Source organism: Siphateles boraxobius, unplaced genomic scaffold (assembly GCF_051911475.1).
Source record: "Siphateles boraxobius isolate OS27281-9 unplaced genomic scaffold, OSU_SipBor_1 61, whole genome shotgun sequence".
Classification (NCBI taxonomy): Eukaryota; Metazoa; Chordata; class Actinopteri; order Cypriniformes; family Leuciscidae; genus Siphateles; species Siphateles boraxobius.
Genome location: NW_027509188.1, coordinates 952470 through 1092643, shown reverse-complemented (window position 1 = coordinate 1092643; position 140174 = coordinate 952470). Strand labels below are relative to the sequence as shown.

The 140174-nt window shown below is 44.6% G+C and overlaps 1 protein-coding gene, 1 long non-coding RNA gene and 48 other non-coding genes across 50 annotated transcripts; 40 read left to right on the top strand and 10 right to left on the bottom strand.

Annotated features, from left to right (window-relative positions):
- The first annotated feature begins 22975 nt into the window (after window positions 1-22975).
- Window positions 22976-34899, top strand: LOC143718459 (uncharacterized). The gene is made up of 7 exons (XM_077209519.1): window positions 22976-23292; window positions 23490-24294; window positions 24542-24751; window positions 24867-24878; window positions 34255-34380; window positions 34471-34484; window positions 34684-34899. Exons 1-7 carry the CDS (start codon window positions 22984-22986, stop codon window positions 34897-34899), a joined length of 1692 nt encoding a protein of 563 aa, XP_077065634.1. The 5' UTR covers window positions 22976-22983.
- Window positions 32060-32134, top strand: trnan-guu (transfer RNA asparagine (anticodon GUU)). The gene has a single exon. It is a non-coding gene; the product is annotated as a tRNA-Asn (tRNA).
- Window positions 33494-33566, top strand: trnak-cuu (transfer RNA lysine (anticodon CUU)). Its single transcript has one exon. It is a non-coding gene; the product is annotated as a tRNA-Lys (tRNA).
- Window positions 34900-39636: 4737 nt separating the features above from the next.
- On the top strand, window positions 39637-40152 carry LOC143718584 (uncharacterized). The gene is made up of 2 exons (XR_013196446.1): window positions 39637-39781; window positions 40008-40152. It is a non-coding gene; the product is annotated as an uncharacterized LOC143718584 (long non-coding RNA).
- Window positions 40153-45803: 5651 nt separating this feature from the next.
- On the top strand, window positions 45804-45877 carry trnai-aau (transfer RNA isoleucine (anticodon AAU)). The gene has a single exon. It is a non-coding gene; the product is annotated as a tRNA-Ile (tRNA).
- A 3330-nt stretch (window positions 45878-49207) lies between these two features.
- On the top strand, window positions 49208-49281 carry trnai-aau (transfer RNA isoleucine (anticodon AAU)). Its single transcript has one exon. It is a non-coding gene; the product is annotated as a tRNA-Ile (tRNA).
- Window positions 49282-49374: 93 nt separating this feature from the next.
- On the top strand, window positions 49375-49447 carry trnaf-gaa (transfer RNA phenylalanine (anticodon GAA)). Its single transcript has one exon. It is a non-coding gene; the product is annotated as a tRNA-Phe (tRNA).
- A 90-nt stretch (window positions 49448-49537) lies between these two features.
- trnaq-uug (transfer RNA glutamine (anticodon UUG)) lies at window positions 49538-49609 on the top strand. Its single transcript has one exon. It is a non-coding gene; the product is annotated as a tRNA-Gln (tRNA).
- A 205-nt stretch (window positions 49610-49814) lies between these two features.
- trnaq-cug (transfer RNA glutamine (anticodon CUG)) lies at window positions 49815-49886 on the top strand. The gene has a single exon. It is a non-coding gene; the product is annotated as a tRNA-Gln (tRNA).
- A 2864-nt stretch (window positions 49887-52750) lies between these two features.
- Window positions 52751-52822, top strand: trnap-agg (transfer RNA proline (anticodon AGG)). Its single transcript has one exon. It is a non-coding gene; the product is annotated as a tRNA-Pro (tRNA).
- Window positions 52823-52910: 88 nt separating this feature from the next.
- On the top strand, window positions 52911-52984 carry trnai-aau (transfer RNA isoleucine (anticodon AAU)). The gene has a single exon. It is a non-coding gene; the product is annotated as a tRNA-Ile (tRNA).
- A 93-nt stretch (window positions 52985-53077) lies between these two features.
- On the top strand, window positions 53078-53150 carry trnaf-gaa (transfer RNA phenylalanine (anticodon GAA)). The gene has a single exon. It is a non-coding gene; the product is annotated as a tRNA-Phe (tRNA).
- A 90-nt stretch (window positions 53151-53240) lies between these two features.
- On the top strand, window positions 53241-53312 carry trnaq-uug (transfer RNA glutamine (anticodon UUG)). The gene has a single exon. It is a non-coding gene; the product is annotated as a tRNA-Gln (tRNA).
- A 205-nt stretch (window positions 53313-53517) lies between these two features.
- On the top strand, window positions 53518-53589 carry trnaq-cug (transfer RNA glutamine (anticodon CUG)). Its single transcript has one exon. It is a non-coding gene; the product is annotated as a tRNA-Gln (tRNA).
- Window positions 53590-65173: 11584 nt separating this feature from the next.
- trnaq-cug (transfer RNA glutamine (anticodon CUG)) lies at window positions 65174-65245 on the top strand. The gene has a single exon. It is a non-coding gene; the product is annotated as a tRNA-Gln (tRNA).
- Window positions 65246-72927: 7682 nt separating this feature from the next.
- trnaq-cug (transfer RNA glutamine (anticodon CUG)) lies at window positions 72928-72999 on the top strand. Its single transcript has one exon. It is a non-coding gene; the product is annotated as a tRNA-Gln (tRNA).
- A 2757-nt stretch (window positions 73000-75756) lies between these two features.
- On the top strand, window positions 75757-75828 carry trnap-agg (transfer RNA proline (anticodon AGG)). Its single transcript has one exon. It is a non-coding gene; the product is annotated as a tRNA-Pro (tRNA).
- An 88-nt stretch (window positions 75829-75916) lies between these two features.
- trnai-aau (transfer RNA isoleucine (anticodon AAU)) lies at window positions 75917-75990 on the top strand. The gene has a single exon. It is a non-coding gene; the product is annotated as a tRNA-Ile (tRNA).
- A 93-nt stretch (window positions 75991-76083) lies between these two features.
- Window positions 76084-76156, top strand: trnaf-gaa (transfer RNA phenylalanine (anticodon GAA)). Its single transcript has one exon. It is a non-coding gene; the product is annotated as a tRNA-Phe (tRNA).
- Window positions 76157-77268: 1112 nt separating this feature from the next.
- Window positions 77269-77340, top strand: trnaq-cug (transfer RNA glutamine (anticodon CUG)). The gene has a single exon. It is a non-coding gene; the product is annotated as a tRNA-Gln (tRNA).
- A 654-nt stretch (window positions 77341-77994) lies between these two features.
- trnaq-cug (transfer RNA glutamine (anticodon CUG)) lies at window positions 77995-78066 on the top strand. The gene has a single exon. It is a non-coding gene; the product is annotated as a tRNA-Gln (tRNA).
- Window positions 78067-78720: 654 nt separating this feature from the next.
- On the top strand, window positions 78721-78792 carry trnaq-cug (transfer RNA glutamine (anticodon CUG)). The gene has a single exon. It is a non-coding gene; the product is annotated as a tRNA-Gln (tRNA).
- Window positions 78793-81886: 3094 nt separating this feature from the next.
- trnai-aau (transfer RNA isoleucine (anticodon AAU)) lies at window positions 81887-81960 on the top strand. Its single transcript has one exon. It is a non-coding gene; the product is annotated as a tRNA-Ile (tRNA).
- A 93-nt stretch (window positions 81961-82053) lies between these two features.
- Window positions 82054-82126, top strand: trnaf-gaa (transfer RNA phenylalanine (anticodon GAA)). The gene has a single exon. It is a non-coding gene; the product is annotated as a tRNA-Phe (tRNA).
- A 403-nt stretch (window positions 82127-82529) lies between these two features.
- trnaq-cug (transfer RNA glutamine (anticodon CUG)) lies at window positions 82530-82601 on the top strand. The gene has a single exon. It is a non-coding gene; the product is annotated as a tRNA-Gln (tRNA).
- Window positions 82602-86240: 3639 nt separating this feature from the next.
- Window positions 86241-86312, top strand: trnap-agg (transfer RNA proline (anticodon AGG)). Its single transcript has one exon. It is a non-coding gene; the product is annotated as a tRNA-Pro (tRNA).
- A 9453-nt stretch (window positions 86313-95765) lies between these two features.
- Window positions 95766-95837, top strand: trnaq-cug (transfer RNA glutamine (anticodon CUG)). The gene has a single exon. It is a non-coding gene; the product is annotated as a tRNA-Gln (tRNA).
- A 2639-nt stretch (window positions 95838-98476) lies between these two features.
- On the top strand, window positions 98477-98548 carry trnap-agg (transfer RNA proline (anticodon AGG)). Its single transcript has one exon. It is a non-coding gene; the product is annotated as a tRNA-Pro (tRNA).
- Window positions 98549-98636: 88 nt separating this feature from the next.
- Window positions 98637-98710, top strand: trnai-aau (transfer RNA isoleucine (anticodon AAU)). The gene has a single exon. It is a non-coding gene; the product is annotated as a tRNA-Ile (tRNA).
- Window positions 98711-98803: 93 nt separating this feature from the next.
- trnaf-gaa (transfer RNA phenylalanine (anticodon GAA)) lies at window positions 98804-98876 on the top strand. The gene has a single exon. It is a non-coding gene; the product is annotated as a tRNA-Phe (tRNA).
- Window positions 98877-99988: 1112 nt separating this feature from the next.
- On the top strand, window positions 99989-100060 carry trnaq-cug (transfer RNA glutamine (anticodon CUG)). The gene has a single exon. It is a non-coding gene; the product is annotated as a tRNA-Gln (tRNA).
- Window positions 100061-100714: 654 nt separating this feature from the next.
- On the top strand, window positions 100715-100785 carry trnaq-cug (transfer RNA glutamine (anticodon CUG)). The gene has a single exon. It is a non-coding gene; the product is annotated as a tRNA-Gln (tRNA).
- A 654-nt stretch (window positions 100786-101439) lies between these two features.
- Window positions 101440-101511, top strand: trnaq-cug (transfer RNA glutamine (anticodon CUG)). Its single transcript has one exon. It is a non-coding gene; the product is annotated as a tRNA-Gln (tRNA).
- A 2826-nt stretch (window positions 101512-104337) lies between these two features.
- trnap-agg (transfer RNA proline (anticodon AGG)) lies at window positions 104338-104409 on the top strand. The gene has a single exon. It is a non-coding gene; the product is annotated as a tRNA-Pro (tRNA).
- Window positions 104410-104497: 88 nt separating this feature from the next.
- Window positions 104498-104571, top strand: trnai-aau (transfer RNA isoleucine (anticodon AAU)). The gene has a single exon. It is a non-coding gene; the product is annotated as a tRNA-Ile (tRNA).
- A 93-nt stretch (window positions 104572-104664) lies between these two features.
- Window positions 104665-104737, top strand: trnaf-gaa (transfer RNA phenylalanine (anticodon GAA)). Its single transcript has one exon. It is a non-coding gene; the product is annotated as a tRNA-Phe (tRNA).
- Window positions 104738-104827: 90 nt separating this feature from the next.
- Window positions 104828-104899, top strand: trnaq-uug (transfer RNA glutamine (anticodon UUG)). Its single transcript has one exon. It is a non-coding gene; the product is annotated as a tRNA-Gln (tRNA).
- Window positions 104900-105817: 918 nt separating this feature from the next.
- Window positions 105818-105889, top strand: trnaq-cug (transfer RNA glutamine (anticodon CUG)). Its single transcript has one exon. It is a non-coding gene; the product is annotated as a tRNA-Gln (tRNA).
- A 3312-nt stretch (window positions 105890-109201) lies between these two features.
- Window positions 109202-109273, top strand: trnap-agg (transfer RNA proline (anticodon AGG)). Its single transcript has one exon. It is a non-coding gene; the product is annotated as a tRNA-Pro (tRNA).
- An 88-nt stretch (window positions 109274-109361) lies between these two features.
- trnai-aau (transfer RNA isoleucine (anticodon AAU)) lies at window positions 109362-109435 on the top strand. The gene has a single exon. It is a non-coding gene; the product is annotated as a tRNA-Ile (tRNA).
- A 23680-nt stretch (window positions 109436-133115) lies between these two features.
- Window positions 133116-133189, bottom strand: trnan-guu (transfer RNA asparagine (anticodon GUU)). Its single transcript has one exon. It is a non-coding gene; the product is annotated as a tRNA-Asn (tRNA).
- A 126-nt stretch (window positions 133190-133315) lies between these two features.
- Window positions 133316-133388, bottom strand: trnak-cuu (transfer RNA lysine (anticodon CUU)). Its single transcript has one exon. It is a non-coding gene; the product is annotated as a tRNA-Lys (tRNA).
- A 1209-nt stretch (window positions 133389-134597) lies between these two features.
- On the bottom strand, window positions 134598-134671 carry trnan-guu (transfer RNA asparagine (anticodon GUU)). The gene has a single exon. It is a non-coding gene; the product is annotated as a tRNA-Asn (tRNA).
- Window positions 134672-134797: 126 nt separating this feature from the next.
- On the bottom strand, window positions 134798-134870 carry trnak-cuu (transfer RNA lysine (anticodon CUU)). The gene has a single exon. It is a non-coding gene; the product is annotated as a tRNA-Lys (tRNA).
- A 1208-nt stretch (window positions 134871-136078) lies between these two features.
- trnan-guu (transfer RNA asparagine (anticodon GUU)) lies at window positions 136079-136152 on the bottom strand. The gene has a single exon. It is a non-coding gene; the product is annotated as a tRNA-Asn (tRNA).
- A 126-nt stretch (window positions 136153-136278) lies between these two features.
- trnak-cuu (transfer RNA lysine (anticodon CUU)) lies at window positions 136279-136351 on the bottom strand. The gene has a single exon. It is a non-coding gene; the product is annotated as a tRNA-Lys (tRNA).
- Window positions 136352-137708: 1357 nt separating this feature from the next.
- On the bottom strand, window positions 137709-137782 carry trnan-guu (transfer RNA asparagine (anticodon GUU)). Its single transcript has one exon. It is a non-coding gene; the product is annotated as a tRNA-Asn (tRNA).
- Window positions 137783-137908: 126 nt separating this feature from the next.
- On the bottom strand, window positions 137909-137981 carry trnak-cuu (transfer RNA lysine (anticodon CUU)). Its single transcript has one exon. It is a non-coding gene; the product is annotated as a tRNA-Lys (tRNA).
- Window positions 137982-139338: 1357 nt separating this feature from the next.
- On the bottom strand, window positions 139339-139412 carry trnan-guu (transfer RNA asparagine (anticodon GUU)). Its single transcript has one exon. It is a non-coding gene; the product is annotated as a tRNA-Asn (tRNA).
- A 126-nt stretch (window positions 139413-139538) lies between these two features.
- trnak-cuu (transfer RNA lysine (anticodon CUU)) lies at window positions 139539-139611 on the bottom strand. Its single transcript has one exon. It is a non-coding gene; the product is annotated as a tRNA-Lys (tRNA).
- Window positions 139612-140174: the final 563 nt, after the last annotated feature.

The window sequence follows — 140174 nt, the reverse complement described above, 5'->3', positions numbered from 1 at the left end:
TCACTGAATCCAGATAGGTTCTTTGCAGCTCTGACAACCTGGGAGTACTGTTCAGGTTTGATGAGTTCTTGAATGCTCTTCACAGGTGTGATTTTTTTAGCTTCCAATAAAAGCCTGCCAAGTTCTCTCAGTTTTTGGCGTATATGCTGGTGTTGACTGACTATCTTCTCATTCTTTTTGAACAACCTAAACCCATAATTGAGGATGCAGTTGTCTCCTTTAATTGCAACTGCAATCTTGTCCTGAATCATTACACTCAAGAACTTCCCATACGCGTCTGTATATTCCGATGGAGAAGGTTCAGCGAAAGCACACAATGCCTGAACTCTATTTTTACCTGGTTTATTACTTTTGGGTTTGAAGCTGCAGACCTTGAAATGCCGCCACATCGCTCTTCTTGAGAACAACCCATAGCAGTGAATGCAATGTGCAAATTTATGTCCCTCTGATTTTTTTCCCGGTTGTTTACATGGGATTAGTTTTCCTTTTTGTGTTTCCAAAACATGACTGTTGTGCTCGAAGTTTCCCTTATTCCGTATGTAGTCCAATTGTAGTTTTCTTTCCTTTGAGTTTTTTGGTAAACTGAATGCTTTCGCAACATCCAATTCATCTTGGTGTTTACGCCACAAGTGTCTTGACATTTTCTGGACAAACTTCCTGCAATAAAAGCAGAAATGTTTCTTGTTATAGCTTCTGGATCCATCATCTTTCTTTAAAGTTGGACTGACAATGATATACTGCTCTTCTTCCAGGGGCACTGAAACATTGTTTTCACAATATGTTGCGATTTCCTTTTCATTCCCATCAACTCTGCTATTTGGAAATCTTTTTGTGGGATCATGACATCTTTCCAAAAGTCTTCTCTGGCTAAAGTCAAATTGTCTATGACTAGAGGATTCACTTCCACTTTCCCTGGGCTTAGACTTGCTCTGTCTGGAGGACTCGCTTCCACTCTCTCTGGAGGATCTACTTCCACTCTCCCTGGGCTTAGACTTGCTCTGTCTGGAGGACTCGCTTCCACTCTCTCTGGAGGATTTACTTCCACTCTCCCTGGGCTTAGACTTGCTCTGTCTGGAGGACTCGCTTCCACTCTCTCTGGAGGATCTACTTCCACTCTCCCTGGGCTTAGACTTGCTCTGTCTGGAGGATTTGCTTCCACTCTCTCTGGAGGATCTACTTCCACTCTCCCTGGGCTTAGACTTGCTCTGTCTGGAGGACTCGCTTCCACTCACTCTGGAGGATCTTCTTCCACTCTCCCTGGGCTTAGACTTGCTCTGTCTGGAGGACTCGCTTCCACTCTCTCTGGAGGATCTACTTCCACTCTCCCTGGGCTTAGACTTGCTCTGTCTGGAGGACTCGCTTCCACTCTCTCTGGAGGATCTACTTCCACTCTCCCTGGGCTTAGACTTGCTCTGTCTGGAGGACTCGCTTCCACTCTCTCTGGAGGATCTACTTCCACTCTCCCTGGGCTTAGACTTGCTCTGTCTGGAGGACTCGCTTCCACTCTCTCTGGAGGATCTACTTCCACTCTCCCTGGGCTTAGACTTGCTCTGTCTGGAGGATTTGCTTCCACTCTCTCTGGAGGATCTACTTCCACTCTCCCTGGGCTTAGACTTGCTCTGTCTGGGGGACTCGCTTCCACTCTCTCTGGAGGATCTACTTCCACTCTCCCTGGGCTTAGACTTGCTCTGTCTGGAGGACTCGCTTCCACTCTCTCGGGAGGATCTACTTCTCTCTCTGGGCTTAAACTTGCTCTGACTGGATGATGCACCTTTGTTCTTTTTTTCCTTTTCCAGGGTTAATTCCATACTGCCATCACTTTCTGTGCTTTCATCCATGGGATTTGGAATATACTCCTCTTCGCTACCTAAGTTTGAGTCATCCGATTCCATGAGTTTCATCTGAATCTTTAAAAACAAACACATCTGTTAATAATTATTTTTGCAACATTAAATATAAAAACCCTGAGTATACTGATTGAACAGGCTTAGGATACTAAATGAAGAAACATCTGTATGGACCATTTTCAGTACAAGTAAATTTACCCCCCCCCCCCCCCCATGAAGCAGACTTAAGGGACGGCAAGACCTTCATCTCAGCTTCTGTGAATCCCTTTCAGGCTTAAAAAAAGGAGTCTCCTCTGCGCTGTCACTACTTGAGTCATAGAGACTGTGGGTAAAATATTGTACTCTATCCATCTGCAAAAAGGGAGACATGGAGATATTTTTCTGTAATATTGCTGTATTTTTAATTGATAGGGAGACCATTCAGAGGTTGTCAGGTGAGCTAGACACCTATGAAAATTATTGACCAATATTACCCCTCCATCCATGTCCCCTGAGGCCCATGTCCAAACTGCCTTCCAGGTGGAGTAAACGTTGACAAAATTATTTAAAAAGAGTAACGTTTCAGTTTTCATGCATTTGCTGTGAAGTCATTAAATTTAACAATCAAATGATTCATCATAATGATATAGTGTCATTCCTGTAGACATGGAACTACTCAGAGAGGGAGAGATTAGTCAATAATTTTCCGAAGTGTCTTCCTCACCTCACAATTGTCTCCCTATCACTTAAAAATCAGCAATCAGTCAGAAAAGAAGAGTTGAGCTTCTCTAATAAATGATTACTGATTGATTGTTGGTGATCTCTATTTAATTGATAATTAATGCACCAGGCGAGGAGGAGGACTCGACCGGATTTTGGCAACAGAGACCGGCCGCGGCATCCGGGAGTGATAGCGTCGGCCTACCGGGGTTTGTCCCGGTATGCTGGCTGACCAGTAGCCTACACCACTGTTGTATCTTTTTTTTTTTTTTAAGCACACACCTGAGCGCTGATCACTGGACATCACTCCTGCAGGTGTATGCCAATCCAACAGATTCAATTTCAAATGAGTCCATTTAAATTCAGATTTTAAAAGCAATTGTTCAAAACAATCGATTTAGGTTCAAAGTGAATGATTCCCATTCAAATATAAAATAATTCAAATTCGCTTACTAGTGGGACAAAATTTATCACATAAACAAGTTAATTATATTGTTAAAATGTGTTTTGGGGCTTACCAGAATGCTTTTTGTGCGTCTCAGTGGTGGAACAAGTTCATCATCTGATTGATTGTTGGAATTGTTGCTTGGAGAAGCCTCATCACAAGTTTCTTTCACAACAGTTTCATCTGAATCGTACAAATGATCTGAAACATCCGGGGCAATACCATTCTGCCCTATAATAACATCCAGGTGTGGGGTGGGAGGTTCGTTTTCCATACCATCCTCATCAGTTTCATCACTATCTGGATAATCAACCAGTGAAAATCCTTGGACAGTAAATACCTAAAAATAAACAAAAATTCATTAAGTATGGAATTAGAAAGGTTGGCCAAAGAAACATGGCATGGTCTGACTAAAAATCTAAATCCAGAAATGTGAACATCAGCCCTTTTAGACAGTGTACAATTATAAATGTTAAAATCAGAGTACAGCTATACTATAGTATTACAATACTATCATATAGTTGCCTGAGGAAGACCATTTGGATCGAAACGTTTGTTTTTTAGTCAGTAAAAAAGGTAACTGTGAGCTTTAACCCAGTATGCAGATTTTCTTCTTTTTTCTCCCCAGATGTTACCATAATGCATTAAAAGGTGCCCCACAAGAATGGGACTGGAAAGATGCCAGTGTGTGTTACATTACCTGGCCTTTACAACCCAATAAGGTCACCTGACTACTTTAAAGCCCCATGAGCATTGGTTCATGGTCCAATTGACCATTACAGGGGTTTTCAGTGCATCAAATCAAAATATTTAAAATCAAAATTCAAATCATCTAACAGCTCAGATACAGTATACAATTACGAATGTTAAAATCACAGTTGAGGTCATGTCCGGTGTTGCCATAGTGCATTAAAAACAATTACAGTAAGAACTGGACGGAAGGGCCCCACATGGGTCAGACTACAGACATATGAGTGTGTAAAGGAGAGACTAGAGAAACAAATGTATTTGGAAGATGGAAGGACCCCATAAGAACATGACTGGAAACATGCCGGTGTGTGTGACATTACCTGGCCTTTAACAGCCAATATAAAGCCACATAAACATTGGTCCACTTTAGAACACCACCACATACATGTCAGCATAGATGAATGTGTTTGAATGTACTTTTACCTGTGTGCATGTCTGATCTGGGTTTGCTCTATCATTAAGCGTCTGAGGAACAGGGCTGGTCTCATTCTCTTCTGCTGCAGCAGGAGTCTGAAGGCCTTTCACCTGAAATAGACAGACAAGAAGAGACTCAGAACTGTATGAAGAGACATTCACAGGCTAATAAGGTCATCTAATGGTGAAACAGCACTGAACTTCAACTGAGAGCATGCACTAAAAAGCAGCTCATGTCTATTCCAGGAGTTTGCAGTGGATCAAATCAAAATATTGCTTTAAAACATCTAACAGCTCAGATACAGTATACAATTACGAATGTTAAAATCACAGTTGAGGTCATGTCAGGTGTTGCCATAGTGCATTGAAAACAATTACAGTAAGACCTGGACGGAAGGGCCCCACATGGGTCAGACTACAGACATATGAGTGTGTAAAGGAGAGACTAGAGAAACAAATGTATTTGGAAGATGGAAGGACCCCATAAGAACATGACTGGAAACATGCCGGTGTGTGTGACATTACCTGGCCTTTAACAGCCAATATAAAGCCACATAAACATTGGTCCACTTTAGAACACCACCACATACATGTCAGCATAGATGAATGTGTTTGAATGTACTTTTACCTGTGTGCATGTCTGATCTGGGTTTGGTCTATCATTAAGCGTCTGAGGAACAGGGCTGGTCTCATTCTCTACTGCTGCAGCAGGAGTCTGAAGGCCTTTCACGTGAAATAGACAGACAAGAAGAGACTCAGAACTGTATGAAGAGACATTCACAGGCTAATAAGGTCATCTTATGGTGAAACAGCACTGAACTTCAACTGAGATCATGCACTAAAAAGCAGCTCACGTCTATTCCAGGAGTTTGCAGTGGATCAAATCAAAATATTGCTTTAAAACATCTAACAGCTCAGATACAGTATACAATTACGAATGTTAAAATCACAGTTGAGGTCATGTCAGGTGTTGCCATAGTGCATTGAAAACAATTACAGTAAGACCTGGACGGAAGGGCCCCACATGGGTCAGACTACAGACATATGAGTGTGTAAAGGAGAGACTAGAGAAACAAATGTATTTGGAAGATGGAAGGACCCCATAAGAACATGACTGGAAACATGCCGGTGTGTGTGACATTATCTGGCCTTTAACAGCCAATATAAAGCCACATAAGCATTGGTCCACTTTAGTAATAGAACACCACCACATACATGTCAGCATAGATGAATGTGTTTGAATGTACTTTTACCTGTGTGCATGTCTGATCTGGGTTTGGTCTATCATTAAGCGTCTGAGGAACAGGGCTGGTCTCATTCTCTTCTGCTGCGGCTGGAGCTTGGGTTTTTTTCAACTGGATTGCAGATAAAGAAGAACTCATTTTAACACACATCACAGATCAAAGATTAAATGCATTTCCATAGACAGTCAAGAATAATATTGGAAACATGGTTAATATTGGAGAAATACGAAATTTGCTTTTGCAACAAAAAAAAACAAAAAAAAAGAAATATCTATACTTAATCTAACCAACTCACCTTACTGCGCCAAGGCCATTTTGAATCACCATAGTTGTAATCAATTTCATCTCCTATTTCTATTTTCTTCAGAGAAAAAAGGCACAAATGTGGTTTGTTGTCAACTATGATTTTTTTCATAACGCAATTTGGATTTTGGTGGTGGTCATTGACCAATCTTCCGAGAGATACATCTTCTTCAGATGCATCCAGGCTGAAAAGTATCAGAAAAATGGTAATAGTTTTACATCTTTTTAAAAGTTTTATTGAAAGAGTTATTTTCAAAAGAATTTAAAGAGTATGTGCTTAATTCATTCATCAAGTATTAAACCCTTGTTTCAGGGTTAACTCGTAATTTCTCTAAATCAATACAAAACATCCATCTTTCAATGTTTACCATAAGTGATGATTCTGCCACTGAAAGTCAAAGAGAAATGTGCTTTCAATCTCTGAGTATTTTCTTGACTGGCATTCCTCCTGTGTGAGGAGTTTACCCCTGTACTCCAATACGAAGTCCCCGGGTTCAATGGGGTGTGTGGCAAACACTCCTCTTCCTACAATAATATATAATAATTAAACATTTCATTCTGGGACTCAAAAAGAGATACTACAGTATTTTCAAAGTGAGGTTGAGGTTCTTGCGTCTAGTCAGTGTATTACCTGCAGACAATGCTCAGCACTCTCCCAGTTGTGATACACACTCTACAGGTAAAGTGCTTTTTTGATCAGACTTTATGTGGTCAAAAAATGCTTTTGATGCAGACCCATCCACATCAATGCATCACTGAGGTCCTGTCTATGCTCTGTTCGGTTCCCTTAAAGAAGTCATGACCTGTAATTTTCACTTTTCCACGAGAATCAATAGCCGCGTTTCCACTGTCGGGCCAGTGCGAGCCAGGGCTTTAAACGGGCTAATGGCCTCGGGTCAGGAGCACCGGGCTCAAAATCTGTTGCGTTTCCACTGTCGGGCCAGAAGCTCCACAGCGCTTCACTAAAACACGCCCGTAACACAACTCTCTGGAGCAACGTCACACACACACACACACACACACATCATTTCACCAACAAATAAAAGTTACTACTTTTATCAGAAAACGAATCAGAAAGAAATCACTAGAAACAGCGTGATAGCTAAACAAACATGATAAATGCGACCGTTGCTGGTATTTTTGTTGTTTACATAGGCCTATTTAAAACCCATCGATGTTTTACCACTAACGTTAGGTTACAATAAAAAGTGACATTGATCATAATTAATTAATTTGTATCAAAATTGCACATTAGTCACATAAATAAATTGGTTTATACCATTAGGTCTATTTCACAAAAGAAAGAGGAAACACTTACTTATTCAGTCGCGTCTGTTTCTGTTTATTATACCCTATTTTCAGTCAGTGAATCAAAAAAATTGCTTTATTTTATGATGGTCCGGTAAGAGACGAGACGGGCTTATACTGACAGATAAAATAGAAACATGTTTGTGATAGCGATTTGTCTGATTTCTTCAACCATTCACATTTACCATGTTTACTATGGTAACTAGCGTGCAGTCTTTTGCATCACGTAACCTATAAATATGTCTACCTAAATACGGTGGTCAGAATCCACATCGGATCACAAACAGAAGGGATTCAAACATGAAAGTGAGTTTTGAGATAAATTATTTAAGTCTTTAATGCTGACAGAATCCTCCGGCGCTGCCGTCTCAGGTAGGCTAAACTCCGCCTCTGTTCGTAACCACTCCTCTAGCCCGAGCTGGCCCGCTTTGGACCAAGGTATTCGTCGGGCCAGTAAACCTGGCCGCTGGCCCCGAGGAAGCCCCGGCGTGGCCCGATCAAGCCCCGGAAGTGACAGTGGAAACGCGACTGGCCCTGGCACGCACTAGCACAGCCCGGCTCTGGCCCGACAGTGGAAACACGGCTATTGTATGTTATGAATGCCTAACGATTATACACTGGCCGGGAAGCCAATATTTAAAAGTGAAGCATTTGTTTACCCCTCGGTTCGTAAACCAGCCCACATGCATGCGCACTCAAATACGAGATTTTAATTTCTGCCCCGCCTTGACGTCAAGACGGGGCAGGATATACCATATATGGACACCGCAGACCTATGCTGCAGGAAGCCCGCCCTGCCCCTCTCCCCCTCATATTACGTCGCGAAAGATGCAGAAACGTAGTGCACACGTGAGTTGCTCTGTTGTTGACTGCCAGAATCAACATGTAACTTAAATGTGTTTTCTCTCCCATGAACGGACCAAGCTGTCAGGGACCAGTGGATTAAATTCATTTTTAATTACGCGGTTCCTACAACCCTTCCCACTGGCTTAACGTTAGGTGTCTGTGCTAATCATTTTACGCCGGAATCGTTCACAAATTTGAATGTCTAAAAAACCACAACGTGAAACAAGGCAAAAACACCACATGATAGCAAACGTTGATCTCAATAACCACTGTAAGCTGAAAAAGTAGACTACATCTCCGTTAATGTAATCTACATTAAATAAAAGGTATAATGAATGTCTCAGTCAAAATGATTGTCTTTACCATTCAGAGACATCTTGATGTAGACGTCCTTCCATCGACTCTACATCTTCCCTTTCCAGCTCAGGTTCAGAGTCTGGCTCGTGCATATACGGTTGAATTCCGTAGGTCGCGGCCAGGTCAGGTTTATTCACAACTTGCGCCATGATGTCATTTTGGAATGATATGCTGAAGTTACCCGCGGTGTCAAGCCCCCTCCTTCCTGCCACCAATCAACGCGCCCCTCATTTGCATTATTAAAATGATCGTCCACGACAGCCAAAATATCGCATCAGATCTCGCGAGACAATAATGCCTCCAGAAATAAGGGTCAGAGGAGCTCTGTGTTTATTTTGTTTCCACTTTTCTTTTTTAGAAGGGCATGAAAGACTATAATAGAGCGTGGGTATCCAAGGTAATACTAGGTTATGACTCCTTTAAACTGAGAGTGCCGTGTACCATTTAGTGCAGGTAACACCAGTGAAGCGTAAGAACATCATGCAACTCAGACTTTTGACATAAACAGACAGACAGATGACTATATTGATCCAAAACTGGAAAAATACATTGCAGCCGCAGCAAGGCATGAAACTAAATACTAAATAGCAATATAAAAAACAGAAAGTATTCCTGATTTACAAAATATAGGACACCGAAAAGCAATATAACAAACGTATATACAACAAATAGAGAGACTAGTTAAATAATGTATAGTGCAAATGAGCTTTAAAGACCCACTCCAATGAAAATCATGTTTTTCGTGTTGTTAACATGTTCTTGTGGCTTTTTCTAAAGCCAGAGGACATATCTTTAGAAAATTAAGCTCAAAATTGCATTTTTGAGTATTTCTGCATTCAAATGGCTGTGAACCAATGGCAGTCACTAAAAGGCAGCCTAAAACAGACTGGAGTTGTGATGTAATAACTCTGGGGGGGCCACAAGCTCCTGCCCCACTCCGCTCAGGTTCTGAGGAGTAGAGAAGACGATGGCGGATCAACACCTGTGTGCTGTAGTGGGTTGCAGTGCTAAGAAGAGACATATTGGTATTAGCTTTCATAATTTACCGCAGCGCTGGCTCCGCCCACAACGCAGAGGCGAATTGCTAATGAGCTACTGCCGCTCTGCAGAAGCAAAGTACTGGAAAAGAGCACATGTTTTTTGATTTGGGCTAAAAACTGCATAATCATAATTTAAAGACCACGGAGAAAGCTTTAAAATAGCTCAAAAGATGATCGGAGTGGGACTTTAAGTTGCAGTGAACGAAAGATGCATTGAAATTCGGATTCTCAAGTGCAATAACTTTATTCATTACAAATTTGTAATAATTGGGGTTTGACACCCAGAGACTGTGAGAAAACTGTATGCTGAAGCAGAAACAGAGAAGAAGAAAGTGCTAATTCATTGTTCCTGCATCATTTTAAAAATCAAAACGAATGCTTTTTAAAAACCTTAAAAAGCTCAGTAAATGAAAAATAAGACCCAACAGGCCAAGGGAAACAAGAAAAGAACTGAAATTCATACATGTGAATGATGACATCTACTTTTAATGTTCTCTGATGCAGATGTTTTATCCCTATTAACTTCGCCCTTTCCTTTCCATGTCACTTATTTGGGATCAATCAAGATGAAAATTTGCCTTAAACTCTAAACTGCAGCTAGTCTACCACAGCAATAGGCTCTACTTCTCTGCAAACTTCAGTAGAATATTCTGACAAAGCACTCTGACAATCTTGCCTGGGCTGTAAAGTATCACACTCACTTCGATCACTGTCTGTCTTTGACAAAGGCAAAAAAATAAAAAATAAAATAGGAATATATAACCTGAAAACACACAAAAACTGTACCCTGCCATTACATCAACAATAATACTTTTTGCTTTTGAAATGCACAAGTTGTGTCAACAGGGATTAAAGTGAAAAAAATTCTTCTGACTGAAATTTTCATATTCCTTTAACTTTATTTAAATAGTCGAGACCAATAGCGTTTTAAGGGGAGATGTTTTAAACCGCTTTAATATTGCCAGTTTGTGTATTTTAAAAGCTATTTTAATCTATGAAAACATTTTAATTAGCTTGACAAATAATCAACCATCTACATAACTTTTCAGTGCATATTTTTATTTATCTTATAAGACCAAACAATGCTAAATATATTAATATATAGTTTGTTCCATGGCAAATCGTTTTGGCTGAGGGCAAAGTGAAGTTACATTACTTTATATATTTAGGCTATTTAACTTTAACTTTGCAGCCTATTAGAGAGCTGACTTATGTTTGGCTGAATTGTTTGATTTCTCATTGTATAGCTTATAGCCTACCTATTAGGCTACTTATACTTTTATACTGGATATTATTGATCATTAAAACTGACATTTAACAAAAATAGACAGGGTTGTGTAATGTTATATATTCTAAAATATTCTTTATATATATTTTACTATGCATTCTCTTTACTGTTTGTGTACATGCATAATAAAATAAAACGATACAACCCTGTCTCTGTTTGTTAAATGTCAGTTTTAATGATTAATAATGTTTCATATTTTTTAAATGAAAACAAAAATAAGCAGGGTTGTGTTTTATATTTCGTGTTGCTATAAATATATGCAGTGAAGATAATCAATGTGCGTTGCCTGAACCACATTTGTGTGGCCATTAATATGTTTGTTTAGTATAATATGTTCATTTATAAATGAAAAGAGGTGTTTTATATATATTTCGTTTGATTGTTGATGACAAGAGGCAGAGTTGTATTTTATACCATATTTTGTTTTATTGTTGCCTAAAATATACATAAAGAGATAACCGGAGTAGCCAGAGCGAGCTGAGTGACGCGATCAAGAACGCGCTGTTCCATTTGCAGAATAACAGGACGCGCGTCCTCGGGAGTTGTTCTCCTGAGTCGAACTTGGCAAGTCCGAAGTTTGCGTACTTGGTATTGAGAAACGGCCAATATTGACCCGCGTTCTGTTCCCTTTCGAAGGGAACTCAACAATACGTCAACGACGCTATGGGGAACGCCTCAGGTGTGACAGGTGTCTGAAATCACTATCAAATCACGTCAATCATATTGACCGGCGACAGCCCGTGAATCATTAGCGTGAATGATTAACGTGCGACCTGGAAGTATAAAGGGGCGCCTTGCAAACATGACAAATCATCTCATCGTCTTCAGGGACTGTTTGTTTGAAACGCTATTCAAGTATACGAAGGTAAGAGAAAGATGAAACGCACAGCTAAGGCAGATTGTTTTCGTAAGTGTGCCGACCCGTGTCCGAGGTTTCTGACACCGGCCGACACACACGAGCTGTGCGTTTTTTGCTTGGGTGAAGAGCACGCACGGGAGGTTCTCGAGGGAGCCCTCTGTGCTAACTGCGAGCGTTTTTCTCTTAAAACGCTCCGCTCTCGTCTGGCCCTCTTCTCGAGTGAAGGGGGTTCAGCGTCTGGACCTCACGGCGCGGGTCCCGCTCGTGCCGAGGCCGAGCGGCGACTTAAATCATGGGGCTCCCAGATGGAGCTCGTCGATCGCCTCGAGAGGGTTGTTAACCTCTCAGATGATTCGACGGCTGACGAGGGCGAACTGCAGGTCGATGGGGAAGATTACTCACCGACTGTACCTGCAGTTGATGCTCTTCAGGACGCGCAGGAGATGGCTGAGGAGGTTTATGATCAGGTAGATCCTGAACCTCCTCAGCCATCCTGCCCCGTGTATGCAGAGCTGGTGGATGTGATGGAGCGCGCTGTCAATAGGCTGCAGTTGCCTTGGCAGCGCGCTAGAGGAAAGATCGCTCGCGGTAGGCTCGACGATCGGTTTCTCCCCGGCCATACACCACCAGCTCAGGTGAGCCTTCCATTCCTTCCTGATCTTCACACGGAGATCGAGAGGGCATGGAAGAGCCCATACTCTGCCCGTATTCACAGACATCAGCGGGCCAGTTTCGCTGATGTCGAGGGGATCGGAGAGCATGGGTACGTGTCAATGCCGCCCATTGACGAGACGTTCGCGAACTATCTCGTGTCTGGGCGGGCAGCGACATTGAAAGCTCCAACCCTGCCATCCAAACCACTAAAAACAACGGCTCGTTTGAATGGCAGAGCATACACGGCAGCAGGTCAGGCCGGTGCTGCACTGCACACCATGGCAGTATTACAGGCGTACCAGGCCGACCTGCTGGGGGATCTCGACCAGGGGGCAGGGATGTCCCCTGAGGCGGTGGCTGAGCTGCGCCGCACCACAGATCTGGCTCTCCGGGCCACCAAGCAAACCGCTGCCGCGATCGGACGGTCGATGGCGGCGATGGTGGCCACGGAGAGGCATCTGTGGTTAAATCTAGCCGACATCGGGGAGAAAGAGAAAGCCTTTCTCCTCGATTCGCCGGTTTCGCCTTCCGAACTCTTCGGCACCTCCGTAGAGGCGGTGGTGGGGAAGTTCAGGGAGGCGAAGGCGCGCTCAGCAGCGTTTAAAACTTGTATACCGCTGAGATCCGCGTCCGTACCCCGGCAAGCGGGAGAGCCTGGCCCTTCACGGTCTGAGGACCGTAGGCAGGGTCAGCGAGCCAGTGTCGCCTCTCGTGCGCCCCCTCCCTTGAGGAGCAGGTCGCAGAGAAGGCGTGACTCCCGCAACAGAAGAGATTTGAGGGAGGTTATCCAGCACAAACGCACACAGCGTCGGTAATGGATAACCTCCCCGGAGGGTCACGAAATCTGCCCTCTCTCTTCTGACCCCCAGGCGTTCGTAACATCAGGCCTGGGGATGGGCCTATGATGAGAACTATGTTCTGATGGCCCACCTAGGCTTGGTTAGTGGAAACGCCCCTTTCAGGCATGTAAAGTGGCGGATCCCAGGTTTGTAAAGAACTATCTGGCGAGTCTTCACTTTGCACGCCGCAGGTGAGCTGCTGGTCTTTTCAAAGAGTACTTTTGTGATTAAAAAATAACATATCTCTCTTTACAGACCTCGTTCCCTGTATAGAGTCATGGGGTCATATCAAGGTAATAAGGTAGGAGAACTTTATTGGATTATCAGGGCCCTGAAGTTCCCCGTTGGGTGGCCAGAACGGTAACTCTGTTAGCCTCCGGGCTGCTAGCCACCTCAGGGTAGAGTGGTTGGTCTCTCTCTTTAAATTGTTTTACTTAGAGTGTTGACTGACGCTAGAGCTTCAGATAGATCTTATGTCCGGCCCACAGGTCCGTTTTGACTTCTTCCTGAGTATGTCGCCCCTTGAGCTCTGTTTGGGTTTTCATTAGGCTGAGCGATTCTGCAGCCCTTTGTATGGAATAATACAGACTATATTCTTTAGTAAGGCTGTGGCTCCTCCGAGCCCTCAGATAGATCTATGCTTGCAGGCTGGCCCTCACCAGGGCCGCCTCTGTAGCTGGCCTAGGCTGTGCCAGGGATAATAGAGGCGCTCTGCTAAAAATTTTAGCATTTCTTCCTCTGACCCTTCACTGTGTGAATGTTGGTTTCTAGCATCCCTGTATAAACAGCCTCCTCCCGTGGGAGTCGTTAGGCCAAGGCCCGCCCCCTTCTCTGCATTCTGGGGTGACTAGAGTAATGCAGCGTGGTGCTGAGGATGGTTTGTAAGGACATGGTAGGCCTCAAACAGGCCTCCGTGGTATATATGTCTTTATTGAGCTGGGTTAAGCCGTCTTTCGCTTCACGAAGAAGACTGGGTTTCCTGCCCGACCCTGCCATGCAGAACTGGCCTATGGATTTAGGCCGCCAGTTTAGGCTTCACTCACCTCGCTGAGCTACTGCTCGAGCGCCAGGTTGTAGGAGGTTGGCTTCATCCAAGCCCCACTCCCCTAGGTTGGGCACAGATACATTTCTGTCACCCCTAGAGCCGCTGGCAGGCCCGCACCCTGGTAACCTCAGGGTGAGGTGTGAGTATTCCCCTGTGATACAGGGTAGGTCTGAGCACTTCACTCCCAGTTCTGTTTTATCCCACCTCGCAGCACTATGGCTCGGGTCGAGTATGAAGTAAGCTTCACTTCTTCTTTGGTCGAAGTACGCTCCCCTGAAGCCAGAGCATTGCCCTGAGCTGACGCCCATGCATAGATGGTAGGCCCCTGACTAACTGGGGCCTCCGTTGAGGCAGAGTGGCGTATGTTGTACTCCCCTTGTTTTTAGGGTGCTAGCTTTCTTGCGGAGTACACTGCCATGGGCAATGTGGTTAGGCACCAGGATGCTGTAGGCGCTGTGTAAACAGTTTTTCTGCCAACGAAGGCTGCGCCATTAGGTAGTAGGCCTCAGCAGGCCTCCTTGATTGGACAGCCCCCCAGAGGGCACTGTAGGCCAGCTCACTTTACGTGGTTGGCCTTGGTGGTTCGGGCAGTTGACTCACTGATGGGTAGTAGGCCTTAAACAGGCCTCCTCGGAGGTGAGTCCCAACATTGTGGGACATACCTTATAGCGCTACTGGAAGCCCATTAGTGAATTATGCTGTGTAGTATGGTTTCCAACAGTGTACTTTATGGCAGAATATGACTTGCTATTAGCTAGTAGGCCCGACCAGGCCTCCCTGATAGGCGAGTCCCCAGCTGGCTGGCCTTAGCAGGCCACCTTATACTTTCACCCGGACTCAGGGCTCAAAGCTACCAGTGGTTATCAGGTAGTAGGCCACTCAGGCCTCCCTCAAGGTGAATTCCCACTTAAGATTGTTATCAGGTAGTAGGCCTCACCCGGCCGCCCTGAAGGCGAATTCCCACTTACGTTGGCTATCAGGTAGTAGGCCTCTCTGGGCCTCCCTGAATGTGAGCTCCCAAATATTGTGGCTGTCAGGTAGTAGGCCGCTCTGGGCCTCCCTGGATGTGGGCTCCCAAATATTTTGGCTGTCAGGTAGTAGGCCTCACCAGGCCTCCCTGAAGGTGAGTTCCCACATGCTGTGATTATCAGGTAGTAGGCTCCTCCAGGCCTCCTTGAATGAGAACGGTCAGGTAGTAGGCCTCACCAGGCCTCCCTGAAGGTGAGTTCCCACAGATAGTGGTGACCAGGTAGTAGGCCTCACCAGGTCTCCCTGAAGGTGAGCTCCCCACATACTGTGGTTGTAAGGTAGCAGGCCTCACCGGGCCTCCCTGAAGGAGGAGTTCCCACGTACTGTGGTGAGTTCCCACAGTTTGTGGTTACCAGGTAGTAGGCCTCTCCAGGCCTCCCTGAAGGTGAGCTCCCCATATACTGTGGTCGTAGGGTAGCAGGCCTCACTGGGCCTCCCTGAAGGTGAGTTCCCACGTACTGTGGTTATCAGGTAGTAGGCCTCACGTGCCTCCCTAAAGGATCAGGTAGTAGGCCTCTCCGGGCCTCCCTGTAACGCTCCCTAGTGGTGCTGGGTTTATGAAGCTAGTGGTCTCTTGCTATCAGTTTCAGCTAGCCTTAATAGGCAGCTGCTGAAGGCGAGCCTGCGCCCTGGCTCGCTAAAGTGTTCATTCTCTGCTAAAAGTTCCCTCCCGGAACCTTTTCTGCCTACAGCCTGGTTTGCCTACCAGGCAGACCTTGTGCTCCCCTCACGAGGGTCTCTATGAGCATGCGGCTTCCTGAGTCTGGTCAGACGGTCGTAGGCCTCTCGTGAGGCCTCCCAGTTAGATCAGCCCTTAGGCCTTCACAGGCCTCCTCAGTGTTTTGAAACACAGACACTGGGTTGATCCGTGGATCGAGTAGAGAAACTCCCCTCGCTAGCAAGGGTCGGAAAGCACTATGCTGAGTCATACTCTCCGGGATATCCCGTCTCTGAGATCCGGGCCGAGTGGTTCACTGCCAGCTTCGCAGTCCCTCGGGTTGGATGCCTTACTTAAGGCATTTGTCCAGAGGCTCTGTCTTCAGACAGACAGGATTTGGCCAGACTAAGTGTCTAGGTACTGGCGCCAGGTCAGGCCGTCCTGGTGGCATTTCGGGGTGAGTACGTTCCCCTGAATAGTGACTGGCTGGGGTTCCCTTGGGTTCCCTAGCCACATTCCCTAGAAGGGACCCCTTCTAATTGGAAGCTGAGGTTCCAGGCCCTGAGCCGGCCCAGGTAGACCTTTCATTTAACCATGTTTATGAAGGTTTTTCTGTGAGGCTGTAGCTTGGGCTATGACCGTAGGGAATGCTGTCACTGACAGCCCAGTGTGACCTGAGGGTGAGTGGTTCTAGCGTTTCATTTTGAAGTTGCTGGTTCTGACAGTTGTCACTGCCACTTGGCATGCACTCCCCTTAGCATGGCGGCGTTGGTATATCGTTCCCCATAGCGTCGTTGACGTATTGTTGAGTTCCCTTCGAAAGGGAACGTCTCAGGTTACGACTGTAACCTATGTTCCCTGAGAACAGGGAACGAGACAATACGTCTCCCTGCCATGCCGCGGGGCTTGCCTACCGTACAGTCCCTTCAGACGATAAGGTGATTTGTCATGTTTGCAAGGCGCCCCTTTATACTTCCAGGTCGCACGTTAATCATTCACGCTAATGATTCACGGGCTGTCGCCGGTCAATATGATTGACGTGATTTGATAGTGATTTCAGACACCTGTCACACCTGAGGCGTTCCCCATAGCGTCGTTGACGTATTGTCTCGTTCCCTGTTCTCAGGGAACATAGGTTACAGTCGTAACCTGAGACGTTTTCTATCATGCGCCGTGCACGTTTGCGATGATGTAATATGCACACAAACGCACCAGGGTTGGATAGAATCAAGTTGAGTTTGAAACCAGACCAACGCTGCGGGGGGCGCCGGGAACAAACGCGCTCGGATTCGGACCGCAGCAAACCAGCTGTAGCCTGACATGCACGTATCCAAAAAGATTGATTGAGTGAACACGGAGCAGTTTTTCCGTGAGCGGGAATTGAAAAGCCGGACTGGACCATAAGCGAAGTGATTACAGAATGCTTAGAGTGGAGAGAGGAACGTGCTTTCGCTCCAATCCAGGCTTTATCACATCCCCCTCCGCAGGGTGAATACACCTCGTCTTTCCTTAATTTAAGACCTATTCAAACTAAAATTAAGACATTTATCACACTATTTGAGAAATGAAAGCCTATTTACGGCCTTAAAATTATGAAAAGTGAATTTAGGACATTAAGGAACATAAGGACAGACAAGAACCCTGCAATTGACGGAAATCCGTCATAGACTCGCTGCAATTAACGGAAATCCGTCGTAGCGACGGAGAACTTTAATCCCTGTGTCAAGGAATCTTCTGCAACTTACCTTTGTTACGGTCAATGAATCTCGGCATAAACCCATCCTTGTCAGTGCAAGACAGAATGTATGTCTTTGCATCGTCTATATGCTTTTTCCTCCTCCTCCTTGTGGACATAATGGCTCTGTGAAAATAATTGTAATTCGTACTAAGTCAAGGCAAATCTCACAAAAAGGTTTTTGAAAAATAGCAAGTCACAAAAAAAATCTATTATGTAAAATAAATAAATAAACAGACATTCATACAAACACATAGACGCGGCAACAGCTGTGTACTGAGCTTTGCTATTGCAGGATGCACATTGTTTAACATCAAACACGGGCTAATGAAATATGCAAATTCTGAAATGTGCACACTGAAAGCTGACCGAGCCTGTTGAAGCCGAGAAGTTAACTTGTTAGATGATAACCATGTTGTGCTGCACAGAAACTCAGTGATCAATTTATACTAGGGCTGTCAAACTTAACTTCTGGTACAGCAGCATGGCGGCGTTGCCACATGACCATTGACTGACATATGCAGCATCACATCCTTCCTCATACATACGCGCATGGATGGTTATGGGAGGGGGTCCAGGGTAGGCCGGTACCACCCAGTAGGGGTGGGCGATATAGCCTCAAAATTCTATCACGATATTTCAAGAATATTTGCGATAATGATATTTATGACGATATAGACATTTTTTTTGTTGTTGTTGAAAATTTTCTTATTATGTTTATCTCGCCTAAATGTTTGCTCACTCATTGCGTTTTTACAATGTGGTAATTTTGTTGTTAAGAGTTTACACAACACAAGGAAGCTTGATTTCAATCTTTGAATTAAATGTTAAATGTGTGTAGGTCTAACACCAGTATTCAGAAATACTACAGAAACATAATAAAGTAATCAAATGTAAAATAACACATAGTCTTTTAGTTTTGTTTCCTGATTAAATTAAATACATAGGCTATTAATTCTCATTCATTACAATTAAAGCTATCTTTTGTTGTTTTGACGACAACATTAATGACAGACGCATAGCCTATGGCTGCTGTCACTTTTACAGCTAGTGCACGGATCCATTGCTGTTTTCATTATACTGTCTGTCACACTGTCACATGCGTTTTATACATAACCGACAGTGTTTATGAGTATACTTACCAAGACCGGAAGTTTTACACAATTTTATATAAATATAAAGACTAATGGTGCGTTCAAGTCATCTCATATAGATCGTAATTACGAGTTGAATGCACTTGAACGCCACCACAATGTCGTAAATATCAGTGGGGAGCTCGGGATTTTCTATAAGCCCCGATCTGTATGAGTTGGGGGCGTGTCAGTGAGAAACATAGCGGAATCAATGGAGGCAATGTCTGTAGTTTTAATTGAATTTCAATGTTTACTCGTCCTAGAAACTGTCATTTATCATGATCATTATTAATCTTGTTATAAGCAGCAAGTTAATGAATTACAACAGAAAAATGCTAAAAGTTTACACTTTGCACTGGCTTCATAAGTTAATTAAAAACATAAAAAGAAAAACACACCTGATGCGCATTCTTTGTTCTTCATTTTCTATAAGCAGAGTTTACGAACCTTGCTGTATTTTCGTGTAATTCATTAAAGGAGTCATATAATGGTACATGCACTTTTACAAGTTGATTGTACTGAAATGTGTGTTGGCAGTGCCTGTACACAACCATCATATAATGATAAAAATCCATCCAGTGTTTTTGTCTTACAAGTTTTCCCCTGCCTCAAATTGAGCCGTTCAATTTTGTGACGTCACTAGATCGGACGCCCCTCCCACGATTAATAATTGACAGTAGGGCTGCACGATATATCGTTTTGGCATCGATATCGCGATGTGCGCATCTACGATAGTCACATCGCAGGATGTGCGATGTAAGTAGGGATCGTAGTTGATCCGTGATTGATTCATGATCAGTACGGGCCAGCAGCTCCCCGCCCCGTAACGCTTGCGATTTGCGGATTAATTGCAAAGTTTAACCATCATATAGTGAAAGTTTATCATTTGCATGTGTTTTTAAGTCCTGTCAGTTTAAACATCAAGTGTAATAAGACTGGAACTCACGCGTTGTTTTCTGTGAGCCGGGCAGACACAAAGATCAGTGGTCTTTCTCTTATTTCTGAGCTTGAACGAACACGAGTATTTAAAATAAAGTCAGAATGCCCTTCCTGCATTGAACATTTTTTGGCGGCAGCCAAAGCCTATTTTTTTCCCCCGCCAAAGCCTTATTTGACCGGTGAGTGTTGAGCCCATTTCACATAGAGATTCCGGAAAATACACGGATAAAGTGAGCAGGGATTTGACCCGGGTTCGTTTGATTTTGGTTCATTCACACTGCCAGTGATTTTCCGGAACACAAATGTGTGTGAAGACAACCTGTAAAAATCACGTAAAGACGTGTCATCGATGTGACATGTATTTTCTCAGCAGCGTCTATAGTTTGCTTATGAGCTGCGATTTCTCTCTCGAGAAACCACGCTTGTGCATTTTTGTCTCTGATTCGATCTTAAACTAGCGCATTTCGTACCGTTACACTAGCCTGCTTTCACTTCACTACAGCGTCATCATTACGACATGGCATTGATTACAGCTTTTGTTTACACAGCGCCCGTTCCGTGACTGATCCCGGCAATGTTACTAGGTCCCCAACCCGGCATCGATCCCGGCATCACTCCCTGGTCGTGTTTGCGTTCACACAGAAGGCGTTCTGGCAATTTCCCAGCAATTTCCCGGGATCAACGCGCTGTGTGAAATGGGCTATAGATGACTGACTGCTGCGCTTGTTAAACTGAGAGAACGAGTAGAGAAAGCCCCGGTCGCGCGCGGACTCTCACCGTTTTCAAACTCTCTCTCTCTCTCTCTCTCTCTCTCTCTCTCTCTCTCGTATATTAATGAATTAAGTTGACTGAATATCTTTGAGAATACATAATGGTAAAAGGTGGGAAGACCGAAGTTTCACGTGAAGCATTCGGATATATTTTTTTCCTGAACTGGTTGTAAATTTTGCTAGAAAAATCTTCTCTGAAAAGCGTTCCCACAAATTCAGGTAAACCACACTTTCAATAAACAAACAACAACAAAAAAAATCTATCCAGTGATTAAATGTTTTCTGTGTTGAGACAAATCTTGTGCGATGTCCTAACTGCCGGGATAATCACACGTGTGCCTTGGTCAGTTAATGACACCTCCAATTCGCAAACTAATGACTCATTTGAACCGATTCACTCTAATGAATGGTTAAAACAACAGATCTGTCCAACACTGAACTCACGATACATAACAAATGAACGGTAACACTTTATAATAAGGTTCCATTTATTAAATTCTAGTTAACTACATTAGTTAACTATAATAGTTTCTATGTGGATTTACTCCATTACAATATCTCCCCAGTCATTCAGATGAATCATTCTTTCCAAAGTCATCTGGTAAAATTGTTTTCATATCACGATATATATCGCAGAAAAATAAAATATCGCAATGTAATTTTTTTCCCAATAGCGTCCAGACCTAATTGACAGCAGCTTTTCAACACAGACCTGCCCTGAGCAAGCTGTCATCGTAGTCCGCCATTGTTGATACACTGGAGCAGAATGGCGTCTAAGCGATTGTGGTGTTCTGTTCTTGGCTGTAATAACGAACACAGCAGTCATTTTAATGTTCCTAAATTCAAACCGCTGAAGACGCAGTGGCTGAGTTTTATTTTTGAAGGGAATATTGCAAACGATCAACATAAATGCTTTTATGTTTGCGCTAATCATTTCTCACCAGACTGCTTTCTATACGAGGGTCAGTGTAAATCTGGTTTTGCTAAGAAGCTGGTCCTGAAAACAGAATCGGTACCAACTATTCGTGTTCCTGCTGCACCTCCAGAAGAAGTGAGTGTAACGTTTTATTAACCTTTAAATATTAATCTTTGCAAATCGCTTGCACTCTTCACGATGAATGCGGCTAATGTTTTCACTCAGGGTATATTACGGCATGTTTTCTATGTAATGTTACGACGTTCTCAATATAATTCATAATATACATTATTATGACAAGCCTACATCTACCAAAAAAAAGTTTATCAACATCAATCTGTCAACGAACTAACGTATACATCAGTAAACACGTAACGTTAGCGTCTGTATCTCACTACTCTATCCTGCCAGTACATACAAAAATAGGTTTGCTACTGTAGGGGTCTGGCCCTCTGACGCAGGAAACAGGCCGTCACCCCACCAGAGAAAGTGGCATGACCTGTATCTAAAGGTAAATTTAGATAAAGTGTTATGTGTACAATCATAAAACATAAAGCTATGTCATATTGAAAGGGGTCACATTCTTATGATTCACTGCCAAACAATATTACAGAGTGAAAAATGTCAAGTGCAGTTTAGGGGACAAATGCCTTTGTTTGGAGGGATACAGACTTGTATTTGTGGATTTCATATAGCAAAGGTATCAACAATCTTTTCCTAAAATTATGAAGTGTTGGTGTTGTTGTCTCTATTATTAAATTTCATTTTCATTTCTCTTAACCTGTAGCCTTCCAGGTCAGTGTCCTTTTCAATGACACCAGGTCCCTCATCTGCATCATCTGCCGCTACCCCGGGGCAGACGGCAACACCTGCTCTCACGGCAACATCTGGGCACATGGCAACACCTGCTCTCACGGCAACATCTAGGCAGATGGCAACACCTGCTCTCATGGCAACACCTGGGCAGATGGCAACACCTGCTCTCCCGGCAACATCTGGGCAGATGGCAACACCTGCTCTCACACCCTGCAAGCCAACTTTGACTATGGCATCAGTAAGTAATGAGTATTTACTGATACTGATATTTAAATTTTAGCATATTCAAATATATGCATTTTAATTTACAAGGCTCCACTTAAGATCACTTTTTATAAAACTTTTTTCAGTTTATAAAGCCACGGTGCGGTGGGTCCCACGGTGCCGCTTTAAAGCCAAACTTAGAATTGGGCAGGAAGCATGCAACCAAGGTAATGTAAAGAGTATGACAGTTTGAATTTGATTTTGATTTTACAATCATATAATCAATCGTATAATACAATCGTATAATATGCACTCTAAGAGTTAGGAAGAGAGCAGGTAAAATCATCACAGACTCCACTCACCCTGGACACCTCCTGTTTGAACTGTTGCCGTCAAGACGGTGACTCAGATCACTGGCCACTAGAACATCTCGGTACAGGAACAGTTTCTTCCCACAGGCCATTTCCCTTCTGAACAGTTAACATATCTCCCAAGGCATATGGCTGTAAGTGCAATACTCCCACTGTTTAATGCAATATCTCAAAAATTCAGGTGATATTTATATTTATTTATATTTATTCATACTATTCAAAATACTGTAAATACGTTCATAATCTGTAAATGTTTATTCTGACAAAACCCAACTGTGACCATATATTTATATAGTTTTTTCATATTTTTTATAATTTTATTTGTAGAATTTGTATCACTATGTTTCTTGTTGTATTTGTATTTGTATTTGTATATGTGCACTGGAAGCTTCAGTACCAAGGAAAATTCCTTGTGTGTGCAAGCACACTTGGCAATAAAGCTCTTTCTGATTCTGATTCTGATACGCTTGTGACATGCGGGTGATTCGTTTTTGGAGAGAGAGGACCTTGGGTAATAGCCCCAGCCGCTTGGTCAGGCAGGTGAGGGAAAATCACAGCGAGGAGTGGCTTAAGCGTGTTTGTCGCTACCTTGGCGCATGCTCAGACTTTGTTGCCCAGCCAAGCCTGCTCCCTGTCCACGACCCTCTGAAGCCAGTGGCTATTCCTTCCCACACGTGGATGCTGGCTGTTTATGGCCGAGACATCTTAAGCAGACTGGATCACATCAAAGCCAGCATAACATCAACCTTTGGCAATATATTAAAAATGGATTCCACAAAAAAGGTATATATTTTTTACTCTTACCACTGTAGAATCACACCTTACAAACAAAAGTCTAAAATACAACATTAGCATTAAAAACGTCTGAAAAATTGAATTATTGCTTTGTGTAAAAAACAGTATTATTTCAGTGTTTTACATATAAAATAAACAGTTTATTTGGGTTTTAGGCACTCACTGTCTTTTCTGTGTGATCACAGATCACCAAGAAGCTATCAGGCCTTGCCAAGGTGACTGCATTGTGGCTTACATCTGTGAGCAATGAGCTGGGCCAAATCCTCATCAGTGTCCTGACTGCTCAGGAGGGTCCTGCTCTTGACACCATGGCTGCTGATCTCATCCGCAGGTACAGCAATGCTGGTGTGGCTCCTCCTCGGCTTCTCTATGTAGATTGTGAATGTTGTCGGGAGGGCACTGGACAGGCAAAACTCAAACAAAGATTTGATGGGTGGCCAGACCTGGTTGTAAAGCTTGACATATACCACTACATGCGGCGACTGGCATCTGGGTGTACAAAGGATGCACATCCTCTGTACCCCATCTTCATGTCCAGAGTGTCAAGCTGCATTTTTAAGTGGGACAGTGGAGATGTTGCCTTACTGTGTCAAACTAAGAGGGAACAGCTTAAACAAGAAGGTGTTCCTAGGATCACTGAAAAACTCGTGGACCAGCAGATAACCAAGGAGGAACTGGGGTTGCACTGCAGGAGGCGGACAAGAGGGGAGACGCAGACTATCATAATGATTGAACTGCTTCTTAATGAGCTCATGGGGGTAAAGGGCAGAGACCTTCTTGGTGTCCCTCTCTTGGACCACGAGAGGATGCAGCACATCTGGCAAATCCAGAAGAAGCACGTGAAGTGCATTCAGGATGAACCAGGTGTCCTTCTGTACACTGTAACTGGCACCACTACAAAGGGGGGCATTGTCTTGCCAAACTACAGTTGTGCGAGAGGGTCCACATACCTTGAATCCTTCCACTTGCATCTGAACAGGTTCATTCCAGGTCAGTAGGAATCACTTTTTATTCATCAGCAAGATTATATATTTGGAGTTAAACATTTTATTATTATTATTATTATTATTATTATTATTATTATTATTATTATTAGTAGTAGTAGTAGTAGTAGTAGTATTGTTATCATCATAATTATTGTTATTATCCTGGAAACGCTGACACAGTTAATGTCTGTCAATGAACCAAACACAACAAGTTAACCTAACAATATTGCTCATAGTTGTACTGTCTTAAGGAACCAGTGCCAACAGCCTGAATTTCCAGCTGTACCTCCTGGAAGGCCTTAACAGATGGAATCAGGACTGTGAAGCTGCATCCCTGGCAGTCAGGCATCCATCACTGCTCAGCTACTCAGGCGACCTTGTTCACTGTGTCAACAACTACAGTGTCAAGGTGCTTGGAAGGAAACTTGTCCCCTCTTTTCAGCCACCTGCTGTTTACACTGGTTAGTTTAAGCTTTCCATCATGAGGATATTTTCTATATCCATAAAATAGAATTACTTTTTATGAATTTTATGAAAAGTAAATTTTCCTCTATTCTTTTTTCTTGTCTGTCCCAGGGGAGCTAATAGGTATAAATTACCTATACCGCCAGACAGGGAGGGCCTTGCAGGATGTCCACTGCACCTCTCACTGCACCTGGACCTCTCACTCCATCTCTCACTGCATCTCTCACTGCACCTCTCACTGCATCTCTCACTGCACCTCTCACCACATCTCTCACTGCACCTGGACCTCTCACTGCATCTCTCACTGCACCTGGACCTCTCACTGCATCTCTCACTGGGCCTGCTCTTCTCCCTGGGTGCCTTGCTCTTACTCTTCCTCGTCCAGACATTACAGTGTTTGTCTTTTTCTGTTTCTGTGTCCTGTTTCTGTTTCTGGTATGGCCACAAAACACAGATGCTGTGCTAATTGTGTTTAGAGTATTGAAAATGTGACAACTGGTTGGACAAACGCTTGTTAGCGACTCAAGAAAACTGTAATTTACAATTTACTTCAAGCTTTTATTAATCACCTCTGATGTGTCCATAATGTCAGCGTGATGTCAATGCTACATTTATTAATTTCCTAAAAAAATAAATATAGTTCAGTTAGAAAAAATAGTAATTTTAAAAAGATAATAAAGATTTATTATATTCAATGGTGAAATAATAAAATAAATAATACACATATTTTAATAATTCAAGAAACAACATATTCATATAATAAATACATTTTAACATGTATCCATACAATGAGAAATACGTTTTTATAAAATAAGTCTTAAGGCATAAAAGCACATGAAATCTATACATATGTGTTCATTTATTAAGAAAAGATTAGAAAAGATATTGGGTGATTTCAACCTTGTCAGAGGTGGGACTCGAACCAACGTCGTTCACGTTAGTAAAAAAAAAATTAGCCAATTTTCTATAAAATATGAATACCAATCTACCAAAAATCACACAGAAGGGTGAAAGGTGGGTTTAACTTTTCCCTTTCCTTTCATTTTCCTTTTTTTTCCTTCTCTTTTCTCTCTTTTTTCTTCTTCACCTTCTTTTCCCTTGTCCCCTTCCTCAAACAGACTATTGTTCCCCAGCTTTGGCGCAATCGGTCAGCGTGTTCGGCTGTTAACTGAAACCAACAAAGCTGCAGAATTTAGCACACGTGTGTCCACTAACACATCCGTGTCATTTCGGACGCATGACACGACGTTTCTTGGCCCCTTTTAGCGTTTACAAATTGGTCAGTTGCTTTGTGTTCAAAGAAGACAGCAGGTGTTGTGAAAGTTTACATCAGCTTATGTTTGCTGTGGCACGTGGATGGAATACTCATGTTTTGTTCCGGGTGGTGGAGACCTGTGTTCCAGAGAGGTCCTGCTCAAAACTCCTTTTAAAACACCATCAAGCATCCGTAATAACTTCCGAAATTGATCGAACGTGGATTTTGTTCTCATAAGGAGGGCACCGGTAACTTGTAACCTATCAGGCTCTCAGGCATGAGGTCAATCGATTCGGCATAGGCCTATATGTACTAGCGTTTTTGCTTCCGGTTGGAGGTTGTGTCCCTCCAACCCTTTGTTGTATGACTCACTTTTGTCTTTGGATATTTGGAGAAGTTTGCCTTCGGTAACCGCTCTCTCACTCGACAGACCGAAACAGGGGGACGAATGGTGTTTTTCGTTGACGTTGTAGCGACTGACCGAATCCTGTTTTCCTTTCACTACTGAACAAATATGAACACATATATGTTTAATTCACAAAACCTTGAATCATGTGAAATGGTGCCCCAATGTCTGCCAGCCGGTCATTGATTAACTCCATTTATGACGCATTGCGCAATCAAGAAACAGAATCAGAATCAGAATCAGAATCAGAAAGAGCTTTATTGCCAAGTGTGCTTGCACACACAAGGAATTTGTTTTGGTACTGAGGCTTCCAGTGGACATATACAAATACAACATGAAACATAATACTACAAATTATAAGAATAAAAAATAAAAATATAAATATATGAGAGTAAAACTATCACAGTTGGGTTTAGTCAGAATAGACATTTTCAGATTTACAGATTATGAACCTATTTACAGTGTTTTGAATATTATAAATAAATAAATCTACATATAAGTATCACCTGAGTTGTGGGATATTGCACTAAACAGTGGGAGTATTGCACTTACAGGCATATGCCTTGGGAGGAGTGTTAACTGTTCAGGAGGGAAATGGCCTGTGGGAAGAAACTGTTCCTGTGCCGAGATGTTCTTGTGGCCAGTGATCTGAGTCTCCGTCTTGACGGTAACAGTTCAAACAGGTGGTGTCCAGGGTGAGTGGAGTCTGTGATGATTTTACCTGCTCTCTTCCTCACTCTGGAAGAGTACAGGTCCTGGAGGTTTGGCAGGGGGGCACCAATAATCCTCTCCGCAGTCCGGACTGTCCGTTGTAGTCTCCTGATGTCTGATTTGGTAGCTGAACCAAACCAGACAGTGATGGAAGCGCACAAGACAGACTCAATGACGGCTGAGTAGAACTGAATCAGCAGATCCTGTGGCAGGTTGAACTTCCTCAGCTGGCGAAGGAAGTACAGTCTCTGCTGGGCCTTTTTCACAGTGGAGTCAATGTGATTGTCCCACTTCAGGTCCTGAGAGATGATAGTGCCCAGGAACCTGAATGACTCCACTGCTTCCACAGTGCTGTTCATGATGGTGAGTGGGAGGAGTGCTGAGCTGTTCCTCCTGAAGTCCACGATCATCTCCACTGTTTTGAGCGTGTTCAGCTCAAGGTTGTTATAACTGCACCAGGCAGCCAGCTGTTCAACCTCCAGTCTGTAAGCAGACTCGTCACCGTTTCGGATGAGACCGATGACAGTGGTGTCGTCTGCAAATTTCAGGAGCTTGACAGTGGGGTCTTTAGAAGTGCAGTCATTAGTGTACAGGGAGAAGAGCAGTGGGGAGAGAACGCACCCTTGGGGAGCACCAGTGCTGATTGTGAGTGTCTTGGATGTGTGTTTCCCCAGTCTCACTCGCTGCTGCCGGTCCGTCAGGAAGCTGGTGATCCACTGACAGATCGAGGATGGTATGGAGAGCTGGGTCAGTTTGGCTGTGAGAAGACCAGGCATGATGGTATTGAAGGCCGAACTGAAGTCCACAAAGAGGATCCTTGCATAAGTCCCTGGTCTGTCGAGATGTTGCAGGATATAATGCAGTCCCATGTTGACTGCATCATCCACAGACCTGTTTGCTCTGTAAGCAAACTGAAAGGGATCCAGCAGGGGTCCAGTGATGTCCTTCAGGTGGGCCAGCACCAGTCTTTCAAATGACTTCATGACCACAGACGTGAGAGCGACAGGTCTGTAGTCATTAAGTCCAGTGATTTTGGGTTTTTTGGGGACAGGAATGATAGTGGAGCGTTTGAAGCAGCAGGGAACTTCACACTGCTCCAATGATCTGTTGAAGATCTGCGTGAAGACCGGGGCCAGTTGGTCAGCGCAGGCTTTTAAACAAGCAGATGAGATGCCGTCTGGGCCTGAGGCTTTCCTAGTCTTCTGTTTTTTGAAGACTCGGCTCACGTCCTCCACACAGACCTTAAGCTCAGGTTGGATGGCAGGAGGGGGGAGTGATAATTGGAGAACAGGAGGTGATGCTGAATGTGTGAAGTGCAGATCAGACCGGGAGTGTGGTGTGAATGAGGGCTTTTCAAACCGGCAGTAAAATGAATTTAAATCGTCAGCCAGGTGTTGATTGTCCACAGATCGAGGGGATGGTGACTTGTAGTTGGTAATGTTCCTCAGGCCATTCCAGACTGATGATGGGTCGTTGGATGAAAACTGGTTTTTCAGTTTATCAGAGTAGTTCCTTTTAGCAACTCTGATCTCCTTTGTCAATCTGTTCCTGGCCTGGTTATACAAGATTTTATCCCCACTTCTGTAAGCATCCTCTTTGGCATGACGAAGGTGTTTGAGTTTCCCAGTAAACCATGGTTTATCATTAGTGAATGATAAGAATGTCCTGGTAGGAATGCATGTATCCTCACAGAAACTTATATATGATGTTACAGTATCTGTGAGCTCATCCAGATCATTGGTAGCAGCTTCAAAAACAGTCCAATCAGTGCAATCAAAGCAGGCCTGTAGATTCTGCTCTGCTTCATTAGTCCATCTTTTCACAGTCCTTATTCCAGGTTTAGCTGATTTCAGTTTCTGCCTGTAGGTCGGTATGAGATGAATCAAACAGTGATCAGAGAGCCCCAAAGCTGCCCGTGGGACGGAGTGATACGCATTTCTTATTGTGGTGTAACAGTGGTCCAGTATATTACTGTCTCTGGTGGGACATGTAACGTGCTGTCTGTATTTTGGTAGTTCACGGGAAAGATTTGCTTTGTTAAAATCCCCAAGAATGATTAAAAGAGAGTCTGGGTACCTTTGTTCCGTTTCAGATATTTGTTCAGCCAGCTTTTGTAGCGCCGCGCTCACGCACGCGTCTGGAGGGATGTAAACATTCACGAGAATGAAAGAGGAAAATTCCCGAGGCGAGTAGAAGGGTTTACAGTTTATGAAATGTGCCTCTAAATTAGGAGAGCACATCTTCTTCAGTGTTGTTACATCTGAACACCAACTTTCGTTAATGTAGAAACACAATCCACCACCTCTCGTTTTCCCCGTTAGCTCCGCGATGCGATCCGCTCGGAACAGCTGGAAGCCCGGCAGATGTATTGCGTTGTCCGGTATGGCTTCACTCAGCCAGGTTTCAGTGAAGCACAAAGCAGCAGAGTTTAAAAAATCCTTGTTAGTGTGGGTGAGGAGAAGAAGTTCATCCGTTTTGTTAGGAAGGGATCGGAGATTCGCGAGATGAATACTGGGGAGTGCAGTGCGCAGGCCGCGCTCGCGGAGTTTAACCAGCGCGCCGGCTCGCTTCCCGCGTTTGCGTCTGAACGCGCGTTTGAACAACAACGCTGCACCTCCGACGAGAATGTCCAGCAAAACGTCCGAATAATCAAAAACTGTAGAAAAGGTCTCTGGTGTGTGTTTCCTAATGTCCAGTAGTTCGTCTTTGGTGAAACTGATAGGAAAAGAATGACTAAACGCAGAACAAACGAACAAAAACAACACAATAGCTGGAGAGCTCCACACCGAGGCAGCCATCCGCGGCGCCATCTTGGATCAGACACAGGTCCCCGACAAACAGGTCCCCGTTGTTCTCGAAACCCTCACGTGGTGCACACCACGGATGGACAATATGCCCTAAGGATACACACACACACACCACACATACCCGCACACAAACGTCCTTTGTGTGCAACTTAGGATAGGAATGTCCTTAATGTATATAACACAGAATTGTATCTAACCTTCCTGTATGCATGCATATCTAATTAGTTTTGTCTTATTCTATAGATGTAATTGGAGACTGGTCTGTAACTTCAAATCTTAAGTGTATTTCTAAAGAAAGATTACCTAACAGTATCATCTTCTGTAACTCTCCCTCTTGCTAGGTCATAAAACTTTATGACCCCCAAAAGGAATTCCAAGGGAATCACAGCTCCCACTTGAATTATGATAAAGAAAGAGGAATAGACTCTGCAATTATATATATTTTCTATAAGTATAACCACTTAAGAAATGTATAAACATGAATTTGATCTTTCCTAGGTCATGGTAGCCGGTATTATGGCTTTATAGTCGTGTGAGTGAACATTAAATGTGTGTAATTCTGCATATGAATGTAACTTTATGTTTCTTCTACTCTTTCCGGCCATTCTTGGTACCTGTTTGACCGTCTTGTTTTGACTAAACCAGTCATACATAGGATATTACAGTAAAATGTATTGTTCTGTGTGTACAATCTTTCTGGCTAGAAATGACAAAATTTTATAGCATCATCAATTATCCTGACAAGACAAAGAAGAACTTTTCCCACTCGAGATGCTCTAAGATGATTGGTTCACATACGCGAAGCAGGCGTGAACCCCTCCTCTCTATAAGAAACTGACACAGGAGTTTCTCAAAGAAAGCACTTTCCCTGTGAGAGGTTTCCGGTCCCATGGCTCCTTAGGGAGCTTTACACCGCGTTTCTTTTCTTTTCCTTTCTTTACTAAGTTTTATTTTCATTTTCGCCTCTCCCTCCCGAGGGAGATGAACTCTGAACGATTTCATTGGTAACTTCACGTTCGGTGAACCTTTAAAACTTCCCGTGAGTCTGCTCGCCCCGGAAGACACGAGAGAACAAGCCTATAGCGCCGAAGGACAAACACGCATACGACTCTGCGTTCTTCAGCTCACACAAAGAGAACCATATACGCAAGTATAGGTTATTGATTTGATTTGATTGATGTGATTTCTTGTTGCCTCTCTAAGGGTTATTGTCTGTGATTTTTGCCATGCTGCGATCACCCCGGAGATCTCTTTCATCCTGACCGTTAGTTTCACTTTCTCATCCTCTATCTCTCTCTCTCTCTCTCTATATATATATATATATATATATATATATATTTCACTCTCTCTCTCTCTCACTCAATCTCTCTCTCTCTCACTCCCGTTGTTATTCGTTTGTCTCGTTAGTTTTACTGTTTATTGTACATACATGTATCCCGGGTTTAAATGTAGAATTCTGTATCCGTAGTTTCTTTTTATTAAAACCATTATATTCTTGATTGCTAATTGTCTAAAGTGCTCATTTTTACAAAGTCAATGAAGTGTTCGACCCTTTAGCTACAAACCTTTACAATTCGTTACTATTTCAGTAACCTAAATTTTATAATAACAAGAAGGTGATTTTTCATGGCCAGAAAATAGCTTTTTTGGAATTATAAGAAAGAGATAATTTTTGTTGAAAATTGATAAGTTAATCTTACGGCCGTTTGCTGGACAAACAGATTGTTCGATAACTAAATTAATTCCATTTAAGGTTATCTCATATAATCGATCTGTAATAAGACTATTGATATATTAATGACGAACCATAACCCATTATGGTGATCATTCATATATACAATCGATCTATTTTCAGCTTCGATAATTTAACTGTAATATGCAATATATTAATCATTCATGATTAATTATTAAATTCCCTATATATAATTTGAGCTAATTTAATGTAAGACTCATTGTCGCTACAACGTCCTGCCATGCAACCACCAACCCCACGTTGGGTGCATCTATTAGCCCTCTCTCTTCCCAACGGGGTCTCGGTTTCCAGCGTGGAAAGCGAGTCCGCCATTGCTGGAAAAGTCCAGGTCTGTTTTTTTTTATAACCTAACCCATGGACATGCTAGCCGTAGTTTTCTGTGGTGCAATCGGTCAGCGTGTTCGGCTGTTAACCAAAAGGTTGGTGGTTCGAGCCCACCCAGGGACAAATGGTGTTTTTCGTTGACATCCTGCCATGCAACCACCAACACAGCTGCAGAATTTAGCACACTTGTGTCCACTAACACATCCGTGTCATTTCGGACTCATGACACAACGTTTCTTGGCCCCTTTTAGCGTTTACAGGTTGGTCAGTTGCTTTGTGTTCAAAGAAGACAGCGGGTGTTGTGAAAGTTTACATCAGCTTATGTTTGCTGTGGCGCGTGGATGGAATACTCATGTTTTGTTCCGGGTGGTGGAGGCCTGTGTTCCAGAGAGGCCCTGCTCAAAACTCCTTTTAAAACACCATCGAGCATCCATAATAACTTCCGACATTGATCGAACGTGGATTTTGTTCTCATAAGGAGGGCACCGGTAACTTGTAACCTATCAGGCTCTCAGGCATGAGGTCAATCGATTCGGCATAGGCCTATATGTACTAGCGTTTTTGCTTCCGGTTGGAGGTTGTGTCCCTCCAACTCTTTGTTGTATGACTCACTTTTGTCTTTGGATATTTGGAGAAGTTTGCCTTCGGTAACCGCTCTCTCACTCGACAGACCGAAACGGGGGGACGAATGGTGTTTTTCGTTGACGTCCTGCCATGCAACCACCAACACAGCTGCAGAATTTAGCACACGTGTGTCCACTAACACATCCGTGTCATTCCGGACGCATGACACAACGTTTCTTGGCCCCTTTTAAAGTTTACAGCTAGGTCAGTTGCTTTGTGTTTAAAGAAGACAGCGAGTGTTGTGAAAGTTTACATCAGCTTATGTTTGCTGTGGCCGCGTGGATGGAATGCTCATGTTTTGTTCCGGGTGGTGGAGGCCTGTGTTCCAGAGAGGTCATAATGAAGACTCCTTTTAAAACACCATCGATCATCCGTAATAACTTCCGACATTGATGGAACGTGGATTTTGTTCTCATAAGGAGGGCACCGGTAACTTGTAACCAATCAGGCTCTCAGGCATGATGTCAATCGATTCGGCATTGGCCTATATGTACTAGCTTTTTTGCTTCCGGTTGGAGGTTGTGTCCCTCCAACTCTTTGTTGTATGACTCACTTTTGCCTTTGGATATTTGGAGAAGTTTGCCTTCGGTAACCGCTCTCTCACTCGACAGACTGAAACGGAACTTTAGCTCCGGGTTGTGCAAATTATTGGCCTGCTTTACTGGGTCAAATTGTATCCCCCAACAACAGATATGGCTCAAACAAACAAAGTACACTCTAAGCCTACCTCTAGGCTTAACCCTAACTTTACCCGCAAGGGGCTATGCCAAGCCTGTGCGAAATGTGAGGCTCCCTTTCACGGGCGCAATTTAGGCACGGATAAAGACCGCGACCAGCCCGAAGCAGGTCACCGCAGTTGACCGGCTAGCTCAGTCTGTAGAGCATGAGACTCTTAATCTCAGGGTCGTGGGTTTGAGCCCCACGTTGGGCGCATCTATTAGCCCTCTCTCTTCCCAACGGGGTCTCGGTTTCCAGCGTGGAAAGCAAGTCTGCCATTGCCGGAAAAGTCCAGGTCTGCTTTTTTTTATAAGCTGACCTATGGACTGCCTCGCCGTAGGTCTCTGTGGCGCAATTGGACAGAGTGTTCGGCTGTTAACCGAAAGGTTGGTGGGTTGAGCCCACCCAGGGATGAATGGTATTTTTCGTTGACGTCCTGCCATGCAACCACCAACACAGCTGCAGAATTTAGCACACGTGTGTCCACTAACACATCCGTGTCATTTTGGACGCATGACACAACGTTTCTTGGCCCCTTTTAGCGTTTACAGCTTGGTCAGTTGCTTTGTGTTCAAAGAAGACAGCGGGTGTTGTGAAAGTTTACATCAGCTTATGTTTGCTGAGGCGTGTGGATGGAATACTCATCTTTTGTTCCGGGTGGTGGAGGCCTGTGTTCCAGAGAGGTCCTGCTCAAAACTCCTTTTAAAACACCATCGAGCATCCGTAATAACTTCCGACATTGATCGAACGTGGATTTTTTTCTCATAAGAAGGGCACCGGTAACTTCTAACCTATCAGGCTCTCAAGGCATGAGGTCAATCGATTCGGCATAGGCCTATATGTACTAGCGTTTTTTATATTGTGTATTTTTGAATTTAATTTCCTTTTCTGTGAAACTGTAGCCTTCCAGTTTGGCCCCTGTGGCCCCTGTGTCATCCACACCATCCACGTCACCACCTGTAACACCAGGGCAGTCAGGAACAACATCTGGAAAGGCACCTTTAAAGCCTACTTTAACTTTGGCATCGGTAAATGCATGTCTTTGCAGATATTTATGTTATCATATGTTGTAGCATTTTAAAATGCTTCACATTATGTTACTAATTTCTTTTTGTCAGTTTACAAAGCCACGGTATGGTGGGGCCCATGGTGCAGCTTTAAAGCCAAACCTAGGTGTGGCAAGGATGCATGCAACCAAGGTATATAGTCAAAAAAATGAAATTTCATTCCGTAAAGATATGCTGAGTTTATCTAATCATTGTTACTGCAATACCTGATAATGATATATTATTTCATTCAATATTGTAAACTGTGTTCTCTTAATCTTGCAGCCTATTAGCACTTCTGCATTGTCCAGCCCTGCATCTAGGACACCATCTCCTGCTCGCAGCCCCAGGCTGTATATTCAGACCGTCTCCCCCCTGTCTCTTCCTCCTTCTTCTGTGTCTGAAGCCACCTCTGCTTCCTGTGCTCCAGGAGCTGCTTCTAGAGTTCTGTTTTATACGGTACAGCACGTGACTGGTGGGAAGTCAGACGGTCCAACATAACCACCTGGAATGAGTTTGAGGCTGCATTCTTATCTGCTTTCCTTTCTGAGGATTATGAGGACGAACTGGCAGAACGTGTCCGTACTCGAATTCAGAGAGAGACAGAATCTATTAGAGATTTTGCGTTTTCTTATAGAGCTCTCTGTAAAAGATGGAAGGTAGATTTTACAGAGGGTGAAATTGTGAAGATGATACTCAAGAATATCAAGCCATACCTTGCCAGCCAATTGCGTAGTCGGGTGAATGCTGTGGAAGAGCTGGTAAAATTAGGACATCAACTGGAAAAAGATTATGAGCAACAGCTTCGTTATGATTGTGGTCGAATGGGCCCTAAACATCTATCCACATCACAAAGACCCTCCTCAAACCAACCTACTGAGAAAATCACAGTTCAGTGTTGGAGATGTAGAGGACAGCATCCACCCGGAAAATGTCCACACTATACCTCTCCCCAGTCATCCCAAGCACCTGGTCCACAGTATTCTATCAGCGGCAAACAACCTTATCACCCCAAGTCAGGTGGTCACCCGTCCAACAACTCTGTTGCTGCAACGAGAATTCATAAGTCACAATCAGCAACCAAGAAAACCTCCTCCTCATTCACAAGCTCTAATGAACGTGTAGCGGTACCTCAACAACTAGTTGTCCCCCATTGTATCGATGCCTGGTCAGGAAAGGCCATTGTGGACACTGGTGCAAGCTACACACTCATCAATGAGAATCTCATGAGGCAACTTACATCCCCGGACCAGCTGCAACCGTGGTGCCGTGGTCCTCTTTATCTGGCAAATGGAAAAGCAGAGATTCCATTAGGATGGCTGAACACCACAATCCATTTACACGACCAATCATTTACCTTACCTACTGCTGTACTTTCCTCCCAAGCTCTAGCCTATGCTGTAGTCTTGGGGTTGGACTTTATTTTCTTCAGTGGCCTGCAACTCAATGTCATTGATCAAAAATACTCTTTCAAGCTTGATCCTTCAAAGGAGTACCCCTTTCAACCAGGAAATCCAAGTGTGCCGAATGCAAGTCCCCAAAAAGAGAGGTGTCAATTTAAGGAAGCCACACAAAACCTTTCCTTATTAACTTCTGTTCCCCCTCCGTCATCCCCATTGCAAATGCAATACCCGGACGGTATTGATGAAAAAACATTGATACAACATGCTGTGGATTCTGCTCATTTACCCTTTGAAGGTAAGCTACAGTTACTCCAAATCTTGAAAGGCAGCCCTCAGGTGTGTACTCTCCGTACTGGACGTACTGAGGTACTCCAACACGCATCTATTCCACCAGCCAAGTACCCATCAAACAACGACCATACCGTTTGTCTCCCATCAAGAAACTTGCACTGGATGAGCAACTTGATAAAATGTTGAGACAAGGAATAGTTGAACCCTCCCACTCTGGTTGGGCATCACCGGTGGTCTTGGTGCCTAAAAAAGACGGCAAATTCAGATTCTGTGTGGATTATAGAAAAGTTAATTCTGTAACAGAAAGTGACGCTTATCCTCTTCCCAATATAACAGAAATTCTGGAATCACTCTCTCGGGCAGCCATCTTCTCTACGATTGATCTAAACAGTGGATATTGGCAGGTGACCATGGACCCCAATAGCAAAACCCAGACAGCCTTCATCACTCCTGCAGGTCTCTATCAATTTAATGTTATGCCGTTTGGGCTCAAAAATGCTCCCGCAACTTTTCAGAGGCTCATGGAGACAGTTCTGGGAGAACTAAGGAGGAAAATATGCTTTGTGTACATCGACGACATCATTGTGTACTCGCCTTCCATAACCCAACATTTCCATGATCTCCAAACTGTCCTCCATAGACTCGAAACTGCTGGTCTCACCATTAATTTAAAGAAAAGTCAATTCTGTCTTCAAGAACTCACTTTCCTAGGACATGTTGTAAGTGTCCAAGGCATTTCAGCTGACCCATGTAAAACACAAGCCATTCATGCCTACCCTGCGCCTTCAGTGCCTCAACGCACTGAAAAAAAAGGGACATAGTTACTAATGGACAACCCAGTGTCAACAAGCGTTTGACCAACTCAAGACTTGCCTCACCAAACCACCTATTCTTGGCCATCCCGATCTTCAGCGTCCATTCATCGTGTACACCGATGCCAGTGACACCGGTCTGGGTGCCATATTAGCACAACAGAGGGATGCTGGCAGAGAGGAGGTTATCGCCTATGCAAGCCGAACCTTAACTGGGGCCGAACTCAATTATACTGCAACAGAGAAAGAATGTCTTGCAGTCATCTGGGCCCTGGAAAAGTGGCAACATTACTTGGAGCACAAGCTTTTTACAGTTGTTACCGACCATGCTTTTTATTTATTTATTTATTTAACCTTTATTTATCCAGGTAAACTGTTTGAGAACCACTTCTCATTTACAAACATGACCTGGCCAAGAGGCTACAGGAATAAATAAGAACATACTGTACAGCTGTACATAGTCAAACACATAACACATAAACAAGCAACTAAATTGAAAAAAGATAGACAACAAAGGGGAAAAATAAAAGGAATAGAGTGCTTAAATATGTGTGTATAAATATGGTTCATGATTGTCAGCAGGAACAAGAGTCAACTATGTAATTTTCTAGGTTTTGCTTAAAGGTGGAGATTGGGATCAGAGATGTAAGTTTCAGGGTATTTTGTAGTATGTTCCAGTCATGTACTGATGCAAAGCGGAAGGCATTACGTCCAAAGGTAGTAGAAGTAGAGGGGATACTGAATTTAATCAAATTACTTGCTCTTGTGATATAGGTGTTATGAGCGGCATGAAGTAGGGATGACAAATAGAGAGGTGCCTTGCCCAGAATTGTCTTGTATATGAGGAGAAACCAATGATGGAGCCGCCGGGTATAAAGGGAGGGCCAACCCACCAGTTTATACAGGTCACAGTGATTGCTGCACTGCAATGGGTCATGAACTCCACTAAAACCACCAGCCGCCTCATTCGTTGGGTTCTGCGATTGCAGAAATTCGATTTTGTTATTGAGTACAGAAAAGGGAAGCTAAATGTAGCTCCGGATGCTCTATCCAGGTCTTCGTATACCCCAGGATGTAACTTATACACCAGCGGAAAAGACCCAGCACTGCCTGTATCAGATGTTGTCCTGTGGGAAGAACAGCACAACGACCCCGAAGTTTCAAAATTATTGCAATCAGTTGCAGATAATTGTGCCAGTCTGAGTGACCAGTACGAAATCATTGAGGACAAATTGTATCATAAAACATACCTGTCAAACAACCAACTGCATTACAGAATCTACGTTCCCAGCACTCTCAGATCCACCCTTCTCCAGCATTATCACTCCACTCCCATGAGTGGCCATGGCGGAATCTACAAGACCTATAAACGACTTCAGGAAGTAGCATTCTGGCCTGGCATGTGGTCAGCGGTGAAACAGCATGTGAGAAGCTGTGTTAAATGTCAAACTCTGAAAAGCGATAACCGGAAGCCTGCTGGAAAATTACAGCAAATAACAACAAGCCGCCCAAACCAAATGCTTGGAGTCGACCTCATGGGTCCGTTGCCACGTAGCACAAATCAAAATGAATACCTGCTTGTCTTTGTTGATTATTATTCTCGATGGGTTGAGTTGTTCCCCATTCGGAGTGCCACAGCAAAGAATGTTGCCTCCATCTTCAGAAAAGACATCCTGACACGATGGGGCGTACCAGACTTCATTCTCTCAGACAGAGGCGCTCAGTTTGTTTCATCTGTTTTCAGAGAGTTATGTGAGAACTGGAGTGTTACTCCTAGATTAACTACAGCCTATCACCCCCAAACCAACATGACAGAAAGAGTTAATCGGACTCTCAAGAGCATGATGGCAGCCTATCTGGATGACAACCATCAGAGGTGGGACCAGTTCTTACCTGAATTTAGATTCTCCCTTAATTCAGCTGTTCAAGAGACCACTGGATTAACACCAGCAGAACTCCAGCTGGGTAGGAAACTCCAAAGTCCAATGGACAAAATGCTCTCTGGGCCTAATCTAACCCCAGACGCTGCCTCGTATGATGTAGTTCATCATCTTCATCATCTGCAAACTCAAGCCAAAGAAAACAGCAAGAGAGCCAAAATGAGACAACTGAGAAACTATAATAAAAATAGAAGAGATGTAACATTCAAAAGCAAGGATCGAGTATGGTTGCGTAACTATCCACAGTCTGTTGCACAGCGTAAATTTAGTGCAAAACTAGCCCAAAAATGGAAAGGTCCTTACCGTATTCTCAAAGAGCTGGGTCCGTTGAACTATCAAATAGCCCTTGAAGACAGTGGAGAAGATGTACGTACAGCTCACGTTTGTAACATAAAAATGTGTTATCCAACGGCTGCGGAATGGGAGTTACAGGAAAAGAAAAAACTCCTGGATATGTTTCAAGAATCCTCTGATGAAGAAGATTTTCTAGGATTTTAATCTGCATTTTCTCCCTTCTAAACAACCATAGGTTGTTTTCTTCTAGGGGGGGGGGGGAGTGTGGCAAATAAGATAATCTGTCCCACAACATTCATTACTTTCACTTTCATTTTAGCGTGATTTTGGGTGGAGCGTGTCAATTAACAACGGAAGGAAGTTGTATTTAAAGGGATTGTGAAGTACCTGAATTTGGAGCGTCATCCGTTTGTTTGCACATGAGGTTTGCCAGTATGAGTGATGATTTGGTGGAAAGACGGCGTGCGTGTCAATCAGCTGTTTCATGTGAAACGTAATATGTCTGGTGCGTGACTGAAGCAGTGCACTTCCAGACCGACCTTCGTGAGCTGTTCTGAAGGCAACGCGGAAAACTGCTTGTCCACCTATCTTGGTGTCTGATGACCCGCGATACTCATTGGTGCCTACAATATCTGCAAACTTGGTCAGTACCCCTGCGCCGCCATTACACGCACTTCTATCCATGCACGCACCCACTCGCATAGCTTTCATATTCGCACATTCTGTGTGCTTATTTAAAATGATTGTGCTGTTGATTTAATGTTGGTAATTTACCACAAATTTAATGAGATGTTTATCCAATGTTTTCTTTTTACTTTCTCTCGCTCTCTTTTTCCTTATGGACATTTCGCAGTCGGTTCCCGGCACAGATCTCGACGACTAGAGACCGCTAGTGTGAATTTCACTTCTGATTGTTTTTTTTTTCCTCCTTCTTTTTTTTGTGGGACCATTTCATTTTTTTGAGTGATTTATGATTATGAACATGTGTGGAAAAATAAATATCCCTTGCGAACTGACCTTTTTTCTGGGATTATGATTATAATTAGTTGTGTAACAGGTGGTTACCTTTTCTGCTATCCTGGGTTAAGTTAATTGTTTGACAGGTTTAATCCTGTCTGGCGCCCGAACTTTTCTTTAAAGTCATTTATTTGTATTAGGGCGGCTACCACCGTTACATCCTCCCCAGCCCCCGACCGTCTTCACCCAGCCCCCTACTTCTCCTGATATCTTCTTCTGCCGCCCTCTGTTCCTCTGGATGCCGCTGAAGATGTGGTCCATTCCACTTGTCTGTGTCCAGCCAGCCTGCAATAACCACAAGCTGACAGCTGCTGGCCTTTATCGCACTGTGCGCAAGGTCCTGGACATAGACGGGTGGAATGACATGGCCACAGAGTATCTGGAGTGCAAAGGGTGCAAGAAGAAGTATCCAGCCTGGTCTGAAGACATCCTGGGACAGCTCGACATGGGACACCGCAGAAAATTCCCCGCCATTCTAACATCCAGGTAGAACACATTCATATTTAGAGCAATGCACTGTAATTTGTTGTACTGTATGAAATCAAATACGTTGATTTACTGATATTAACATTGAAATAATAAAATGTGGCACTGAACAGAATTATTTGACTGTCTGTAGGTAATCGTGTGGCTACCGTGTAGTCATAATGATGCGGGAGAGGACCCGGGACAACAGTGTCACACAGCTTCACAAAAAGCTGCAGGAGCAACACACCTCAGCGTGGTCACAGCGGACGCTGGAGTACCTCACTGTCTGTGAGCCCTTCACAGACTCTTCCATCGTTGAGCCTCCACTCTTTTCTGCGCCCCCACCCCTCCCACCCGTCCCCAAACCCAAGTGGCTGTTGTCTGTGTATGCCAGGGACGTCCTCTCGCGGCTACCTGAGGTCAAGGCCAAAATAACCTCAGTCTTTGGCTCTGTCCTCAAGATGGACTCCACCAAAAAGGTATAAAAAGTCAAGTTTGAGTAATAATAATTGTTATTATCTTAAATTTTTCTGACATTTGTTTATTCTACTGTTTTTTTTTTTACATAGGTCACAAAAAAACTGGCCGGCGCTGCTGCCAACACTGCTGGTTGGTGCACTAATGTAGGCAATGAGCACGGCCAGGTGTTGGTGTCAGTCCTCACAGCGGCAGAGGGGCATGGATTGTGGCCCATGGCGGTGGGTCTCATGAAGAGGTACAGGGAGGCGGGAGTGGCACCACCCGCCGTGATGTATGTGGACAGAGACTGCTGCAGCCCACACGGCACAGACAGTCACAGGTCAGAGCCATGTTCATAGAGTGGGATGAGCTCCAAGTGCGCCTAGACATTTGGCACTTCATGCGGCGCTTTGCAGCAGGTGTCATCACGGAGGTTCATCAGCTCTACGGCACCTTCATGCCTCGGCTTTCCAGGTGCATCTTTGAGCTGGATCCAGATGATGTCGCTGCTCTACGGTTGGTCAAACAGGGGGAGTTACAGGCCAGAGGAGCTGGTCCAGTCTTAGAGAAGGCTCTGGATAAGCTGATCACCAGGAAGGAGTTGGCACTGCACTGTTGCAAGCAGACCAGAGGAGTGGAGGAGACCACCTGGAGGATCAAGGTGCTCATTGATGACATGGACAGTGAGAAGGGGAGGGACACTGTGGGTGTACCACTGCTGGACCACGAGCGAATCCAACAGGTCTGGATAGACCAGCAGAGGCACATCACCTGTATTCAGGACCCAGAGGGCTTCCCTCTGTACCAGAAGACAGACACACTGAAGAAGGGTGGTGTGGAGCTCAGCTGCTATCGCTGTGCTCGTGGCTCCACCTCCTTGGAGTCTTTCCAGCTCCATTTAAATCGCTTCATCCCAGGTAGGTTATAACTTTTATAACCTGCAAAAAACTTTAAACTTTTATAACCTATTCTGCCATACTGAATACATAGATAACTAATATTTGACTTTATTTGACCTGTAGGGACCAGTGCCAGTGATGCGCATTTCCAGGCCTATCTCCTGGAAGGCCTGATGCGCTGTAACCAGGACCGGATGGATGAAGCAGTGAGGGGAAGACTGACCTGAGGACATACAGTAGCGTTGAGAGGGAGGCAATGGACCGGCTCAGCCGCAAAGTGCTGAAGATGTCCCTGGATGATCGCTACCAGCCTCCAGCGGCTTACACAGGTGAGAATTATTATTGTTATCTCCAACAAAAGATTATACATTATACAGGTGTATGAGTGTTTGAGTGTACATTTTTTATATTGTATTTCAAATAATTCAATTATTGTTGGAGTTATTTGTACTTTGTTTAATTTAGGCTTAATTTGACCCTTTATAGCCTTATTTCTTTGCTTTCTTTTGCTAAAGTGAATTTGCTTTATTTTGCATTTATGCTTATTATCTTCTTGTTTAGTATTTTAATTTTTTGATCTGTTAAACTGTGTCAAGCCTACAAACGATCAAACTTTGAAAAGTTTGATTGGTTTTTTTGTATCAGTTTGTTATGGACAAATAGCCACTACAGCTATAATAATGTGAATGTGCTTTGTATGTGTGTTCTTTTGTAGGGGAGCAGCTGGGTATGGAGTATCTGTACAGTCAGTCTGGGAAATCCCTGACTGTTATGTATAACCCAGAAGAGGAGGATCGGCTGGTGGAGCAGATGACTGATGAGGTGGTGCAGGACGAAGGCTTTGTTGAGGAGGAACCTGAGGACCTCACAGTGCCAGTCCTCTATGACCCCATTGAGCCTGTCCCAGTCCACAGCAGCGGCCCCCAGGCCTTCAACCCCTGTCCCTCTGCACCAGGACCATCCTCACTACAGCCACCCACAGGACTGCAGCGCCCTGCCCAGCCTCCTCTGCAGTCTCCTACTCTGCGCCCTGCCCAGCCTCCTCTGCAGTCTCCTTCTCTGCGCCCTGCCCAGCCTCCTCTGCAGTCTCCTCCTCTGTGCCCTGCCCAGCCTCCTCTGCAGTCTCCTCCTCTGCGCCCTGCTCAGCCTCCTCTGCAGTCTCCTCCACAGCCTTCTGTCCAGCCAAGTGCTGCCTCTGCTCCTGCAGCATCAACTGGGTCCAGTGTTGCAGACCAGGCTCCTGTAAGTAAGCTTCTCATTATTAGTTTCTATTTGCTTTTACACTCTGACATTTAACATGCTGTGTATTGTTATTGTAATACTTTCCTGCAGGCTCCTGTTCTTGGACCCGATGGCGTTGCAGGCTGGGATAAGGTGCAGGATCTGGCTGAGTACCTGGTGTCCCTCCGTCAGGCACTCTACCTGGACGAGCAGCAGGTCACAGAGGTCATCCGTCTGTGGACTGCTCTTCCTGATGGGGACAAGAGGAAAATCCACTATCAGCCCAGACACCAGCCCCAAACTGACCCACGGACGCTTCAAGGCTCCGAAAAACACAGGAGTGACACCGGCTGTGGACAGTGTGAAGAGGTGCCTGATTGGTCATCCTGGGGGGCCAACTCAGTGGCCCAGCACCAGTCGCTTAGTTGAGGCCATGTGTATCAAACTGTGTCCACTTCACAAGTCCCCAACTAAGAAGGATGGAGTCCGTCTTCCTCGTTGGACTAAGGTGCTCACGGATTACCACCACATCCGAGACCTGGTGCTGAACTGCCAAACTCTGATGGAGGCCACGTCACTTCAGCTGTTTATGCTGAATCAGAGGACTCTCACTCAGTGGTAAGCATGGTTTTACATTGACATTTGAAAGAAAGGGATAGCAGTTATTTATTATGAATACATTTTTTGATTGCAGGTTTAATCGAAGGGAGAACAACTAGTAAGTGACTGTCCTAACCCAGGGCCTTGCTGCAGAAGACCGCATCGCTGTGGCCAGTTCACAGGTTCCTGCTCCGCGGGGAGAGCTGGATGAGGCTCCCTCCACATCAGGGGCCCGGCACGAGTTTGTCCTTCCTCCTAACAGAGCGGGACAGGCTCCTAAACTACGGCCGGGCAGACGACCTGCCAGTGCTGCAATTGTGAGGCCAATTACCCCAGCAGCTCCTACTCCTCCCCCAGTTCCTGTGCCACTGCCCCAGTTCATTTTATTGAACACTGCCCCCACGCTGCTGGCAGCTGGTGCAGGTGGCTCTTCAGCTGCTCCTCTCCTGGCTCCAACTCCAGTGTTTCCTGACGTGCGAGAGGCTCCTGCTCCCACTGCCCCGGTGTCTGTGTCGCGCTTCAGGCCAGTGGAGCCCACAAAAGGAAATATGTCCGTGAAGTGGCATGTAACAAATGCTCTAAGTGTGGCAAGCCCAAAACCAAGGAGTTCGGCTACAGCCGCTTCGGCAGTGCCACGTTTTGCCCCAGTGTCTCTGGTGGCAAATCTTTAGAGGAGTGGCTGGTAGAACAGCGCCAGCAGAAAAAACCTGGACAGCCACCTCCATAATAAAAATCTTCTAACACAGAAAAAGATTGTTTGTAAATACCTGTAAATAAATATCTATGTGTAAATACAGTTATGTTCTTTTTTTTCTCTCAATCTTTCTGTAATGTCTTGTTTGTTTAATTTATATTACAGAATGTTCTATTCTATTTCTACATTGTTAGTTGTTTATTGTTGTTCATTAATGTCTTGTAGTTTTAGTAAGTAAATACTGTTCACACTCTTATTCATTGTGCTGCTTGTAATTGCCTTGGGACTGGAATGTGCAAACTGTACATGGGCCCACCCACTCTTTCATAGAGTATACATTGTATATAACATATATACCGGTATTGTGTGTATGTCCATATATTTATGTGTGTGTGTACTTATTTCAATATTTGTGTGTATTCATTTTAATAAAAAAAATTAAATTTCGATATTTGTGTGCATTTGTGTGTATAAAACATTTGAAGTGTCCTAAAATAAATCAGATAAATCACATCAATCAATCCCACACACAAAAAACACATATTTGAATAAACATTTCTATTAGTTTTATTAAACCAAAAACATGTAATATGCTTTTTTTTAAATAATATACACAATTAATATCAATCAATATAATGATGTCACATTGATAACCAAGTGAAGGCGCATGCGCAGTTGATCACACACTAGTCTCGCAGAACATGGGTTCGAGCCCAGCCCGCGGAGTGTGACTTGTTTCACATGTAACTAAAACTCTTCCATAAAGTACAGGAATATAGCCCGAATATTGTTGCAGGGCAAATTTGAGCTTTTTTTCACGTTATCTGCGTCCTTTTCGCTTGCGTGCGGGGCGCAAAGATTGGACCCCTTTTTATGCTAAGCGAGCACTCTACCATTTGAGCTAATTCCCCTCGATGATGGAGAGAAGGTGTCCATCGCTCTCAAAGACAAAGACGAGGCGCGATCCCTAGCACGTGTGCAGGTGCTGCAGCGTGATTTCCAATGACCACAAAAAAAGAGGCCGCATTTCCTCTGTGCTGCACCTTTGCACTGGCTACCTTTTAATTGTAGATTTAATCAAAAAATTGCTCTTTAAGCCATGCAAGCTGAAATGTTTGCGGCCCGGCAGCAGCAGGGAGGATGTATGTTTCGGCTTGTTGGTCTAGGGGTATGAATCTCGCTTAGGGTGCGAGAGGTCCAGGGTTCAAATCCCGGACGAGCCCATTATTAGGATTTGCTTTTAATCTCTTCAGCATGATTAGGGCAACCAGGATATTTCTGAGAAATTGGGGATTGTGCCAGAGAGAGGCCGGTTAGCTCAGTTGGTTAGAGCGTGGTGCTAATAATGCCAAGGTTGCGTGTTCGATCCCCGTATGGGCCACTCATTTTCTCTCTGGGACCTGCGCTCTGCTCTTCTCGAAAATGACGGGCGGTCTCCCAGACATCGCTGCTGGCTAAACCACACAAGTATCTTGCCGAAAGGGAGGGAAAAAACAGAGGTGATGCGCAACTGCTGACGTGGCGGTGAAATTGGCACTCTCAAACCGAGTCGGAATTGGGGAAACATGGGCTTAAAAAGCAAAGGCTTCATTTGCTCCTTGCTATCGTGCTTCTGGACTCAATGACTTAAATCTCTGCTGCTCATGGGAAAAGTTGACACCCGCCAAGGTTCCATGGTGTAATGGTTAGCACTCTGCCAGGAATGTGTGCAGTACCTCGTTCGAAAAAACATTTTCGGCAGCACTGAGCCGCAAGAGCTCATCTAGGTAGTGCCCCTTGAAGGGGGCGTAAAAAGGATGGACAGCACTGGAGAATGCAGGAATCGATCCCTCTACCTCTCGCTTGCGCCTACTGCTTCCTACCGATTGAGCCAAAGTAAGCCCAAAGTAAGCCCACGTGAGCCAATTGTGTTTCTCTGCTGTGGCTTACTTTTGACCAATCGCGTTCTCTCCTGTGGCTTACTTTTGACCAATCGTGTTTCTCTCCTGTGGCTTACTTTTGACCAATCGCCTTTCTCTCCTGTGGCTTACTTTTGACCAATCGCGTTTCTCTCCTGGCTCTGCTCCTGTGGCTTACTTTTGACCAATTGGCGACCGCTGATATTATCGTCATCTTTGCAATCTTTGCAACAGGTAAGTCTATTCTTCACGACTGTATAATCGATCATTATTTATTCATAAACAGTGTTTGTTTTTAGACAATTAAACATGCCAATAAAGCTAGCTAGCGTGTAATAGCACACGTTTTCTTCTGTACACGTGAACCTGCAACTTTACCATGATATACAGTAAAAAACATGTCACTACTGTCAAGATAATTAGCCGACCGCTAATTAAGCTATATCCTCCTTAAACCATTTTTTTGTTGTTGTTAATTTAGTATTTTTTGTGTCATTCATTACATTATTTTGAGCACAAGAAGATTTTTACTAAAACCTTTAAAAAAAAGTTTAATTCATATATGTTATACTATACTATGTTATACACCAGTATACATATTTATGTTATCTTTTTAAATACTATGTTATACATATTTAAAAAGACATGAATAGGCAAAAACAAGTGTTTTTTTGTTTCAACAAATGATTCTCAACTATGTTATAAAAGATATACCAAAACGATTTGATATACCATTTTAAGTTTTAGATCTGTTTGATGATCATATTATTATGAATTGTCATAAACGCCTTTATGTTATATTTGGTGTTTCTTAGTAATCTCTGCCACAAAAGCTAAACAAAACAAAACGATTTAAGCATGGCACGATACCAGCAAGATTGTACCAAGAAGTGTTATTTATTTTCTTATTAATTAGTTCATCACACTATTTACAATTTGTACACAAGGCAATTCAAAGTGATTAACAGTTGTATAAAAAACAATAATGCTTATGCTCATAATAATAATAATCATTAATCATTATAATATTATAATAATTAATTACATAAAAAACAAATGCTGTAGTAAAATACTTTCAGTTGGAATATGACAGCTATGTAACGTTCTGTTTATGCCTGTGTCCTTTCAGATTATGTATGCATACCCGGTTTTACGAAGAACCTCTGAGGGTCGACTCCTTATGGGGCCAACTGAGGAGGCCAATAGGAGGGAGATCGTGTTGGCAGGGAGGGCCAGGTGTAAGGAGGAGGTCCTGGCTGAGGCCACTGCTTTTGTGAGGCAGAATGGAGGGAATCCTGGAGACCAGTTCCTGGTTCTGGCTCACTGCAAGATCCAGTTTGGGAAACACCAGGGTCAGAGGTTCCTGTGGCTGCTGGAGAACTCACTGGGGTATGCCTGCTATCTGGTCAGCAGCATTTTGGGGGAGGAGGAGAGGGACAACCCGCTGTCGGACAACAAACACCTGTTCCTCAGATACACCTCGCAGATCAGGGAGGTAGGCGAGGCTGTAGAGGTGTATCAGAAAAAAACAGGCCATGCTGCAGCAGGCCCAGAGGACAGGAGACTCTGGATGTCTGATGGTGGAGTTTGGGGATTTTAAGGGTAGGTCAATGAAGGAGGTGTATGAGGACCCAAGCAAGGAGGCCCAGGCTCTCATCACCTACCTGAAGAAGGCAAAGGCCAGGCCTAACACCAATATGGCCCTTTTCAAAGCATACGTGCTGAAGAGGCAGGCTCTAGCCCACGTGCCCACCACTACTGTGCCCACTGCATCTGTCCTCACTGCTGCTGTGCCGACTGCCACTGTGTCTGTTCCTCCTCCACCTACTGCCACTAAGAACAGGCCACTGCTGGCGACCAATGTGAAGGCCCTGTTGCCGCGGGGGAAGCATTTATTTGCTTCACAGCTGGCAAAAAAGATTTTGTCTCCAGCCAAACCCTGTAAGTGGGTACGTTTTTTCTTTTTTCTCCAGCCACTGCAGGCTCGAGAGGCCCTGCTGCTGCCCCGGCTCGTGCTACTGCCCCTGCTCCTGCCCCTTATCCTGCTCCTCCAGCATTGTGGACCCCTGGCCAGGTGTCCCAGTCGCCTGCAGAGCTTCCTGTCCACTGGAAAGAGCAACTCCCATCTTTCCAGCAAGGCCTTCAACCCCTGTCCCTCTGCACCAGGACCATCCTCACTACAGCCACCCACAGGACTGCAGCGCCCTGCCCAGCCTCCTCTGCAGTCTCCTCCTCTGCGCCCTGCCCAGCCTCCTCTGCAGTCTCCTCCTCTGCGCCCTGCCCAGCCTCCTCTGCAGTCTCCTCCTCTGCGCCCTGCCCAGCCTCCTCTGCAGTCTCCTCCTCTGCGCCCTGCTCAGCCTCCTCTGCAGTCTCCTCCACAGCCTTCTGTCCAGCCAAGTGCTGCCTCTGCTCCTGCAACATCAACTGGGTCCAGTGTTGCAGACCAGGCTCCTGTAAGTAAGCTTCTCATTATTCGTGTGCAGGTCCTGCAGCGTGATTTCCAATGACCACAAAAAAAGAGGCCGCATTTCCTCTTTGCTGGAAACTTTGCACCGGCTACCTTTTAATTGTAGATTTAATCAAAAAATTGCGCTTTAAGCCATGGAAGCTGAAATGTTTCCGGCCCGGCAGCAGCAAGGAGGATGTATGTTTCGGCTCGTTGGTCTAGGGGTATGATTCTCACTTAGGGTGCGATAGGTCCCGGGTTCAAATCCCGGACGAGCCCATTATTAGTCTTTGCTTTTAATCTCTTCAGCCTGATTAGGGCAACCAGGATATTTCTGAGAAATTGGGGATAAAATGTGCCTGAGAGAGGCCGGTTAGCTCAGTTGGTTAGAGCGTGGTGCTAATAACGCCAAGGTCGCGGGTTCGATCCCCGTACGGGCCAATCATTTTCTCTCTGGGACCTTCGCTCTGCTCTTCTCGAAAATGACGGGCGGTCTCCCAGACATCCCTGCTGGCTAAACCATACAAGTACCTGGCCGAAATAGCTCAGTTGGGAGAGCGTTAGACTGAAGATCTAAAGGTCCCTGGTTCAATCCCGGGTTTCGGCAGAGGAACCACGTCCGCCTCTTTTAGTCTACCTGATTCCACCTAGCCTCATCGCTATCTGCCTCTCAGACAGCCAGCTAGCAGAGTGTGTTGGTTCCATGGTGTAATGGTTAGCACTCTGGGCTTTGAATCCAGCGGTCCGAGTTCAAATCTCGGTGGAACCTTTTTAGGTTCTTTGCGGAAGGGAGGGAAAAAACAGAGGTGATGCGCAACTGCTGACGTGGCGGTGAAATTGGCACTCTCAAACCGAGTCGGAATTGGGGAAACATGGGCTTAAAAAGCTAAGGCTTCATTTGCTCCTTGCTATCGTGCTTCTGGACTCAATGACTTAAATCTCTGCTGCTCATGGGAAAAGTTGACACACACCAAGGTTCCATGGTGTAATGGTTAGCACTCTGGGCTCTGAATCCAGCGATCCGAGTTCAAATCTTGGTGGGACCTGCTTTTGGCAGGAATGTGTGCAGTACCTCGTTCGAAAAAACTTTTTCGGCAGCACTGAGCCGCAAGAGCTCATCTAGGTATTGCCCCTTGAAGGGGGGCGTAAAAAGGATGGACAGCACTGGAGAATGCAGGCATCGATCCCACTACCTCTCGCTTGCGCCTACTGCTTCCTACCGATTGAGCCAAAGTAAGCCCAAAGTAAGCCCACGTGAGCCAATTGTGTTTCTCTGCTGTGGCTTACTTTTGACCAATCACGTTCTCTCCTGTGGCTTACTTTTGACCAATCGTGTTTCTCTCCTGTGGCTTACTTTTGACCAATCGCCTTTCTCTCCTGTGGCTTACTTTTGACCAATCGCGTTTCTCTCCTGGCTCTGCTCCTGTGGCTTACTTTTGACCAATTGGCGACCGCTGATATTATCGTCATCTTTGCAATCTTTGCAACAGGTAAGTCTATTCTTCACGACTGTATAATCGATCATTATTTATTCATAAACAGTGTTTGTTTTTAGACAATTAAACATGCCAATAAAGCTAGCTAGCGTGTAATAGCACACGTTTTCTTCTGTACATGTGAACCTGCAACTTTACCATGATATACAGTAAAAAACATGTCACTACTGTCAAGATAATTAGCCGACCGCTAATTAAGCTATATCCTCCTTAAACCATTTTTTTGTTGTTGTTAATTTAGTATTTTTTGTGTCATTCATTACATTATTTTGAGCACAAGAAGATTTTTACTAAAACCTTTAAAAAAAAAGTTTAATTCATATATGTTATACTATACTATGTTATACACCAGTATACATATTTATGTTATCTTTTTAAATACTATGTTATACATATTTAAAAAGACATGAATAGGCAAAAACAAGTGTTTTTTTGTTTCAACAAATGATTCTCAACTATGTTATAAAAGATATACCAAAACGATTTGATATACCATTTTAAGTTTTAGATCTGTTTGATGATCATATTATTATGAATTGTCATAAACGCCTTTATGTTATATTTGGTGTTTCTTAGTAATCTCTGCCACAAAAGCTAAACAAAACAAAACGATTTAAGCATGGCACGATACCAGCAAGATTGTACCAAGAAGTGTTATTTATTTTCTTATTAATTAGTTCATCACACTATTTACAATTTGTACACAAGGCAATTCAAAGTGATTAACAGTTGTATAAAAAACAATAATGCTTATGCTCATAATAATAATAATCATTAATCATTATAATATTATAATAATTAATTACATAAAAAACAAATGCTGTAGTAAAATACTTTCAGTTGGAATATGACAGCTATGTAACGTTCTGTTTATGCCTGTGTCCTTTCAGATTATGTATGCATACCCGGTTTTACGAAGAACCTCTGAGGGTCGACTCCTTATGGGGCCAACTGAGGAGGCCAATAGGAGGGAGATCGTGTTGGCAGGGAGGGCCAGGTGTAAGGAGGAGGGCCTGGCTGAGGCCACTGCTTTTGTGAGGCAGAATGGAGGGAATCCTGGAGACCAGTTCCTGGTTCTGGCTCACTGCAAGATCCAGTTTGGGAAACACCAGGGTCAGAGGTTCCTGTGGCTGCTGGAGAACTCACTGGGGTATGCCTGCTATCTGGTCAGCAGCATTTTGGGGGAGGAGGAGAGGGACAACCCGCTGTCGGACAACAAACACCTGTTCCTCAGATACACCTCGCAGATCAGGGAGGTAGGCGAGGCTGTAGAGGTGTATCAGAAAAAAACAGGCCATGCTGCAGCAGGCCCAGAGGACAGGAGACTCTGGATGTCTGATGGTGGAGTTTGGGGATTTTAAGGGTAGGTCAATGAAGGAGGTGTATGAGGACCCAAGCAAGGAGGCCCAGGCTCTCATCACCTACCTGAAGAAGGCAAAGGCCAGGCCTAACACCAATATGGCCCTTTTCAAAGCATACGTGCTGAAGAGGCAGGCTCTAGCCCACGTGCCCACCACTACTGTGCCCACTGCATCTGTCCTCACTGCTGCTGTGCCCACTGCCACTGTGTCTGTTCCTCCTCCACCTACTGCCACTAAGAACAGGCCACTGCTGGCGACCAATGTGAAGGCCCTGTTGCCGCGGGGGAAGCATTTATTTGCTTCACAGCTGGCAAAAAAGATTTTGTCTCCAGCCAAACCCTGTAAGTGGGTAAGTTTTTTCTTTTTTCTCCAGCCACTGCAGGCTCGAGAGGCCCTGCTGCTGCCCCGGCTCGTGCTACTGAGCCTGCTCCTGCCCCTTATCCTGCTCCTCCAGCATTGTGGACACCTGGCCAGGTGTCCCAGTCGCCTGCAGAGCTTCCTGTCCACTGGAAAGAGCAACTCCCATCTTTCCAGCAAGGCCTTCAAACCCTGTCCCTCTGCACCAGGACCATCCTCACTACAGCCACCCACAGGACTGCAGCGCCCTGCCCAGCCTCCTCTGCAGTCTCCTCCTCTGCGCCCTGCCCAGCCTCCTCTGCAGTCTCCTCCTCTGCGCCCTGCCCAGCCTCCTCTGCAGTCTCCTCCTCTGCTCCCTGCCCAGCCTCCTCTGCAGTCTCCTCCTCTGCGCCCTGCTCAGCCTCCTCTGCAGTCTCCTCCACAGCCTTCTGTCCAGCCAAGTGCTGCCTCTGCTCCTGCAACATCAACTGGGTCCAGTGTTGCAGACCAGGCTCCTGTAAGTAAGCTTCTCATTATTCGTGTGCAGGTCCTGCAGCGTGATTTCCAATGACCACAAAAAAAGAGGCCGCATTTCCTCTTTGCTGGAAACTTTGCACCGGCTACCTTTTAATTGTAGATTTAATCAAAAAATTGCGCTTTAAGCCATGGAAGCTGAAATGTTTCCGGCCCGGCAGCAGCAAGGAGGATGTATGTTTCGGCTCGTTGGTCTAGGGGTATGATTCTCGCTTAGGGTGCGATAGGTCCCGGGTTCAAATCCCGGACGAGCCCATTATTAGTCTTTGCTTTTAATCTCTTCAGCCTGATTAGGGCAACCAGGATATTTCTGAGAAATTGGGGATAAAATGTGCCTGAGAGAGGCCGGTTAGCTCAGTTGGTTAGAGCGTGGTGCTAATAACGCCAAGGTCGCGGGTTCGATCCCCGTACGGGCCAATCATTTTCTCTCTGGGACCTTCGCTCTGCTCTTCTCGAAAATGACGGGCGGTCTCCCAGACATCCCTGCTGGCTAAACCATACAAGTACCTTGCCGAAATAGCTCAGTTGGGAGAGCGTTAGACTGAAGATCTAAAGGTCCCTGGTTCAATCCCGGGTTTCGGCAGAGGAACCACGTCCGCCTCTTTTAGTCTACCTGATTCCACCTAGCCTCATCGCTATCTGCCTCTCAGACAGCCAGCTAGCAGAGTGTGTTGGTTCCATGGTGTAATGGTTAGCACTCTGGGCTTTGAATCCAGCGATCCGAGTTCAAATCTCGGTTGAACCTTTTTAGGTTCTTTGCGGAAGGGAGGGAAAAAACAGAGGTGATGCGCAACTGCTGACGTGGCGGTGAAATTGGCACTCTCAAACCGATTCGGAATTGGGGAAACATGGGCTTAAAAAGCAAAGGCTTCATTTGCTCCTTGCTATCGTGCTTCTGGACTCAATGACTTAAATCTCTGCTGCTCATGGGAAAAGTTGACACACACCAAGGTTCCATGGTGTAATGGTTAGCACTCTGGGCTCTGAATCCAGCGATCCGAGTTCAAAACTCGGTGGGACCTGCTTTTGCCAGGAATGTGTGCAGTACCTCGTTCGAAAAAACTTTTTCGGCAGCACTGAGCCGCAAGAGCTCATCTAGGTAGTGCCCCTTGAAGGGGGGCGTAAAAAGGATGGACAGCACTGGAGAATGCAGGCATCGATCCCACTACCTCTCGCTTGCGCCTACTGCTTCCTACCGATTGAGCCAAAGTAAGCCCAAAGTAAGCCCACGTGAGCCAATCGTGTTTCTCTGCTGTGGCTTACTTTTGACCAATCGCGTCCTCTCCTGTGGCTTACTTTTGACCAATCGTGTTTCTCTCCTGTGGCTTACTTTTGACCAATCGCCTTTCTCTCCTGTGGCTTACTTTTGACCAATCGCGTTTCTCTCCAGGCTCTGCTCCTGTGGCTTACTTTTGACCAATCGGCGACCGCTATTATTAGGCAAGGCAAGGCAAGTTTATTTATATAGCACATTTCATACACAATGGTAATTCAAAGTGCTTTACATACAAGAAATTAAAATAATCAAAAGAAATCAGAATAATTAAAACAGTTTGGAATAAAAGATAAAATACAGAAATAATCAAATGAAATCAGAATAATTAAAACATAAAATAAAATACAGTGCAAACAGTCGGACAAACAGTGGCACAGTGCTCATTCAGTAAATGCACAGTTAAACAGATGTGTTTTGAGTCTGGATTTGAATGTGACTACTGTAGGAGCACATCTGATCTCTTCTGGAAGCTGGTTCCAGCTGCGGCTGGCATAGTAGCTAAAAGCAGACTCGCCATGCTTAGAGTGAACCCTTGGTATTTCTAGCCGATGTGATCCTAATGATCTGAGTGATCTGTTGGGTTTATATTCACTGAGCATATCTGCAATGTATTGAGGTCCTAGGCCATTGAATGATTTATATACCAGTAATAATACTTTAAAATCAATCCTAAATGTAACTGGCAGCCAGTGTAAAGACCTGAGGACTGGTGTGATGTGTTCATATTTTCTGGTTCTGCTCAGAATCCTAGCAGCAGCGTTCTGTATGAGCTGCAACTGTCTTATGGTCTTTTTGGGAAGGCCAGTGAGAAGTCCATTACAATAATCCACCCTACTGGTTAATGAAAGCATGCACAAGTTTTTCTAAGTCTTGACTGGAAACAAAGCATCTAATTCTTGCAATATTTTTCAGGTGATAATATGCTGATTTAGTTATTGCTTTGACATGACTACTGAAACTAAGGTCTGACTCTAGAGACACACCCAGATTCCTGACTTGATTTTTAGTTGTTTGACCCCTAGACTGAAGGTATGCGTTCACCTTGAGAACTTCATCTTTGTTTCCAAACGCAATGACTTCAGTTTTGTCTTTGTTTAACTGAAGAAAGTTTTGGCACATCCAATTGTTTACTTCATCAATGCATTGGCAAAGGGAGTCAATGGGGCTGTAATCGTTAGGCGATAGGGATAAGTAGAGCTGTGTGTCGTCTGCATAGCTATGGTAAGTGATTTTGTTCTTTCTCATTATTTGGCTCATTGGGAGCATGTACAGGTTGAAAAGGAGTGGCGCAAGAATTGAGCCTTGAGGGACTCCGCATGTCATGGATGTCCACCCAGACTTATGGTCTCCTATACTCACATAATAACCTCTGCCTCCTAAGTATGACCTGAACCATTTTAGGACTATCCCAGAAAGCCCGACCCAGTTTTCCAGCCTGTCAAGAAGTATTTTGTGATCGACAGTGTCAAATGCAGCACTGAGGTCGAGTAGTACCAGCACTGATAATTTGCCTGTATCAGTATTTAAGCGAATATCATTTATTATCTTTATGAGCGCGGTCTCTGTACTGTGGTGCGGTCGGAAACCAGATTGAAAATGGTGAAAGTATCCATTCGAGCTTAAGAATTTGTTCAGCTGATTGAAGACAACTTTTTCAATGATCTTGCCTATGAAAGGAAGATTTGATATCTGTCTATAGTTGTTTAATATGGTCTTATCCAGATTGCTCTTTTTCAGGAGAGGCTTGACGACAGCAGTTTTCAGGGAGGTCGGAAAACTCCCAGAGAGAAGTGAGGCATTTACCACTTCCAGGAGATCTGCTTCTAAGCTGTGTAACACATTTTTGAAAAAAGATGTGGGAAGTGCGTCAAGGGTGCAGGTTGATGTTTTTAGTTGCTGGCCGGTTTCTTCCAAAATTTTGCCATCAATTTCTTCGAAATCAGACATAGTGGCTACTTTCTCGTGCTGTTGTCTGATCTGCCTGACCCCAGCGCAACTCAAGGATGAGCTGATCACCTTTCTGATATTATTGATTTTCTCAGAGAAAGAAGTAAACTCACTGCACTTTCTCACTGAGAGCATTTCACTGGGAATCTGGCTTGGGGGGGGGGGGGGGGGGGGGGTTGTCAGTCTCTCTACAGTAGCAAAAAGAGTGCGCGTGTTGGTTATATTGCTGTTTATAATATTCGAGAGAAAAGTCTGTCTAGCTTTGCTTAGTTCCTTATTGAAAGCATGGATGCTGTCTTTGTAGATGTTATAATGGACTACAAGTTTTGTCTTCCGCCACATGCGCTCTGCTTTTCTGCATCGTCTTTTCATATTTTGCACTGCTGTTGATTTTCTCCAAGGTGCTTTTTGTCTGCCACTCTTCTTCCTGACTTTCACAGGAGCAATATCATCAATTACACTCTTAACTTTTGAGTTAAAAGAATCAAGGAGAAAATCAACAGAGTCAGCAGATATGCTTGGTGTTAAAGATATAGCCTTCATAAATAGTACACTAGTGTTCTCATTTAAGCATCTCTTCTTGACAGACACAGATCTAGCTTCAATGGCAGGAGAGATCAATATATCAAAGAAAATACAAAAATGATCAGACAGTGCTACATCCTTAATAACAATTGATGAAATGTTTAGACCCTTATTGATAAGTAAATCTAGAGTGTGTCCACGATTATGTGTGGGTCCATTTACATGCTGAGTCAGATCAAAAGTTTTTAAAACAGTTTTGATTTCTTTTGCCATATTGTTTTCTGCATTATCTATGTGAATGTTAAAATCTCCAGCAATGGCAAAGCAGTCAAACTCTGAGGAAATTGTTGATAACAGTTCTGTTAAGTTCTCAGCAAAAGCTGGAGAGTATTTTGGAGGCCTGTAAACAATGATAAGTACAATGCGTGGAGCACCTTTTAACACAATACCCAGATACTCGAAAGACGGGTAATTCCCAAATGATATTTGCTTACATTGATAGACATCTTTATAAAGAGCAGCTAAACCTCCGCCTCTTCTGACAGGTCTGCAGACACTCATAAAAGTAAAGTTAGGAGGGGCTGTTTCATTGAGGACTGTTGCACTGCAACTTTCTTCTAGCCAAGTTTCATTTAGCAACATAAAATCCAGGTTGTTTGTGGTTATTAAGTCGTTGACTAAAAGTGATTTATTTTTAAGTGAGCGGATGTTTAAAAGTGCTAACTTAACAGTCTTACTTTTTGTCCCCACAGCAATCTTGGTATGTCGTGTAAGAGGCACCAGATTAGATGGGTTTGCTGTACGGCTTTTGAAGGCCTTAGACTTTCTATCATGTAAACGAACAGCAATAGAAAAAGATACAGGCACACTGGGTTCCCGCTTGTTCTGTAAACATTTGAGAAAGTTATTGTTATCATAGCGGGGACCTGACACATATCACTGAGAGCTGGTATCAGTTGTTTTTGGTTCACCTCGAGCCGCTGGAGGAGGGTGTGGGCCCTGGCGCTGTGGCAGAGGCCGAAGAGCTCTCACAGGAGGAGGGGGAGGGCGAGCTGGGCCCGCAGGCTTTGGTGGTTGTGGGGCCTGGCGTTTTTTGGTTGGTATCTGGGGGCTCGCAGCAAAAGAGTGGGATAGTCTAGTTCCAGCATGCACCAGTTGTTCCATTTTCTTTTCACAGAAGTGGAGATGCTGGAGAGAGTGATAATGTTTCCGGTGAGAGGGATTTTTGCTCTGGTGTTATTGGAGGCTGTAATATGCTGTCCTGGTTTCCCTGGCTGTTTTCCAGAAAGTCGTCTATGGGTGCTGTATCTTGGAGCAGTGCTGGTATGTCACAGTCTGTCTGTGGTGAGCTCTGTGGGCAGGGCTCAGCTGAGATTGTGTCCGTGAGCAGAGGTTGTTGTGGCTGAGTGGTGTTATCACTGTCCTTGTGTGATGTGTCAACCGCATGTCCATTCAGGTGCTGAAGTGAAATCCTGTGGTCATTCATACTGTATCCAGGTGTGTGTGTGCCATTCAGGTTGAGTGGATTGGCACACATTGCAGAAGGATGACGGAGGGAGAAGTAGATATTGTCCTTTAGCACTCTTGAACCAAGTTTGTTTGGGTGGTGGCCATCCTGTTGAAACAGTTGCCTCTGACTCCAGAAAAGATTGAAGTTGTCAATAAAGTTCACTCCTTTTATATTGCAGGTTTTTTGCAGCCATGTATTAAGCCCAAGCAACCGTGAAAACCTGTTTGTTCATCTTGGTGGGAGTGGTCCACTGATGAATGTTTGAACTTTCAGTCTTTTAAGTGTTTCAAAAAGTTCATTGAAATCCTTTTTAAGAAGTTCCGACTGCTCTTTATGAATATCATTCTTCCCCACATGAATGATGAGTCGATTTGCAGTCTTATGTTTCATCAGAATGTTCTGAAGTTCCCTGTTTACATCAGAAGTTGTTGCTTGTGGAAGGCAGCACGTTGCAGTATCCCTGCTATTAATGTTTCTGATTACGGAGTCGCCCACTATCAGAGTCCTGGGCTCGGCTGCACTGTGAGCTGAGTGCCGCTGTCTGCTCGACCTTGAGCCCCAGTTAGCATCAGTGTTAGCTACTGGCTGATTCTGTCTGTGTGTGATCACATTCATCAAATTTGGGGATTCCTCATTCATTAATACTTCAAATCTGTTCTCAAGATGTATAGGCGGTGGTAGGAGACCAGTGTTTGCAGTCCTTGTCAGAGCCGTATCTGGGGTAGAGGATGCTACTGCAGTAATATGTGATGCTCGTGACAATCTGATGTCTCGAGTGCCTTTGGGTCTCGCACCCTGTTTGTGCCATCGATTAGTAAAACGATCGGCTTGTTTCTCTACACTCAGTATGGCCTGTCGAGAAGCACTAGATTCATGGGACTCACCGGCTGTATGCTGAGGACGTCCATGACGAAGCTCTGTTGTGTGTTCCGTCTGGTTTGGTGGTCCCGCAATTAACTTTGTTTCAAGAATTGCAATCCTTTGTAAAAGTCTGTGGCAGTTGGAGCAGCAAGTAGATTCCAGAGGAGGCATTTTCTTATCCTTATGAATGTAGGCAGTTGTGTTTTCTCTTTCCCGGAATGTAAGCTTTCAGTGGGAGGCTGGTCGAATAAAATAATTCTGCTTTTTTTTGTAGTAATCCAAGCGTTTGAGCACTGTGCTGATTTGCTGAAGTTAAAATTAGGTGATAAAAGGAGATAAAATATAGAAATATAAAAGCGATAGAGCAAAGCGCGGAGCAGTAAGCGAGAGCGTCCAAACAGTAGCTGAGCAAGAAGTAGTCGTCATCAGTAGTAATTATCGTCATCTTTGCAACAGGTAAGTCTATTCTTCACGACAGTATAATCGATCATTATTTATTCATAAACAGTGTTTGTTTTTAGACAATTAAACATGCCAATAAAGCTAGCTAGCGTGTAATAGCACACGTTTTCTTCTGTACATGTGAACCTGCAACTTTACCATGATATACAGTAAAAAACATGCCACTACTGTCAAGATAATTAGCCGACCGCTAATTAAGCTATATCCTCCTTAAACCATTTTTTTGTTGTTGTTAATTTAGTATTTTTTTGTGTCATTCATTACATTATTTTGCGCACAAGAAGATTTTTACTAAAACCTTTAAAAAAAAAGTTTAATTCATATATGTTATACTATACTATGTTATACACCAGTATACATATTTATGTTATCTTTTTAAATACTATGTTATACATATTTAAAAAGACATGAATAGGCAAAAACAAGTGTTTTTTTGTTTCAACAAATGATTCTCAACTATGTTATAAAAGATATACCAAAACGACTTGATATACCATTTTAAGTTTTAGATCTGTTTGATGATCATATTATTATGAATTGTCATAAACGCCTTTATGTTATATTTGGTGTTTCTTAGTAATCTCTGCCACAAAAGCTAAACAAAACAAAACGATTTAAGCATGGCATGATACCAGCAAGATTGTACCAAGAAGTGTTATTTATTTTCTTATTAATAAGTTCATCACACTATTTAAAATTTGTACACAAGGCAATTCAAAGTGATTCACAGTTGTATAAAAAAAATAATGCTTATGCTCATAATAATAATAATCATTAATTATTATAATATTATAATAATTAATTACATAAAAAAGAAATGCTGTAGTAAAATACTTTCAGTTGGAATATGACAGCTATGTAACTTTCTGTTTATGCCTGTGTCCTTTCAGATTATGTATGCATACCCGGTTTTACGAAGAACCTCTGAGGGTCGACTCCTTCTGGGGCCAACTGAGGAGGCCAATAGGAGGAAGATCGTTTTGGCAGGGAGGGCCAGGTGTAAGGAGGAGGTCCTGGCTGAGGCCACTGCCTTTGTGAGGCAGAATGGAGGGAATCCTGGAGACCAGTTCCTGGTTCTGGCTCACTGCAAGATCCAGTTTGGGAAACACCAGGGTCAGAGGTTCCTGTGGCTGCTGGAGAACTCACTGGGGTATGCCTGCTATCTGGTCAGCAGCATTTTGGGGGAGGAGGAGAGGGACAACCTGCTGTCGGACAACAAACACCTGTTCCTCAGATACACCTCGCAGATCAGGGAGGTAGGAGAGGCTGTGGAGGTGTATCATATAAAACAGGCCATGCTGCAGGAGGCCCAGAGGACAGGAGACTCTGGATGTCTGATGGTGGAGTTTGGGGAATTTAAGGGTAGGTCAATGAAGGAGGTGTATGAGGACCCAAGCAAGGAGGCCCAGGCTCTCATCACCTACCTGAAGAAGGCAAAGGCCAGGCCTAACACCAATATGGCCCTTTTCAAAGCATACGTGCTGAAGAGGCAGGCTCCAGCCCACGTGCCCACCACCACTGTGCCCACTGCATCTGTCCTCACAGCTGCCACTGTGTCTGTTCCTCCTACACCTACTGCCACTAAGAACAGGCCACTGCTGGCGACCAATGTGAAGGCCCTGTTGGCGCGGGGGAAGCATTTATTTGCTTCACAGCTGGCACAAAAGATTTTGGCTCCAGCCAAACCCTGTAAGTGATTTGCAAGCTTTAAAATCATTACAGTATATATTATGCAGTATATATGTCTAACGAAAATACGTGTTCAACAGCTGCAGGACCACGTGTACCTCCTGCGTCTGAGTCCGCAGCCCGGAGACAGCTCTTTACATGTGGTGAGTATCACTTAACGCATACAAGTGTGTTGGTGACATGTGCTTAGTGTTTTATGTTATTTTACAGACTCTGCTGCTACGGATTTTTTTGAGGAGGAAGATGACCTGGAGATGGCAACTGTAGCCTCGCAAGCTGAGGAACAACTTCCTCAAGGTATGTAAATCTTGAACAATATTTTACAAACAATTACAAATAAAACAAAACAGTATTTTTTAAATGGCATATTATTTTATTTCACAACACAGAGGAATGGCACTTCTCAGGTGTCAATCTACATTCACTCTTTGAGTGAACATCCTCAAAGGAAAAAAGATAATTTAAAGGTGTATGTAAAAGGTTTTATTTCATTTTTTATCGTAATCACTGACTAAAGCTCATTCTTGTCATCTCACACTTCCCCCACTCCCCTTGGAATAAGTGGCTGTTTTAGTGTTTGGTCTGCTTCGCTTCACACTTGGCTGATCCAATCTTTTTTTCTTCTTGTATTTCTTCTAATGGTGCTTGGATGAAAAACAGGATGATTTTCACTGCTTCCTTCCATCTTTTCATCATCATGTCATCTCTCTACTAATCATACATGCTTTGCAGTAAACCTTGTAATCGCAGTAGCTGTCCAGCAGAGCTGAGAAAGTCATGCAGTGAAAGTCTAAAACAATAAGATAATTTTGTTGTGTTTTTTTACGCTCCAGCCACTGCAGGCTCGAGAGGCCCTGCTCCTGCCCCGGCTCGTGCTACTGCCCCTGCTCCTGCCCCTTATCCTGCTCCTCCAGCATTTCGGACCCCTGGCCAGGTGTCCCAGTCGCCTGCAGAGCTTCCTGTCCACTGGAAAGAGCAACTCCCATCTTTCCAGCAAGGCCTTCAACCCCTGTCCCTCTGCACCAGGACCATCCTCACTACAGCCACCCACAGGACTGCAGCGCCCTGCCCAGCCCCCTCTGCAGTCTCCTCCTCTGCGCCCTGCCCAGCCTCCTCTGCAGTCTCATCCTCTGCGCCCTGCCCAGCCTCCTCTGCAGTCTCCTCCTCTGCGCCCTGCCCAGCCTCCTCTGCAGTCTCCTCCTCTGCGCCCTGTTCAGCCTCCTCTGCAGTCTCCTCCACAGCCTTCTGTCCAGCCAAGTGCTGCCTCTGCTCCTGCAACATCAACAGGGTACATTGTTGCAGACCAGGCTCCTGTAAGTAAGCTTCTCATTATTCGTGTGCAGGTGCTGCAGCGTGATTTCCAATGACCACAAAAAAAGAGGCCGCATTTCCTCTGTGCTGGAAACTTTGCACCGGCTACCTTTTAATTGTAGATTTAATCAAAAAATTGCGCTTTAAGCCATGCAAGCTGAAATGTTTGCGGCCCGGCAGCAGCAGGGATGATGTATGTTTCGGCTCATTGGAATAGGGGTATGATTCTCGCTTAGGGTGCAAGAGGTCCCGGGTTCAAATCCTGGACGAGCCCATTATTAGGCTTTGCTTTTAATCTCTTCAGCCTGATTAGGGCAACCAGGATATTTATATCCCGGGTTTCGGCAGAGGAACCACGTCCGCCTCTTTTAGTCTACCTGATTCCACCTAGCCTCATCGCTATCTGCCTCTCAGACAGCCAGCTATCAGGAAGTGTTGGTTCCATGGTGTAACGGTTAGCACTTTGGGCTTTGAATCCAGCGATCCAAGTTCCAATCTCGGTAGAACCTTTTTAGGTTCTTTGCGGAAGGGTGGGAAAAAACAGAGGTGATGCGCAACTGCTGACGTGGCAGTGAAATTGGCACTCTCAAACAGAGTCGGAATTGGGGAAACATGTGCTGCGTTCCAAACCGCATACTTCCCTACTATTTAGTATGGGAAAAGAGTAGGCGAGCGAAAAAGTATGTATTAATCCAAAAGAGTAGGCGAGAATTACCTGGGTGACGTACCAATTATCACGAGATTTGGACTTAAGTGCGTTCGAATGTGCCTACTTTCCTACTATATAGTAGGCGAAAACAGTACGTGAAGGAAGCAGTACGTTCGAAACATTAGTATTCATAAAAGAGTAGGGGAGAAGTTCCCGGATGGCTTACTGCTTCCGGCCCGATTTTTGAGTGCTCAACCGATGGATACTCTTCTATCCCAGGAGGCCACACGAGAGCATACGTCATTATCAAACATCACGGAGATCAGCGACGCCGGGGGTTTTCAAATGTGAGTAAACACGGTTTCTTATGTGTTAAACTACAATAGAGTAGACGTTTTAACTGTTGAAGGTGTAAAGTAGTTAGACAGTATAGTATAGTTGTGATTTTGCTGTAAAACATGTTTTGTATAGCTAGCTAACAGGGGAGCTCTAAGCACACGTAACGTCTCTAAAGTGGATTTACATAACCATATACATCTTAAACGCTTATTTAAAATGTCTATTTACATCTGAAAGGAAAATATTGTAAGTATTGACATATTGCAGATGAGCACATCACAACATGAAAAAGACATCTGAGTGATGTATGTGTGGCATTATCATAGGATAGGATAACGTTAATTCACTGTTGTCAACACTGTTGACATTAGACTAATGTGCTGTAAATAAGGTAAATAAACAAATCTATAAAGTAACTAAACATGTTTTTATTCAGACTGGTGTGAGCACTGAGGATGAGGAGCCCAGAGCTGAATCCTGGAAACGGTGCCATGGATGAGACTGTCATAAGATCTCTCCATCTGCCCTTATCGCCTCAGATTGTGAAGCGCAGCGCAGCAACAAGCTCCGGCACGAAGGCACGGTCACCTCTGGTGAATTCATCAGAATAAAGCCGCAGAATGGGAACCGCTGTGTTGAGATGGCAGTAGGATGTGGGCTTCAGCGCCCAAATACATGCTTGTAGTTTGAATAAAGATTTGTTTCATGTGCATGCATTTGTTTATTGTGTGATGGTTACTTTTATTTGTTCTTTTACTCATTTATTCATGTTTCTTATTGTTGTCAGTATATAAAATATAATTATTTAATGTATGCATTAATTCATTGCTTGACTGACAATTGAGATGTTCACGTGTATTCATGCATAACTCTTATTACAAAACAAATTACATTTTGCTTGTTTTATTAAATTATATCATTTTTAGTATATAAAAAAAAGTAATATAATTAAGTATTGGTCAGCATTTAATATTATTTTGTTTAAGTTTTGGGGTGGGCTAACAATGCAATTCATTCTGAGGTAATATTAATTTTTTATGAGCGATACTTGCATTTTTCGAGTATAAAGTCAACAGTTTCTCCAAAGGAGATCTTCGAGCAGCGGCCCGTCTCCTTGTGCACTGCAGACAGTAAACGCAGAGGAAAACTGTTCTAGGTTGTGCTGTCGAGTTACTGATGTTATGAAGTGTTAGTGCACCTGTCGCTCATATAATTTAAACTTATAAACTTATTACTTAAAGATCATGGAAAGATACTAGTTGTATCTAACAATGAACAATCATAATGACAAAACAGAAAACATAAAGATCATTGGTTTGTGTACATCATAATATGATATTTATACACAGGAAAAAAGAACAATAACAAGGCTAAATATCTTTAAATATAAATAGTTCTTCATAATACACTAAAAAATAGTTTTGTTGTTATTGTCTGAGGGATGAAACGAGAGGTAAATTCATCAAGAAAAGAGGAAAACTTGAAGGAGAAACTTTTTGGGTATAAAATAAAGAAATTAACAACATATTCAAGAGATAACGATTTTGGGGTTTCTTAAAAAATCGTTATAAGGAACTGTGGGTCACATTAGAAGGGTTTAAAATATAACAACTTAAATCAACCCTAAATGTATTCACAAAATAAATTGGCAGCTGTTTCTTCAAAAATACCACAAAATGAGCAAGTTTCATCAATATCAAGATATTTACAGATAGATGAATTAAACGTGTCGTTCATCTTTTAAGTTGTTGCGCTTGTGATAACGTGTCGTAGGTCACATGATAACGTCAACATGGCGGATGATGTCCGGAATCCGGATCGCATTCATACTCAACGAGATTTGGCTATAAAGTACCTACTCTTTTAGCGCTCGTTAAGTAAGTACTCATTGAAATTAAGTACCTACTCATTGAGTATGCGGTTTGGAACGCAGCCATGGGCTTAAAAAGCAAAGGCTTCATTTACTCCTTGCTATCGTGCTTTTGGACTCAATGACTTAAATCTCCGCTGCTCATGGGAAAAGTTGACACACGCCAAGGTTCCATGGTGTAATGGTTTGCACTCTGGGCTCTGAATCCAGCGATCCGAGTTCAAATCTCGGTGGGACCTGCTTTTGCCAGGAATGTGTGCAGTACCTCGTTCGAAAAAACTTTTTCGGCAGCACTGAGCCGCAAGAGCTCATCTAGGTAGTGCCCCTTGAAGGGGGGCGTAAAAAGGATGGACAGATCCCGCTACCTCTCGCTTGCGCTTGCTGCTTCCTACCGATTGAGCTAAAGTAAGCCCAAAGTAAGCCCACGTGAGCCAATCGCGTTTCTCTGCTGTGGCTTACTTTTGACCAATCGCGTTTCTCTCCTGTGGCTTACTTTTGACCAATCGCGTTTCTCTCCTGTGGCTTACTTTTGACCAATCGCGTTTCTCTCCTGTGGCTTACTTTTGACCAATCGCGTTTCTCTCCCATGGCTTACTTTTGACCAATCGTGTTTCTCTTCTGTGACGTACTTTTGACCAATCAGCGGCTCCTATTATTGTCATCTTTGCAACAGGTAAGGCTATTCTTCATTACTGTATAATCGTTTAATATTTATTCATATATATTGTGTATTTTTGGAAAATTAGACATGCCAATATAGCTAGCTAGCGTGTATATTACAGGTTTACTTCAGTACCTGTGAACCTGTAACTTTTCCCATGATAAAATACAGAAAAGAAAACATGTAGCTACTGTTAAGTTAATTAGCCGGCCGCTAATTAAGCTATATCCTCCTGAGGCCAAAAAAAGTTTAGTTATTAATTTAGTATTTTGTGTGTCATTACATTGTTTAGAGCATAAGAAAGTTTTTTGCAAAAACGTTTTTTTTTTTAATAATGTTCATATAGGTTATACTATGTCTTCTGTATAGGACACTACTAGGACTCATTTTTTATTATTATTTTATTTAAAAAGACGTGATCTAAAAAAAACACATTGTTTTTGCCTATTCATGTCTTTAAATAAAATAATAATAAAAAATGAGTCCTAGTGTCCTCTACAGAAGACATAGTATAACCTATATGAACATTATTTAAAAAAAAAATGTTTTTGCAAAAAACTTTCTTATGCTCTAAACAATGTAATGACACACATAATACTAAATTAACTAAACTTTTTTTGGTCTCAGGAGGATATAGCTTAATTATATCAGTGTTTTATATCCTGAAATTGTTTAGGTTTCAGGATTTTATATACCAAACTTTGTATGAAGATGATTCCCAACTATGTTATAAAAGATAACAGAATGATTTGATATAGACTTCCATTTTGCTTTATGCAATATGTGTGTAAAATGGCCATAAGCGGGTTTTCCCATTTTATACAATGTATCTATGTATCTAATTTGCATATTAATGTATTCTTGGGGCAACATGTAATGAAAAAAGAAGTGTAATAATGGGAGTTAGTAGTAATTGCCAAGATTTTCATAATAATATCTAATATTTCATATAATTTCTTTCCATATTGTCACCCAAAATGCCTGATAAACATGATTTAAGTCCTGCTGTGTAGTTTGCCAAATTATTGTAACACACTTAACATACAGGTATCTTTTAGATTGACAGAGGTAATAGTCTCTTTCTGATTTTCATTTCAGAAAATGTACGCATACCCCGTTTTTCGTCGCCAGTCAGCAACATCAAACCGTCTCCTCATGGCGCCATCGGCGGAGGCGAAGCAACTTCAAAATGTGGTGTCTGGAAGGGCCAAATCGAAGGAGGAGGTGCTGGCAGAGGCAAGTACTTTTGTCTGCACAAACGGTGGAGATCCCAGTGACCAGTTTTTAGTACTGGCTCACTGCAAACTTCAGTTTGGGAAGTACCAGGGTCAGAGATTTAGATGGCTCCTGGAAAACTCTCTGGGGTACGCAGTGTATTTGGTGCTCAGCATTTCCAGTGAGAAAGCGCAGACAACCCCCCTGTCAGAAAATAAACAACTGTTCCTACAGTACACTTCTCATATTAGAGAGATGGCAGAAGAAGTAGAGAAGTATAAGAGGAAGCAGGAAATGCAAGCAGAAGCCCGGGCAACTGGAGACCAGGGCTGCTTGATGGTGGAGTTTGGTGACTTTCAGGGCCGGTCCATGAAGGATGTTTATGAAGACCAGAGCAATGAGGCCGAATCCCTCATCAGGTACTTAGTTAAGGCAGATGCCAGGCCCAACACTAACATGGCCATTTTCAAGGCGTATGTCCTGAAAAGACGGGCTTCTGATATGGGCACCAGTGTACATCAGCCTGCACGTCCACCTGCAGCCTCCAGTACCTCTGCACGTCCACCTGCAACCTCTAGTGCCTCTGCACGTCCACCTACAGCCATCCAAACTGGTTTACAGCTGACCGCCACTGTGAAAGCACTGTTGGCGCGTGGCAAACATTTGTCACCTTCACAGCTTGCAAAAAAACGAATGTCACCAGTTAAACCCTGTGAGTAGGAGTGTAAATATAGAATTTTCCCTACAGCAGTTCTACATGTATTCATTTATCGTCATGGCAAACTTGTCCACTTGTTGTTTCCAGATCCATTACTGCAGTCCACTTTACCTCCTCCGGCAGCAGAACCCCCAGCCAAACATTTGGTCCGAAAGCAGCTTTTCGCTACTGGTAAGTAACCAACATCTTACATTTGTTTGTCTCCATGTATTGATCACAGTAATAGTTTTAACATTTGTGCTCCAGGCACTTCCATTCCCACTGCTGAAGATGATGATGAGGAGCTGGTATTTGCTGCATCACAATGTGAAGCACAGCTAAATACAGGTGTGGCATATGACACAAATGCAAATATTATAAGAATGTTTTGTGGAAACCCACTGAGAATCATTATTTTTGAAAATAAATAAACATTTTTAAATATTTTTTGTTTACAATACAGAATTATGTGACATCATGCCTCAAGCGGGAGGCATTCTTTGAGTGCACTTCTTCCAAACCTTAAGGATGTCCAAAGGTGTCAGTGTATTTATTTGCATTTCCGAACTTACCTGTTGCTAAACAATCACTGGATAACTTTTTCACACCGCTTGCTCTTCTCACTCACTCAACCTGAGCAGACAGGATGGTGGAGATTCATTGTTCTAATAATTAGAGGAACAGTTTTTCCTTATTGTGTCTGTGTGCATGCTTCATGTCTGTGGGCATCATACTTTTTTTTACTGAATTCATCACGACTCATTTTCCTTCTTTCATTCCATCTAATCCTCATTCTCAAAGAGCTATATTGATCCCATATTCCTTACATCAATAAAGTGTACACTGTGTTCTTTGCTTCTTGACACTAATACCATTTTCTTCACTGTTATTCCTAAATATAATCGTAATTATTATTAATACTTGTTTAAAATTACTGCTTTTGTTTAAAATTACTGTGGACTGCATTTATGGCATATTACTATCAAATAACAGTCATCCTTATATTGTTTATGTTACTGTTCACTCAGAGGCCTGTGCAGGAGAGGCATCCCCAAAGGTGATGTACGTGGACAGAGATTGCTGCAGTCAGCACGGCCAGTCTCAGGTGAAGGCCATGTTTTCGGAGTGGGATGAGCTTGAAGTGCGCCTGGACATCTGGCATTTCATGCGGCGATTTGCTGCAGGTGTCACGACAGAGGCTCATCCGCTCTATGGGATCTTCATGGCACGTCTATCCATGTCCATATTCCAGTGGGATTCAGAGAATGTGGCTGCTCTTCGCCGTGCAAAGGAGGGTGAGCTGGCAGCAAAGAAGACTGGCTACATCTCAGATAAGGCGGTCAGTGCTCGCATTAACCGGAGGGAGTTGGCACTGCACCGCCGGAGGAGGACCAGGGGGGAGGAGGAGACCACCATATTGATTGGGTCACTGATTGATCAGTTTGACAGTGCGGACGGGAAGGATACTCTGGGAGTTCCACTTCTGAACCATGAACGGATCCAGCAGATATGGAAAGAACAGCGGAAGCATGTACAGTGTATCCAAGACCCAGAGCACTTTCCGCTCTACATAAAGAAGGGGACACTGAAGGAAGGCGGTGTGGAGCTGTGCTGCTACAGGTGTGCTCGAGGCTCTACCTCCTTGGAGTCATTCCACCTCCACCTGAACCGTTTTATTCCAGGTATTACATACATATGGATTAGTAATTTTTCTGTAAAAAAATATAAGCACTGTAACTGCTTCCATTACGTTAAATTAATGTCACATTAATAAATGTCACACTTTTACAGTTCTTTTCTGATGTCATAAAAGCATTGACAAAGCTGTCTTGCCTCACAAATCACTAATAACTCTGGTTATAATGACAATGATTTTTTTATGTAATTACATAACTCTATTACATGTAACCAGCTACTTCATAGCACCTCATGTGTAGTAAATATATTGTACATATGTGGCATATAAAACCCTTTTTTTCTTTTTTTTTTTTTTCTTTTAGGAACCAGTGCCAGTGATGCGCATTTTCAAGCCTATCTCCTTGAGGGCTTGATGCGTTGGAATGATGACCGGATGGAAGATGCCATAAAAGGAGCGTCCTCCATCCGGTCATATGGCAGTGCCATGAGAGAGGTTGTGGACCAGCTTAGCCAGACAGTCTTTGGGAAGCCCTGGGATGAGCGCTATCGCCCCCCTCCAGGAGCATATACAGGCAAGACATTCATTAATTTGTTATTTTGTAATACTCTACTAAGTATCAATTTAGCCTTAAATGTACTAGACAAAATATTAAGACATTTTTTTTCCCCTTTTATTCTCGTAGGTGAATTGCTAGGAATAGAGTACCTTTACAGCCAGACTGGCAAAACACTGACTCCAGTGCTCCAGAACCCAGAGGATGAAGACAGGCTGGTGGAGGAAATTGATGACCAAGACCTGCAAGATGAGGGGTTTGAGGAAGAGATCACGGAGGACATCACAGTTCCAGTGCTGTACGAGAATAACCCCTGCCATGATCTCGCAAACAGCCCCTCATCTTTGCCTCAGCCTCAGTCCCCAGCATCACCGGCTGATGTATCAATGGCTGACGTGTCACTGGCTGAGCCATCCACATCAACTAGAGAAGGACACCAACTTGCCCCTGCCCCTTCAGTGTTGTCACAGCCATCTGACACTGGAAGCAGTTTCTCCGACGAGGCTCAGGTAAAACACTTTAAGGGCTTTATTAAATTTCAATCTCGTTTTATTCCACATATATTAACATTAATCTGAATTTACTAGGGAGCAGTCATTGGGCCCGATGGCATTGCTGGGTGGGACAAGGTCCAGGATATGGCTGGTTACCTGGTTGGTCTTCGTGAGGCTCCTTACCTCACTGACCTGCAGGTGACAGAGGCCATTCAGCTGTGGACAGCTCTCCATGACATAGACAAACAGCGGGTCAACTATCAGCCTCGACATCAGCCTCAGCTGACACATGGACGCTTTAAGGCACCAAAGCGGTCTGGAGTCACACCGGGTGTGGAGAGTGTAAAACGGTGTCTGATTGGACATCCCGGGGGACCAGCACAGTGGCCCAGCACCAGCCGCTTGGTTGAGGCCATTTGTACAAAGCTGTGTGCTTTACACAAGTCGCCGACCAAGAAGGCTGGAGTTTGCCGCCCCAGGTGGTCTAAAATCCTCTCGGATTACCACCTCATCCGAGAGCTGGTGCTTAACAATCGCAGGCTGATGGATGAAACAATGATCCAGCTGTTTGAGCTAAACCAGAAGACACTCATTCAGTGGTAAGCAAGGCACATTATTTTCTTCAAATTAACTGAATACTTTTTTAAACATATATATAATACATGTAATTTATTTTCAGGTTTCAACGGCAGCAGAAAAAACAGGAAATGAGTGTCCTCGCTCAGGGACTGACTCCACCTGACCCAATTGCTGTGGCTGATACGCAGCTTCCTCCACCGAGGGAAAAATTGGATGAAGCGGCATCGACCTCACGCCCAAAACATACATTTACCCTTCCGCCAAATTGAGAAGGACAGGCTCCTCTTCTGCGACCAGGTCGACGGCCTGCTGCTGCCACCACCATGGTGTGCCCCATTGCACCTGCTCCCACAGCATCAGGAGTTGTGCAGCCCATTTCAGCACCTGGGTCATTGTCACTAGTCCTTAACCCAGACATGACCGTGTCAATGGTGATTCCACCTTCTGGTGCTTCAACATCCGGTGCAGGCCCAGCTCCACCTGCTCCTGTGTCTGCTGCTCCTGTCTCCCGTTACACCCAGAGGAACAGGCGCCGGCGGGCCCAGGAGACGGAAAGCGGAGTCCATAAGAGGAAGTATGTGCGAGGGGTAACCTTTAACATGTGCAGCAAATGTGGGCAGCCCAAAACCAAAGAGTTTGGCCATAGCCGATATGGTAATGCCACATTTTGCTTGCGTGCCTCCAATGGAAAATCTTTAGATGACTGGTTGGCAGAACAGCGCCAGCAAAATACAAGCCAAACTCCACCTCCTCAATAAACAATTTGCTTTTTTCCTGTATATATTTTGTATATATTACTGTACATGGTTCCACCCAGTCTTTCATATTGTCCTATATATATATATATATATATATATATATATATATATATATATGTATATATGTGTGTTTGTGTCTGTGTACTCATTTCATTATTTGTGTGTTTTCATTTTAATATTTGTTTTTTTACATTTAAAGTGTCATTTAAATATTTGTGTATTCATTTTAATAAAACATTTTAAGTGTCATTGAAATATTTGTGTGTATTCATTTTAATAAAACATTTAAAGTGTCTTAAAGTAATCTAATAAATCATATCAATCAAATCATATCCCTCACAAAAAACACACATATTTGAAGAAACATTTTTATTCATTTTATTCAATCATAAACAACATGTAATATGCAATTGTTTTTAAATAATATACACAAAAAAAACATTTAATAAAACATTTGAAGTGTCTTAAAACAAATCTGATAAATCATGTCAATCAAATCATATCCCTCCATTTTTATTCATTTTATTAAATAATCAACAACATGTAATGTGCAATATTTAAAAATAATAATAATACACACAAAAAAATATAAATCAATATAATGATGTCATAGATAAATGAAGACGCAGGCGCAGTTGATCACACGCAGAACACGGGTTCGAATCCAGCCCGCGGAGGGTGACTTGTTTCAAATGTGACTAAAACTCCTTCATAACGCACAGGAATATAGCCCTAATAATGTTGCAGGGGAAATTTGTGGGCAAATTCTCGTTTTTCGCGTCTTTTTGGCTTGTGTGCGGGGGCGCAAAGATTGGGCCCCTTCTTTTGCACAGCAAGCGCTCTACCATTTGAGCTAATTCCCCTCGATGATGGAGAGAAGGTGTCCATCGCTCTCAAAGACAAAGACGAGGCGCGATCCCTAGCACGTGTGCAGGTGCTGCAGCGTGATTTCCAATGACCACAAAAAAACAGGCCGCATTTCCTCTGTGCTGGCAACTTTGCACTGGCTACCTTTTAATTGTAGATTTAATGAAAAAATTGCGCTTTGAATCCAGCGATCCGAGTTCAAATCTCGGTGGAACCTTTTTAGGTTCTTTGCGGAAGGGAGGGAAAAAACAGAGGTGATGCGCAACTGCTGACGTGGCGGTGAAATTGGCACTCTCAAACCGAGTCGGAATTGGGGAAACATGGGCTTAAAAAGCAAAGGCTTCATTTGCTCCTTGCTATCGTGCTTCTGGACTCAATGACTTAAATCCTTGCTATCGTGCTTCTGGACTCAATGACTTAAATCTCTGCTGCTCATGGGAAAAGTTGACACACGCCAAGGTTCCATGGTGTAATGGTTAGCACTCTGGGCTCTGAATCCAGCGATCCGAGTTCAAATCTCGGTGGGACCTGCTTTTGCCAGGAATGTGTGCAGTACCTCGTTCGAAAAAACTTTTTCGGCAGCACTGAGCCGCAAGAGCTCATCTAGGTAGTGCCCCTTGAAGGGGGGCGTAAAAAGGATGGACAGCACTGGAGAATGCAGGCATCGATCCCACTACCTCTCGCTTGCGCCTACTGCTTCCTACCGATTGAGCCAAAGTAAGCCCAAAGTAAGCCCATGTGAGCCAATCGTGTTTCTCTGCTGTGGCTTACTTTTGACCAATCACGTTCTCTCCTGTGGCTTACTTTTGACCAATTGTGTTTCTCTCCTGTGGCTTACTTTTGACCAATCGCCTTTCTCTCCTGTGGCTTACTTTTGACCAATCGCGTTTCTCTCCTGGCTCTGCTCCTGTGGCTTACTTTTGACCAATCGGCGACCGCTATTATTATAGTCATCTTTGCAATCTTTGCAACAGGTAAGTCTATTCTTCACGACTGTATAATCGATCATTATTTATTCATAAACAGTGTTTGTTTTTAGACAATTAAACATGCCAATAAAGCTAGCTAGCGTGTAATAGCACACGTTTTCTTCTCTACATGTGAACCTGCAACTTTACCATGATATACAGTAAAAAACATGCCACTACTGTCAAGATAATTAGCCGACCGCTAATTAAGCTATATCCTCCTTAAACCATTTTTTGTTGTTGTTAATTTAGTATTTTTTTGTGTCATTCATTACATTATTTTGAGCACAAGAAGATTTTTACTAAAACCTTTAAAAAAAAAAGTTTAATTCATATATGTTATACTATACTATGTTATACACCAGTATACATATTTATGTTATCTTTTTAAATACTATGTTATACATATTTAAAAAGACATGAATAGGCAAAAACAAGTGTTTTTTTGTTTCAACAAATGATTCTCAACTATGTTATAAAAGATATACCAAAACGATTTGATATACCATTTTAAGTTTTAGATCTGTTTGATGATCATATTATTATGAATTGTCATAAACGCCTTTATGTTATATTTGGTGTTTCTTAGTAATCTCTGCCACAAAAGCTAAACAAAACAAAACGATTTAAGCATGGCATGATACCAGCAAGATTGTACCAAGAAGTGTTATTTATTTTCTTATTAATAAGTTCATCACACTATTTACAATTTGTACACAAGGCAATTCAAAGTGATTCACAGTTGTATAAAAAACAATAATGCTTATGCTCATAATAATAATAATAATATTCATTAATTATTATAATATTATAATAATTAATTACATAAAAAACAAATGATGTAGTAAAATACTTTCAGTTGGAATATGACAGCTATGTAACGTTCTGTTTATGCCTGTGTCCTTTCAGATTATGTATGCATACCCGGTTTTACGAAGAACCTCTGAGGGTCTGAGGGAATCCTGGAGACCAGTTCCTGGTTCTGGCTCACTGCAAGATCCAGTTTGGGAAACACCAGGGTCAGAGGTTCCTGTGGCTGCTGGAGAACTCACTGGGGTATGCCTGCTATCTGGTCAGCAGCATTTTGGGGGAGGAGGAGAGGGACAACCCGCTGCCGGACAACAAAAACCTGTTCCTCAGATACACCTCGCAGATCAGGGAGGTAGGCAAGGCTGTAGAGGTGTATCAGAAAAAAACAGGCCATGCTGCAGGAGGCCCAGAGGACAGGAGACTCTGGATGTCTGATGGTGGAGTTTGGGGATTTTAAGGGTAGGTCAATGAAGGAGGTGTATGAGGACCCAAGCAAGGAGGCCCAGGCTCTCATCACCTACCTGAAGAAGGCAAAGGCCAGGCCTAACACCAATATGGCCCTTTTCAAAGCATACATGCTGAAGAGGCAGGCTCTAGCCCACGTGCCCACCACCACTGTGCCCACTGCATCTGTCCTCACTGCTGCTGTGCCCACTGCCACTGTGTCTGTTCCTCCTCCACCTACTGCCACTAAGAACAGGCCACTGCTGGCGACCAATGTGAAGGCCCTGTTGGCGCGGGGGAAGCATTTATTTGCTTCACAGCTGGCAAAAAAGATTTTGTCTCCAGCCAAACCCTGTAAGTGGGTAAGTTTTTTCTTTTTTCTCCAGCCACTGCAGGCTCGAGAGGCCCTGCTCCTGCCCGGCTCGTGCTACTGCCCCTGCTCCTGCCCCTTATCCTGCTCCTCCAGCATTGTGGACCCCTGGCCAGGTGTCCCAGTCGCCTGCAGAGCTTCCTGTCCACTGGAAAGAGCAACTCCCATCTTTCCAGCAAGGCCTTCAACCCCTGTCCCTCTGCACCAGGACCATCCTCACTGCAGCCACCCACAGGACTTTAGCGCCCTGCCCAGCCTCCTCTGCAGTCTCCTCCTCTGCGCCCTGCCCAGCCTCCTCTGCAGTCTCCTCCTCTGTGCCCTGCCCAGCCTCCTCTGCAGTCTCCTCCTCTGCGCCCTGCCCAGCCTCCTCTGCAGTCTCCTCCTCTGCGCCCTGCTCAGCCTCCTCTGCAGTCTCCTCCACAGCCTTCTGTCCAGCCAAGTGCTGCCTCTGCTCCTGCAACATCAACTGGGACCAGTGTTGTAGACCAGGCTCCTGTAAGTAAGCTTCTCATTATTCGTGTGCAGGTCCTGCAGCGTGATTTCCAATGACCACAAAAAAAGAGGCCGCATTTCCTCTGTGCTGGAAACTTTGCACCGGCTACCTTTTAATTGTAGATTTAATCAAAAAATTGCGCTTTAAGCCATGGAAGCTGAAATGTTTCCGGCCCGGCAGCAGCAAGGAGGATGTATGGTTCGGCTCGTTGGTCTAGGGGTATGATTCTCGCTTAGGGTGCGAGAGGTCCCGGGTTCAAATCCCGGACGAGCCCATTATTAGGCTTTGCTTTTAATCTCTTCAGCCTGATTAGGGCAACCAGGATATTTCGGAGAAATTGGGGATAAAATGTGCCAGAGAGAGGCCGGTTAGCTCAGTTGGTTAGAGCGTGGTGCTAATAACGCCAAGGTAGCGGGTTCAATCCCCGTACGGGCCACTCATTTTCTCTTTGGGACCTTCGCTCTGCTCTTCTCGAAAATTACGGGCGGTCTCCCAGACATCGCTGCTGGCTAAACCATACAAGTACCTGGCCGAAATAGCTCAGTTGGGAGAGTGTTAGACTGAAGATCTAAAGGTCCCTGGTTCAATCCCGGGTTTCGGCAGAGGAACCACGTTCGCCTCTTTTAGTCTACCTGATTCCACCTAGCCTCATCGCTATCTGCCTCTCATACCCCTTTTCCACCAACAAGAACCGGGTGCTGGTTCAGAGCCAGAGCCAAAGCTGGTTCAGAGTGGGTTCGACTGACGAGCTTAATAAGAACCGATTTGCCTTTCCACCGGCTAGAGAGCCACAACAGAGCCAGATCTTACGTCACTGTATACGTCTCATGTTGCCCAGCAACGCTAGTGCGGTAGCGCCAAACAGTACGCCAGGCTTGTTCGAAATGCATCGGCTTCTCGCAGATCGATCTCCACATGACATCAAAGCACTGCGATAGCGATCTAAAAGCACAAGGAGTCGTATGTTCTCCAAACACTCCCGCAGCTCCGATCGGTCCGCGCCGCTCCGATGCATCTCGAACAAGCCATCAACAATAACGGACGTTGCAATACTATGGATGCTCATGGGTTTACAAAATACATCGGAGTCCAACGCGTTTGTGCAGCTCGCCGTAACTTACATAGACGGATATTTATAATCGAGCTGCTATTAGCTCAACTAGCTGCTATTTAAAAACGGCGGTCACAAGTTTCTATTCGTCTTGTTGGTCACGGTAACCCCGCCCCCATTCCCTGACGCAAGTGGTTCTTACTTGGCTCTGTTCTAGACCAGCAATGATTTGGTGCTACTTAAGAACCACTTTTCCTGGTTCGGAGCTGGTGCTTTGCGTGTGGAAAACCAAAGAACCGAATTGAAACTAGGCTCTGGCTCCGAACCAGCACCAGCTCTGCCTTGGTGGAAAAGGGGTATCAGACAGCCAGCTAGCAGAGTGTGTTGGTTCCAGGGTGTAATGGTTAGCACTCTGGGCTTTGAATCCAGCGATCCGAGCTCAAATCTCGGTGGAACCTTTTTAGGTTCTTTGCGGAAGGGAGGGAAAAAACAGAGGTGATGCGCAACTGGTGACATGGCAGTGAAATTGACACTCTCAAACCGAGTCGGAATTGGGGAAACATGGGCTTAAAAAGCAAAAGCTTCATTTAGTCCTTGCTATCGTGCTTCTGGACTCAATGACTTAAATCTCTGCTGCTCATGGGAAAAGTTGACACACGCCAAGGTTCCATGGTGTAATGGTTAGCACTCTGGGCTCTGAATCCAGCGATCCGAGTTCAAATCTCGGTGGGACCTGCTTTTGCCAGGAATGTGTTCAGTACCTCGTTCGAAAAAACTTTTTCGGCAGCACTGAGCCGCAAGAGCTCATCTAGGTAGTGCCCCTTGAAGGGGGGCGTAAAAAGGATGGACAGCACTGGAGAATGCAGGCATCGATCCCATTACCTCTCGCATGCTAAGTGAGCGCTCTACCATTTTAACTAATTCCCCTCGATGAAGGAGAGGAGGTGTCCATCGCTCTCAAAGACAAAGACGAGGCGCGATCCCTAGCACGTGTGCAGGTGCTGCAGCGTGATTTCCAATGACCACAAAAAAACAGGCCGCATTTCCTCTGTGCTGGCAACTTTGCACTGGCTACCTTTTAATTGTAGATTTAATGAAAAAATTGCGCTTTGAATCCAGCGATCCGAGTTCAAATCTCGGTGGAACCTTTTTAGGTTCTTTGCGGAAGGGAGGGAAAAAACAGAGGTGATGCGCAACTGCTGACGTGGCGGTGAAATTGGCACTCTCAAACCGAGTCGGAATTGGGGAAACATGGGCTTAAAAAGCAAAGGCTTCATTTGCTCCTTGCTATCGTGCTTCTGGACTCAATGACTTAAATCCTTGCTATCGTGCTTCTGGACTCAATGACTTAAATCTCTGCTGCTCATGGGAAAAGTTGACACACGCCAAGGTTCCATGGTGTAATGGTTAGCACTCTGGGCTCTGAATCCAGCGATCCGAGTTCAAATCTCGGTGGGACCTGCTTTTGCCAGGAATGTGTTCAGTACCTCGTTCGAAAAAACTTTTTCGGCAGCACTGAGCCGCAAGAGCTCATCTAGGTAGTGCCCCTTGAAGGGGGGCGTAAAAAGGATGGACAGCACTGGAGAATGCAGGCATCGATCCCACTACCTCTCGCATGCTAAGTGAGCGCTCTACCATTTTAACTAATTCCCCTCGATGATGGAGAGGAGGTGTCCATCGCTCTCAAAGACAAAGACGAGGCGCGATCCCTAGCACGTGGGCAGGTGCTGCAGCGTGATTTCCAATGACCACAAAAAAACAGGCCGCATTTCCTCTGTGCTGGCAACTTTGCACTGGCTACCTTTTAATTGTGGATTTAATCAAAAAATTGCGCTTTGAATCCAGCGATCCGAGATCAAATCTCGGTGGAACCTTTTTAGGTTCTTTGCGGAAGGGAGGGAAAAAACAGAGGTGATGCGCAACTGCTGACTTGGCGGTGAAATTGGCACTCTCAAACCGAGTCGGAATTGGGGAAACATGGGCTTAAAAAGCAAAGGCTTCATTTGCTCCTTGCTATCGTGCTTCTGGACTCAATGACTTAAATCCTTGCTATCGTGCTTCTGGACTCAAAGACTTAAATCTCTTCTGCTCATGGGAAAAGTTGACACACGCCAAGGTTCCATGGTGTAATGGTTAGCACTCTGGGCTCTGAATCCAGCGATCCGAGTTCAAATCTCGGTGGGACCTGCTTTTGCCAGGAATGTGTGCAGTACCTCGTTCGAAAAAACTTTTTCGGCAGCACTGAGCCGCAAGAGCTCATCTAGGTAGTGCCCCTTGAAGGGGGGCGTAAAAAGGATGGACAGCACTGGAGAATGCAGGCATCGATCCCACTACCTCTCGCTTGCGCCTACTGCTTCCTACCGATTGAGCCAAAGTAAGCCCAAAGTAAGCCCACGTGAGCCAATCGTGTTTCTCTGCTGTGGCTTACTTTTGACCAATCACGTTCTCTCCTGTGGCTTACTTTTGACCAATCGTGTTTCTCTCCTGTGGCTTACTTTTGACCAATCGCCTTTCTCTCTTGTGGCTTACTTTTGACCAATCGGCGACCGCTATTATTATCGTCATCTTTGCAATCTTTGCAACAGGTAAGTCTATTCTTCACGACTGTATAATCGATCATTATTTATTCATAAACAGTGTTTGTTTTTAGACAATTAAACATGCCAATAAAGCTAGCTAGCGTGTAATAGCACACGTTTTCTTCTGTACATGAGAACCTGCAACTTTACCGTGATATACAGTAAAAAACATGCCACTACTGTCAAGATAATTAGCCGACCGCTAATTAAGCTATATCCTCCTTAAACCATTTTTTTGTTGTTGTTAATTTAGTATTTTTTTGTGTCATTCATTACATTATTTTGAGCACAAGAAGATTTTTACTAAAACCTTTAAAAAAAAAAGTTTAATTCATATATGTTATACTATACTATGTTATACACCAGTATACATATTTATGTTATCTTTTTAAATACTATGTTATACATATTTAAAAAGACATGAATAGGCAAAAACAACTGTTTTTTTGTTTCAACAAATGATTCTCAACTATGTTATAAAAGATATACCAAAACGATTTGATATACCATTTTAAGTTTTAGATCTGTTTGATGATCATATTATTATGAATTATCATAAACGCCTTTATGTTATATTTGGTGTTTCTTAGTAATCTCTGCCACAAAAGCTAAACAAAACAAAACGATTTAAGCATGGCATGATACCAGCAAGATTGTACCAAGAAGTGTTATTTATTTTCTTATTAATAAGTTCATCACACTATTTACAATTTGTACACAAGGCAATTCAAAGTGATTCACAGTTGTATAAAAAACAATAATGCTTATGCTCATAATAATAATAATAATATTCATTAATTATTATAATATTATAATAATTAATTACATAAAAAACAAATGCTGTAGGAAAATACTTTCAGTTGGAATATGACAGCTATGTAACGTTCTGTTTATGCCTGTGTCCTTTCAGATTATGTATGCATACCCGGTTTTACGAAGAACCTCTGAGGGTCGACTCCTTATGGGGCCAACTGAGGAGGCCAATAGGAGGAAGATCGTGTTGGCAGAGAGGGCCAGGTGTAAGGAGGAGGTCCTGGCTGAGGCCACTGCCTTTTTGAGGCAGAATGGAGGGAATCCTGGAGACCAGTTCCTGGTTCTGGCTCACTGCAAGATCCAGTTTGGGAAACACCAGGGTCAGAGGTTCCTGTGGGTGCTGGAGAACTCACTGGGGTATGCCTGCTATCTGGTCAGCAGCATTTTGGGGGAGGAGGAGAGGGACAACCCGCTGTCGGACAACAAACACCTGTTCCTCAGATACACCTCGCAGATCAGGGAGGTAGGCGAGGCTGTAGAGGTGTATCAGAAAAAAACAGGCCATGCTGCAGGAGGCCCAGAGGACAGGAGACTCTGGATGTCTGATGGTGGAGTTTGGGGATTTTAAGGGTAGGTCAATGAAGGAGGTGTATGAGGACCCAAGCAAGGGGGCCCAGGCTCTCATCACCTACCTGAAGAAGGCAAAGGCCAGGCCTAACACCAATATGGCCCTTTTCAAAGCATACGTGCTGAAGAGGCAGGCTCTAGCCCACGTGCCCACCACCACTGTGCCCACTGCATCTGTCCTCACTGCAGCTGTGCCCACTGCCACTGTGTCTGTTCCTCCTCCACCTACTGCCACTAAGAACAGGCCACTGCTGGTGACCAATGTGAAGGCCCTGTTGGCGCGCGGGAAGCATTTATTTGCTTCACAGCTGGCACAAAAGATTTTGTCTCCAGCCAAACCCTGTAAGTGGGTAAGTTTTTTCTTTTTTCTCCAGCCACTGCAGGCTCGAGAGGCCCTGCTCCTGCCCCGGCTCGTGCTACTGTCCCTGCTCCTGCCCCTTATCCTGGTCCTCCAGCATTGTGGACCCCTGGCCAGGTGTACCAGTCGCCTGCAGAGCTTCCTGTCCACTGGAAAGAGCAACTCCCATCTTTCCAGCAAGGCCTTCAACCCCTGTCCCTCTGCACCAGGACCATCCTCACTACAGCCACCCACAGGACTGCAGCGCCCTGCCCAGCCTCCTCTGCAGTCTCCTCCTCTGCGCCCTGCCCAGCCTCCTCTGCAGTCACCTCCTCTGCGCCCTGCCCAGCCTCCTCTGCAGTCTCCTCCTCTGCGCCCTGCCCAGCCTCCTCTGCAGTCTCCTCCTCTGCGCCCTGCTCAGCCTCCTCTGCAGTCACCTCCTCTGCGCCCTGCCCAACCTCCTCTGCAGTCTCCTCCTCTGCGCCCTGCCCAGCCTCCTCTGCAGTCTCCTCCTCTGCGCCCTGCTCAGCCTCCTCTGCAGTCTCCTCCACAGCCTTCTGTCCAGCCAAGTGCTGCCTCTGCTCCTGCAACATCAACTGGGTCCAGTGTTGCAGACCAGGCTCCTTTAAGTAAGCTTCTCATTATTCGTGTGCAGGTCCTGCAGCGTGATTTCCAATGACCACAAAAAAAGAGGCCGCATTTCCTCTGTGCTGGAAACTTTGCACCGGCTACCTTTTAATTGTAGATTTAATCAAAAAATTGCGCTTTAAGCCATGGAAGTTGAAATGTTTGCGGCCCGGCAGCAGCAGGGAGGATGAATGTTTCGGCTCGTTGGTCTAGGGGAATGATTCTCGCTTAGGGTGCGAGAGGTCCCGGGTTCAAATCCTGAACGAGCCCATTATTAGGCTTTGCTTTTAATCTCTTCAGCCTGATTAGGGCATCCAGGATATTTCTGACAAATTGGGGATAAAATGTGCCAGAGAGAGGCCGGTTAGCTCAGTTGGTTAGAGCGTGGTGCTAATAACGCCAAGGTCACGGGTTCGATCCCCGTACGGGCCAATCATTTTCTCTCTGGGACCTTCGCTCTACTCTTCTCGAAAATGACGGGCGGTCTCCCAGAGATTCCTGCTGGCTAAACCATACAAGTATCAGGCAGAAATAGCTCAGTTGGGAGAGCGTTAGACTGAAGCTCTAAAGGTCCCTGGTTCAATCCCGGGTTTCGGCAGAGGAACCACGTCCGCCTCTTTTAGTCTACCTGATTCCACCTAGCCTCATCGCTATCTGCCTCTCAGACAGCCAGCTAGCAGAGTGTGTTGGTTCCATGCTGTAATGGTTAGCACTCTGGGCTTTGAATCCAGCAATCCGAGTTCAAATCTCGGTGGAACCTTTTTAGGTTCTTTGCGGAAGGGAGGGAAAAAACAGAGGTGATGCGCAACTGCTGACGTGGCTGTGAAATTGGCACTCTCAAACCGAGTCGGAATTGGGGAAACATGGGCTTAAAAAGCAAAGGCTTCATTTGCTCCTTGCTATCGTGCTTCTGGACTCAATGACTTAAATCCTTGCTATCGTGCTTCTGGACTCAATGACTTAAATCTCTGCTGCTCATGGGAAAAGTTGACAAATGCCAAGGTTCCATGGTGTAATGGTTAGCACTCTGGGCTCTGAATCCAGCGATCCAAGTTCAAATCTCGGTGGGACCTGCTTTTGCCAGGAATGTGTGCAGTACCTCGTTCGAAAAAACTTTTTCGGCAGCACTGAGCCGCAAGAGCTCATCTAGGTAGTGCCCCTTGAAGGGGGGCGTAAAAAGGATGGACAGCACTGGAGAATGCAGGCATCGATCCCACTACCTCTCGCTTGCGCCTACTGCTTCCTACCAATTGAGCCAAAGTAAGCCCACGTGAGCCAATCGTGTTTCTCTGCTGTGGCTTACTTTTGACCAATCACGTTCTCTCCTGTGGCTTACTTTTGACCAATCGTGTTTCTCTCCTGTGGCTTACTTTTGACCAATCGCCTTTCTCTCCTGTGGCTTACTTTTGACCAATCGCGTTTCTCTCCTGGCTCTGCTCCTGTGGCTTACTTTTGACCAATCGGCGACCGCTATTATTATCGTCATCTTTGCAATCTTTGCAACAGGTAAGTCTATTCTTCACGACTGTATAATCGATCATTATTTATTCATAAACAGTGTTTGTTTTTAGACAATTAAACATGCCAATAAAGCTAGCTAGCGTGTAATAGCACACGTTTTCTTCTGTACATGAGAACCTGCAACTTTACCATGATATACAGTAAAAAACATGCCACTACTGTCAAGATAATTAGCCGACCGCTAATTAAGCGGTCGGCTTAATGTTATTTGTTTTCTTATTAATAAGTTCATCACACTATTTACAATTTGTACACAAGGCAATTCAAAGTGATTCACAGTTGTATAAAAAACAATAATGCTTATGCTCATAATAATAATAATCATTAATTATTATAATATTATAATAATTAATTATATAAAAAACAAATGCTGTAGTAAAATACTTTCAGTTGGAATATGACAACTATGTAACGTTCTGTTTATGCCTGTGTCCTTTCAGATTATGTATGCATACCCGGTTTTACGAAGAACCTCTGAGGGTCGACTCCTTATGGGGCCAACTGAGGAGGCCAATAGGAGGAAGATCCAGGTGTAAGGAGGAGGTCCTGGCTGAGGCCACTGCCTTTTTGAGGCAGAATGGAGGGAATCCTGGAGACCAGTTCCTGGTTCTGGCTCACTGCAAGATCCAGTTTGGGAAACACCAGGGTCAGGGGTTCCTGTGGCTGCTGGAGAACTCACTGGGGTATGCCTGCTATCTTGTCAGCAGCATTTTGGGGGAGGAGGAGAGGGACAACCCGCTGTCGGACAACAAAAACCTGTTCCTCAGATACACCTTGCAGATCAGGGAGGTAGGCGAGGCTGTAGAGGTGTATCAGAAAAAAACAGGCCATGCTGCAGGAGGCCCAGAGGACAGGAGACTCTGGATGTCTGATGGTGGAGTTTGGGGATTTTAAGGGTAGGTCAATAAAGGAGGTGTATGAGGACCCAAGCAAGGAGGCCCAGGCTTTCATCACCTACCTGAAGAAGGCAAAGGCCAGGCCTAACACCAATATGGCCCTTTTCAAAGCATACGTGCTGAAGAGGCAGGCTCTAGCCCACGTGCCCACCACCACTGTGCCCACTGCATCTGTCCTCACTGCTGCTGTGCCCACTGCCACTGTGTCTGTTCCTCCTCCACCTACTGCCACTAAGAACAGGCCACTGCTGGCGACCAATGTGAAGGCCCTGTTGGCGCGGGGGAAGCATTTATTTGCTTCACAGCTGGCACAAAAGATTTTGTCTCCAGCCAAACCCTTTAAGTGATTTGCAAGCTTTAAAATCATTACAGTATATATTATGCAGTATATATGTCTAACGAAAATACGTGTTCAACAGCTGCAGGACCACGTGTACATCCTGCGTCTGAGTCCGCAGCCCGGAGACAGCTCTTTACATGTGGTGAGTATCACTTAACGCATACAAGTGTGTTGGTGACATGTGCTTAGTGTTTTATGTTATTTTACAGACTCTGCTGCTACGGATTTTTTTGAGGATTAAGATGACCTGGAGATGGCAACTGTAGCCTCGCAAGCTGAGGAACAACTTCCTCAAGGTATGTAAATCTTAAACAATATTTTACAAACAATTACAAATAAAACAAAACAGTATTTTTTAAATGACATATTATTTTATTTCACAACACAGAGGAATGGCACTTCTCAGGTGTCAATCTACATTCACTCTTTGAGTGAACATCCTCAAAGGAAAAAAGATAATTTAAAGGTGTATGTAAAAGGTTTTTTTTTTTTTTTATCGTAATCACTGACTAAAGCTCATTCTTGTCATCTCACACTTCCCCCACTCCCCTTGGAATAAGTGGCTGTTGTAGTGTTTGGTCTGCTTCGCTTCACACTTGGCTGATCCCATCTTTTTTTCTTCTTGTATTTCTTCTAATGGTGCTTGGATGAAAAACAGGATGATTTTCACAGCTTTCTTCCATCTTTTCATCATCATGTCATCTCTCTACTAATCCTACATGCTTTGCAGTAAACCTTGTAATCGCAGTAGCTGTCCATTCGTGTGCAGGTGCTGCAGCGTGATTTCCAATGACCACAAAAAAAGAGGCCGCATTTCCTCTGTGCTGGAAACTTTGCACTGGCTACCTTTTAATTGTAGATTTAATCAAAAAATTGCGCTTTAAGCCATGCAAGCTGAAATGTTTGCGGCCCGGCAGCAGCAGGGAGGATGTATGTGTCGGCTAATTGGTATAGGGGTATGATTCTCGCTTAGGGTGCGAGAGGTCCCGGGTTCAAATCCTGGACGAGCCCATTATTAGGCTTTGCTTTTAATCTCTTCAGCCTGATTAGGGCAACCAGGATATTTATATCCCGGGTTTCGGCAGAGGAACCACGTCCGCCTCTTTTAGTCTACCTGATTCCACCTAGCCTCATCGCTATCTACCTCTCAGACAGCCAGCTAACAGGAAGTGTTGGTTCCATGGTGTAATGGTTAGCACTTTGGGCTTTGAATCCAGCGATCCAAGTTCCAATCTCGGTAGAAACTTTTTAGGTTCTTTGCGGAAGGGTGGGAAAAAGCAGAGGTGATGCGCAACTGCTGACGTGGCAGTGAAATTGGCAATCTCAAACAGAGTCGGAATTGGGGAAACATGGGCTTAAAAAGCAAAGGCGTCATTTGCTCCTTGCTATCGTGCTTTTGGACTCAATGACTTAAATCTCTGCTGCTCATGGGAAAAGTTGACACACGCCAAGGTTCCATGGTGTAATGGTTTGCACTCTTGGCTCTGAATCCAGCGATCCGAGTTCAAACCTCGGTGGGACCTGCTTTTGCCAGGAATGTGTGCAGTACCTCGTTCGAAAAAACTTTTTCGGCAGCACTGAGCCGCAAGAGCTCATCTAGGTAGTGCCCCTTGAAAGGGGGCGTAAAAAGGATGGACAGCACTGGAGAATGCAGGCATCGATCCCGCTACCTCTCGCATGCTAAGCGAGCGCTCTACCATTTGAGCTAATTCCCCTCGATGATGGACAAGAGGTGTCCATCGCTCTCAAAGAAAAAGACGAGGCGCGATCCCTAGCACGTGTGCAGGTGCTGCAGCGTGATTTCCAATGACCACAAAAAAAGAGGCCGCATTTCCTCTGTGCTGGAAACTTTGCACTGGCTACCTTTTAATTGTAGATTTAATTAAAATATTGCGCTTTAAGCCATGCAAGCTGAAATGTTTTCGGCCCGGCAGCAGCAGGCAGGACTATGTTTAGGCTCGTTGGTCTAGGGGTATGATTCTCGCTTAGGGTGCGAGAGGTCCCGGGTTCAAATCCTGGACGAGCCCATTATCAGGCTTTGCTTTTAATCTCTTCAGCCTGATTAGGGCAACCAGGATATTTGTGATAAATTGGGGATAAAATGAGCCAGAGAGAGGCCGGTTAGCTCAGTTGGTTAGAGCGTGGTGCTAATAGTGCCAAGGTCAAGGGTTCGATCCCTGTACGGGCAACTCAATTTCTCTCTGGGACCTTCGCTCTGCTCTTCTCGAAAATGACTGGCGGTCTCCCAGACATTCCTGCTGGCTAAACCACACAAGTACCTGGCTGAAATAGCTCAGTTGGGAGAGCGTTAGACTGAAGATCTAAAAAAACCCTGGTTCAATCCTGGGTTTCGGCAGAGGAACCACGTCCATCTCTCTTAGTCGAGGCGGTCCATTGACCAAACGCTAGCTCTTATCTACCTGATTCCACCTAGCCTCATCGCTATCTGTGTCTCAGCCAGCTATCAGGGTGTGTTTGTTCCATGGTGTAATGGTTAGCACTCTGGGCTTTGAATCCAGCGATCTGAGTTCAAATCTCGGTGGGACCTGCATTTGCCAGGAATGTGTGCAGTACCTCGTTAGAAAAAACATTTTCGGCAGCACTGAGCCGCAAGAGCTCATCTAGGTAGTGCCCCTTGAAGGGGGGCGTAAAAAGGATGGACAGCACTGGAGAATGCAGGCATCGATCCCGCTACCTCTCGCTTGCTTTTGCTGCTTCCTACCGATTGAGCCAAAGTAAGCCCACGTGAGCCAATCGCGTTTCTCTGCTGTGGCTTACTTTTGACCAATCGCGTTTCTCTCCTGTGGCTTACTTTTGACCAATCGCATTTCTCTCCTGTGGCTTACTTTTGACCAATCGCGTTTCTCTCCTGTGGCTTACTTTTGACCAATCGCGTTTCTCTCACATGGCTTACTTTGGACCAATCGTGTTTCTCTTCTGTGACGTACTTTTGACCAATCAGCGGCTCCTATTATTGTCATCTTTGCAACAGGTAAGGCTATTCTTCATTACTGTATAATCGTTTAATATTTATTCATATACATTGTGTATTTTTGGAAAATTAGACATGCCAATATAGCTAGCTAGCGTGTATATATACAGGTTTACTTCAGTACCTGTGAACCTGTAACTTTTCCCATGATAAAATACAGAAAAGAAAACATGTAGCTACTGTTAAGTTAATTAGCCGGCCGCTAATTAAGCTATATCCTCCTGATACCAAAAAAAGTTTAGTTAATAATTTAGTATTTTGTTTGTCATTACATTGTTTAGAGCATAAGAAAGTTTTTTGCAAAAACGTTTTTTTTTTTTTAAATAATGTTCATATAGGTTATACTATGTCTTCTGTATAGGACACTACTATGACTCATTTTTTATTATTATTTTATTTAAAAAGACGTGATCTAAAAAAAAAACATTGTTTTTGCCTATTCATGTCTTTAAATAAAATAATAATAAAAAATGAGTCCTAGTGTCCTCTACAGAAGACATAGTATAACCTATATGAACATTATTTAAAAAAAAAACGTTTTTGCAAAAAACTTTCTTATGCTCTAAACAATGTAATGACACACATAATACTAAATTAACTAAACTTTTTTGGTCTCAGGAGGATATAGCTTAATTATATCAGTGTTTTATATCCCTAAATTGTTTAGGTTTCAGGATTTTATATACCAAACTTTGTATGAAGATGATTCCCAACTATGTTATAAAAGATAACAGAATGATTTGATATAGACTTCCATTTTGCTTTATGCAATATGTGTGTAAAATGGCCATAAGCGGGTTTTCCCATTTTATACAATGTATCTATGTATCTAATTTGCATATTAATGTATTCTTGGGGCAACATGTAATGAAAAAAGAAGTGTAATAATGGGAGTTAGTAGTAATTGCCAAGATTTTCATAATAATATCTAATATTTCATATAATTTCTTTCCATATTGTCACCCAAAATGCCTGATAAACATGATTTAAGTCCTGCTGTGTAGTTTGCTAAATTATTGTAACACACTTAACATACAGGTATCTTTTAGATTGACAGAGGTAATAGTCTCTTTCTGATTTTCATTTCAGAAAATGTACGCATACCCCGTTTTTCGTCGCCAGTCAGCAACATCAAACCGTCTCCTCATGGCGCCAGGCGGAGGCGAAGGCGGAGGCGAAGCAACTTTAAAATGTGGTGTCTGGAAGGGCCAAATCGAAGGAGGAGGTGCTGGCAGAGGCAAGTACTTTTGTCTGCACAAACGGTGGAGATCCCAGTGACCAGTTTTTAGTACTGGCTCACTGCAAACTTCAGTTTGGGAAGTACCAGGGTCAGAGATTTAGATGGCTCCTGGAAAACTCTCTGGGGTACGCAGTGTATTTGGTGCTCAGCATTTCCAGTGAGAAAGCGCAGACAACCCCCCTGTCAGAAAATAAACAACTGTTCCTACAGTACACTTCTCATATTAGAGAGATGGCAGAAGAAGTAGAGAAGTATAAGAGGAAGCAGGAAATGCAAGCAGAAGCCCGGGCAACTGGAGACCAGGGCTGCTTGATGGTGGAGTTTGGTGACTTTCAGGGCCGGTCCATGAAGGATGTTTATGAAGACCAGAGCAATGAGGCCGAATCCCTCATCAGGTACTTGGTTAAGGCAGATGCCAGGCCCAACACTAACATGGCCATTTTCAAAGCGTATGTCCTGAAAAGACGGGCTTCTGATATGGGCACCAGTGTACATCAGCCTGCACGTCCACCTGCAGCCTCCAGTACCTCTGCACGTCCACCTGCAACCTCTAGTGCCTCTGCACGTCCACCTACAGCCATCCAAACTGGTTTACAGCTGACCGCCACTGTGAAAGCACTGTTGGCGCGTGGCAAACACCTTCACAGCTGGCAAAAAAAATAATGTCACCCTGTGAGTAGGAGTGTAAATATAGAATTTTCCCTACAGCAGCTCTACATGTATTCATTTATCGTCATGGCAAACTTGTCCACTTGTTGTTTCCAGATCCATTACTGCAGTCCACTTTACCTCCTCCGGCAGCAGAACCCCCAGCCAAACATTTGGTCCGAAAGCAGCTTTTCGCTACTGGTAAGTAAGCAACATCTTACATATGTTTGTCTCCATGTATTGATCACAGTAATAGTTTTAACATTTGTGCTCCAGGCACTTCCATTCCCACTGCTGAAGATGATGATGAGGAGCTGGTATTTGCTGCATCACAATGTGAAGCACAGCTAAATACAGGTGTGGCATATGACACAAATGCAAATATTATAAGAATGTTTTGTGGAAACCCACTGAGAATCATTATTTTTGAAAATAAATAAACATTTTTAAATATTTTTTGTTTACAATACAGAATTATGTGACATCATGCCTCAAGCGGGAGGCATTCTTTGAGTGCACTTCTTCCAAACCTTAAGGATGTCCAAAGGTGTCAGTGTATTTATTTGCATTTCCGAACTTACCTGTTGCTAAACAATCACTGGATAACTTTTTCACACCGCTTGCTCTTCTCACTCACTCAACCTGAGCAGACAGGATGGTGGAAATTCATTGTTCTAATAATTAGAGGAACAGTTTTTCCTTATTGTGTCTGTGTGCATGCTTCATGTCTGTGGGCATCATACTTTTTTTTACTGAATTCATCACGACTCATTTTCCTTCTTTCATTCCATCTAATCCTCATTCTCAAAGAGCTATATTGATCCCATATTCCTTACATCAATAAAGTGTACACTGTGTTCTTTGCTTCTTGACACTAATACCATTTTCTTCACTGTTATTCCTAAATATAATCATAATTATTATTAATACTTGTTCAAAAGTACTGCTTCGCCGGCTGTTTGTGGACTGCATTTATGGCATATTACTATCAAATAACAGTCATCCTTATATTGTTTATGTTACTGTTCACTCAGAGGCCTGTGCCGGTCCGTCTCCATCAGCGGAAACAGCACAGACACCAGCTCTTCCTCATCATCAGCCACCAGCTGAGCTTCCTAGTCACTGGAAAGATCATCTTCCACCTTTCCAGCATGAGTGGATCCGGAACACACTGTTTAAGGCCAACATGCGAACCGGAAAGCCAGAAATAGTGTCCCAGCTGAAGCTTTGGTGGTATCCTCCTCAGCCCCCTTTAATAAACACCCAGCCACCCGCCTCACCTGACCTCTTCTTCTGTCGGCCCATTTTCTTATGGATGCCGCTAAAGATGTGGTTGTTTCCTCTTGTCTGGGTTCGCCCAGACTGTGGTAAGCACAGACTTACAGCGGCAGGACTTTACCGTACCGTGCGCAAGGTCTTGGACATTGATGGGTGGTATGACCTTGCCATTGAGTATCTGGAGTGCAAACGCTACAAAAAGAAGTATCCAGCTTGGAACGAGGACATCTTAGGACAGCTGGATATGGGCCACCGCAGTCAGTTTCCAGCTTTGCTGAAATACAGGTAATTCATAATGACAATCATTCATTATTAGGCGCTTTTATTTGTGTTATTTTTTCCAACCAAAGCATTTGCATGATTATACTGTTGTTTCTTTAGATACTCATGTGACAACCGGGTGGTGAGGATGATGAGGGAGAGGACACTGGGCAACAGTGTGACTCAGCTCTACAAGAAGCTGATGGAACAACACAGTGAGGCATGGACACAGCGTGTCCTGAAGTACCTGACTGCCTGTGAACCATTCACAAGGTCCTCCCTTGTGCAGCCTCCTGTGTTTGCTGAGCCTCCCCTTTTACCTGCCCTTCCTAAACCTAAGTGGCTGTTAGCTGTGTACGCCAGGGATGTTCTGGGGCGACTGGACGAGGTCAAGGCCAAAATAACATCTGTATTTGGCTGTGTTCTCAAGATGGACTCCACAAAAAAGGTATCACAGCCCTGTTTATATCCAGAAATTGTCCAGATATGGATATGTGTGTGTGTACATAATGAACAGTTATGATTTTTTTTTTTTTTTTTTTTTTTTTTTTTAAATCTTTTTTTTGTTCAATAGGTCACAAAAAAACTTGCCGGTGCTGCTTCAGGAACAGCTGCCTGGTGCACAAATGTTGGTAACGAACACGGCCAAGTCCTTGTCTCTGTCCTAACAGCCGCCGAGGGACATGCACTGGACCCCATGGCAGCTGGCCTAATGAAACGCTACCGAGAGGCAGGAGAGGCATCCCCAAAGGTGATGTACGTGGACAGAGATTGCTGCAGTCAGCACGGCCAGTCTCAGGTGAAGGCCATGTTTTCGGAGTGGGATGAGCTTGAAGTGCGCCTGGACATCTGGCATTTCATGCGGCGATTTGCTGCAGGTGTCACGACAGAGGCTCATCCGCTCTATGGGATCTTCATGGCACGTCTATCCATGTCCATATTCCAGTGGGATTCAGAGGATGTGGCTGCTCTTCGCCGTGCAAAGGAGGGTGAGCTGGCAGCAAAGAAGACTGGCTACATCTCAGAAAAGGCGGTCAGTGCTCGCATTAACCGGAGGGAGTTGGCACTGCACCGCCGGAGGAGGACCAGGGGGGAGGAGGAGACCACCATATTGATTGGGTCACTGATTGATCAGTTTGACAGTGCGGACGGGAAGGATACTCTGGGAGTTCCACTTCTGAACCATGAACGTATCCAGCAGATATGGAAAGAACAGCGGAAGCATGTACAGTGTATCCAAGACCCAGAGCACTTTCCGCTCTACATAAAGAAGTGGACACTGAAGAAAGGCGGTGTGGAGCTGTGCTGCTACAGGTGTGCTCGAGGCTCTACCTCCTTGGTGTCATTCCACCTCCACCTGAACCATTTTATTCCAGGTATTACATACATATGGATTAGTAATTTTTCTGTAAAAAAATATAAGCACTGTAACTGCTTCCATTACGTTAAATTAATGTCACATTAATAAATGTCACACTTTTACAGTTCTTTTCTGATGTCATAAAAGCATTAACAAAGCTGTCTTGCCTCACAAATCACTAATAACTCTGGTTATAATGACAATATTTTTTTATGTAATTACATAACTCTATTACATGTAACCAGCTACTTCATAGCACCTCATGTGTAGTAAATATATTGTACATATGTGACATATAAAACCCTTTTTTTTTTTTTTTTTTTACTTTTAGGAACCAGTGCCAGTGATGCGCATTTTCAAGCCTATCTCCTTGAGGGCTTGATGCGTTGGAATGATGACCGGATGGAAGATGCCATAAAAGGAGCGTCCTCCATCCGGTCATATGGCAGTGCCATGAGAGAGGTTGTGGACCAGCTTAGCCAGACAGTCTTTGGGAAGCCCTGGGATGAGCGCTATCGCCCCCCTCCAGGAGCATATACAGGCAAGACATTCATTAATTTGTTATTTTGTAATACTCTACTAAGTATCAATTTAGCCTTAAATGTACTAGACAAGTCTGTACTAGACTTTTTCCCCTTTTATTCTCGTAGGTGAATTGCTAGGAATAGAGTACCTTTACAGCCAGACTGGCAAAACACTGACTCCAGTGCTCCAGAACCCAGAGGATGAAGACAGGCTGGTGGAGGAAATTGATGACCAAGACCTGCAAGATGAGGGGTTTGAGGAAGAGATCACGGAGGACATCACAGTTCCAGTGCTGTACGAGAATAACCCCTGCCATGATCTCGCAAACAGCCCCTCATCTTTGCCTCAGCCTCAGTCCCCAGCATCACCGGCTGATGTATCAATGGCTGACGTGTCACTGGCTGAGCCATCCACATCAACTAGAGAAGGACACCAACTTGCCCCTGCCCCTTCAGTGTTGTCACAGCCATCTGACACTGGAAGCAGTTTCTCCGACGAGGCTCAGGTAAAACACTTTAAGGGCTTTATTTAATTTCAATCTCGTTTTATTCCACATATATTAACATTAATCTGAATTTACTAGGGAGCAGTCATTGGGCCCGATGGCATTGCTGGGTGGGACAAGGTCCAGGATATTGCTGGTTACCTGGTTGGTCTTCGTGAGGCTCCTTACCTCACTGACCTGCAGGTGACAGAGGCCATTCAGCTGTGGACAGCTCTCCATGACATAGACAAACAGCGGGTCAACTATCAGCCTCGACATCAGCCTCAGCTGACACATGGACGCTTTAAGGCACCAAAGCGGTCTGGAGTCACACCGGGTGTGGAGAGTGTAAAACGGTGTCTGATTGGACATCCCGGGGGACCAGCACAGTGGCCCAGCACCAGCCGCTTGGTTGAGGCCATTTGTACAAAGCTGTGTGCTTTACACAAGTCGCCGACCAAGAAGGCTGGAGTTTGCCGCCCCAGGTGGTCTAAAATCCTCTCGGATTACCACCACATCCGAGAGCTGGTGCTTAACAATCGCAGGCTGATGGATGAAACAATGATCCAGCTGTTTGAGCTAAACCAGAAGACACTCATTCAGTGGTAAGCAAGGCACATTCTTTTCTTCAAATTAACTGAATACTTTTTTAAACATATATATAATACATGTAATTTATTTTCAGGTTTCAACGGCAGCAGAAAAAACAGGAAATGAGTGTCCTCGCTCAGGGACTGACTCCACCTGACCCAATTGCTGTGGCTGATACGCAGCTTCCTCCACCGAGGGAAAAATTGGATGAAGCGGCATCGACCTCACGCCCAAAACATACATTTACCCTTCCGCCAAATCGAGAAGGACAGGCTCCTCTTCTGCGACCAGGTCGACGGCCTGCTGCTGCCACCACCATGGTGTGCCCCATTGCACCTGCTCCCACAGCATCAGGAGTTGTGCAGCCCATTTCAGCACCTGGGTCATTGTCACTAGTCCTTAACCCAGACATGACCGTGTCAATGGTGATTCCACCTTCTGGTGCTTCAACATCCGGTGCAGGCCCAGCTCCACCTGCTCCTGTGTCTGCTGCTCCTGTCTCCCGTTACACCCAGAGGAACAGGCGCCGGCGGGCCCAGGAGACGGAAAGCGGAGTCCATAAGAGGAAGTATGTGCGAGGGGTAACCTTTAACATGTGCAGCAAATGTGGGCAGCCCAAAACCAAAGAGTTTGGCCATAGCCGATATGGTAATGCCACATTTTGCTTGCGTGCCTCAAATGGAAAATCTTTAGATGACTGGTTGGCAGAACAGCGCCAGCAAAATACAAGCCAAACTCCACCTCCTCAATAAACAATTTGCTTTTTTCCTGTATATATTTTGTATATATTACTGTACATGGTTCCACCCAGTCTTTCATATTGTCCTATATATATATATATATATATATATATATATATATATATATATATATATATATATATATATATATATGTATATATGTGTGTTTGTGTCTGTGTACTCATTTCATTATTTGTGTGTTTTCATTTTAATATTTGTTTTTTTACATTTAAAGTGTCATTTAAATATTTGTGTATTCATTTTAATAAAACATTTTAAGTGTCATTGAAATATTTGTGTGTATTCATTTTAATAAAACATTTAAAGTGTCTTAAAGTAATCTAATAAATCATATCAATCAAATCATATCCCTCACAAAAAACACACATATTTGAAGAAACATTTTTATTCATTTTATTCAATCATAAACAACATGTAATATGCAATTGTTTTTAAATAATATACACAAAAAAAACATTTAATAAAACATTTGAAGTGTCTTAAAACAAATCTGATAAATCATGTCAATCAAATCATATCCCTCCATTTTTATTCATTTTATTAAATAATCAACAACATGTAATGTGCAATATTTAAAAATAATAATAATACACACAAAAAAATATAAATCAATATAATGATGTCATAGATAAATGAAGACGCAGGCGCAGTTGATCACACGCAGAACACGGGTTCGAATCCAGCCCGCGGAGGGTGACTTGTTTCAAATGTGACTAAAACTCCTTCATAACGCACAGGAATATAGCCCTAATAATGTTGCAGGGGAAATTTGTGGGCAAATTCTCGTTTTTCGCGTCTTTTTGGCTTGTGTGCGGGGGCGCAAAGATTGGGCCCCTTCTTTTGCACAGCAAGCGCTCTACCATTTGAGCTAATTCCCCTCGATGATGGAGAGAAGGTGTCCATCGCTCTCAAAGACAAAGACGAGGCGCGATCCCTAGCACGTGTGCAGGTGCTGCAGCGTGATTTCCAATGACCACAAAAAAACAGGCCGCATTTCCTCTGTGCTGGCAACTTTGCACTGGCTACCTTTTAATTGTAGATTTAATGAAAAAATTGCGCTTTGAATCCAGCGATCCGAGTTCAAATCTCGGTGGAACCTTTTTAGGTTCTTTGCGGAAGGGAGGGAAAAAACAGAGGTGATGCGCAACTGCTGACTTGGCGGTGAAATTGGCACTCTCAAACCGAGTCGGAATTGGGGAAACATGGGCTTAAAAAGCAAAGGCTTCATTTGCTCCTTGCTATCGTGCTTCTGGACTCAATGACTTAAATCCTTGCTATCGTGCTTCTGGACTCAATGACTTAAATCTCTGCTGCTCATGGGAAAAGTTGACACACGCCAAGGTTCCATGGTGTAATGGTTAGCACTCTGGGCTCTGAATCCAGCGATCCGAGTTCAAATCTCGGTGGGACCTGCTTTTGCCAGGAATGTGTGCAGTACCTCGTTCGAAAAAACTTTTTCGGCAGCACTGAGCCGCAAGAGCTCATCTAGGTAGTGCCCCTTGAAGGGGGGCGTAAAAAGGATGGACAGCACTGGAGAATGCAGGCATCGATCCCACTACCTCTCGCTTGCGCCTACTGCTTCCTACCGATTGAGCCAAAGTAAGCCCAAAGTAAGCCCATGTGAGCCAATCGTGTTTCTCTGCTGTGGCTTACTTTTGACCAATCACGTTCTCTCCTGTGGCTTACTTTTGACCAATTGTGTTTCTCTCCTGTGGCTTACTTTTGACCAATTGTGTTTCTCTCCTGTGGCTTACTTTTGACCAATCGCCTTTCTCTCCTGTGGCTTACTTTTGACCAATCGCGTTTCTCTCCTGGCTCTGCTCCTGTGGCTTACTTTTGACCAATCGGCGACCGCTATTATTATAGTCATCTTTGCAATCTTTGCAACAGGTAAGTCTATTCTTCACGACTGTATAATCGATCATTATTTATTCATAAACAGTGTTTGTTTTTAGACAATTAAAAACAAATGTTGTTAATTTAGTATTTTTTTGTGTCATTCATTACATTATTTTGACCACAAGAAGATTTTTACTAAAACCTTTAAAAAAAAAAGTTTAATTCATATATGTTATACTATACTATGTTATACACCAGTATACATATTTATGTTATCTTTTTAAATACTATGTTATACATATTTAAAAAGACATGAATAGGCAAAAACAAGTGTTTTTTTGTTTCAACAAATGATTCTCAACTATGTTATAAAAGATATACCAAAACGATTTGATATACCATTTTAAGTTTTAGATCTGTTTGATGATCATATTATTATGAATTGTCATAAACGCCTTTATGTTATATTTGGTGTTTCTTAGTAATCTCTGCCACAAAAGCTAAACAAAACAAAACGATTTAAGCATGGCATGATACCAGCAAGATTGTACCAAGAAGTGTTATTTATTTTCTTATTAATAAGTTCATCACACTATTTACAATTTGTACAAAAGGCAATTCAAAGTGATTCACAGTTGTATAAAAAACAATAATGCTTATGCTCATAATAATAATAATAATATTCATTAATTATTATAATATTATAATAATTAATTACATAAAAAACAAATGATGTAGTAAAATACTTTCAGTTGGAATATGACAGCTATGTAACGTTCTGTTTATGCCTGTGTCCCTTCAGATTATGTATGCATACCCGGTTTTACGAAGAACCTCTGAGGGTCTGAGGGAATCCTGGAGACCAGTTCCTGGTTCTGGCTCACTGCAAGATCCAGTTTGGGAAACACCAGGGTCAGAGGTTCCTGTGGCTGCTGGAGAACTCACTGGGGTATGCCTGCTATCTGGTCAGCAGCATTTTGGGGGAGGAGGAGAGGGACAACCCGCTGCCGGACAACAAAAACCTGTTCCTCAGATACACCTCGCAGATCAGGGAGGTAGGCAAGGCTGTAGAGGTGTATCAGAAAAAAACAGGCCATGCTGCAGGAGGCCCAGAGGACAGGAGACTCTGGATGTCTGATGGTGGAGTTTGGGGATTTTAAGGGTAGGTCAATGAAGGAGGTGTATGAGGACCCAAGCAAGGAGGCCCAGGCTCTCATCACCTACCTGAAGAAGGCAAAGGCCAGGCCTAACACCAATATGGCCCTTTTCAAAGCATACATGCTGAAGAGGCAGGCTCTAGCCCACGTGCCCACCACCACTGTGCCCACTGCATCTGTCCTCACTGCTGCTGTGCCCACTGCCACTGTGTCTGTTCCTCCTCCACCTACTGCCACTAAGAACAGGCCACTGCTGGCGACCAATGTGAAGGCCCTGTTGGCGCGGGGGAAGCATTTATTTGCTTCACAGCTGGCAAAAAAGATTTTGTCTCCAGCCAAACCCTGTAAGTGGGTAAGTTTTTTCTTTTTTCTCCAGCCACTGCAGGCTCGAGAGGCCCTGCTCCTGCCCGGCTCGTGCTACTGCCCCTGCTCCTGCCCCTTATCCTGCTCCTCCAGCATTGTGGACCCCTGGCCAGGTGTCCCAGTCGCCTGCAGAGCTTCCTGTCCACTGGAAAGAGCAACTCCCATCTTTCCAGCAAGGCCTTCAACCCCTGTCCCTCTGCACCAGGACCATCCTCACTGCAGCCACCCACAGGACTTTAGCGCCCTGCCCAGCCTCCTCTGCAGTCTCCTCCTCTGCGCCCTGCCCAGCCTCCTCTGCAGTCTCCTCCTCTGTGCCCTGCCCAGCCTCCTCTGCAGTCTCCTCCTCTGCGCCCTGCCCAGCCTCCTCTGCAGTCTCCTCCTCTGCGCCCTGCTCAGCCTCCTCTGCAGTCTCCTCCACAGCCTTCTGTCCAGCCAAGTGCTGCCTCTGCTCCTGCAACATCAACTGGGTCCAGTGTTGCAGACCAGGCTCCTGTAAGTAAGCTTCTCATTATTCGTGTGCAGGTCCTGCAGCGTGATTTCCAATGACCACAAAAAAAGAGGCCGCATTTCCTCTGTGCTGGAAACTTTGCACCGGCTACCTTTTAATTGTAGATTTAATCAAAAAATTGCGCTTTAAGCCATGGAAGCTGAAATGTTTCCGGCCCGGCAGCAGCAAGGAGGATGTATGGTTCGGCTCGTTGGTCTAGGGGTATGATTCTCGCTTAGGGTGCGAGAGGTCCCGGGTTCAAATCCCGGACGAGCCCATTATTAGGCTTTGCTTTTAATCTCTTCAGCCTGATTAGGGCAACCAGGATATTTCGGAGAAATTGGGGATAAAATGTGCCAGAGAGAGGCCGGTTAGCTCAGTTGGTTAGAGCGTGGTGCTAATAACGCCAAGGTAGCGGGTTCAATCCCCGTACGGGCCACTCATTTTCTCTTTGGGACCTTCGCTCTGCTCTTCTCGAAAATTACGGGCGGTCTCCCAGACATCCCTGCTGGCTAAACCATACAAGTACCTGGCCGAAATAGCTCAATTGGGAGAGCGTTAGACTGAAGATCTAAAGGTCCCTGGTTCAATCCCGGGTTTCGGCAGAGGAACCACGTCTGCCTCTTTTAGTCTACCTGATTCCACCTAGCCTCATCGCTATCTGCCTCTCATACCCCTTTTCCACCAACAAGAACCGGGTGCTGGTTCAGAGCCAGAGCCAAAGCTGGTTCAGAGTGGGTTCGACTGACGAGCTTAATAAGAACCGATTTGCCTTTCCACCGGCTAGAGAGCCACAACAGAGCCAGATCTTACGTCACTGTATACGTCTCATGTTGCCCAGCAACGCTAGTGCGGTAGCGCCAAACAGTACGCCAGGCTTGTTCGAAATGCATCGGCTTCTCGCAGATCGATCTCCACATGACATCAAAGCACTGCGATAGCGATCTAAAAGCACAAGGAGTCGTATGTTCTCCAAACACTCCCGCAGCTCCGATCGGTCCGCGCCGCTCCGATGCATCTCGAACAAGCCATCAACCATAACGGACGTTGCAATACTATGGATGCTCATGGGTTTACAAAATACATCGGAGTCCAACGCGTTTGTGCAGCTCGCCGTAACTTACATAGACGGATATTTATAATTGAGCTGCTATTAGCTCGACTAGCTGCTATTTAAAAACGGCGGTCACAAGTTTCTATTCGTCTTGTTGGTCACGGTAACCCCGCCCCCAGCCCCTGACGCAAGTGGTTCTTACTTGGCTCTGTTCTAGACCAGCAATGATTTGGTGCTACTTAAGAACCACTTTTCCTGGTTCGGAGCTGGTGCTTTGCGTGTGGAAAACCAAAGAACCGAATTGAAACTAGGCTCTGGCTCCGAACCAGCACCAGCTCTGCCTTGGTGGAAAAGGGGTATCAGACAGCCAGCTAGCAGAGTGTCTTGGTTCCAGGGTGTAATGGTTAGCACTCTGGGCTTTGAATCCAGCGATCCGAGCTCAAATCTCGGTGGAACCTTTTTAGGTTCTTTGCGGAAGGGAGGGAAAAAACAGAGGTGATGCGCAACTGGTGACATGGCAGTGAAATTGACACTCTCAAACCGAGTCGGAATTGGGGAAACATGGGCTTAAAAAGCAAAAGCTTCATTTGCTCCTTGCTATCGTGCTTCTGGACTCAATGACTTAAATCTCTGCTGCTCATGGGAAAAGTTGACACACGCCAAGGTTCCATGGTGTAATGGTTAGCACTATGGGCTCTGAATCCAGCGATCCGAGTTCAAATCTCGGTGGGACCTGCTTTTGCCAGGAATGTGTTCAGTACCTCGTTCGAAAAAACTTTTTCGGCAGCACTGAGCCGCAAGAGCTCATCTAGGTAGTGCCCCTTGAAGGGGGGCGTAAAAAGGATGGACAGCACTGGAGAATGCAGGCATCGATCCCATTACCTCTCGCATGCTAAGTGAGCGCTCTACCATTTTAACTAATTCCCCTCGATGAAGGAGAGGAGGTGTCCATCGCTCTCAAAGACAAAGACGAGGCGCGATCCCTAGCACGTGTGCAGGTGCTGCAGCGTGATTTCCAATGACCACAAAAAAACAGGCCGCATTTCCTCTGTGCTGGCAACTTTGCACTGGCTACCTTTTAATTTTAGATTTAATCAAAAAATTGCGCTTTGAATCCAGCGATCCGAGTTCAAATCTCGGTGGATCCTTTTTAGGTTCTTTGCGGAAGGGAGGGAAAAAACAGAGGTGATGCGCAACTGCTGACGTGGCGGTGAAATTGGCACTCTCAAACCGAGTCGGAATTGGGGAAACATGGGCTTAAAAAGCAAAGGCTTCATTTGCTCCTTGCTATCGTGCTTCTGGACTCAATGACTTAAATCCTTGCTATCGTGCTTCTGGACTCAATGACTTAAATCTCTGCTGCTCATGGGAAAAGTTGACACACGCCAAGGTTCCATGGTGTAATGGTTAGCACTCTGGGCTCTGAATCCAGGCTCCGAGTTCAAATCTCGGTGGGACCTGCTTTTGCCAGGAATGTGTTCAGTACCTCGTTCGAAAAAACTTTTTCGGCAGCACTGAGCCGCAAGAGCTCAACTAGGTAGTGCCCCTTGAAGGGGGGCGTAAAAAGGATGGACAGCACTGGAGAATGCAGGCATCGATCCCACTACCTCTCGCATGCTAAGTGAGCGCTCTACCATTTTAACTAATTCCCCTCGATGATGGAGAGGAGGTGTCCATCGCTCTCAAAGACAAAGACGAGGCGCGATCCCTAGCACGTGGGCAGGTGCTGCAGCGTGATTTCCAATGACCACAAAAAAACAGGCCGCATTTCCTCTGTGCTGGCAACTTTGCACTGGCTACCTTTTAATTGTGGATTTAATCAAAAAATTGCGCTTTGAATCCAGCGATCCGAGTTCAAATCTCGGTGGAACCTTTTTAGGTTCTTTGCGGAAGGGAGGGAAAAAACAGAGGTGATGCGCAACTGCTGACGTGGCGGTGAAATTGGCACTCTCAAACCGAGTCGGAATTGGGGAAACATGGGCTTAAAAAGCAAAGGCTTCATTTGCTCCTTGCTATCGTGCTTCTGGACTCAATGACTTAAATCCTTGCTATCGTGCTTCTGGACTCAAAGACTTAAATCTCTGCTGCTCATGGGAAAAGTTGACACACGCCAAGGTTCCATGGTGTAATGGTTAGCACTCTGGGCTCTGAATCCAGCGATCCGAGTTCAAATCTCGGTGGGACCTGCTTTTGCCAGGAATGTGTGCAGTACCTCGTTCGAAAAAACTTTTTCGGCAGCACTGAGCCGCAAGAGCTCATCTAGGTAGTGCCCCTTGAAGGGGGGCGTAAAAAGGATGGACAGCACTGGAGAATGCAGGCATCGATCCCACTACCTCTCGCTTGCGCCTACTGCTTCCTACCGATTGAGCCAAAGTAAGCCCAAAGTAAGCCCACGTGAGCCAATCGTGTTTCTCTGCTGTGGCTTACTTTTGACCAATCACGTTCTCTCCTGTGGCTTACTTTTGACCAATCGTGTTTCTCTCCTGTGGCTTACTTTTGACCAATCGCCTTTCTCTCTTGTGGCTTACTTTTGACCAATCGGCGACCGCTATTATTATCGTCATCTTTGCAATCTTTGCAACAGGTAAGTCTATTCTTCACGACTGTATAATCGATCAATATTTATTCATAAACAGTGTTTGTTTTTAGACAATTAAACATGCCAATAAAGCTAGCTAGCGTGTAATAGCACACGTTTTCTTCTGTACATGAGAACCTGCAACTTTACCGTGATATACAGTAAAAAACATGCCACTACTGTCAAGATAATTAGCCGACCGCTAATTAAGCTATATCCTCCTTAAACCATTTTTTTGTTGTTGTTAATTTTGTATTTTTTTGTGTCATTCATTACATTATTTTGAGCACAAGAAGATTTTTACTAAAACCTTTAAAAAAAAAAGTTTAATTCATATATGTTATACTATACTATGTTATACACCAGTATACATATTTATGTTATCTTTTTAAATACTATGTTATACATATTTAAAAAGACATGAATAGGCAAAAACAACTGTTTTTTTGTTTCAACAAATGATTCTCAACTATGTTATAAAAGATATACCAAAACGATTTGATATACCATTTTAAGTTTTAGATCTGTTTGATGATCATATTATTATGAATTATCATAAACGCCTTTATGTTATATTTGGTGTTTCTTAGTAATCTCTGCCACAAAAGCTAAACAAAACAAAACGATTCAAGCATGGCATGATACCAGCAAGATTGTACCAAGAAGTGTTATTTATTTTCTTATTAATAAGTTCATCACACTATTTACAATTTGTACACAAGGCAATTCAAAGTGATTCACAGTTGTATAAACAACAATAATGCTTATGCTCATAATAATAATAATAATATTCATTAATTATTATAATATTATAATAATTAATTACATAAAAAACAAATGCTGTAGGAAAATACTTTCAGTTGGAATATGACAGCTATGTAACGTTCTGTTTATGCCTGTGTCCTTTCAGATTATGTATGCATACCCGGTTTTACGAAGAACCTCTGAGGGTCGAATCCTTATGGGGCCAACTGAGGAGGCCAATAGAAGGAAGATCGTGTTGGCAGAGAGGGCCAGGTGTAAGGAGGAGGTCCTGGCTGAGGCCACTGCCTTTTTGAGGCAGAATGGAGGGAATCCTGGAGACCAGTTCCTGGTTCTGGCTCACTGCAAGATCCAGTTTGGGAAACACCAGGGTCAGAGGTTCCTGTGGGTGCTGGAGAACTCACTGGGGTATGCCTGCTATCTGGTCAGCAGCATTTTGGGGGAGGAGGAGAGGGACAACCCGCTGTCGGACAACAAACACCTGTTCCTCAGATACACCTCGCAGATCAGGGAGGTAGGCGAGGCTGTAGAGGTGTATCAGAAAAAAACAGGCCATGCTGCAGGAGGCCCAGAGGACAGGAGACTCTGGATGTCTGATGGTGGAGTTTGGGGATTTTAAGGGTAGGTCAATGAAGGAGGTGTATGAGGACCCAAGCAAGGGGGCCCAGGCTCTCATCACCTACCTGAAGAAGGCAAAGGCCAGGCCTAACACCAATATGGCCCTTTTCAAAGCATACGTGCTGAAGAGGCAGGCTCTAGCCCACGTGCCCACCACCACTGTGCCCACTGCATCTGTCCTCACTGCTGCTGTGCCCACTGCCACTGTGTCTGTTCCTCCTCCACCTACTGCCACTAAGAACAGGCCACTGCTGGTGACCAATGTGAAGGCCCTGTTGGCGCGCGGGAAGCATTTATTTGCTTCACAGCTGGCACAAAAGATTTTGTCTCCAGCCAAACCCTGTAAGTGGGTAAGTTTTTTCTTTTTTCTCCAGCCACTGCAGGCTCGAGAGGCCCTGCTCCTGCCCCGGCTCGTGCTACTGCCCCTGCTCCTGCCCCTTATCCTGGTCCTCCAGCATTGTGGACCCCTGGCCAGGTGTACCAGTCGCCTGCAGAGCTTCCTGTCCACTGGAAAGAGCAACTCCCATCTTTCCAGCAAGGCCTTCAACCCCTGTCCCTCTGCACCAGGACCATCCTCACTACAGCTACCCACAGGACTGCAGCGCCCTGCCCAGCCTCCTCTGCAGTCTCCTCCTCTGCGCCCTGCCCAGCCTCCTCTGCAGTCACCTCCTCTGCGCCCTGCCCAACCTCCTCTGCAGTCTCCTCCTCTGCGCCCTGCCCATCCTCCTCTGCAGTCTCCTCCTCTGCGCCCTGCTCAGCCTCCTCTGCAGTCTCCTCCACAGCCTTCTGTCCAGCCAAGTGCTGCCTCTGCTCCTGCAACATCAACTGGGTCCAGTGTTGCAGACCAGGCTCCTGTAAGTAAGCTTCTCATTATTCGTGTGCAGGTCCTGCAGCGTGATTTCCAATGACCACAAAAAAAGAGGCCGCATTTCCTCTGTGCTGGAAACTTTGCACCGGCTACCTTTTAATTGTAGATTTAATCAAAAAATTGCGCTTTAAGCCATGGAAGCTGAAATGTTTCCGGCCCGGCAGCAGCAAGGAGGATGTATGTTTCGGCTCGTTGGTCTAGGGGTATGATTCTCGCTTAGGGTGCGAGAGGTCCCGGGTTCAAATCCCGGACGAGCCCATTATTAGGCTTTGCTTTTAATCTCTTCAGCCTGATTAGGGCAACCAGGATATTTCTGAGAAATTGGGGATAAAATGTGCGAGAGAGAGGCCGGTTAGCTCAGTTGGTTAGAGCGTGGTGCTAATAACGCCAAGGTCGCGGGTTCGATCCCCGTACGGGCCACTCATTTTCTCTCTGGGACCTTCGCTCTGCTCTTCTCGAAAATGACGGGCGGTCTCCCAGACATCCCTGCTGGCTAAACCAAGTAAGTACCTCGCCGAAATAGCTCAGTTGGGAGAGCGTTAGACTGAAGATCTAAAGGTCCCTGGTTCAATCCCGGGTTTCGGCAGAGGAACCACGTCCGCCTCTTTTAGTCTACCTGATTCCACCTAGCCTCATCGCTATCTGCCTCTCAGACAGCCAGCTAGCAGATGGTGTTGGTTCCATGGTGTAATGGTTAGCACTCTGGGCTTTGAATCCAGCGATCCGAGTTCAAATCTTGGTGGAACCTTTTTAGGTTCTTTGCGGAAGGGAGGGAAAAAACAGAGGTGATGCGCAACTGGTGACATGGCAGTGAAATTGACACCCTCAAACCGAGTCGGAATTGGGGAAACATGGGCTTAAAAAGCAAAGGCCTCATTTGCTCCTTGCTATCGTGCTTCAGGACTCAATGACTTAAATCTCTGCTGCTCATGGGAAAAGTTGACACACGCCAAGGTTCCATGGTGTAATGGTTAGCACTCTGGGCTTTGAATCCAGCGATCCGAGTTCAAATCACGGTGGGACCTGCTTTTGCCAGGAATTTGTGCAGTACCTCGTTCGAAAAAACTTTTTCGGCAGCACTGAGCCGCAAGAGCTCATCTAGGTAGTGGGCGTAAAAAGGATGGACAGCACTGGAGAATGCAGGCATTGATCCCGCTACCTCTCGCATGCTAAGCAAGCGCTCTACCATTTGAGCTAATTCCCCTCAATGATGGAGAGAAGGTGTCCATCGCTCTCAAAGACAAAGACGAGGCGCGATCCCTAGCACGTGTGCAGGTGCTGCAGCGTGATTTCCAATGACCACAAAAAAACAGGCCGCATTTCCTCTGTGCTGGCAACTTTGCACTGGCTACCTTTTAATTGTAGATTTAATCAAAAAATTGCGCTTTGAATCCAGCGATCCGAGTTCAAATCTCGGTGGAACCTTTTTAGGTTCTTTGCGGAAGGGAGGGAAAAAACAGAGGTGATGCGCAACTGCTGACGTGGCGGTGAAATTGGCACTCTCAAACCGAGTCGGAATTGGGGAAACATGGGCTTAAAAAGCAAAGGCTTCATTTGCTCCTTGCTATCGTGCTTCTGGACTCAATGACTTAAATCCTTGCTATCGTGCTTCTGGACTCAATGACTTAAATCTCTGCTGCTCATGGGAAAAGTTGACACACGCCAAGGTTCCATGGTGTAATGGTTAGCACTCTGGGCTCTGAATCCAGCGATCCGAGTTCAAATCTCGGTGGGACCTGCTTTTGCCAGGAATGTGTGCAGTACCTCGTTCGAAAAAACTTTTTCGGCAGCACTGAGCCGCAAGAGCTCATCTAGGTAGTGCCCCTTGAAGGGGGGCGTAAAAAGGATGGACAGCACTGGAGAATGCAGGCATCGATCCCACTACCTCTCGCTTGCGCCTACTGCTTCCTACCGATTGAGCCAAAGTAAGCCCAAAGTAAGCCCACGTGAGCCAATCATGTTTCTCTGCTGTGGCTTACTTTTGACCAATCACGTTCTCTCCTGTGGCTTACTTTTGACCAATCGTGTTTCTCTCCTGTGGCTTACTTTTGACCAATCGCCTTTCTCTCCTGTGGCTTACTTTTGACCAATCGCGTTTCTCTCCTGGCTCTGCTCCTGTGGCTTACTTTTGACCAATCGGCGACCGCTATTATTATCGTCATCTTTGCAATCTTTGCAACAGGTAAGTCTATTCTTCACGACTGTATAATCGATCATTATTTATTCATAAACAGTGTTTGTTTTTAGACAATTAAACATGCCAATAAAGCTAGCTAGCGTGTAATAGCACACGTTTTCTTCTGTACATGTGAACCTGCAACTTTACCATGATATACAGTAAAAAACATGCCACTACTGTCAAGATAATTAGCCGACCGCTAATTAAGCTATATCCTCCTTAAACCATTTTTTTGTTGTTGTTAATTTAGTATTTTTTTGTGTCATTCATTACATTATTTTGACCACAAGAAGATTTTTACTAAAACCTTTAAAAAAAAAAGTTTAATTCATATATGTTATACTATACTATGTTATACACCAGTATACATATTTATGTTATCTTTTTAAATACTATGTTATACATATTTAAAAAGACATGAATAGGCAAAAACAAGTGTTTTTTTTGTTTCAACAAATGATTCTCAACTATGTTATAAAAGATATACCACAACGATTTGATATACCATTTTAAGTTTTAGATCTGTTTGATGATCATATTATTATGAAGTGTCATAAACGCCTTTATGTTATATTTGGTGTTTCTTAGTAATCTCTGCCACAAAAGCTAAACAAAACAAAACGATTTAAGCATGGCATGATACCAGCAAGATTGTACCAAGAAGTGTTATTTATTTTCTTATTAATAAGTTCATCACACTATTTACAATTTGTATACAAGGCAATTCAAAGTGATTCACAGTTGTATAAAAAACAATAATGCTTATGCTCATAATAATAATAATAATATTCATTAATTATTATAATATTATAATAATTAATTACATAAAAAACAAATGATGTAGTAAAATACTTTCAGTTGGAATATGACAGCTATGTAACGTTCTGTTTATGCCTGTGTCCTTTCAGATTATGTATGCATACCCGGTTTTACGAAGAACCTCTGAGGGTCGACTCCTTATGGGGCCAACTGAGGAGGCCAATAGGAGGAAGATCGTGTTGGCAGGGAGGGCCAGGTGTAAGGAGGAGGTCCTGGCTGAGGCCACTGCCTTTTTGAGGCAGAATGGAGGGAATCCTGGAGACCAGTTCCTGGTTCTGGCTCACTGCAAGATCCAGTTTGGGAAACACCAGGGTCAGAGGTTCCTGTGGCTGCTGGAGAACTCACTGGGGTATGCCTGCTATCTGGTCAGCAGCATTTTGGGGGAGGAGGAGAGGGACAACCCGCTGTCGGACAACAAACACCTGTTCCTCAGATACACCTCGCAGATCAGGGAGGTAGGCGAGGCTGTAGAGGTGTATCAGAAAAAAACAGGCCATGCTGCAGGAGGCCCAGAGGACAGGAGACTCTGGATGTCTGATGGTGGAGTTTGGGGATTTTAAGGGTAGGTCAATGAAGGAGGTGTATGAGGACCCAAGCAAGGAGGCCCAGGCTCTCATCACCTACCTGAAGAAGGCAAAGGCCAGGCCTAACACCAATATGGCCCTTTTCAAAGCATACGTGCTGAAGAGGCAGGCTCTAGCCCACGTGCCCACCACCACTGTGCCCACTGCATCTGTCCTCACTGCTGCTGTGCCCACTGCCACTGTGTCTGTTCCTCCTCCACCTACTGCCACTAAGAAGAGGCCACTGCTGGCGACCAATGTGAAGGCCCTTCACACTGGCGCGGGGGAAGCATTTATTTGCTTCACAGCTGGCAAAAAAGATTTTGTCTCCAGCCAAACCCTGTAAGTGATTTGCAAGCTTTAAAATCATTACAGTATATATTATGCAGTATATATGTCTAACGAAAATACGTGTTCAACAGCTGCAGGACCACGTGTACATCCTGCGTCTGAGTCCGCAGCCCGGAGACAGCTCTTTACATGTGGTGAGTATCACTTAACGTATACAAGTGTGTTGGTGACATGTGCTTAGTGTTTTATGTTATTTTACAGACCCTGCTGCTACGGATTTTTTTGAGGAGGAAGATGAACTGGAGATGGCAACTGTAGCCTCGCAAGCTGAGGAACAACTTCCTCAAGGTATGTAAATCTTAAACAATATTTTACAAACAATTACAAATAAAACAAAACAGTATTTTTTAAATGACATATTATTTTATTTCACAACACAGAGGAATGGCACTTCTCAGGTGTCAATCTACATTCATTCTTTGAGTGAACATCCTCAAAGGAAAAAAGATAATTTAAAGGTGTATGTAAAAGGTTTTATTTCATTTTTTGAAAAGCCCTGCTCCGTGCTACTGCCCCTGCTCCTGCCCCTTATCCTGCTCCTCCAGCATTGTGGACCCCTGGCCAGGTGTCCCATTCGCCTGCAGAGCTTCCTGTCCACTGGAAAGAGCAACTCCCATCTTTCCAGCAAGGCCTTCAACCCCTGTCCCTCTGCACCAGGACCATCCTCACTACAGCCACCCACAGGACTGCAGCGCCCTGCCCAGCCTGCTCTGCAGTCTCCTCCTCTGCGCCCTGCCCAGCCTCCTCTGCAGTCACCTCCTCTGCGCCCTGCCCAGCCTCCTCTGCAGTCTCCTCCTCTGCGCTCTGCCCAGCCTCCTCTGCAGTCTCCTCCTCTGCGCCCTGCTCAGCCTCCTCTGCAGTCTCCTCCACAGCCTTCTGTCCAGCCAAGTGCTGCCTCTGCTCCTGCAACATCAACTGGGTCCAGTGTTGCAGACCAGGCTCCTGTAAGTAAGCTTCTCATTATTCGTGTGCAGGCGCTGCATTTCCAATGACCACAAAAAAAGAGGCCGCATTTCCTCTGTGCTGGAAACTTTGCACTGGCTACCTTTTAATTGTAGATTTAATAAAAAAATTGCGCTTTAAGCCATGCAAGCTGAACTGTTTGCGGCCCGGCAGCAGCAGGGAGGTTGTATGTTTCAGCTCGTTGGTCTAGGGGTATGATTCTCGCTTAGGGTGCGAGAGGTCCCGGGTTCAAATCCCGGACGAGCCCATTATTAGGCTTTGCTTTTAATCTCTTCAGCCTGATCAGGGCAACCAGGATATTTCTGAGAAATTGGGGATAAAATGTGCCAGAGAGAGGCCGGTTAGCTCAGTTGGTTAGAGCGTGGTGCTAATAACGCCGAGGTCGCGGGTTCGATCCCCGTACGGGCCACTCATTTTCTCTCTGGGACCTTCGCTCTGCTCTTCTCGAAAATGACTGGCGGTCTCCCAGACATCCCTGCTGGCTAAACCATACAAGTACCTGGCCGAAATGGCGGTACCTGACAGCCGTGCTTCTGTAAAATCTATCCAATACAATGTCGAGCTCCATCTTTTACAAAACTAATTACGTTACGAGCTCCATTTTTGGCCGTCCAATGAAATGTCAAGGTCCATTTTTCATAGACAAATCACCGCACATAGTCCATTTTTGTCCATCTTTGAGTTTGAGCAGATTCCATCCAATCTCCGCTCATATTCTCTTTTTTGGCCGTCCAATGAAATGGCAATGTCCATTTTTCATACACCAATCACCTTACGTTGAGCATAAACGCATCACCGCTGTAATTTATATTCCGCTCAGGTAACGTTATGTTATTTATAGTTATTGTATTTATTGTTAATAAACGTTTTCTGTATTTTAGGAATAGCAAGATTGCTCCGTAAAACGATCAGGTAAGTTAACGTTAGCTGTAATTGTAAGTAATAGGGTATAATTGTCGCAGCTCAATTTGTAATGTAAATAGTTTTATTCGATTTTGTCTGACTTTGTGTAACTTCAGTCAGCAAGCAAACCTTATTTTTTTTGTATAGGTAACGTTAGCTAACGTTACGTTAACTATAGCTAACGTTATCATCGAGCTTGGCAATTGTACACTTTTGTCAGTAACGAAACTTATTTTGTTTTCTGACAGGATTAACTAGTAAAATAGCATATCTGATAGTGTTTGTTACTTTATAGGAAATGGATAAATCAATGTACAATAAATCTCATTGTACTAGTCTACTGTAACACTGGCATAAAATGTAACAAAATAAATTTGGATAATGTCTCTACCTGTTGGGTGTTATTTTAACTTTTATGCACTTGTGGTAAAAAATGACCAGTCATAAGTGAATGGATGAGAATACAATAAGTATATAAAATAAAATTCAGGTACATGTTCATTTTAACACATGGGCACAGTTGAAATAACACAATGTTTAATCTGAGTATTTGTTATAGTCAAAATAATCCATAACAGTTACATTATACGTTTTACTACAAAACCATTTGTATGAGCCCAGGTCAATGAGGCATACAGGCTATAAATAGCAAATAGAAGTTCAAAATTTGTAATGTTTACAAAAACTCTATCACAAGATCTATCACAACATTAGGTGATCATATATACAGTATGCATTATTTTGGATTTATAAACTGCTATAATGTGGCGGTCATTTTGGACCAGGAAAAATGACCACGTAGTCAATTTTTGTCAATCTTTGAGCACAAACACCGCTTAATTATTTATATCCCGCTGTTATTTATATTCCGCTCAGGTATGTTATTTATAGTTATTGTATTTATTGTTAATGAAATGGCTTACGTTTTCTGTTTTTTAGGAATAGTAAGATTGCCTCCGTAAAACATCTCTGTAATCCCTCATTTTGGGCCCTTGCCATGATGACTTAATGTAATTACACTATAACATGAATAAAACTGCGTATCTGTCATTACAGAAAATGTCCAAACAACAATCCAAAAGCCACAAGGATATGGATGATACTGAGTGGGTCTCGCGCTTTAGGTCTTTTGCCTCCACTGGTGTCTGGCCATCAGATGCAGGTAACCGACCTGCTCCAAGGCAAAAGAAGTGGTACAGTCTGTATCAGAAGGTATGTAGAAAAAGTATCAAAAGGAATATATATATATATATATATATATTAATTTTGAGTAGTAGACATATTATATTTTCAGTATTTACAGTATGAGCATAAAACAAGAACTTGTACAAATAAATATAAGTGGCATCTTTTGTTTTGTTTACAGATAGAGAAGTGCCCTCTGCAGCTGAAAGGACAGCTAACGCTTTTCTCCCAGCCACAGATGTGTTTGTGTGGATTTCATCCTCATAAGGTAGGCTAATTTGGGCTCTTTCAGTTTAACTACAGTTGATGCAGTGTGCACACAATATAAAGATGTGGTATTTCTTAACATTAATGTATTCTTGGACAATTTCTGTTGTTTCTATCTGGGTTGGTTTGGCAACAGGTCTGTTCCACAGCAGAGGAAATTGTGTAGTAGGTAAAAGAAGGTCATAAGGTTGAAACTAACTACATCACTAATAACTGAATAAAAAACCCACATCTAAATTTGTCACGTCATTTGCATGAAAGGGGTTCTTATACATTATTGTTTATACTATTAACATGGAATAGAACAGTAGTATTGTGCTTTCTTTAAATCACTGGTGATTTTGTCCATCATCTTTCTAAGTCTTTCATACTGTATTTCATACTGTATATATGCACTGTTTTATACATTTTTGTTATGCAGCAGCAAGTGCCTACAGCCTCATCTAGACCCACAAGCAGTGCAGACCAATCAACTAGTGGGCAATGTAGCTCCTTAATGGTAGGTAGATTTTATAGCTTTATGTGAGAGAGAATTCATAACGGAAATATTTTATATTCTTGTCATATTTCAGCTCCCAACCACTGCTCCAGTAGAACGTCCCACAGCTGACACTACACCCGCAAGTTTGGTGAAAAGGCCCAAGCTCACCCTTTCCTCGGTACATATGATGGCATGTGTTTTAAAATGGTTCACAGTTGTCATATTAATACTTCTCTCTTTAAAGTTTAATAAGTCCAAATTTGGTGGAAAGCATGTGGAGAGTGCAAAGCCAAATTTACATGTTGGACGGAAAGCTCATGTAAGTAATGAATAATTATTATTTCTTTGCTACAAAAAAAAAATTCCAATGATACAATTTTTTTATACCTTGTATTTTTAGACTCATTCAACCACTGCTACAAATGCAGCTGCCCGTGTGTGTGAGGCTCCAGTGCTAGCAGGTGGTCCTCCATCTCTCCACCACAGCCTCGAAGTGCAGAATCATTTTTTCTTGCTCCTCCATTACCGCCTCCAAAACAACGGCATCGGCCAGTGGAGGGGCAGAGTTTAGGAGTGAATGTGGTAAAACATTGCACTTGTTACTATTTTTGGTTAGTATTTTTTGTGTCTTTATTTGATCTGTCCTTTTCTGTCTACAAAGCGCATTCCAGCCTGAGCACTCTGCTGCAGTTCCTCTCCTGTGCCCTAAAACCATGCCCCAGGAGGATCACCAATGGGTCTCCACAGGATTGTTCAGAGTTGGTGCTCGTGGGAATTTGGAGCTCCAGGACCATCTCCAGTTGTGGTATTTCCCTCCACAGCCATCCCTTATTTACCACCAGGCACCAACATCAGCCAGATTTTTTGCCCATCCCTTACTGCTGTGGATGCCGTATAGGCTGTGGAAAGTCAGGCTGCTGTGCGCGGACCAAGCCTGTAAAAGCACTCTGACTAGTGGAGGTCTTCACAGACGGGTGCGTCAGGTCCTTGACATTGACCGCTTTTACAACCTGGTCACAGAGACTCTGATTTGCTCCAAGTGCCGCCACAGCTACCTGTCTTGGAATAGGGAAATTCTTGAGCAGCTGGACATGGCCCATCGTTCTGAGTTTAGGGTCATTCTTACCCGCCGGAATGTTACATTATTGTGTGATTTTTGTCAGTTGCTTATCCATGTATATTTAATTTATTTCTTATTACAGATATGCCTGTGACATCAGGGTGATACGCCTCCTACGGGAACGTGGTCTGGGGAATGGCCCTGTCCGACTGATTGGCCAATTGAAAGAGAACCACAGTGAAGAGTGGCTGAAAAGGGTTGCGCGGTATACCAGCGAGTGTGCTTCTTTTACCAGCAAAAGTTGCCTGATGCCACCAACATTTGAAGAGCCTCCCCAACCTGTGGCAATTCCCAGCTATAAGTGGCTTTCAGTGGTGTACAGCCAAGACATCCTGTTCAGGCTGGAGGATATCAAGGCTAGTATCACCTCCACTTATGGATCCATCTTAAAACTGGATTCCACCAGAAAGGTACATCTTTAATTATTATTGTATTGAGGTTATGCAAATTCTATTTATATTTAAATCTAAATAGAAATGGAACCTCAAATGAATGAACAACTTAAACAATAACTTAAGATGGAATGTCAAATTGAGGGGACAATTCAAAGATTAAAACAAGAATAACATTGCAGAGATAACCACTAAATTTGTTTTATGACATTACACGCATAAGCTCTATATTAATGCAATAGAACCATTGAAGGTGTTGCTACTATTGGTTTAATATATATGTTTGTTTTAGATCACCAAAAAGCTCTCAGGACCGGCAAAAGGCACTGCACAGTGGCTGACATCCGTTGGTAACGAGATGGGTCAAGTGCTAATCAGTGTCTTGACTGCTGGTGAGGGACCAGGTTTGGATCTTACGGCAGCTGGCTTGGTAGACAGGTATGTTACCTGTAATACATTTTCACTTACATGTAATTTAACTTGTCCTTAATTTAGAATTTACTATTTACAATTTGCATTTGTAATTTACTGTTGTTTGATGATGAAATTCTTTAATTATTTTTGATAATTATTTCTCGCAGGTATAAAGCTGCAGGTGTAGACCCTCCTGTTGCTCTCTATGTGGACTGTGGCTGCTGCAAGGATGTGGGTGAGACCAAGCTGAAGGCCAGATTTGCTGGATGACCTAACTTGATTGTTCGCCTCGACATCTGGCACTATATGGGACGCCTGGCTGTGGGATGCACCACTGATGCACACCAGCTCTATCCCACTTTCATGGCTCGCATATCAGCATGTATTTTTGAGTGGGATGCTGCTGATGTCAACAAGTTGAGAGAGGCAAAAAGAGCACAGCTAAAAGAGCAAGGCCTGATGGCTCTGACGGAGAAGCAGCTAGAACGGCACATAAAAAAAGAAGAGTTAGAGCTGCACTGCAGGAGGAGGACTCGTGGAGAAGACCAAACCATCCGGCTGTTGGATCAGCTCATCAGTGAGCTCATCAGTGACAAGGGTAAGGATGCCCTTGGTGTTCCTCTTCTGGACCCCATCAGAATGCAGCACATCTGGCGTGTTCAGAAGAGACATGTTAAGTGCATTCAGGACCCACCTGGTGTGGCGCTGTACACACAGACTGGCACCATCACCAAGGGAGGAGTGCAACTGCAGACACTGCGCTGTGCCAGAGGTTCTACATCTTTGGAGTCATTCCACTGTCACTTAAACCGGTTCATTCCAGGTACGTGCAACTCAATAATGTTTATGTTTAACAGAAATACTTGACCTTATTCCTTTTTGCCGTTTTTTTGTATTTACTTTAGGAAACAGTGCAAACTCGCTCAACTTCCAGATCTACCTACTAGATGGGCTACATCGCTGGAACCACAACAGGGCAGCAGCTGCTCTGGAGGCAGAGACCTCGGGCCTGCGCACATACTCGGGCGAGCTGGTTCACAGCGTGAATAAAGATTATGAGAAGGTTTTTGGCAGGAAGCTGATTCCTTCTTTTACACCACCCGCGAAGTACACAGGTATTCATATTTAATATTGTATGTTTATGATCATAGTTCTTTCTCTGTTTCTATGTAGTTTTTTTTTTTTCAATATTGGTTTTGCATTTTCAGGTGAACTGATTGGAGTGCAGTACCTGTTGAGGCAGAACAATGAACCTCTACAGTGTATGGCGCCAGACTCCGAGAGGCGAATACATTGCTGGAGCAGTTGGAAGAGCCAGTAGAGACTGATGAGGGCTTTGAAGAACTTGAACATATTGAGGTCACTCTTGCCGATTTACTTTTGGACACATCTGATATGATCTCAGTGCTACCTGCTTCTTGTGCTCCTGAGCTTTCTGGTCAGTCCGCTCCTCCTGTCCAGTCCACTCACCTGCTGGGGGGCCCATCTGCACCCGCTCCTCCTGTCCAGTCCACTCACCTGCTGGGGGTCCAACATGCGTCTGCTCCTCCTGTCCAGTCCACTCACCTGCTGGGGGTCCAACATGCGTCTGCTCCTCCTGCCCAGTCCACTCACCTGCTGGGGGTCCAACATGCGTCTGCTCATCCTGTCCAGTCCACTCACCTGCTGGGGGTCCAACATGCGTCTGCTCCTCCTGCCCAGTCCACTCACCTGCTGGGGGTCCAACATGCGTCTGCTCCTCCTGTCCAGTCCACTCACCTGCTGGGGGTCCAACATGCGTCTGCTCCTCCTGTCCAGTCCACTCACCTGCTGGGGGTCCAACATGCATCTGCTCCTCCTGTCCAGTCCACTCACCTGCTGGGGGTCCAACATGCGTCTGCTCCTCCTGTCCAGTCCACTCACCTGCTTGGGGTCCAACATGCATCTGCTCCTCCTGTCCAGTCCACTCACCTGCTGGGGGTCCAACATGCGTCTGCTCCTCCTGTCCAGTCCACTCACCTGCTGGGGTTCCAACATGCGTCTGCTCCTCCTGTCCAGTCCACTCACCTGCTGGGGGTCCAACATGCGTCTGCTCCTCCTGTCCAGTCCACTCACCTGCTGAGGGTCCAACATGCGTCTGCTCCTCCTGTCCAGTCCACTCACCTGCTGGGGGTCCAACATGCATCTGCTCCTCCTGTCCAGTCCACTCACCTGCTGGGGGTCCAACATGCGTCTGCTCCTCCTGTCCAGTCCACTCACCTGCTGGGGGTCCAACATGCGTCTGCTCCTCCTGTCCAGTCCACTCACCTGCTGGGGGTCCCATCTGCACCCGCTCCTCCTGTCCAGTCCACTCACCTGCTGGGGGTCCCATCTGCACCCGCTCCTCCTGTCCAGTCCACTCACCTGCTGGGGGTCCCATCTGCACCCGCTCCTCCTGTCCAGTCCACTCACCTGCTGGGGGTCCCGTATTTATTAATGTTTGACCTTCTTGAAATACTTCAAATCTAATGTAATACTTCCTCCTAGGCCGTGGATGAACAGAGTTTGGCAGGAATGGATCGTGTTGATGAGCTTGCGGAATACTTGGTGGAGCTAAGAAATGAAAAAGGCCTCACTCTTACCAATCAGCAGGCCAGCACCATTGTGGGTCTTTGGCAGAACTTGGAGCAACACGATAAGGACCGGATTTCTTACGCTGCTCGACATCAGGAGAGATTTCTCACTGGTCGGTTTAGGTCTCCGAAAAAGAAGGCTGTATTTGCAGGAGTTGAAAGCACAAAAAGGTGTATACTTGGTTCTACTGGTTCAGCTGCTCAGTGGCCAAACTGCAGCCGTCTTGTAGAAACAATATTTATCAGATTGTGCAACATTCATAATAGCCCCAAGAAAATTGGACACCAAACCATTTCAAGATGGTCACTAATTCTAAATGATTATAAAAAGATTCGACAGCTCATTTTAATCAACGGCATTATTATGAAAGATACAACTCTGCAACTTGTTACTGTAAATCAGACCACGTTGATACAGTGGCATAACAAAAGATTCAAGGCACAAGAAGTTGCAATTCTGATGCAAGGGTTGGTACTGCCTGATGAACGCCCTGTTACCAGTGAACCACTACTCCCAGTAAACACTAGGCCCACTCAAGTCACACCACACATGCATTAACACACTTACAACATGCCACCTGACACGGATGGGTTGGCAAAAACCAAGCTAGTTGTCATAGATAGAGCTGAGCTGAGAACCATACAGCCAAAACAACATACAGCTCAGCCAGGAGTTTTTTACATGCCACTAATAGTGCCACCAACCAACACTGCAAGTAGCATTCTGCTTCTGCCGCCACCCCAGACCACTGCACCCAGTAGAGTTTGCACACCACATTCTGAGAGCACAACTGGCCCTTGTCAAATGCAAGACACTCCACAAAAAGAAAAGCGTAAATACACTAGAACAGTCACATCCAACAGATGCACTAAATGTGGAGAGCCACGCACCACAGACACTGGCCATAGCCAGTTCAAAGGCAGAATTTACTGCCCAAACAGGGAGACCCTAACCAAAGAGCAGTGGCTTAGAATGATAGTACATCATTGTATTTTATGTTGTGAAGATTTTGTTTTTATTATAGTAAAATATTTAGTTGTTTTGCAAAACTAATACCAAAATAATTGCACTATTTTTTATTTGATTTTTGTATTTTTTATAAAAAATTTTATTCAATTTGATTGTGATTCATTGTGCTGCCCACAACATATACACAAACTGTTGTATTTGTTCTAGGTTAATGGGTTGTATATAGTTCAGTTCTGTTTGTTTGTTTTCTTTTTACTTGTAAATAGTGATTTATTTTAAATACTATACCAAACGTGATTTGTTTGTACATATTTTGTTGAATGTTGTATATTTGTATGTATATTATAAAGTGTACATTATATGTTGTATATTTCGACGTGAAAAGAATAAAAAACATTTTTTAAATATTTTATTGATCTGTTTTATGTTTATTGTTTTGTTAATGGCTGATAGTGACAGTGATGTGATATAGCAGGCTTAGGTGGCTTAGGCTAAGGTTACAGTAATAGGTGGTAGTTTACTATTAATCATTATTAGATACTCCTGCAATATATCAGTACACTAAATGTTCTTCCATTCTACCATTTGATAATACTGGATCATCAATGCAGAGTGTTTATAAAGTTAGATAATTGGGAAGTCCCTAAAAATGTGCTTCAGTACCTCCTTTTGATCAAAAGAAGAAAAAATTTAAATGCAATGTGTTAATAATTAAATACATGGTTAATTGCCTGCAAGCTGAACTGCATCCCTTATATTGCACTAAATAAATCTTGAAATGAATAAAAAAGACATTAGACCCAGCAAGAAAACTCATGTTCTCATGTTCATGTTCAAAAATCTCTGTGATTTTTCTCCCCTCCTCGCACCCCTCCCCCTCAATTCTTCCCCATCTTATATAGACTATTGTTCCCCAGCTTGCGTTCAAGCTGGGGAACAATAGTCCAACAAAGGTGGGGAAGAAGGGAAGAAAAGGGGGAAGGAAGAAAAAGAGAGGGGGAAGAAGAGAAAGAAAAAACTAAGAAAAGAAAGGCTGAGATTTGATGTTCAAAGATATGCCTTCATTAGCATAGATCTTATGATACATTTTCCGGTTTCTTCGTGTGTGAAAATCACGCATTTATATCACACTGTTTTCTATTGCAGGTGTGCACCAAGACCGGGGTTCGAATCCAGCTAAAGACAACTTTTTGTAATATTTATTATTTGAATAAATAATCATTATTTTTGAATGCATACTGTTCCCGTTTTAATAAAATATACATATTTAATTTGTTTGTTGTGTTTTTTGATATTCTATCATGAAAAATAATGTTATTTGCATTATTATGCAATGAACAAAGATGCAAATCATTAATTAGTAACTTATATGCTGTAAAATGTTTCACAAGAATAGCAAAATCTACAAATTATATTTTTATATACAAATGTTATATTGTTGCAGTGTACTGATAAAATATTGTTATAATAAAGTAAAAGTAAATAAGCTAAATTTTTTAATGCATACTGTTCCAGTGTTTATAAAATATACATATGTAATTTGTTTGTTAATTTTTTGATATTATTTCATTAAAAAAAAAATTTATTTGCATTATTATGCAACGAACAAAGATGCAACCCATTAAATAGTAACTAATATGAAGAATGTCTGTCACAAGAATAACAAAATGGACAAATTATCTTTTTAAATACAAATGTTATATTGGTGCAGTGTACTGATGAAATATTGTGTTATATGAAAGTAAAAGTAAATAAGCAAATTCTTTTTGAATGCATACTGTTCCAGTGTTAATAAAATATACATATGTAATTTGTTTGTTGTGTTTCTTTGATATTCTTTCATAAAAATATATAATTGCCAATGGAACAGTGTTATTATTTAGTAGTTGTTGTATTATTATTGATCTGATTAAGACTTTTTTAGGTTACATTCAAACAAGACACTTGCAAATCTGTTATTTGTAATGAACAAAGATGCAACCCATTGAATAGTAACTAATATGCTGAAAATGTCAATCACAAGAATAACAAAATGTATAAATTATATTTTTTATATACAAATGTTATATTGTTGCAGTGTTCTGATGAACTAGTGTTATATGAAAGTCAAAGTCAAAAAGAAATCACTTGCCAATTTGTTTTTATTTTCCAATCATGCCAACAGAACAGTAATGAATATTAAAATGTTAAATACTGGTAACATGTTTTAAAAATAAATAAATAAAATGAGTTAAATAGGTTTTCAAAAACAAGAAGTAAAAAGTTAAAATGTTAAATAACGTTAAAAAAACAATTAATTAATATTCAGCACAAGTATTAACTATTTAAACAACTGTTTACACTATATACATGATGCTATATACAGGAAAATATATACATTATTTGGAAATGGTTCTCCGCATTTCCTCTAACCACACCTCTTTTGAAACAGTCTCAGTCTGTGGGCAGTACACCCTGCCCCTGTACTGGCTATGTCCTGTAGCACTTGTTTTAAATTGCCCACATTTTTTGCAAGTGTTGGCCTCTACGGTTCTCCTGTAGGGTCTCTTGGGCATGGCGTCTGGATTGGCAGCTGGTGAAGCGGGTAAGCGGGTGCCCTGTACAACTGTTGGCTGTAACAGTGGCTGTACCATTTGCATCCCCTGGGCCATTGGGATGCCCTGGATCATTTGCACTCCCTGGAACATTGGCACACCCTGGAACATTGGCACAGCCTGGAACATGGGCACACCCTGGAAACCTGGTGCTGATGGTATAAGTATATTTGGTACCATCTGCAGTGATGCTCCAGATGCAGATGGTGTCAGCAACGTCTGACTCTGCGCTGGTGCCTTGGGTCTGAGAGGGGGTCGCCCAACAGAAGTCTGCCTCTGCTTTGCCTGACCAGCTGTGCTCTCTGATAGCTTGTACTGGTGCTGCTCCCCTGGTTGTTCTGGCTCAGTCCGTAGACGTTTGGCTACCTAGAGAGGCTCATGAGCTTCAGGGAGGGGCTGAGGCAACTGAATGCCCTGAAGCAGCACAGACAGCTCCTGCTTTTTCTGTCTTTTGTTATACCACTGAATCAGGGTGTTCTGGTTAACCTCCACCAGCTGCATGGATGTTCCTCCCATCACCAAGCTGTTGCCCAGTACAAGCTGCCTTATCCTGCGATAGTCTTGCAGGATCAGAGACCATCTTGACAGGGCTCCCTTGCCTTTTCTTTTGGGGCTTGGGTGGACAGTGCAAAGTCTGATGAAGATGGTCTCCACCAGACGACAACAGTCAGGCCACTGAGCAGGTGCGGTGCTTGCACCCAGCACCCATCTGGTGGTGCTCTCTACACCAGGGTGAGTGGGCTTCTTCGGGACCTTGAAGCGTCCACTCAGCAGTCTCTTTCGGCATCGACTGTCATACACCACCCGTTCCTTGTCCCGGTCATCCAGGTTCTGCCAAAGAGCAATTATGGTGTTGGCTTCCTGGTTGGTCAGGCTGAGGGCTGTGTGGTCCCGGAGATCCACCAGATATTCTGCCAGCTGGTCCACATGTTGATAACCCGGGATATTTTGGTAGTCAACAGCCTATTAAAAAACACAAACATGCAATACAATTATTACATCACATCTGTCTAATGCATAATTCCATAACTGATTGTGTTATTTTCCTGTTTATCACCGTAAAGACAGACACAGACTCACACCAACAAAACACAATTGGCCAAATGGATAATTTTCTTCTCAAGAACACATTTTGTTACAGATTTTTATGATTGTTTACACACTAAAATAAAAATTTCCACACAATTTGCAAAATTCTACTCCAATGAGCAAAACCCCTCCACAGATGTGCACAACATTACACACAATGTCTGCTTTACCCTTTTAGCAAAACATTACACACAGTGATTTGTAAAACTCTACACACATTTTCACGCCTTAGACACAGATAAGGATTGTGAGGTTACTTCCTTGTCATTACAAAGCCCCGGATTGCCATTGACCACACTAATGAATGAATTGGATATGCACATCCATCAGGCGTGGAAACACACATGTGCTAATTTGAAAACGCATCACTCAGGAGTGCTATAAAAGGCAGCAGGTGAGTTCACCTGTCTTCAACAAAAACGGAAGGAGCTAGAAGAAGAAGAAGAAGAAGAGTGAGAATAAGAGGGGGGGCTCAAAGAGGAGATGAAGGAGGTAGAGGAAGAGGAGAAGGAGGTAGAGGAAGAGATGAAGGAGGTAGATGAAGAGGAGAAGGAGGTAGAGGAAGAGGAGAAGGAGGTAGAGGAAGAGGAGAAGGAGGTAGAGGAAGAGGTGAAGGAGGTAGATGAAGAGGAGAAGGAGGTAGAGGTTTTCAAAATTGCGTGTAAACAATTGAAAAAAACTGTAAATATATACTAACTCTTCATTTCAAAATAGAACACATCTTTCTCTGCACACACTAACTTTACCAAAACACTGGAAATCTGAGTCAGAATGAAATTATTCTGTCAAAGAATAACACTTGTTTTCACTTCACAAGGTACATGCAGTCAATCAAAGTACACCAGGTTTCAAATTACTGGCTATTGTATTACAAAAACTTCATAGACTTTTGTGTTTCAGTTTTACAGGTATTTGCATACAAAACATGCAATCCACCATTTTTATACTAAGTTTATTGGTTGGGAACTGTATGTCCACATGTACAGTATTCCAGTAAAAAGCAAATCAGTTTTTTTCCCCTTTACTGTTTACCAGCCTCTCTTAGTGAAAGACCGTGGTTGATTACATGGTCAATGATAGTGGCACGAATTTCATCACTGACTACTGTTCTTGCAGCCCTTGGAAGTCCTTAGGCCTGCTCTTATCCCTGGCCCTGCTCCTCTCACTGCACCTCTCATCTCTCACTGCACCTCTCACTGTACATCTCACTGCACATCTCACTGCACCTCTCACTGCACCTCTCACTGCACATCTCACTGCACATCTCACTACACCTCTCACTGCACCTCTCACTGCATATCTCACTGCACATCTCACTGCACATCTCACTGCATCTCTCACTGCATCTGTCACTGCACATCTCACTGCACATCTCACTGCATCTCTCACTGCACATCTCACTGCACATCTCACTGCACATCTCACTGCACATCTCACTGCACATCTCACTGCATCTCTCACTGCATCTGTCACTGCACATCTCACTGCACATCTCACTGCATCTCTCACTGCACCTCTCACTGGGCCTGCTCCTCTCCCTGGGCCCCTTGCTCTTACTCTTCCTCGTCCAGACATTACAGTGTTTGTCTTTTTCTGTTTCCAAAAACATCACTCCTCAAAGTCCTCCTTTTACTGTATAAGTGTCAATGTAACAGAAAAAAATAACCCCTGCCACTGAGTCTAAGCCAGACTGGAATCAGCTATGGTTGGACCAATTTACCCAACATAAATCAGGTGTGTGTCAATTATTCAATTGTTTATATATTGTTTTTGAACTGATATCATTGAAGAAGCCGAGGTTTTTATACTGTATCTAAGGTTTGGAATATTGTTTTTGCTATTGTGGGGTGGTGTGTGTTAACATTTGTAAATACTACAAAAACAATCCATACTTTTGTTGGGAGGTATAGCTTGTCTGTTAAGAAAATGTAAGCATTGTGGAAATGTGTTCACTGACTGCATATTGTGAGAAAACTGTATAGTATTGCTCTTAATTCATTATGATAAGATTTCCTGCATACAAAATATATTTCTAAAAAGTGCACAGATGTGGAATGTGTCTTAGAATGCAATGTGGATTATGCCAGTACTTACAGAGACAGTGGTGCTTGGTGTAGGGGCACTGGACACTGCTGCGCTGGGTTGGTCAACAGCCTGAGATGTTTCCTGGAATACAAAATATGTTTCTAAAAAGTGCACAGATGTGGAATGTATCTTAGAATGCAAGTTTCTAAAAAGTGCACAGATGTGGAATTTGTCTTAGAATGCAATGTGGATTATGCCAGTACTTACAGAGACAGTGGTGCTTGGTGTAGGGGCACTGGACACTGCTGCGCTGGGTTGGTCAACAGCCTGAGATGGTCTCCTAGCCACACTCAGATTTGGCTTTGCAGCAGCAATGTGGGACCCACCAAATCTTGGCTTGGTAAACTAAAAAAGGGCAAAACAATTTCAATGAAAAGACAAATTGTATTGTAACAGCACATTGGCCAAAAATATAATAAAATGTAAAATGAGAAAATATCTATTGATCCTATCATTCATTATATAACTAAAGGACCTGCTTTCTTTCTTTAACTTATTTTTTTGTCTGTGTATTACCACACTCTACTACTTATACAGATTGAAATAAGCACAGTTAGAATAGAAAAATGTGTGGGAAGGTATTGCTAGAATGTGAGTATATAGTCATTTAACAAGTACCTTTTAAAAATGACTTAAAATCAAAAATAGTTTGCACATAGTTTGTAAGAGAAAGCGTTTATTAACAGTAATGAAGGTTACCCTTGAAATGGCAACAAAGCAGATTCATGATGACTTAATTAATAATACGTGTATAATTAATTGTGCATAAGTGGAATGTTACCTGAGAAATACAGAATGAAAGACGTAGCTTCAGTAGCCAGTTGGAAAAATCAAGAGAGATGCCATGAAGGATGTGAGTGTCCTTTAACCCATAATGGCAAAGCCCAATTAGAGAGGAAGAGGAGAATGCAAGAGCAGAGCCCAGAGAAGAAAGAGAGATCACATAGGTTACATTGTTCTTTCACCATTTTACTTGATCTAAACCAACCTGAGACAGTGAAACTGACCAATAAGCAGACTTCAGCCGCCCCTGTACAAGGTGTCACAGCTGGCAGGTAGGTGTAAAAACATACCAGCCATTTCCACTGAACTTAAACCTTTATACTAAACGTATATTAAAACTGCAATTATAAAAAAAAAAAAATGTTATTACCTTTGACAAACTTGGTATAATTTTAGAAGTAGGCTGGGGTGGGAGCTGACGCTGACTCTGCGCCATGACCTCCTGTGCTGGTCCAGTAGCGGCAGACTGTTGTTCAACAACCCTTGGTGCTTGTCCAATAGAGGCTGTGGCCTGCTTAAGACAACCACAAAAATACATAGGCTACAATAATTGTTGAACGAGAAGAATTTGTTCAGTAAATTATATATATATAAAAAAAAATACTAGTTACATCTTTACATTGTTAGCTTTTGAGTGTGAAAACCACATATGCACTTTGGGACCGCTCCGAGCAAGGTTGTCTGGCCGCGAGATTGCATCGGACATCTTTCAATCTGTAAACATTATCACACATATAATATAGAATACATGCACTTCTAACTTATCAGTATGAATGCCACATTAATTTATTGTAGTGTGTCATTTATTTTTATTCACATTCTTTGAAGGGGAGATACAAACTGTAAAATTAGAGATAAAGAGTGGTAAAGTTTGTATCCTCCTTTAAAAGAACAAGAGAGGAACATTTCACACCTTCAAAAAAACATCCATTCACTCAACATCCCCACCTCCACTGCCTCAAATCTCTGAATCTCCCAGTGCAAAAAAAAGGGTTTTTTTTACATAAATAAACATAAATCTCAAATACCTGCAACATTATCTACATACATATCTATAAATAATGATGACATAGAATTAAATGATTAGGATTACAATTATTACATCATGGAAAGGTGACAAAAGCACACTCACCCTTTGGTACACGTCATGCCACTTTTTCTGTCGAGGAGCTGGCCTGTTACCCTCATTTGATGGTCAAACTCCTGTGCTGACAAACTTTTTTAGCCTTGCAATCCAGTCAGTATCTGACATGGCTTTATGGGATTTTTTGCCAGACATTTTTTTGTTGGGGGGCTAACGGTTAGGTTATATCGTTTTGAACAAAACTACTATAATACAAATTATTTCTTTAAAAAAAGCACACACGATATTTACAATTATAATATATACAATTATATACAAATATAAAATTACATTGTCCGAAAATACAGTTAAAGGTACCGAAAAATAAGTTTCGCAGTCCTCCGTTAAAATGATGCTGCCTGACCTCCGTGACAGTGATACTCGACGTCTGAACTTTTTGACCTCTGACACGCCCCACAGGATATGTCATTACTTCGTACACCTTCGGCTCAGTTCGGCAACTTGATTGACACTTGGCTAGCTTCCTGACTCCTCCTCCTAGCGGTGCTAAGCGTAAACGTGCCATCGACATTTCCTTGTACTCTGATTGGTCAAATGTCGAAAATGATAAGGAAAAAGTCAAGAATGGCGCTCTCTGATTGGCTGCAAATGTTATAATGGCGAGAATGGCGCTCTCTAATTGGCTGCAAATGTTATAGCGCGTCGACGTGATTGGCTGTGGCGTTCAACATTGTTCAACATTATCCCCATTTTGACGGACTATCCTTCGGCAGCTGGCGTTCAGTTGGGAGAGCGTTAGACTGAAGATCTAAAGGTCCCTGGTTCAATCCCGGGTTTCGGCAGAGGAACCACGTCGGCCTCTTTTAGTCTACCTGATTCCACCTAGCCTCATCGCTATCTGCCTCTCAGACAGCCAGCTAGCAGAGTGTGTTGGTTCCATGGTGTAATGGTTAGCACTCTGGGCTTTGAATCCAGCGATCAGAGTTCAAATCTTGGTGGGACCTGCTTTTGCCAGGAATGTGTGCAGTACCTCGTTCGAAAAAACTTTTTCGGCAGCACTGAGCCGCAAGAGCTCATCTAGGTAGTGCCCCTTGAAGGGGGCGTAAAAAGGATGGACAGCACAGGAGAATGCAGGCATCGATCCCACTACCTCTCGCTTGCGCCTACTGCTTCCTACGGATTGAGCCAAAGTAAGCCCAAAGTAAGCCCACGTGAGCCAATCGTGTTTCTCTGCTGTGGCTTACTTTTGACCAATCGCGTTCTCTCCTGTGGCTTACTTTTGACCAATCGTGTTTCTCTCCTGTGGCTTACTTTTGACCAATCGCCTTTCTCTCCTGTGGCTTTCTTTTGACCAATCGCGTTTCTCTCCTAGTTCTGCTCCTGTGGCTTACTTTTGACCAATCGGCGACCGCTATTATTATCGTCATCTTTGCAATCTTTGCAACAGGTAAGTCTATTCTTCACGACTGTATAATCGATCATTATTTATTCATAAACAGTGTTTGTTTTTAGACAATTAAACATGCCAATAAAGCTAGCTAGCGTGTAATAGCACACGTTTTCTTCTGTACATGTGAACCTGCAACTTTACCATGATATACAGTAAAAAACATGTCACTACTGTCAAGATAATTAGCCGACCGCTAATTAAGCTATATCCTCCTTAAACCATTTTTTTGTTGTTGTTAATTTAGTATTTTTTTGTGTCATTCATTACATTATTTTGACCACAAGAAGATTTTTACTAAAACCTTTTAAAAAAAAAGTTTAATTCATATATGTTATACTATACTATGTTATACACCAGTATACATATTTATGTTATCTTTTTAAATACTATGTTATACATATTTAAAAAGACATGAATAGGCAAAAACAAGTGTTTTTTTGTTTCAACAAATGATTCTCAACTATGTTATAAAAGATATACCAAAACGATTTGATATACCATTTTAAGTTTTAGATCTGTTTGATGATCATATTATTATGAATTGTCATAAACGCCTTTATGTTATATTTGGTGTTTCTTAGTAATCTCTGCCACAAAAGCTAAACAAAACAAAACGATTTAAGCATGGCATGTGTAATACGGTTCAAAGTAGTGTGGTGGGAAGAAGAAGACGGGGTCGACGAAACTGGAACTCGTACGGTTTTTATTACTCTGAATCATACAAAAACAAAAGGCGCGCACACAGCGCATTCACCGTAGCGACTACAGCACAACACAGTCCACGGAAAAAACTCTTTCCACAACGATATCAGTCAGGTCTCAGCTTCCTTGCTTGAACAGCTCTCGCACGAGTTCCAGTCCCTTCTCTCTCTCCAGCATTCTCCCACTGTGTGGCTTTTATCGGTCTCCCCACGCCAATCACTGCAATCAGACACAGGTGTTCATCATCTGCACTTGACCCACTTACTCACCGCACAGCTCATTGACTCGTCTCTCACTACAGACGCCGCGAGAACCACGCCCCCCTCACCACATACCCCCACCGCCCGACTCAGGCTGGGGAGCCGTCCGGCCTGCAGCCCCCCCCCCCCCCCCCCCCCGGAGAGGAAGTCGGCCACCACCATCTGTGCCCCCGGCCTGTGGACCACCTGAAACTTAAAAGGTTGTAAAGCGAGATACCAACGGGTGATCCGCGCGTTGGTATCTTTCATGCGGTGGAGCCATTGAAGGGGAGCGTGGTCCGAACACAGGACGAACTCCCGGCCCAGGAGATAGTAGCGAAGGGTGAGGACAGCCCATCGGATGGCCAAACACTCCTTTTCAATGGTGCTGTACATCGTCTCTCTCTTAGAAAGCTTCCGACTGATGTACAGCACCGGCCGTTCCTCTCCCTCCACCTCCTGGGACAGTACCACGCCCAGACCCCTGTCCGAAGCGTCCGTCTGTAGGATGAAAGGGAGAGAAAAGTCAGGAGCATGTAAAAGCGGTCCACCGCACAGAGCAGCCTTTATTTGGGTAAAAGCCTGCTGGCACTGTTCCGTCCACTGGACCGTATCTGGAGCCCCCTTTTTAGTTAGATCAGTCAGCGGGCTAGCAAGGTCTGAATAATTAGGCACAAACCTCCTATAATATCCCGCTAGCCCCAGGAACTGTCTAACCCCCTTCTTGGTCTTAGGACTCGGACAGGTTGCAACGGCTGCTGTCTTATCAATTTGTGGACGCACCTGTCCGTGACCTAAGTGGAAGCCCAGATACTTTACCTCCACCCGCCCAATTGCGCACTTCTTCATGTTGGCCGTGAGCCCTGCCCTTCTCAGCGTCTTTAGGACAGCACGCAAATACTGCATATGCCGCTGCCAATCATTGCTATAGATGATAATGTCATCCAGATAAGCAGCCGCATATGCAGCATGCGGCCGGAGAATTCTGTCCATCAGACGCTGAAAAGTCGCAGGTGCCCCGAACAAACCGAAAGGAAGCGTGACGAATTGGTGTAATCCGAACGGCGTGGTGAAAGCTGTTTTTTCTTTGGACATTGGAGATAAGGGGATCTGCCAATACCCCTTCGTTAAGTCCAGTGTCGAGTAAAAGCGAGCAGAACCAAGCCGATCAAGCAATTCGTCAATCCTCGGCATTGGATAAGCATCGAATTTAGACACCGCGTTCACCTTTCTATAGTCCACACAGAAACGAATCGAGCCGTCAGGTTTAGGCACTAAAACTATCGGGCTCGCCCAGTCACTGTTGGACTCTTCTATTACCCCCATGTCGAGCATTGTCTCTAATTCGGTCTGAACCGTTTTCTTTTTGTGTTCAGGTAAACGATACGGGCGGCAACGCACAACGACCCCCGGATCCGTCTCAACGTGGTGCTGAATGAGATTCGTTCGACCAGGCATGGGCGAGAACACATCTGCAAATTCTGCTTGTAACTTCTTAATGTCAGTGAGCTGGGAGGGTGAGAGGTGGTCTCCAGCAGGAGCCAGAGCGAGTGATTGAGGTTTTATATTCGCTTCTGGCCCGAGATCCTCCTCTCCGCTCACGACCGTCGCCAGCATCACTGCTTCAGCCTCAACCCATTTTTTAAGAAGGTTGAGGTGATAAACCTGACGTCCCCCGCCCCTATCTGTTCGAATTACCTCATAGTTGAGATCACCAACCCGCCGTGTGACCTCAAAGGGCCCTTGCCACTTCGCGAGTAATTTCGAGCTGGACATGGGGAGTAATACAAGTACCTTATCTCCCGGTGACAATTGACGGAGTCTAGCCCCCCTATTATACTGCTGTCTCTGTCTGTCCTGGGCCTGTAACAAATTCTCCAAGGATAGCCGCCCCAATGTGTGGAGTTTTGTTCTCAAGTCCAGGACATACTGAATTTCATTTTTACTAGCGGACGGTCCGTCCTCCCAAGTCTCCCTCAGAACGTCTAACACCCCGCGGGGCTGACGACCGAAGAGAAGCTCGAAGGGGGAAAACCCCGTGGAGGCTTGGGGGACCTCGCGTACAGCAAACAACAGGGGTTCTTGCCATTTATCCCAATTTTTGGCGTCTTCCTGAACGAACTTACGAATCATGGCTTTTAAAGTACGATTAAACCGTTCCACCAGCCCGTCCGTTTGTGGGTGATAGACGCTGGTGCGAATCGATTTAATGCCCAGTAACTCATAAAGTTCGTAACCGTTCGTGACATAAACGCCGTGCCTTGATCGGTGAGGATCTCCTTAGGGATCCCCACCCGGGAGATTAATGAAAACAGCACGCTCGCCACACTCTTAGCCGAGATATTGCGAAGCGGGACTGCTTCCGAGTATCGTGTTGCGTAATCCACTAAGACTAAAGCAAAACGATGCCCTCGTGCCGACCGTTCTAATGGCCCGATGAGGTCCATGCCAATTCGTTCGAAGGGGACCTGCATCAGCGGAAGGGGGCACAAAGGTGCTTTTGGGTTGGCCGGTGGATTAACCAACTGACATTCACGACAAGACGCGTACCACCTGCGCACATTCTCGTGAATGCCCGGCCAAAAGAATCGGGCCATGAGACGGTTTAGTGTCGCCGTTTGCCCTAAATGTCCGGACATTGGATTACAATGAGCCGCCTGAAAAAGCATTTCCCGGCGGCTCTTAGGAACTAACAACTGTGTTGTATCTTCTTTTGACTGGGCGTCTTGGGCCACCCGATACAACCTGTCTTTAATCACGCAAAAATAGGGGTAAGAGAGCGGTTGATTCGGCTGGAGTACCTGACCGTCGATAGAACGGACCTTATCAAATGCGTGTTTTAGCGTCTCATCCTGGGACTGCTCTAGGGGAAAGTCATCGCGCTCAGAGAGAACAAATCTCTCTAGAGAGCTCTCTTCCCCTACAGCAATACCCAGAGGCCCCGGTACAGCATCTCCCACCTGAACCACCGCTGTCTTCCCCTTCTGCTTCTTTCCCCAAGAGGCATCCGCGCATAAAAACTCCAATAACTTCCCAAAGCCTGGCCAATCCGTTCCCAGAATTATCGGATGCCGGAGGTGCGGGTTAACTGCTACCTCTACACTATGTTTTTGTCCCCTAAATAGAATCGCCACAGACATTAAAGGATAACTCACCACCACCCCGTGAACACACCGAACCTTAACCATGCGGCTTTTATCCAATACCCCAGACTGAATCAGGCTTTGATGAATGGAGGTTTGGTTACACCCTGAATCCACCAAAGCCTGATAAGTACCCCCCTTGATACTCACAGGTATCTGGTACAGGCCAGCTTGATCGGGGGCGGCCCGTGGCACGTCGGGGACCCGAACCAGCGTCCCCACCTCCATCACTGGACACCGGTCAATAAAGTGTCCCGGGTCCCCACAGCGCCAACAGGCCGGCCCAGGCTTTACCGCTGTCCCAGCGGCGGGAAGTGGGCCAAGGGATTGACGTGGGGAGAGCGGCGCCACCGGAGCCAGGGTGGAAAAATCCCCAGCAGGCATCCCCCTCGGAGCGGCCCTCCCGTGGGAACTGGTATCCCCTGACCATCCGGACCTCCACCTCGGCGCTGGTCTGGGCGCCAGACCTCCTCGAGACCTGGGAAGGGGAACAGGTTTGGCAGAGGGGGAAGAGAGAGAGGATGGAGACAGAGAGGGAGAGAGAGAGACAGCCGGTAGGGGCTCGCCGACCCCAGAGCACGCCACCATGTGATCTTCCGCCAGCTGGGTGGCCGGGTCTAGCGACGTCGGGCGGTGGCACTGGACCCATTATGCAGTCTTCTTGGGCAGCTTTCCAATAAACTGCTCCAGTACCACCTGGTCGATAATCTTCTCGACGTCGCTTCCCCCGGCCATCAGCCATCTGCGGCAGGAGTCCCGGAGCTGTTGCGCCATCACGAAGGGCTGGCCGGACTCCTCTAGGGTCAAGGACCTGAAGCGTTGCCGGTGCTGTTCAGGGGTCCGGCCGGCCCGCTGAAGAATGGCGCGTCGTAGATCTTGATAGACCAGGAGATTCGAGACTGGCAGTTGGTGGGCTGCAATCTGCGACTCACCGGATAGCAGCGGGATGAGACGCAGGGGCAGTCTCCTTTGGGCCACCCCCGGGCCTCGGCCGACCTTTCAAACAGGTCCAGGAACGCCTCCGGTTCGTCCTGTGGACCCATCTTCCCCAGCGTGAGCGGCGGGGCCGAGGCCGACTCTTGAGAGGGGGTGGATGGAATCTCCCGGTCTAAACAGCTCCGGAACAACTCGCGGTCTTCCTGCTGGCCTTGGAGCAGCATCCGAAAGCGCTGCTCATGCTCGTCCTTTACGCTCAGCAGGGCTTGATGTTGTTCCCTTTGAAGAGCCGCGAGTGATTGGATGATATCCGCAAATGGCGATACTGACGGGTTCTGCATGGCGGCGGCAGTCTCCTTCTTCCCGGGTTTCGGCACCAGTGTAATACGGTTCAAAGTAGTGTGGTGGGAAGAAGAAGACGGGGTCGACGAAACTGGAACTCGTACGGTTTTTATTACTCTGAATCATACAAAAACAAAAGGCGCGCACACAGCGCATTCACCGTAGCGACTACAGCACAACACAGTCCACAGAAAAAAACTATTTGCACGACGATATCAGTCAGGTCTCAGCTTCCTTGCTTGAACAGCTCTCGCACAGGTTCCAGTCCCTTCTCTCTCTCCAGCATTCTCCCACTGTGTGGCTTTTATCGGTCTCCCCACGCCAATCACTGCAATCAGACACAGGTGTTCATCATCTGCACTTGACCCACTTACTCACCGCACAGCTCATTGACTCGTCTACAGACGCCGCGAAAACCACGCCCCCCTGACCACAGCATGCACTGTGGCCCTCTGCACCCATCCTGTCCCATCCGGACCCCGAGGTTCCCTTTATGGTCGAGGTCGACGCCTCCAATACTGGGGTCAGTGCAATTCTCTCCCAACGACTGGGAACTCCTCCTAAGTCTCGCCCTTGTGCTTTTTACTCTTGAAAACTCAATGCTGCAGAGAGAAACTATGATGTGGGAGACAGGGAACTTCTCGCTATGAAGGCAGCCTTCGTTGAGTGGCGGCATTGGCTGGAGGGGGCTCGGCACCCTTTTACTATTCTAACAGACCATAAGAACCTCGAGTTCTTGCGCACCGCCAAGAGACTTAATCCGAAATACCCTCAGCTTGCCCACCTAACAAGCTCTTCGTGCCAGAAACCCTACGGAACCAGGTTCTGGAACAGGTCCACTGTCATCCCAGCTCAGGTCACCCGGGAATCACGGCCACCACTCACCTGCTGCAAAACCGCTTCTGGTGGAAAGCATTAAACCAGGATACCATCAATTTCATTCGGCATTGCCGGGTCTGTAACACCCAGAAGTCGTCACGACACTTTCTCCGCACTTACTGTCACGAACATCCCGAAGACTGGAGTTTTAAAAGGAGTTTTGAGCAGGACCTCTCTGGAACACAGGCCTCCACCACCAGGAACAAAACATGAGTATTCCATCCACGCGCCACAGCAAACATAAGCTGATGTAAACTTTCACAACACCCGCTGTCTTCTCTGAACACAAAGCAACTGACCAAGCTGTAAACGCTAAAAGGGGCCAAGAAACGTCGTGTCATGCGTCCGAAATGACACGGATGTGTTAGTGGACACACGTGTGCTAAATTCTGCAGCTGTGTTGGTGGTTGCATGGCCGGACGTCAACGAAAAACACCCTTCGTCCCTGGGTGGGCTCGAACCACCAACCTTTCGGTTAACAGCCGAACGCGCTGTCCGATTGCGCCACAGAGACCTACGGCCAGCCAGTCCATGGGTCAGCTTATAAAAAAAAGCAGACCTGGACTTTTCCGGCAATGGTGGACTCGCTTTCCACGCTGGAAACCGAGACCCCGTTGGGAAGAGAGAGGGCTAATAGATGCGCCCAACGTGGGGCTCGAACCCACGACCCTGAGATTAAGAGTCTCATGCTCTACCGACTGAGCTAGCCGGGCAACTAAGGTGACCTGCTTCGGGCTGGTCGTGGCCATTATCTGTGCCTAAATTGCGCCCGTGAAAGGGAGCCTCACATTTCGCACAGTTCCGTTTCGGTCTGTCGAGTGAGAGAGCGGTTACCGAAGGCAACCTTCTCCAAATATCCAAAGGCAAAAGTGAGTCATACAACAAAGAGTTGGAGGGACACAACCTCCAAACGGAAGCAAAAACGCTAGCACATATAATCCTATGCCGAATCGATTGACCTGATGCCTGAGAGCCTGATAGGTTACAAGTTACCGGTGCCCTCTTTATGAGAACGAAATCCACGTTCGATCAATGTCGGAAGTTATGACGGATGCTCGATGGTGTTTTAAAAGGAGTTTTGAGCAGGACCTCTCTGGAACACAGGCCTCCACCACCCGGAACAAAACATGAGCATTCCATCCACGCGCCACAGCAAACATAAGCTGATGTAAACTTTCACAACACCCGCTGTCTTCTTTGAACACAAAGCAACTGACCAAGCTGTAAACGCTAAAAGGGCCAAGAAACGTCGTTTCATGCGTCCGAAATGACACGGATGTGTTAGTGGACACACGTGTGCTAAATTCTGCAGCTGTGTTGGTGGTTGCATGGCAGGACGTCAACGAAAAACACCATTCGTCCCCCCTGTTTCGGTCTGTCGAGTGAGAGAGCGGTTACCGAAGGCAAACTTCTCCAAATATCCAAAGATAAAAGTGAGTCATACAACAAAGAGTTGGAGGGACACAACCTCCAACCGGAATCAAAAACGCTAGTACATATAGGCCTATGCCGAATCGATTGACCTCATGCCTGAGAGCCTGATAGGTTACAAGTTACCGGTGCCCTCCTTATGAGAACAAAATCCACGTTCGATCAATGTCGGAAGTTATTACGGATGCTCGATGGTGTTTTAAAAGGAGTTTTGAGCAGGACGACTCTGGAACACAGGCCTCCACCACCAGGAACAAAACATGAGTATTCCATCCACGCGCCACAGCAAACATAAGCTGATGTAAACTTTCACAACACCCGCTGTCTTCTCTGGACACAAAGCAACTGACCAAGCTGTAAACGCTAAAAGGGGCCAAGAAACATCGTGTCATGCGTCCGAAATGACACGGATGTGTTAGTGGACACACGTGTGCTAAATTCTGCAGCTGTGTTGGTGGTTGCATGGCCGGACGTCAACGAAAAACACCATTCGTCCCTGGGTGGGCTCGAACCACCAACCTTTCGGTTAACAGCCGAACGCGCTGTCCGATTGCGCCACAGAGACCTACGGCCAGCCAGTCCATGGGTCAGCTTATAAAAAAAAGCAGACCTGGACTTTTCCGGCAATGGTGGACTCGCTTTCCACGCTGGAAACTGAGACCCCGTTGGGAAGAGAGAGGGCTAATAGATGCGCCCAACGTGGGGCTCGAACCCACGACCCTGAGATTAAGAGTCTCATGCTCTACCGACTGAGCTAGCCGGGCAACTAAGGTGACCTGCTTCGGGCTGGTTGCGGCCATTATCTGTGCCTAAATTGCGCCCGTGAAAGGGAGCCTCACATTTCGCACAGTTCCGTTTCGGTCTGTCGAGTGAGAGAGCGGTTACCGAAGGCAGCCTTCTCCAAATATCCAAAGGCAAAAGTGAGTCATACAACAAAGAGTTGGAGGGACACAACCTCCAAACGGAAGCAAAAACGCTAGCACATATAATCCTATGCCGAATCGATTGACCTGATGCCTGAGAGCCTGATAGGTTACAAGTTACCGGTGCCCTCTTTATGAGAACGAAATCCACGTTCGATCAATGTCGGAAGTTATTACGGATGCTCGATGGTGTTTTAAAAGGAGTTTTGAGCAGGACCTCTCTGGAACACAGGCCTCCACCACCCGGAACAAAACATGAGCATTCCATCCACGCGCCACAGCAAACATAAGCTGATGTAAACTTTCACAACACCCGCTGTCTTCTTTGAACACAAAGCAACTGACCAAGCTGTAAACGCTAAAAGGGCCAAGAAACGTCGTTTCATGCGTCCGAAATGACACGTATGTGTTAGTGGACACACGTGTGCTAAATTCTGCAGCTGTGTTGGTGGTTGCATGGCAGGACGTCAACGAAAAACACCATTCGTCCCCCCGTTTCGGTCTGTCGAGTGAGAGAGCGGTTACCGAAGGCAAACTTCTCCAAATATCCAAAGATAAAAGTGAGTTATACAACAAAGAGTTGGAGGGACACAACCTCCAACCGGAATCAAAAACGCTAGTACATATAGGCCTATGCCGAATCGATTGACCTCATGCCTGAGAGCCTGATAGGTTACAAGTTACCGGTGCCCTCCTTATGAGAACAAAATCCACGTTCGATCAATGTCGGAAGTTATTACGGATGCTCAATGGTGTTTTAAAAGGAGTTTTGAGCAGGACCTCTCTGGAACACAGGCCTCCACCACCAGGAACAAAACATGAGTATTCCATCCACGCGCCACAGCAAACATAAGCTGATGTAAACTTTCACAACACCCGCTGTCTTCTCTGAACACAAAGCAACTGACCAAGCTGTAAACGCTAAAAGGGGCCAAGAAACGTCGTGTCATGCGTCCGAAATGACACGGATGTGTTAGTGGACACACGTGTGCTAAATTCTGCAGCTGTGTTGGTGGTTGCATGGCCGGACGTCAACGAAAAACACCCTTCGTCCCTGGGTGGGCTCGAACCACCAACCTTTCGGTTAACAGCCAAACGCGATGTCCGATTGCGCCACAGAGACCTACGGCCAGCCAGTCCATGGGTCAGCTTATAAAAAAAAGCAGACCTGGACTTTTCCGGCAATGGTGGACTCGCTTTCCACGCTGGAAACCGAGACCCCGTTGGGAAGAGAGAGGGCTAATAGATGCGCCCAACGTGGGGCTCGAAGCCAGGACCCTGAGATTAAGAGTCTCATACTCTACCGACTGAGCTAGCCGGGCAACTAAGGTGACCTGCTTCGGGCTGGTCGCGGCCATTATCTGTGCCTAAATTGCGCCCGTGAAAGGGAGCCTCACATTTCGCACAGGCTTGGCATAGCCTCTTGCGGGTAAAGTCAGGGTTAAGCCTAGAGGTAGGCTTAGAGTGTACTTTGTTTGTTTGAGCCATATCTGTTGTTGGGGGATACAATTTGACCCAGTAGAGCCGGCCAATAATATGCACAACCCGGAGCTAAAGTTCCGTTTCGGTCTGTCGAGTGAGAGAGCGGTTACCGAAGGCAACCTTCTCCAAATATCCAAAGGCAAAAGTGAGTAATACAACAAAGAGTTGGAGGGACACAACCTCCAAACGGAAGCAAAAACGCTAGCACATATAATCCTATGCCGAATCGATTGACCTGATGCCTGAGAGCCTGATAGGTTACAAGTTACCGGTGCCCTCTTTATGAGAACGAAATCCACGTTCGATCAATGTCGGAAGTTAAGACGGATGCTCGATGGTGTTTTAAAAGGAGTTTTGAGCAGGACCTCTCTGGAACACAGGCCTCCACCACCCGGAACAAAACATGAGCATTCCATCCACGCGCCACAGCAAACATAAGCTGATGTAAACTTTCACAACACCCGCTGTCTTCTTTGAACACAAAGCAACTGACCAAGCTGTAAACGCTAAAAGGGCCAAGAAACGTCGTTTCATGCGTCCGAAATGACACGGATGTGTTAGTGGACACACGTGTGCTAAATTCTGCAGCTGTGTTGGTGGTTGCATGGCAGGACGTCAACGAAAAACACCATTCGTCCCCCCGTTTCGGTCTGTCGAGTGAGAGAGCGGTTACCGAAGGCAAACTTCTCCAAATATCCAAAGATAAAAGTGAGTCATACAACAAAGAGTTGGAGGGACACAACCTCCAACCGGAATCAAAAACGCTAGTACATATAGGCCTATGCCGAATCGATTGACCTCATGCCTGAGAGCCTGATAGGTTACAAGTTACCGGTGCCCTCCTTATGAGAACAAAATCCACGTTCGATCAATGTCGGAAGATATTACGGATGCTCGATGGTGTTTTAAAAGGAGTTTTGAGCAGGACCTCTCTGGAACACAGGCCTCCACCACCAGGAACAAAACATGAGTATTCCATCCACGCGCCACAGCAAACATAAGCTGATGTAAACTTTCACAACACCCGCTGTCTTCTCTGAACACAAAGCAACTGACCAAGCTGTAAACGCTAAAAGGGGCCAAGAAACGTCGTGTCATGCGTCCGAAATGACACGGATGTGTTAGTGGACACACGTGTGCTAAATTCTGCAGCTGTGTTGGTGGTTGCATGGCCGGACGTCAACGAAAAACACCATTCGTCCCTGGGTGGGCTCGAACCACCAATCTTTCGGTTAACAGCCGAACGCGCTGTCCGATTGCGCCACAGAGACCTACGGCCAGCCAGTCCATGGGTCAGCTTATAAAAAAAAGCAGACCTGGACTTTTCCGGCAATGGTGGACTCGCTTTCCACGCTGGAAACCGAGACCCCATTGGGAAGAGAGAGGGCTAATAGATGCGCCCAACGTGGGGCTCGAACCCACGACCCTGAGATTAAGAGTCTCATGCTCTACCGACTGAGCTAGCCAGGCAACTGCTGTGACCTGCTTCGGGCTGGTCGCGGCCATTATCTGTGCCTAAATTGCGCCCGTGAAAGGGAGCCTCACATTTCGCACAGGCTTGGCATAGCCTCTTGCGGGTAAAGTCAGGGTTAAGCCTAGAGGTAGGCTTAGAGTGTACTTTGTTTGTTTGAGCCATATCTGTTGTTGGGGGATACAATTTGACCCAGTAGAGCAGGCCAATAATATGCACAACCCGGAGCTAAAGTTCCGTTTCGGTCTGTCGAGTGAGAGAGCGGTTACCGAAGTCAACCTTCTCCAAATATCCAAAGGCAAAAGTGAGTCATACAACAAAGAGTTGGAGGGACACAACCTCCAAACGGAAGCAAAAACGCTAGCACATATAATCCTATGCCGAATCGATTGACCTGATGCCTGAGAGCCTGATAGGTTACAAGTTACCGGTGCCCTCTTTATGAGAACGAAATCCACGTTCGATCAATGTCGGAAGTTATGACGGATGCTCGATGGTGTTTTAAAAGGAGTTTTGAGCAGGACCTCTCTGGAACACAGGCCTCCACCACCCGGAACAAAACATGAGCATTCCATCCACGCGCCACAGCAAACATAAGCTGATGTAAACTTTCACAACACCCGCTGTCTTCTTTGAACACAAAGCAACTGACCAAGCTGTAAACGCTAAAAGGGCCAAGAAAAGTCGTTTCATGCGTCCGAAATGACACGTATGTGTTAGTGGACACACGTGTGCTAAATTCTGCAGCTGTGTTGGTGGTTGCATGGCAGGATGTCAACGAAAAACACCATTCGTCCCCTCGTTTCGGTCTGTCGAGTGAGAGAGCGGTTACCGAAGGCAAACTTCTCCAAATATCCAAAGATAAAAGTGAGTCATACAACAAAGAGTTGGAGGGACACAACCTCCAACCAGAATCAAAAACGCTAGTACATATAGGCCTATGCCGAATCGATTGACCTCATGCCTGAGAGCCTGATAGGTTACAAGTTACCGGTGCCCTCCTTATGAGAACAAAATCCACGTTCGATCAATGTCGGAAGTTATTACGGATGCTCGATGGTGTTTTAAAAGGAGTTTTGAGCAGGACCTCTCTGGAACACAGGCCTCCACCACCAGGAACAAAACATGAGTATTCCATCCACGCGCCACAGCAAACATAAGCTGATGTAAACTTTCACAACACCCGCTGTCTTCTCTGAACACAAAGCAACTGACCAAGCTGTAAACGCTAAAAGGGGCCAAGAAACGTCGTGTCATGCGTCCGAAATGACACGGATGTGTTAGTGGACACACGTGTGCTAAATTTTGCAGATTTGTTGGTGGTTGCATGGCCGGACGTCAACGAAACACACCATTCGTCCCTGGGTGGGCTCGAACCACCAACCTTTCGGTTAACAGCCGAACGCGCTGTCCGATTGCGCCACAGAGACCTACGGCCAGCCAGTCCATGGGTCAGCTTATTAAAAAAAGCAGACCTGGACTTTTCCGGCAATGGTGGACTCGCTTTCCACGCTGGAAACCGAGACCCCTTTGGGAAGAGAGAGGGCTAATAGATGCACCCAAAGTGGGGCTCGAACCCACGACCCTGAGATTAAGAGTCTCATGCTCTACCGACTGAGCTAGCCGAGCAACTGCGGTTACCTGCTTCGGGCTGGTCGCGTCCATTATCTGTGCCTAAATTGCGCCCGTGAAAGGGAGCCTCACATTTCGCACAGGCTTGGCATAGCCTCTTGCGGGTAAAGTCAGGGTTAACCCTCTGAGACCTAAGGGTATTTTTACAATAAATTTTTCGTCTGGTGTTATTCACTAAAAAAGCTTGTAAAACATCAACACTTTTGTGCACAGACAATTGACACACATCTTTTTTTTCAGGACAAATTGAACTTTCAGCTTATTTGTGTTTCATTGATGTCACCTGAATGTAAAATAAGTTATGGGACCACAAAGACAAATGAAAAAATAAATCGGAAATTGAATCACTCAAATATTTATTGAAATCACACACAAATAAATAAAAGCTAAGCAATTTTCCTCTGGAAAACAGTTTGGTCAAGTCTTTGGAGTCCTGGAGCACAGGAATGAACATTATAACTTGAACAGAACAAAAAATATCTACATTTTTCCAAAGGAAGTCCAGGCGTTTTGGGCCTCATGAAAATCACTGATGCCAAGCCTCAAAACAGTTCCTATCA

Bases quoted from the DNA above. Each gene is read 5' to 3' on its own strand.
- LOC143718459 (XM_077209519.1), top strand. From the start codon at position 22,984: ATGCGGGTGATTCGTTTTTGGAGAGAGAGGACCTTGGGTAATAGCCCC. The intron at 23,293-23,489 runs GTATATATTTTT...GTGTGATCACAG, and splicing joins AAATGGATTCCACAAAAAAG to ATCACCAAGAAGCTATCAGG. The intron at 24,295-24,541 runs GTCAGTAGGAAT...TACTGTCTTAAG, and splicing joins TCTGAACAGGTTCATTCCAG to GAACCAGTGCCAACAGCCTG.